Genomic DNA, 144,179 nt, shown 5'->3' on the forward strand with positions numbered 1-144,179 from the left:
AAAGTCTAGTTTGTCTGATAAAGGATTGCTACTCCAGCTTTGTTTTGATATCCGTTAGCCTGATAAATGGTTCTCCACCCCCTCACTTTCAATCTGGGAGCGTCTTTGGGTCTAAAATGAGTCTCTTGTAGAGAGCCTATCTATGGGTCTTTTTTTTTTTTCCTTTATCCATTCTGATACCCTATGTCTTTTGATTTAGCCCATTTATATTCAGAGTAATTATTGAAAAATATGAAGTTAGTACTATTGTATTACCTGTAAAGTCACTGTTTCTGTAGATTGTCTCTGTTCCTTTCTGGTCTTTGTTGCCTTTGGGTTCTCTCTCCACTCAGAGGATCCCCTTTCATATTTCTTGCAGGGCTGGTTTAGGGTTCATGAATTCCTCTAGTTTTGTTTTTTGGATTTTTTTGTTTTTGTTTTTTGTCCTGGCAACTTTTTTTTTAATGTTATGTTAGTTGTTCTGGAAACTCTTTATCGCTCCTTCTATTTTAAATGACAGCTTTGTTGGATAAAGTATTTTTGGCTGCATATTTTTCTCATTTAGCACCCAGAATATATCATGCCAGTCCTTCCTGGCCTGCCAGGTCTCTATGGATAGGTCTGCTGCCAGTCTAATGTCTCAACCCATGTAGGTTATGGAACTCTTGTCCCAAGCTGCTTTCAGGATTTTCTCTTTGTTTCTGAGATATGCACGCTTCACTATTATATGTTGAGGTGTTGACCTATTTTTATTGATTTTTTAAGGGTGGTTCTCTGTGCCTCCTGGACTTGAATGCCTGTTTCCTTCCCCAGATTAGGGAAGTTCTCAGCTATAATTTGTTCAAATAAACCTTCTGGCCCTTTCTCTTTTTCCTCATCTTCTCAGATCCCTATTATTCGAATATCATTTTGATTCATCATATTGCTGATTTCTCGAAGTCTCTTCCTGATCCAGTAGTTTTTTTTCCCTCAGCTTCCTTACTTTCCATCATTTTGTCTTCTATGTCACTGACTCTGTCTTTTGCCTCATTTATCCTACTTGTTAGAGTCTCCATTTTTGACTGCATCTCAGTAATAGCATTTTTAATTTTGGCCTGATTAGAATTTGGTTCTTTTATTTCTAGAGTAAGGGATTCCCTAGTGTCTTCTATGCTTTTTTCCAAGCCCAGCTAGTATCTTTATAATTGTTGTTTTAAATTCTAATTCAGACATCTTATATTCATATTGATTAAATCCATGGCAGAGAGTACTACCTCTTTATTTTGCAGCAAATTTCTCCTTCTAGTCATGGTGTCCAGAAAAGAAAGGAGGAAAGTAAAAACAAAACAAAAACAGGAAAAACAGCTGTAACAACAACAAAAATGAAAACTTCAGAAAGTGTTTCTGGTGTAGCTGTGTACACTCTGCTGTTGTGTTTTGGCTGCTCTTTCCCACCGGTCCTTCCTCTACAGAGTTCCTCCTTGCTTATAGTGGGGAGTGTTTCGACCTTTATGTAGGTGTGCTTTGATTTCTTTGTCAAGTCAAGCCTTGCATCTGCCACGTTCTCTCACTCCAGCTGTGCAGATTGTTTCCTTAATCTTGCGATCTTCTTCCTAGTTGTTCAAAATAATTGCATGTTGATATATCCCTCAGGACCCCCACCCAGCGTCTCTTGGAGCACCCTGTCTTCTCAGACTACTGGTCTTATATGGGGTTTTTCAGGAAGCCAGAATTTCGGAAATGGGCAGATTTTGAGAGGTGTGAATGGGATGTTGTCATCCATATATGGTCTTTTGAGTGAGGTTGGTGTTGATTGGTTGGCTCTCAGAGGCCTATGTTTTGGAGTGGGAGCCCCTTTAAACCAGTTCCCATGTCACCCAAAGACTGGCCACATAGCCCTACCAGTTTCTGAGCATCTCTTTGCTTTCTGTCTCCAATACACTTTCAACAAATTTCCTTTCTGCTTAAGAAGGCCAGGGTTGGCTTCTGCTATGTAGGAATAAAAAACACTGGTGGATACAGAAAGCAGTGCCAGAAGTGGTCATAGGCAACAGACTTTCAAGAAAATAAGGGGAATCTGGGGACTAGTTTTCTACCCTAGTTAGTAAGTAAAGGCTGAGGGCAAGGAAAAGCCAACTCCTATTAAGGGGCATGAATTTGGCAGTCCACAGCACACAGTGGCAATACCGCTAACTAAACTATCACAAATTAAAATGATAATAATAAAATATCGCAAATTATCCCCAGGAATGAAGTCCTCATTGAAGGGGTTGCTGCTATAGAATAGTAGGAAACACATGAGGATTTCAAATGCGTGAGCTGACTACAGTACTAGAGAGCTTAAAGAAAGATGAGTTCAGGTGTTTATATTTTCATCTCAAAGCCTTGGCTGAAAATTAAGGATTGGTAGGACTGCTAAAAGAACTGCTTGTCTCTTGGAGCCATGCGGCTCAGAGCTGAAAATCAAATGCACAGGTTGATCCCACAACTTGGTGGATTACATTATCCATTGAATTCGGAGGCATATCGGATCTCTTATGGAAACGTTAAGGCATTGGTGGGAAAATAGTAAAGACCCTGAAATACCCGCATCTGTGGGGATCAGTCTCGCAAAAGGAAGCTTATTTGTGCATTCCAACCCTCTCATCCTTTGTCAGAACCCAGCATGCCCTGGGGAGTGAATAGGTCAAACCTGAAGGAGGCGTCTTAGACAATAAAAGAACTATAATATTTTGCTTTTTCATGTGAAACCTGAAAAATACGTGTGGAGATAGAGCATGGGTGTGGAATGTAGGTGCAGTAGGGAAGAACATAAATATTGGTCAGGGTGAATGTATTAATGCACTTAATGTTGGTGCAATTAATGCATTTAATTTTTTTATTCAATGTGCTGCTTCAGCATCTGGGAGTATTCTGATGATTCCATGGTTGGGTAACTGGAACCCAGATTCAATGACTCACATTGAATAAAGTTGACAATGCAGGCAGGCTGAGTCCAGGGACCCAGAGGAGGGTCCTGCAGGACCAGCCAAGAGGGTCCTTGGCTTTACAGAGAATAGAAATCAAACACAAGGCAGAGAAAGTGAAAACAGAGTTTATTGAATAGTGTATGAAGAGAAGAGCAGATGGAGTGTCTGGGGGGAAAGGAAAGGAGAATGAGACTGTCACTTGTCTCATTCAAGTGTACTCATTCGAGTATAAACTGGGAGTTTATACTAGAAAGGAGTCTAGGGTGCATGTTCCTCTGGGAATCAGGATAGGGTCCGACCAAAGGCAGGTGTCAGGTGAACAATAGGTGTTACTCCGTAAATTACCGAAGGTGGGGGCATTGATGCCAGTGTCAGCCGAGGTTGGTTTAAAGCTAATATCCTGGAACATGGTTGGGATCCGGATCTTCTTAGATGTCATCAGGTGTTTGGGGCCTTGGACAAAACTCAGAGGAGGATTAACTTTCTTGCTTCCCTCTTGAAGTGGGAACATGGCTTCTTTGGCTTATTCAGAGGCAAAATATGGAACGTGAATAAGTGGGGTCTAGCAGAAAAACAGGAGAGACAGAGCCTTTCTAAGATGGAGTCCCTTCAGCTTTCCTATCTCATCTCCCCGCTGTGGGATTTTTATCCTCCTCATTCTTAAGGGGGTGTTGAAGAGCAAAGGTCTCATCTTGAACTTCTCAAGCTGAGAGGAATGGTAGAGAGCGTGCCTATTGGGAGGCATAAAGATCTTGAGCTATCTGATTAAATGAAAGTCTGGCTCAGAGAAGCAAATGAGGCCTCATTCTAAGAATAGCATATTTAGATTTGGAGGCCATGCAGCAACAAAGCATCCACAGCAAAGGAAGATTCCTGCTGTAATTGCTATTAATATTTTCTAGATGGGTGAACCCAACTAGAGATACCTTCAAATGTTACTGCCGTGGGGATATGGCAGGGTGACTGGCAAAGGATTAATAATCCATATTTTGAGAACTTCTTAATCAGAACCCAAATGCCATTTTGAGCCTCCAGTCTTACAGGATACGGTCTTTCCCAAGGCTATTGTACACTTTGCTTGAGGGAGATAGTTATGGGAGAGACGTTGTTAGCCCTTGTAGGGATTTCTATTTCCCATACAATGGGCTTTACTTTAGTGAGGATGTGGGGAGGGATTTTATCAGTTATAGTATTTTCACCTCCCAATTGTAAAGTCAAACTGGCTAACATGGCATGTTTTTCATCTTCTCTCAGCTCTAACATTCCCAAATGAAGTGTAGCTTGAAGTTTACAAAAGCAAGTTTTTCCCCATCAGGGGGCCGGGGCATTCAGGCACCAGGAAGAAACTACGTGAAGGCAAAGGAGAGCCCAGTATGCAAGTTAAAGGGAAGGGAATAGCCTTACTTGTGGCTGCCCATTTACTCCAGTTAGAATACAAGACTGTCGAGACAGAGGCCCGCTGTGCTGGGTCGGGACAGTGAGGGGCTCCTGTGTCTAATAAACACTCCATCTTTTTGGGGCACCTGGGTGGCGCAGTTAGTTGAGTGTCTGACTCTTGGTTTCGGCTCCCATAGTAATCTTGGGGTCATGGGATTGAGCCCCATGTGGGGCTCTGTGTTCAGTAGAGAGTTTGCTTGGGATTCTCTCCCTTTCCCACTGCACCCCCCGCCCTGTCTCTCTCTCTCAAATAAATAAATATTTAAAAAACAAAAAACCTCTATCTTCTTACTGGCCACCTCAAGGATTACCCGAGCCTCCTGGAATGGTACCTGGAGATGTCCAGAAGGAGCCATAGGAGAGCTCAGGCCCCTTCAATCCTCAGCCTTTTTGACTAATGCCTTAGGGATTGGCCCCCTCTCCCTTCAGAGGCGGGGGCAGTCCTTTTTTCAGTGGCCATCTTGCTTGCATAAGGCACATTGATTGGAACCTAGCTCTTTGCAAATGGCGGGGGGTGAGGGGGGGCGGCTGGCTCTAGCCTGGCTTTACCAAGCTCTGGCTTCACAGTCATCTGGAGTGGGTATCCCTGGGGTGGCATAGAGCCCCTGGCAGCTGCTATAAATTGGGTCTGCCACCTGCTCTGAGTGATTTTTGTCTGCTTCTTCTGACCTGTCCCTATTTTTTTAAGACTTTATTTGAGAGAGCATGTGTGCATGAGCTGGGGGAGGGGCAGAGGGAGAGGGACAAGCAGACTCCCCACTGAGAATGGGGCTCCGTCCCAGGACCCTGGGATCATGACCTGGGCCAAAGTCAGATGCTTAACCGACTGAGCCACCCAGGCGCCACTGCCCTGTCCCTATTATTAAATACGGCAAAGGCCATGTCCAACAGTTGGCTCACAGAAGTCTGAGGCACTGTGGTTGCCTTTTGCAATTTCCTCCTGATAATCTGGGGCTGCTTGCACAGTAAAATGCAGAGCTAAAAGAGATTGTCCCTCTGGAGAATAAGGGTCAGTATTAGTATATTTCCTGAGGGCTTCAACCAATCTCCCTTGGAAGAGAGCTCGATTTTCATCCTTCCCTCGAGTTATGTCCCTCATCTTGTCATAGTTAACTGGTTTTACGATACATTGTCTCATTCCTTCAGTTAAATAAGTTATCATGATTCCTCTCATCTAGATCTTCTGGACCCCTTTGGTAATTCCATTGGGGGTCCGTCCCCATCTGGGTTCTTTCTCCTCCAGTGTGATACGTTGCATGTCCCTGATTATGGGCTGCCACCTCATTGGCATACTGCCGGGCAGCATTCAATATTCTAGCTTTCTCTCCTGCAGTGCAACAATGGGACAACAAAATTTGTAAATCTCCCCAGGTCAAATTGAAGGTCAGGGCTAACCTAGCAAATTCCTCAGAGAATATGGCTGGGTCCTCAGAGAAATGGCCAAACTTTTCTGTACATGAGGACAGATCATTCGTGGAGAATGGCAAATGTACTCAAATGGTGCCTCCGTCTCCATCTGCAGCCTAAGTGGAAATTGAGAGGCCTTGGGTTCAGTGTGTTAATGATGAGTGCCTCCATGAGTAATAGCAGGACTTGGTTCCTGGAACAAAGGTGGATAAAGGTGGGGCACCTCTGAGTATGAAGGAGTCATTGGATCAGAAAGGGGCTCAGCAGGACTGGTCTTTGCATCTGAAGCCTTATTAGATGCAGGGACCCTCCTTCTGGGGGGCGGGCCTACAAGGAGGGGGTCATCTAATCTATCAGAAGATTTTTTTTTCCAAAAAAATGAGCTGGGCACGTCCTACAATTATCCTTTAATTTGGGGTCTAGATACAGTGCCATAAGGGCCATTACATAAGGTATTTCCTCCCACTTACCCTCCCGTTTACGAAACAAATCAAGCTGTAAGATAGTGTTAGAATTTAAGGACTCATTCTTAGGCCAGACTTCTTGGTCTGTTAGTTGATATTAAGGTCAAATTTCATTGCAACACGATACTAATTTCTTTCTCTTTAAATTGCCCAATCTCTAGGAGGCACCCTAGGGGAGAGTCCTTTGGGATGCCCACAGCCGCCCCCATTTAGGACCATACTGCATGTGGGGATTCTTAAATGGTGCTGGGGTTTCCCCTAGTCGCACAAGACCCAGATTTTGCACTCTTTTGTTTTCCTGCCTTCCTCTTTCTTCCAAGTACAAGAGGAGAGCAATAGCAGTTCACTCTGCTAAGGTTTTAGATCAAGTCTGCTGGCTGATTATCCTGAAATTAACTGTATAACATAAGTGGACAGAGGAAGTTGGACTTGTTAGCTCAGAATAGGGAATCTGGCAAAACATGTTTTAAAAGGCACTTGAGGAGCACCTGGGTGGCTCAGTCAGTTAAGCGTCCAACTCTTGCTTTCAGCTAAGGTCATGATCGCAGGGTTGTGGGATCGAGCCCCGTGTCAGGCTCTGTGCTCAGCGGGGAGTCTGCTTCAGATTCTCTCTTTCCCTCTTCCTTTGCCCCTTCCCCTCCTCATGTTGAGCAAACGAATCATGTATAACTCACCAACTTACCACCACCCATGTCCCCCAAGATAGTAGGGGTTTCTGAAAATACTCCTTCAAGAAATCCTTAAGAAGTACATTGGTGTATTTGTTAGGATTGATCTTGGCTGTAACAGGAACCCTACGCAGAGAAGTAAACAAGAGGTTTATCTGTCTCCAGTGTAAAAAAAACCTAGGTGTAGGACATCTAGGGCAGGTATGTCACCTCAGTGATGCCATCAGGGAAACCGGCTCCTTGTCTTCTTGCTCTGCCATCGGTCACCTGTGGTTTTCACCCTCAAGTTTGCGAGCTGGTTGCTGCATCTCCAGACACTGTGCCCTCATTTCGGGAAGAAAGCCCACCCCAGGGACTTTTACTTACCTCTGCTTACTGTCTAGAACTGTGTCACATACGATGCCTGGCCGTAACGGAGATCATGTGACTCAGCCATTCACTTTCCAAGGAGCATAGGAAGGCAAGGGAGAGCGTGTTGGAATGGTTGTTGAAGGAGTCTGTCTGTAGACCCTGATGGATAGGGAGATGTTGCAGTGGAAACGGGCTTTCTGATTTCAGTGGGGCTGAGTGGATCCCGCCCTAACAGAGGCCGGTGGCTGTGACGACCGTAACCAGCAGACTGTGCATTTGTTACAAGGATCGGTCTGCAGGGTTCTTCCGTGCTGCCTAACTAAGTGTGGGGTCCTTAAAACCAAAACAGATGGTCAAAGATCCTACTTCATTTTTTATAATTTAAAAATCTCCCTGTTAATAAACAAAGGTCTAATGTGAGGGGCGCCTGGGTGGCTCAGTTGGTTGAGCGACTGCCTTCGGCTCAGGTCATGATCCTGGAGTCCCGGGATTGGGTCCCGCGTGCTTCTCCCTCTGACCCTCCCCCCTCTCATTCTCTCTCGGTCTATCTCATTCTCTCTCTCAAATAAATAAATAAAATCTTTAAAACAAACAATGGTCTGATGAGTTGCTTCAGGTCCTTTGGGGAAGACTTGGAAGAAGCAAGATCCATGGCAAGTACTTATGAAATTATTTCAGGGCTCTTTCCCTAGACACCTGGCTTCTTCCTTCTCTGTCGGACCTAGACCTGAGAACTGGGGGAGGGGCCACGACGATACTGTGAGGACTCATCAGACCATTCTCCAGGTGTCCTGAGAAATAACCAGACATTCTGGGGATTATGAGACACTGGGTCTGCACTAATGTTAATTCCTAGAGACCCAGAGCTCCACCATGACCTACCTGTCAAAGTGAAGGCATTACTGCTTTACTGAGGGGATAGCCCTGACAACCAGTGGAGACAGAAAATCCTCCAAGGTAGCAGATTTTTTTTGAGCAGCCTGCCTCTTTCGCTTTGCCAGGAGGTAGAGATGTCTGATACAAAAATCCATAGTCAGTGGCTAACAACCAGGTGATCAGAGATTTACAGAGCAGGAGTAGAGAACTGGCCAGGAGGATGCCCAGGGGAAACTATGGCCGGAGTTCTCAGAATGCACTGAGAGAGTAAGAATATGGATGATCGAGGTGAATGTTCAATTCAAAGTCCTCAGTGCTTTTTAATCATCAGGAGTTCTAGATGAGCTCTCCACAGATGCTCATCTACTTTCATCTACCTCTCCACAGATGCTCATCTACTCTCATCTCCTGCCCCCCATGTTTGGCTAGTAGACTCATAAACTAAGTGGCCATGGTGGCAGGGATGGGGGTGTCTGTCATCTGTACAACACTGAGGCTGACCCAGCTTCTGTCCTGACGACCCCTGGTCTGCAGCAGTGACCAACCATGTAGGTGTACATGCAGGGGACACCAGCCCAAGCCTCGTGGAAGGTTGATAACATGTGTCCCTCCTCTATCAGAGAGGAGGCAGCAATCTCTCCTTCCTGGAACAGACACATTCTGGGTTGGAATTTGCTTTGTCCTCCACACGTCTGCCAATACCATCTTTCAAGGACTTACTGATAGACTTTTATGTTATTATGCTGTCCCACAGGACCCTTGCTTTCTGATCATGAAATTCACCCTGCAGACTAAGGTAGTGGGCCTCGAGTGGAATCCACTGGATGAGTTATAAATAACTCATCACCTTGAAGCAGCTGGCCTTCTGGGGTGACGGCTCTTTGTGATTTTGCAATAGATACAGTCCATCTAGTATATGCGGTGAATCAGGGACCATGGCCTCAGTAGACACAACTAAGGGGTAAGGGGGATAGCACTTCTCTGTTAATACCTAAGTGACCCCAAGTCTTTGCCTCCATCCCCTATGATTGTGGGCTTTGCTGATTGAGAGGGAAGCAAAGGAAAAACACAAGAGGAACACAGTGGTTTGGAAGGCGGGGGGAGCGTTACAGTGTTGGCTGAGGGAACACGGTCTTGCTGCTACACAATACAGGATGGGAGGGGTATGGATGGGACTTGGTGGTAATACTGAATGTAGTTAAGAGTTCATGGAAGATTTCTGTGATAAGCGGCCACCAATGGCTCAGATAGGAATGAAGTAGTTTAGACTAGTAAAGCACTCTAATCCACCGAGGTGCTGGCTGAACTCAAGGAACATGGAATAAGTAATGGAAGAGAGAAGTCAAATACTAGCCATAGCCTCATAATTAGCTGCTGAATGGGCACTAGGTGCTACCTGTACATTTTTCTTTGCTGTTTCATGTATTTATCATGTATTTCTATATGTCACCTAACCTCCTCCCTTTCTCTCTTCCCTTAAGGCCTTACTAGATCTGGTTTGGGTCGATGGTGGCTGACTTTACGTTTAGTTCATAGATTAGAGAACATCCAGACGATGTCGTGATAGAGCAGGGGAGGAATGGACAGCATTCAAGGACCTGGCCTGGGAGCTGCATGTCATAGATTAGGGGGATGCGATCTCATTTTTGGTGGAGGGAATAATTACATTTACTTGAATTTGTGGGTGAAGTCTACCTGTTCTGAGACAAGAACAGATCATTGGATCAGTAGGACATTTCCAAATGGTCACAGTTGCTAAGCCCAAGATTTGTCAAATGCAAGGAAGATGCTGAATATGTGAGTTCGAAGAAATGTATTTACTGCAGATGAGGAAAAAAATTAGTTACACCATTTGCACAGTATTAATTTTACTAAGGATTTAATTTAGATTTATAGGAAATAAGATACAGAATCTGTTATAAATATCCCAATTCTACCATATTAATTTCAAGTATTCCTGATAATTACGTAATCAGAGGTTTACCAATCTGTGATTTTATAGATTAACTTAATTTGTTAAAAAGAACTTTACAGACACCATTTTTACTGTTACAACATAGGAACAAGCCAGCAAAATCACTGAGCATCTTTTATGCTAGAGTTACTTTCTGTCCAGGTCGAAACATTGTTCCACTTTGATTTTTTCTCTTCTTTGGATTTTGAAAGTTTTCATACCTTAAAAAAAAAATGACATGATATTTAACACATGTAAATGCTAAAATCACAAAAGGGGACAGTTTTTTCCCTTTTGTTAATATAATCTAACAGAAATTAGAGTTCTTTACAATCAAAGGGGATAAAGACACAAGTTAGAAAAAACAGACATGGCAGTGACATTAAAAAACCTGTTTTAATCAAAGATGTAAATTGTTAAACAAGATTTTTCTCCAAGTACATGGGCCAAGTTTAGAGAGAGAGGATTATGGCCGATGTTAGAGCAGTGCTATTCTCAATGTACTGTGTTGTGCAGTGTGTCTGGAAGGCAGTAAGCCTTTAAGATGTGAGCATCCTGTGATGTAACAATGCTACCTCAGCCTCAGCTGAGGCTCTGTGCAAACCTTCAGCTCCAACGGTGGTCATAAGCACACAGGTGTAATAGTGAAAACCCGGAAGCAACTTAAGTCCCAATACAGCACTATATAGCACCAGGTGCAGAGGGGCTTAGTGGGAAAAAGGCAAATTTGTTTTCTTATTGTTTTCTCATTTTTCTACAATAAATACATAAGAATATATACTTATTGGGGAGTAGAATATGCCCCCCCCAAAATGGTCCGCTTTGGCATGTGGACTATTTTGAGCTGAAGGGAATCAAGACACAGCAGACTCAGGAAAAGCTTTTTACCTTCCTTAACTACCTAGACGAATTTAGGTTCCCTATTGACCAGAGCGAACTTCTTTGTACTGCGGAGCAGGGAAAACATGTGCTCTTCTCACCTTCTGTGAATTCCTTCCTCCCCTTTGAAGCTGCAGGCCCGTCTCTTTCCTTAGCTCAGGATGGTGTCTAAACCTTAATTGCCTGAGTTTCCTACTTTGTATGTACGAAATTATTTTTCTCTTGTTATTTTCTTTCAATTAATTATTAGACCAGCCAAAGAACATAGGCAAGAAGGGAAGTTTTTTCTGCCCTCACAGTGTTCACACACCTGCCCATCTCAAGTACTGCAAAATGAAACTTTCAAGAAAGGGTTGTAACTTACTTACTAAATCCTTTACCTAGAGTGGTCCCCAATCTATGGGTCTAGAGCCAACTGGAAGAAGCCTATAAATCCAAATGTGTGTGAACCATGGTCCACAAGTGAATAAATTTCAATGTATTTATTTCGGAACGGTTCTGGCAAACTATTTGAGCTTTTAATAAAGCTTTTAAAATTAAATCAGTTCATTATAAATCAAAAGATGAATTTTCATTATCTGGTTCACTTGATATTTACTTCAATACTCAAAGTTTTGCTGTGTTTAAATGCCCAGCTACTGGGCGCCTGGGTGGTTCAGTTGGTTAAGCGACTGCCTTCAGCTCAGGTCATGATCCTGGAGTCCCTGGATCGAGTCCCGTGTCAGGCTCCCTGCTCGGCGAGGAGCCTGCTTCTCCCTCTGACCCTCCCCCCTCTCATGTACTCTCTCTCATTCTCGCTCTCTCAAATAAATCTTTAAAAAAAATAAAAATGCACAGCTACTGTTCTGAAGGGGCCTTTACATATTCCAAGTTTAAGTGAACGGTCCCCTGTAATTTCTTTACTCCCGAATCCAGTACTTACAGTTCAGCAAAATTCTTCCAGTCATCTTCACTAATGGATGGCCTCGTGTGACTGAGAGCAGCCATTAAATGCGACTGGCTAATAGCCAGACTGGTTTTGACTGGTCCTGGTTGGTGAAGGGAGTCATCCTCCTTAAATAAAAAAGAAAACACAAGGTTAATATAGGGCTGTGATGGGAAAAGCTGCAGCCCATTTTTCAGGAGACTGTACATTCCCTTTCTCGTAAGATTACTAAAAATTGTTTCAAAGCGGGATGCACATAACCATTTGATCAATGTGTTTCAGTCCCTTCTTTATAAATAGAGCTCAGTTACTGACCGAAATACACATCAAAAAAGGAACAGTTTTTACAGTCTTTACAATTATGGGGGGGGGGGGGGGGGTTGGAGAAGATAAGGCATACTCCACTGTGGCTCCGGTATCTGCCTTTGATGATGCTGATCTCTGCCCGCAGCTGCTCTCTTTGTTCCTGGGTGAGGTCTTGGTAACCCTCCTGCGAGGCTGTTCGCAACACCGGAGGTCGTGAAAACGGCTGCTCTTTCCCAGGAACTCCAGAAAAATCCTGCGTCATGGAGCTCGGTGCAGACAGGCACTGTGAGCTCTGCATAGTTAAGCGTAAAGGGAGGAAAAGAGCGGGAGAAAAGGGTATATGTATCAAGGATCAAATTAAAAATCTGAAGTAGTAAAACCTTAACATGGACAAGCTTACATTTGATTAACTGGAATTAAACAAGTTCAAAATATGTTCATCTTCTATATGCTGCTGAACCAACACAGGGTGAAAACTGCCACAAGGGTTTTTTAATGCTTGGGTAGTAATAAATCCACCACACTACTGCCCTCGGGGTAGGTTCCAAATGTGCCTTATTCTAAGTTTTGTATACTATAAGGTCTGGAACAGCTGCAGAGAAGTTAAACAGAAAACAAAGACTAGAGCTAGAACAACAGCTTACTATTCTTGGGAATAAAAATGGTTCACTTTTAGATTAAAAACCTGAATAAAGCCAATGTGCAAAAACCAAAAATAGAACTAAATATACTTAAAAAATGTTACATGTACTGATAAAGTAGTTTTGGGAGGATGGGTGTTAAATGCTATTTTAAGTTAGAAAAGCAAGGATATTGCCCCTATGAAATCTAAACGTTTTCCTTGTTGCAACATTACATCAAATTCCTCATTATCTTCAACTATCTTAATGATACCAGAGCATAATATAAAATGGATCTGCTGCTAAAGATGTTTTAAAACCACTAACGAAGGGAGGTAAACGCCCAGGAAACGGAAGGCTCACCACCAGCTCCGCCTCAGAGCCCTTACACCAGGGACGAAAGGACTAGTTCGGGTAAGGAAGAACGAGACCACTTTACTGAAGAACCAGCCAGAAAGCACAGGCGGGGCTGGTTAGATTTTACACCACCCTACGGCTTTAGGTATCACAACTGTACAATGGCTACCGCCCAAGATACCAAATCAGAGGAGGTTCCGTTTCCAAGTTCTGACTCATAAGAGCTTCCAAAGTAGAGCCGGTACATATTGAATTTTGATTCATCTGGAAGCATCTCGGACATCTCTAGAGAAACCAGGGACTGTTCCAAGCCACACTCCCCGTCTCCAGCTGAGTCTTCAGAGCCGCTGCTGTGGTTAAGGAAAACCATTGAAGACAGACTCAGGTCACTATCAGAGCTGGAACTTCCGTCCTGAAACACAGAAGGACAACGGTTGTAAAGACCTAAATAATCTACAACTCCGAAATAACAGAGAGCATTTTCGAAAGTGTTGTTTTTGAACAGGGGTCTTGTCCACGCTGTGTCCTCTGTGAGCCCCTCGGGCCGGTCTGTAGGCTGCAGATGGCATGGGCGTTACAGCTCTCCCCACGCACAGTACGGCGGTCCTGCGAGCCCGGCCCCGACTGAACGCTTGCCGCCCGAACGCCGTGTGAGCCGGTGTTGCCGGGACTCAGTGACCAGCGAGGCCGGCCGCCTGACTGAGCAGCGCCTGACACTCAGAGAAAGGAAACCACCTGCGCTCCGGAAACGGGCACTGAGCCAAAACTCTGGCTCCAATTTTCTTATGGTTCCGAGGCACCTAATATTTTAATTAAAATAGAATGTGTACATGGGATTCAAACCCCTGCATTTTATTTGTATGAATCTTTCAACTATGAAATGATGAATCAACCACGCGATGCAGTGCTTTATCAGTCCAGTGTGTTCACTAACAGAAAACGTGTTTATAAGAGGGTGGAGAACATCAGTGGCTTGCCAAAAGAAAGAGCAAAAACTTGATAGTATCTGATTTAGGAACGTTAGGCCCTGTGAGCATTTCCAACCGAACGTAGCGGGGAGGAGTACACAGGAAAACCCTTCCTCGAAAGTATAAAGTCTCAAATTTTTGCAGCAAATAATTTGACTTCTGCTACATTAAAATACTATCCTGAGAGGAAAAGGCTGATGCTAAGTCTGGGGTACAGAAAGTGTAAGGTAAACCAGAATACCTTGTCCCATCAGGAGTAAAGTCAGTGATCAAAGAATGATGACACAGAAGCCATCCACAAGTGGCTCCTATGGGCCAGTTTGAGCTTCAAAATATTTTTAAAGTATAAAACAATTAAAAATATTCTTCTGTTTATATTATCTAATTCATGATATCCCAGTTGAAATAATATCCTTCCATTCACCAACATTTTACTAGTAAGGTAACGTTAAAGAAATGGACACTGAACACTTCATAATTACAGATTCTCTGCAGAGCTAATATTCCAACGATAGACCATTTGCCTACAGGTAAATTTCCATACAGTTTTACTAAAGCTGTTAAAAAACAGCAATTATGGGCGCCTGGGTGGCTCAGTTGGTTAAGCGACTGCCTTCGGCTCAGGTCATGATCCTGGAGTCCCGGGATCGAGTCCCGCATCGGGCTCCCTGCTTGTCAGGGAGTCTGCTTCTCCCTCTGACCCTCCTCCCTCTCATGCTCTCTGTCTCTCATTCTCTCTGTCTCAAATAAATAAATAAATCTTTAAAAAAAAAAAAAAACACAGCAATTATAAGGTTGACATACTGACACTGAACTGCTCTTATGCTCTGAAAACCGCACGGCTCTCCTGCTGTGACTTACTGGGAGCCCCGAGGACAGGAGCTGTCCGGGTAAGGCCGCTAGCTGCGCGTTGTAAAGTAAAGCTTTCAGATCCGCCCCCGTGAAGGAGTCGGTCAATGAGGCCACGTGCTGAAGGTCCACATCGTCTGCCAGAGGTAGAGAGTCACTGAGAATGTTTAAAATTTCAAGACGTGACACCTGAAGGGAGAAAAGCTAATTGACTTAACAAATAAAGTTAAATATTATTTTAACCTGTATTATGTTTTTTTACAAATTAACTACATCTCTAATAAGCAGTACAAGCTGGAAGATGTCCCACTAATCTCTGTCCTCTGGAGCTTTTTCCCTAACAGCAGAGACAGGAAAATGAATGAAAATCAGTATTCTTAACCCTTCAGTGTAAATCCTTTCTTACTCACACAGTGCTGCTTTTCTGGATTTCGGCAAATGAGCCAAGAAAGTGTTTCAGAAGAAAAAATTTAATAGCTACAAGTAACATATTCATTAGTTTCTAAATTTGGGGACAAGAGGAGGGACAACACAGACTAAGAACAGTTAAAATCTTACCTCTCTGTAACCTGTTTAGAGTCTTGCCAGGATAAGGAGCTGTGTGACCTTTGGACACAGGGAGTGTGGACAGACTACAGACTTTTCTGACTTGCAGGGAAATGGCTGGGTTTTGCATCTAATTTGGAATCTGTGACTAAAGCCTTGCCTAAAGCTGCTCTTCTAAGGACAACTGCTAGTACCAGGCAGAAGTAAAGTTCACGAGGCAAGAGTGTAGCATTTGTTGGGTTTTAGACTCTAAGTAGGAAACTGTCACCTGATCAGGAGGAGGGCAGTATACGCATTTATCGAGTCGGCCAGGCCTCAGCAGGGCAGGGTCAATCAAGTCAGGGCGACTCGTAGCGGCCAATACATAAACACCTGGGGGGGGAAAATAGTCTTTACTTAAATCCTGGTGAAATAATTATTGTAATAAGATATTTCTGTATTTACAGTTATTACCCTGTAAGCCTTCCACTCCGTCCAACTGAGTCAGCAGCTGGTTAACCACGCGATCTGTAACGCCTGTATTATCATGGCCTCGCCGAGGAGCAATGGATTCAAATTCATCAAAGAAAAGAATGCAGGGCTTGGCCGCCTGCGCTCTGGGGAAAACAAGGTTTCGTATTTGAATAAGGCTTCAGAGTTTGCAAAGTAATAATTGTGTGTGTGTATATATATGTGTGTAAGTCTTTATAGCAAATTCTTAAGGAAGGCAAACTATGTAATTATCCTTGTTTTCAGTAAACTGGATCTTTGAAACTTACTGTTGCTATGTATGGCCCATAGGGCCAGTTTTCAAAAAATATCCAGGTGTGCTTAAAAAGACTATTCTCCAGTTGTTGGGTACGTGTTCTACATATGCTTAGATCAATCTTGAGTATGTTGTTTAAATATTCGGAGACCTATGAAAATCTTCTATGAAGGTAGATTTATCCATTTCTCCTTGCAATTCTATCAATTTTTGCCTTAAATATTTTGAAGCTACCTTACTGAATACACACAATTTTAAAATTGTAAATTTGTCACCGTGTGGTGACTGCCTTTATCTGTAACTGTTCTGCTTAAACTGAGTGGTGGAGCTACAGGAGTTCATGTCATTTAAAAAATATATGGACATTATATTCTCCAAATGTGTATTTTATAATGAAATTTTAGAATGACACAAAGTAGTTTAAATTTAAAATCTTACTTTCATTCTTAAATACTAGCTTCTGTATTTTATACAAATGCCACAATAAATAGTTTCTTTTATAAATTAACATTGCATGTGGCCAACTTAAACTGGAGTAATTAGTGCTTCATATTACTTGGAGATTCCTTTGAATAACCACTTATGATTTCCTTTCAGCATTTCATGAATATTTCTATTGTAAATATTTCTATTGTAAATATAAAATTTTCAAAATTTAATATCAAAAATGTTAGTGTATTTGGAGAAACAATTCTCAAGCTTATTAATAAATCACAGTGTCGGTTACTTAAACCGTCATAGGGAACCAACCTAATAAAAATATCCCGAACCGCTTGTTCACTTGCTCCAATGTATTTGCTCAGTAACTCTGGCCCCTATTGGGTAAAATAAAATTAAGTTAGAATTGAAATAAAATTCTTTAAAAACAAAATATAATTGTTGTTTATGACTTAGTCCATTTAATATGATCAAACAGCTGTCTCAAATCCATCTTTAACATTATGTGGCTGGAATAAATATCCTATCACAGGTTCTACACCTTGTGTCTCCTCTGACAGTCTCAGGGCTTAGATCTCTGACAGAATGCCACATCCTCAGAAAGGCCTGGCTGCCGACCCCATCGGATCCTGCTTGTTTGTCTCTCTCCACCAGTAGAATGTAAGCTCCAAAAAGGCAGTTTTGTTTACTGAAACCCCAGTGCCAAAAACAGCATAAGTATTGAATAATTGTTTACTAATGAACAGTTTAAAAAGGGAAAATGTTCCATCTATCTCAAATCTTCGGAGACTCCAGAAAATGTGTAATGAGATATGAATTATTTTATTTTATTTATTTTTTTTTTTTTTAAAGATTTTATTTATTTATTTGACAGAGAGAGACACAGCGAGAGAGGGAACACAAGCAGGGAGAGTGGGAGAGGGAGAAGCAGGCTTCCCACAGAGCAGGGAGCCCGATGCGGGGCTTGATCCCAGGACCCTGGGATCATGACCTGAGCCGAAGGCAGACGCTTAACTGACTGAGCCACCCAGGCGCCCCGAGATATGAATTATTTTAATCAGCATTTTCAATTCCTGAAACCAATCTATTTGGACAGAAGGTGAAGAATAGATCCTCTTTTTTTTTTTTTTAAAGATTTTTTTAAAATTTATTTATTTGACAGAGAGATAGCACAAGTAGGCAGAGTGGCAGGCAGAGGGAGAGGGAGAAGCAGGCTCTCCGCTGAGCGGGGAGCCCGATGCGGGGCTCGACCCCAGGAGCCTGGGATCATGACCTGAGCCGAAGGCAGCCGCTTAACCGACTGAGCCACCCAGGCGCCCCTAGATCATCTTTTCTAAACGTCAACTGAAAAACTTTCAAAACTATTCCTTTAACAAAATCAATAATGAGGACAGTCTTTTCTTAAATTGGGATCTTTTTACAAATTGAATAGGCCCAGGGGCACCTGAGTGGCTCAGTCAGTTGAGCGTCCAATTCTTGGTTTCGGCTCAGGTCATGATCTCAGGGTGGTGGGATTGAGCCCTGTGTCGGGCTCTGTGCTCAACACGGAGTTGCTTGTCCCTCACCCTCTGCCCTTCCCCCTATTTGCGCACTTGCTCTAATAAATAAAATCTTTCAAAACAAAACTGAATAGGCCCTAAAGTGATCTCTAGTGAAAAATCGTTACCTCAAAAAGACCAAATACTGATCAGGCTATGTGACCCCCAATAAAGAATTTCTACTACTCACCTAGCTAGGTATCTATTGACATACTAGTATTTAATGAGATTTCCTAGTCAATGCAGAACCACAGAGGATGGAACAAGAAACAACTAAGGCAAAATACTATGAACAAGCAACGTACTGGTGTCAGTGAAGGCCCTTGTCTTTGATGCATGTCTCCCAGGCTCCACCCTGACCCACCCCGACAAAATGGTCTTTACTGAAACCTTTCTGTTCACAATTCATTCCAAACCATGATTTGAAGGTTTACGAAAAGGGACAAGATGGCCTCCCCAATGGAACAATCTAAAATACAACAAGATGCGTAAGCTTTAATCCCGAAGATTGTTTTCCTTTAAATAGTGAAACTACATTCTAGTGACAAGCAAAGAGTATATATAATCACAGTTATTCCAGAATCCAGGAAAAGAAGGGAGGAAAATTTAAGTTACAGTGTTTCTCCATCACTGCCAGGGTAGCTGGTAACCATATAACCAGCTCATTTAGAAAAAAAAAAAAAAAATCATGTCATTACAAAAAGGGTAGGCATAACCTGATTGCAAATTACTAAACTGGCTTTCACATTATAAATCAACTTTGAAAAAGGCTACAATCTGTATTGATTCCTTTCCCTTGAAATCTAATCACTCTTCAGTGCACTACTGTGGGGTTGCTGAAAGCGTACAAATAAGATACGGCACCTCAGGCTGCAAGGACATGCCAGCGGCCGACTGAGGCACTCCCCAACGTTGTCTGCCGGCGTGTCCTGTCATCCCCGCTTGCACCTTCTGAGGACACTCGGGCACACTGTGGCACACGCGGGGGTGAAACAGCCACCAAGGAACGGAGCTAAAAAAACCCGACTTCCACCTTAGTGTGGCCTCCGACCCCTAGTCTTCTAGGTTTTCTTCCCCCTTCAGGTGTAGTTTGCTCTTTTATCTGAGTATTTATGCATGATTCTACTTGATAATGCATGAAGATTTACATGAAGCAAAACAGCATGAGCCCTACAACAGAGACGTGGCTCATGATGCAATGTCCCACACAGCCCAGTGTGGAGCCCAGTGTGGAGCCCAGTGTGGGGCCTGAACTCAGGAGCCTGACAGCAAGACCTGAGCTGAGATCAAGAGTTGGATGCTTAACCGACTGAGCCACCCAGGTGCCCCCCTCCCACAGAGCTTTAACTAATAGATGGATCGCTGCTACTAGTTTTCCAAATATGAGACTAACCCACAATCAAGAAATATAAATGGTGTGGGCAAGGTTATGGAGAACCAGGTACACTCAGCATTGCTGGTGGGGCCATAAAATGATGCAGTCACTGTGAAAAACAGATCGGCAGTGCCTCAGTAAGTCACACCCAGAATCATACGCCCCAGCAACTACACCGCCTAGGTATATATTCAAGAGAAATGAGAACATGTCCACACAGAAATGTGTACACAGATGTTTACAGCAACATTATGCATAAGAGCCACAAGGTGGAAATAACCTAAATATCCACCAATCATGAATGGAGAAAAACCTGACACCCACACAATGAAGTATCATTCAGCTTTAAAAAGAACTGAAGTACTGGGGTGTCTGGGTGGCTCAGTCAGGTTAGCCTCTGACTCGATCTCGGCTCAGGTCATGGTCTCAGGGTCGTGAGATGGAGCCCGCACTGGGCTCTGTGCTGAGCATGAAGTCTGCTTGAGATTCTCTCGCTTTCTCCCTCTGCCCCTCCCCCCCCATAAAATCTAAAAAAAATGTGTCTTTAAAAAAAACAACAACAAACTGCAGTATTGACGGCTGCTACCACTTGGATGAACCTTGAAAACATTCTAAGTCAAGGAAGCCAGTCACAAAAAGATGACATAACTGCATGATTCCTTTTATATGAAATGTCCAGAACAGGAAAATCCCTAGACAGAAAGCACATTAGTGGCTGTCACGGGCTGGGGGGACAGGGAACAAAAGTTTGGAAATAAGAAGAACGAGGTGGTGGTTACACAGCGCTGTGAATGCACTACATGCCACTGAACTGTCTACTTTGTTACGTAAATTTACCTCCATTAAAAAGAGAAAAGGTAAATGCAGGACAAACCTTGACACTAATGAAATTCATCCCACTCTCCCGTGCGATTACTCCACCTAGTAAGGTTTTTCCTGTTCCGGGAGGACCATACAACAGTACTCCTGTTCTTTGTCGTATGGGCAAGTTTGCAAACAGTTCTGGGTACTGAAAAACACAAAAATATGACAAAGAGCTCAAGTCTAAAAAAAGGACTAAGCAGCAAAGTCAATGTACAGGAAGAAGTATTTGGATGGGAGTAACTTCCACCTTTACTAACCGTAGAACGACAGAAAATGAAGTTCCGACTCAGTATATGAGTTCAAAGGAACTACCACCGATTTTTACCAATTAGACCACGGAATACATTCTTCATAAAGTGTGTATAACTGCCTTTGAACTTCCTTCCATTTTGTCATGTTTTTTAAAAATATTACAACAGTACTACATTTAGAAAATAAAACCCAATCTTTCAACAAGCATATACTGCCTTCCCCTTGTATGATTCACAGGGCAACTTAGGATAGCTATGTATATTCAAATATAGTGAATCAAAGAAAGAAAAATAATAGAGAAGCACGTATAATGATAACCGTTAGCTCTCCCAAGAGCCTCCATGCCGAGCAGGTGACTGACTGCTTCCAAATTACTGGAGAGCAAGACTTTGTGAACAGGGGAGCCAAACATCAGGCTAATGTCAGCAATACCCTGGTCTCCTCTGTTAGGTATGCCTATTCAGTTCCCCCTGCTGACAAAATTCTAACCCCATCTCTCTCTCCATTCTAATCTGAAGAGGCCCCAACGTCAGCCATTATGCAAAGAGCCTCTGTGAATCTGGGTGTGGATGCCCAGACCGAGCATTTGGGGGGCATGATCCTGCTGGCAAGTGCTTCCACGCCCACCTTCTCTCAGGCTTTAACCTGCAGTCCTGGGCTGCCCTCAATATGCCCCGGGCCCACTGGCCACGGTTTCTAGGACTTGCCGTCTAGTCTCATGTAACTGAGGTCCTTACCCATGTCTCTGCTCTTTGCATGGGTCGCCGATATCACGCAATGATCCTTCCCTCGCAGGTTTGCGGTTCAAATGCACTACCACCTAGATGGTACCTTTTGATCTTCTGAACAATCTACCCCTGCCCCCTTTATCCTGCCACCTGCCTGGTCTGTGCTGCCTGCTAACTCTGTCTTTCTAGGACTGAGACCCAGAATCTGGAATCTGACTTAATCCCTCAGTTCTGTGGACCTAGATGACTCTTCCAGCTTATTCCTACCCGTTTCTGTTCAAATCCCAGCTGACAGTTCATTTGCTTTAAGTATCATCTGAATGATTCAAGCAAAACACAAGATTTATGCAATTCACATCAAAATATACATACTGTAAATATCACCCCAGCTTTAAGTTATGTACAGGCAAGGAGTATATCAAATACTTCAAAAAATCTGTTAGAGTATCAAAAATAGTGCTGGCATTTATTTGGTAACTCAGTAAATACTTCTTGAATCGAACTGAGATTAGGCAAGCCAACACATAAAGCCATTCAGTGGTTCTTCTGGAAGTACTTGGTTTTTTTTAAGTACCTTGGCTGGTAACTGGATGGTATCCATGAGTATCTGCCGAACTTCATGTAATCCACCAATCTTATCCCAGCCCAGGTCCCTAGGTTTATGCAAGTTGACATTTCGCAGAGACACAGGAATAAATCCATGGAGAGCCTTTTGGAAGTCCAATGTTGTTAAAGCTAATTCTGTTTAAAAATAAAAACAACTTGTTTTGGTAGTCATATCTATATATGAATCTTCAAAATTTGCTATCATCTTAGCAGGAGAGGCTGATTTCCTACTCACCTGCTTATCTGAATACTAAAATAGAATATATTTAATTCTTACTATATTAACTTCCTCTGCAATGGCAAGATTTCAAATTTTGGATTTAATAGGAACACGTACCTTCCCTGGTGGATATGCTCTGATGAGAGAGGTGAGAATGTATGGCTCGATCCACAAGCACTGTAAAATCTCTAGCCACAAACCCTTCAGTTTCTTTAGCTATACGTTTCAGGTCAAGATTAGTGAAATTGCTTATTTCACAGTCCAGTTTATTTTTTATTACGTTATGCAGAATTTCACACCTTTGCTCCTAAAGAAAAAAACATGAAATTCAATTTTTTTTTTAAGATTTTATTTATTTATTTGACAGAGAGGGAGAGACAGTGAGAGAGGGAACACAAGCAAGGGGAGCAGGAGAGGGAGAAGCAGGCTCCCCGCAGAGCAGGGAGGCTGATGTGGGGCTCGATCCCAGGACCCTGGGATCATGACCTGAGCTGAAGGCAGACACTTAATGACTGAGCCACCCAGGGGCCCCACAAAATTCAATTTCTAATTTTACTCAAATGTAAACTCTAGTACATATATTTTCAGAAAAACCAGGTTGACACAATCTAGGGTAACAGAAAGAGATTGGCAGTTGTCTGCAGATGCAGTGGGGGAGGGACGGATTGCAAAGGGGCACCGGGAAACTTTTGGCAGTGATGGAAATGTCTGTTCCCTTAACTGTGGTGATGGTTTCATGACATATACATGTTAAATGGTATATACAGTAGATAATATATACATGTTAAACATGATTAAATTGTACAATTTTTTTCTAATTTTAAACTGTACACATTTTTTTTTTAAAGATTTTATTTATTTGAGAGAGAGAGACAGATGGTGACAGAGATAGCGAGAGCACAAGCATGGGGAGAGGCAGAAGCAGAAGCAGGCTCCCCGCTGAGCAGGGAGCCCGATGCAGGACCCGATCCCAGGACCCTGGGACCATGACCTGAGCCAAAGGCAGACGCTTAACGACTGAGCCATTCAGGTGCCCCTGGGCATCCGACTCTTGGCCTCAGCTCAGGTTTTGATTTCAGGGTCGTGAGTCCAAGCCCTGTGTTGGGCTCAGCATGGAGCCTACTTAAAAAAGAAATAGATATTCAATGACCAATACTACTACCATTCTGTTATACTTACTACTAGGTTTAATACTTTCATTCTTCAATAACAGGTAATTAGCACAGGGTCTGAATATTTAGGATAAGAATTTTAAAGGGGTGCCTGGGTGCTCAGTCGGTTAAGTGTCCGACTCTTGATTTTGGCTCAAGTCATGATCTCACGATTGTGAGATGGAGTCCCATGTCAGGCTCTGCGTTCAGCATGGAGTCTGCTTGAAATTCTCTCTCCCTCTCCCTTTGCCCCTCCCCTGGCTCGTGTGCTCTTTCTCGCTCTCAAAATAAATAAATAAAACCTTAAAAAAAACAAAAAGAATTTTAAAGAAGACGTTAAAATGTGCTTGTCTGTCTTGGAACATACTTCTTTGAGCTCATTGCCTCTAAAACCTTCCTCAACGTGAGTCCCCAAAGGGGATGATGGGCCATGTGGGCTTGTGATATTGTGATTTATGATAAGAAATATAGATTTGGTTTTTGTCCCTGTTTCTGGCCCAGATCTCCTAAAACCCTTAGAATTTCTTAAGTGGTAAGAATGATAAAGGCGCCCTGATATTCACACCCTTTCCAACACACCAGAATTTATGTTAATGAGGGGGGCCTTTCAGAAAGCACCTAAGGCTGAGGGCTGGCTGCCAGGGAACCAACCATAAATAGAGGGTTGACACTTGCAGTACCACACTTCGATTTCCAGGAAGGGGAAAGGGCTGAAGGTTGAAGGTTGAGTCAATTGCAAAAGGCCAAGGATTTAATCGATCATGCCTATGTAATGAAACTTCCACAAAAACCCAAAAGGAGAGGATTCAGAGAGCCTCCAGGTTGGTGAACCAGAAAGCTTCCATGTGCCATCTTGCCAGGCCCTAAACATCACAAGGACAGACGCAGCTTGGTGAGAACAGAACCTCATCCTATGTATCTCTTCATCTGGCTATTGATTTGTATCCTTTAATATCCTCTGTAATAAACTAGTAATCTACTGAGTAAACTAGCTTTCTTAGTTCTGTGAGCTGCTCTGGAAAAATTACTTAAAGCCAAGCAGGGGGTTGTGGGAACCTCTGATTTACAGCTAGTTGGTCAGAAGCATAGGTAACAAGCTAGACTTGCAATTGGCACTGAAGTGGAAAGCAGTCTACAGGATTGAGCCCTTAATCTGTGGAATCTGATGCTATCTGAGTAGACAGCAGAATTAAGTTGAATTCTAGCACACCCATCTGGTGTCTGAGAATTGCTTGGCGGTGTGAAGGAAAAACCCACACATTAGAATTGAGTACTAAAATCACAGAGGGTAAAGAATATTGGTGCTCGTAAAGAAACAAATGTTTAATCAAATTTTAAAAAAACATCTATTTGGATAAAAAAGGATAAAAACCATATGATCATTTCAAAAGCACTGGACAAAGTATAACATCCATTCTTGATAAAAACTCTCTGCAAAATACGTCTAACAGGGAATATACCTCAACATAATAAACGCCAAGAAAAGCAAAGCTGGAGGTATAATTCCAGACTTCAAGTTATATTACAAAGTGGTAGTAATTAAAACAGTATGGTACTAGCACATAAAAACAGACACAGAGATCAATGGAATAGAACAGAACACCCAGAATAAAACCCAGAATTAGATGGTCAACTAATCTTCGACAAAGGAGGAATGAACATAAAATGGGAAAAAAGACAATGTCTTCAACAAATGGTGTGGGGAAAACTGGACAGCTACATACAAAGAATGAAACTGGACTGCTTTCTTTCACCATACACAAAAATAAATTCAAAATGGATTGATGACCTAAATGTGAGACCTAAAACCATAAAAATCCTTAAAGAAAAAAAATCCTTAAAGAGAGCACAGGCAGTAATTTCTCTGACATCGGTCAATGCAACATTCTTCTACGTGTATTTCCCAAGGCCAGGGAAATAAAAGCAAAAAATAAACTGCTGGAACTACATCAAAATAAAAAGCTTCTGCACAGCAAAGGAAACAATCAACAAAACTAAAAGGCAACCTACTCAGTGGGAGAAGATAGTTGCAAATGATATATCTGATAAAGGGTTAGTATCCAAAATATACAAAGACCTGATATAACTCAGTACCCCCAAAACAATCCAAATAAAAAATGGGCAGAAAAAAAATGGGCAGAGGACATGAACACAAATTTCTCCAAAAAAGACATACAGATGACCAACAGATATGAAAAGATGCCCAACATCACTAAGCATCAGGGAAATGCAAATCAAAACTACAATGATCTAGGTATCACCTCATGCCTGTCAGAATGGCTAATAAAAAACACAATAAGTACTGACAAGGATGTGAAGAAAAAAGAACCCTCATGCATTGTTTGTGGGAATACAAACTGGTGCAACCATTGTGGAAAACTGAAGAGGTTCCTCAAAAAATTAAAACTAGAATGACTCTATGATCCAGTGATCACACTACTGGGTATTTACCATCAAAAATACAAAAACACTGGGCGCCTGGGTGGCTCAGTCGTTGGGCGTCTGCCTTCGGCTCAGGTCATGATCCTGGAGTCCTGGGATCGAGTCCCACATCGGGCTCCCTGCTCGGCAAGAAGCCTGCTTCTCCCTCTCCCACTCCCGCTGCTTGTGTTCCTGCTCTCGCTATCTCTGTCTCTGTCAAATAAATAAATAAAATCTTTAAAAAAAAAAAAAAACACGAATTCAAAGGGATACATGCACCCCTATATTTATGGCAGCATTATTTACAATAAGACAGTTCCAAATTATGGAAGCAGCCCAAGTGTCCATCACCAGATGAATGGATAAAGGAGATGTGGTACATATATACAATGGAACATTACTCAACCATAAAGAAGAATGAGATCTTGCCATTTGCAACAACATGGATAGAGCTAAAGAGTATAATGCTAAGCGAAATACATCAGAGAAAGGCAAGTATCATGTGATTTCACTCATATGTAGAATTTAAGAAACAAATGAGCAAAGGAAAAAAAGGAGACAAACCAAGAAACACTCCTAACTACAGAGAAGAAACTGATTGTTACCAGAGGGACGGTGGGTGGGGGGATGGGTGAAATACATGATGAAGGTTAAAGAGTATACTTATGATGGGGGGGGAAACAAATATGTGTGTGTGTATATATATATATATATATATATATATATATATACGTATATATATGTATATATGTATATATATATACATATATATATATATATACACACACACACACATATTCGTAATTCTATTTGCATTTCTCACTAAATGCTTTCTTACTAAAAAGAAATCTTTAAAAAAGGTAACTATGTAAGGTAATGGATGTGTTCGGGCGCCTGGGTGGCTCAGTTGGTTAAGCGACTGCCTTCGGCTCAGGTCATGATCCTGGAGTCCCGGGATCGAGTCCCGCATCGGGCTCCCTGCTCGGCAGGGAGTCTGCTTCTCCCTCTGACCCTCCTCCCTCTCATGCTCTCTGTCTCTCATTCTCTCTGTCTCAAATAAATAAATAAAATCTATAAAAAAAATAAAGAAAATAAAAAAAAAAAAAAAAAAGGTAATGGATGTGTTCAATTAACTTGATTGTAGTAAATATTTCATAATGTATATGTAAATCATATTGTATAAATATATACAACTTTGTTAATTATACCTCAATAAACTGGAAAAAAAAATTCGAATGTCCATGATGTATTTACAGATTTCACCAATGGAAAATGAAGTTCAGAATTTGTAGGGTTTTTGTTTTTTAAATGGAATAACAAAACTTCAATAATTTAAAAAAATGTTTTCCAAAAAGCCTTGGAAAGTACACAGTAACATTTCAGATGGTTATAAATGGAAATTGTGCGTCTGAGCACAACATGCACCAAATGTCACCTTTTAAATATCCTTAAGCGTAAGTTTAAAGCCAAAAATTAGTAATAAAATTAAAAAATGAGGGATGCCTGGGTGGCTCAGTCAGTTAAGCGTCTGACTCTTGATCTCAGGGTCATGAGTTCAAGCCCTGCATTGGCTCCATGCCTACAAATAAATTTATTTATAAATATATTTTATATAAATTATATTAATTAATAAATTTAATTGATTTATAAATAATAAATTTATAAGTACAAATATATATAAATTATTTAAAATAAATTTAATTAATTAAATACATAAATAAAGTAAAATTGAAAAATGGTTTATATGAAGAGGGGCATAGTTCAACAATCTTCACAAGTAGTATTACCTGATTAGGAGGTTGAATATGATGGACACACTGAAATACGTGAATTCCTTGAGCAGAGACAAGCGAAGGATGCAGAGAATGTTGAAACTGGCTTGTGGCAATCAGTGCAACCAAACTTCCCATGGAAATAAACTCTTTCATCATATCACTCAAAGCTAGAATAAAGCAATACAGTGTAAAAGCTTAGTAAATATAAACATGAAATTTAAGAATTATACACTCATTAAAAATAATAACCTGGGGGCACCTGGGTGGCTCAGTCGTTAAGTGTCTGCCTTCAGCTCAGGTCATGATCCCAGGGTCCTGGGATCGAGCCCCGCATCAGGCTCCCCGCTCTGCAGGAAGCCTGCTTCTCCCTCTCCCACTCCCCCTGCTTGTGTTCCCTCTCTCACTGTCTGTCAAATAAATAAAATCTTAAAAAATAAATAAATAAATAACCTGAATTTGAGCTTTTAGGTGGAGTGCAAAGAGTATGGATCCTTCATACCTTCTAAAAATTAAATCTGCCACTCATTCACTGATTGATTTACTGGGGACCTAGTATCAGCCCCACTCCAACCAATCTAATGGAGGCAGAGGAAGTACTGTAAACTCAGTCTGTATACTCAGAACAATGCCTAGGTGGTTCCTTACTTCTAGATCTTAGAAGTAAATGAACAGGAGTCTCTGAAATAAATACAGAAGGATGATAAATTCCCATATTGTGCTCTGTTGATTAGGCAAAATACAGTTCCTATTACAATGACTTCCTGAACAATCTCTTTCCACCCCAGGTCTTGCCAGGTTTGGTTATTAGGAGGTCAGAACTGCAACAGGCATTAATCAGGTGTATCTGAGTCTTGACCTAGAAATTTGCAGCATTCCATTAAACATTACACTAACAAGTTTTGCAGATCCTACAGGACTCTAACTCTGAGATTAACATGGGTTTATAATAACCCAAGGTACTGTGGTTGCATTTTGTCTCTGTTCCAGCTGTCAAGAACCATGAGGCAGCTACATGCGGCCAAATCCTCTGACACTCCCCCAGCTCCCTGAGTGAATTCTAAGCTCCAGGCACAGGGTAGTCACTAACATCCCACCATTTCTCGTACCTCTGTGCCTTTGCCTGTGGATCGATCATGCTTCCTTTGCTTCCTCGTTAGCTGCTTCATGCTATAATTTCTACTCCTCCGTCAAAATTCAGTTAACTGCAGTTATCAACTCCCCCCAACAGCCTTCTCTGCTAACTCCTTACCACCCCTCCCAGTCCCAGTTGAGGGTGTGCGCTCCTACGGTGCCCCACGTACATCTCCAGCAGAGCAGATCCCACCACCTCTGAGCTGTGCCACCCTGGTCAAATGACTTAATCTCTCCATTTTCATTTATTCACCCGGAGAATATTTGCATGTAGAGTACAAAACAATCGTAACCCAGAAAAGGCACTCAATGCATGGTAGCTACCATTATTATCATCAGTATTCTGTATGAAAATTGTCCGTTTACTTTTCGTTCCGCTCCTAGACTTTGAGAACACAACTGTGCATAAGCATTAGACAAACATTTGTCAAATGAACAAAGCCAGAGTAAATCTGTACAATGAAGCAATTTCTAATAAGCACAGGAGAATGAAAAGACCCCAGAAGACTAATCACAAAGCTGCAGAATTTTCACACTGCACTTGTCTACCAATTTTACTAATACAGAAGCCTCAAAAGCAACACGTAACATCGCATTATCTGAAGAGAGCAGATTTATCAGTAAGACTAAAACTGTTGGCTAACCAAAGGAAAAGGCCCACAGCCCTGAGCGGATGCGTTTCCATTACCATGTGCCAGCCGCTGGCTCTGCATGGCCTCAGGGCCGTGCTCATGTTCTGGGACAGCAGGCCGGCCTACAATGAGGTCAAGGTCGTCCAGCAGAATCACGGAAGGCTGCCTCCATGCCACCTCGGAGAAAGCCAGCTCCAGGGTTTTTTGTACGTTTTCAAGCCTTTTCCCTTAATATGGGAGATATGAAATGGTTTTAATGTTATTTCAGGCCTGGTAAGTTCCGGCTGCCCTTTTGAGAGCATTAGAAAAGCTCAATATCGATTTAACTCTGAAAATTTCAGCCACATTTTGTCAATATACCAATCACTAAAATTTGTTAATCATTAACTTGGTTTTAATTAATGTAGTATCAAAGGACTCACTAAAGAACTGAATTTTATAAAGTGGAAAAAAAGGAACATGCTACTGTAAGTCCTGTATGTACGTATTCTTACCTGGCCTTACTCCACAGAAAATTTCAGATGGCATACAACAAAACAGTAAAACAAAGGAGGATGTGGAAGAACGTTAAATAAGAGTAGGGGATCAAGATTCAGATAAAATCAAACATAAACGTAGTTGTCCAGAGATCCTAGAGTTACTATATTTCAGTCATACATTGGCTTCAAACTTCCTGGTGAATTGCCAACTTTTAATTTTCAAAGAACAGAAAATACACAAATTCGTAAGCCAAAATAAAGAGTTCCTGTTACTTAGGTCTACAACAAAACTTTCACATGAAGCCTCAAGTAGGACTCTGAGAGATGGACAGTCTGTCTAAAACCACCTTTGTAGCATACGAAGTAATGGGTTTTTGAAGGCTATTTCTTGGTTTCTTACCACATACTAGATAAAATACACAAACACAGAGCATGGGACTAATTGGGATGACACGGTAGATGTAGCCAAGGGGGAAAAAGTTACTCAAAATAAAATCTTTCCAATCTTGTTTTTAAAAAAAATAGGTAATAAGCAGTAAAGACCTAAAAAGTACCAAAGTGTACATGGTAAATTGTAATTCTCCTCTTCACTGTCCATAGCCAGCCTTCCCCGCCTCACCCAGGGTTTCTCTAGCAATTCAGGGATAATGTATACCCATTAGAGTACACCTTAGATACTAACGTTCCCAGAATGGTCTAAGTTGGCATTTTCAGGAATATAGTTTACAAAGAGTTTTGGCTAGGAAAAAAAGGAGGGGGCCTCCATCAAGTATGGAGAGTTTAAAAAATTTTGCTGAAAATATTAGAAAGCCAAAGATGTTAAATTTCTTAGGAATTTCAATGACTAACAGAAAAATTAAAGATCAGATATTCACATTTATTAGATGAACGGCATTAAATAACATTTCCGTCTTTCTAGCAAAAAAAGGTTTTATATAGAGTGTTATATTCATACCTCGTAAAGTTTTACAGTCAACTATCTCCACGTGGGCATCCAATATGTCAGATGCTTCTTTACAGACTGCCTTGGCTAAAGTTGATTTTCCAGTGCCCTAGAAAATAATTGCTTCATAAGCAATATATTCAATCACAGAAATAACTTCTGTTACTGTGGCAACCATCAAGATTCAGCCTCACTGATCAAGTGTACACTACCCAATGTTCTATGTCTGTTATATCTCAATAAAGCTAGGGGTTAAAAAAAAAAGAGAGAAAGGAAAAGAAACCCTACATCCCTGGAGCTCTAGGATCATATTATGGTGGGTGACGTTTAGTATAAACTAATAGGAAGGGGTGAAAATGTGGACTCAGGAAGTTTTAAGAGCACTGCAGGTAAGTGGGAAAGATTTCCTAAATATGTATTTAAGTCTATCAAAGAAAAATATGTAATATTCTGCAAAGAAACCAGGAGGCTCCAGCTTCCCAGCCTTCATATGGGAATCCCAGGATTCAAGTAGTACAGAAACACAGGCGAGGGTAATAGAGGACAACCCAACCTCTGGAGTATAAGCCGCCCAAAAAGGGGCATTTCCCACCCCAATTGGTACTGACACTAAAGATAATAAATTGCTTTGAGAAAGTAAAAAATGTATATACCAGTCTAGTACTGTGTGAAAAGACAGGTGTTACTAAAATGACTTTTGTTTCAAGTTGTTAGAAGCTGGATGTATCCTATGTTCATTATAGGGCAGAGACAGAAAATGCACATCTAATTTGTTTTTACAATTTGTGAAAACAATCACTAATAATTTCTTTTACCTTTAAAAACAGGCAATGCTTCATTATTTACTAGAAGGGAATAATGTGAATATTAAATAATTTTTCTAGAGAAATGAACCCTAATCCCATTTAATTTCAACTATTTTTATCTTTTTTTTTTTTTAAGATTTTATTTATTTATTTGACAGAGAAAGACAGCGAGAGCAGGAACACAAGCAGGGGGAGTAGAAGAGGGAGAAGCAGGCTTCCTGCAGAGTAGAGAGCCCGAAGCGGGGCTCGATCCCAGGATGACCTGAGCTGAAGGCAGATGCTTAACGACTGAGCCACCCAGGCGCCCCTTAATTTCAACTATTTTTAATGGAAACATTTATTACCCACTTCCCTATTATCTTAAATTAACTGTAATTTTAATCCAGTTTCTTGATCATTTACAGTATTACCGTGACAACCAATTAGTGTACCATGTGGCCCTCAGAGACTCTTAAGGTGGGCAGAACTGTTTATTTTTATATTAAGTGACTCCCAGACTATATAGGGTTTGATCCTGGTTTATAAAATATGCAAAAATACAAAATAATGATAAACATTTAGCAGAGAAAGGTAAAAATGTTCTGTAATCATCCCACCTCACAGAAGTAGCCAAAGTCAACTGTTCTGATGTTTCATCCTTCCAGACACTCCCCACACATTTTATGTAAATTTATGAAGATGGGATTATTTGTTCGGGTTCATGACAAATCACTGTCCTCCTTATGGACAAATATGGAGCCACACCCATTCCCCAGCACGCCGCTGCTGAGACATACTGGACTGAAACAGGTTCCATAAGCCCCTTCCTAATGTACATTAATGCTGCTTCCCATTTTTAACTATTATAAGTAAAGCTAAAATAAATAGCCATATGCCTGTTTACTTATTTGTCAGATTATATGTTCAGAATAAATTTCTAGGAGTGGAATTACTATATCAAAAGGTACACGTTTAAAATTTTGCTGAACATTGCTATAGTGTCCCCTAGAAAGGTTGACATTGGTAGGTTTTTATAATTCTTTTAATACAGGTTTTCTCCTTCAGTGTACTATTATTTCTTACCCTCGTTGCTTTGTCTAGCTTTAAGAGCCCTGCACCGGTTCTAATATTTTGTTTTTCAGCACCATGAGCTGGCAAAACAGCCAAGCTTGTTATACAAAGTCTGAAATTTGGCAGGCACTCAACAAATCCTACCATCAATACAGCTTACAGAATTGCATTTACATTTAAAGTCAATGGGCTCCAGGGGCGCCTGGCTGCCTCAGTTGGTGGAACATGCAATTCTTGATCTCAGGGTCATGAGTTCGAGCCCCATATTGGATGTAGAGATTACTTAAAAATAAAAAATCTTTAAAAAATAAAACAATAAAGTCAATGCTCTCCAAAGAACAGAAATTAGGGGTGCTGAGATACAGGTCCCCTGCCATAATCATTTTGCCTAGTCAGAGGGCCTTCTCCTCACATAAAGTCATTCACATTTGTATAATAGCATTTTTCAGTTTACAAAGTGCTTTCACACATATTATTTCCCTTAAGTGAAGTTAATCCTAAGAAGGCAGATAAGAAACCAAAAACCTGCCTGAGGTCACAGCCGGTAAGTACATGACAGAGGTGGGACTCAGATCCAGGTCTTCTCTGCTTGTTCTTTCTATTAACCATGCTACCCCTAGGTGAGATGGGGAAGGGAGAATATTGCTTTTTCAAAATAAATACTCTACAATGAGGATGCATTTTGAAATCTGACAAAGAAAATCTAGAAACCACATAGAATAGTTGCTATATGTCACCAGCCTTGCATATCTGCAATAAATCCCACTTGATTATGGTATAAATTCTTCATATACATTGGTTGACTTGATTTGCTAATATTTTGTTGAGGATTTCTGCATCTATGTTCATGAGAGATATTGGTCTATAGTTTTCTTTTCTTGTAATGCCTTTGTCTGGTTTTGGTATTAGGGTGATGCTGGCCTCATAGAATGAGTTATGAAGTACTCCTTTTGCTTCTATCCTCTGAAAGAGATTGTAGAAAACTGGTGTAATCTCTTCCTTATGTGTTTGATAGAATACACCAGTGAACCTATCTGGGCCTGATGCTTTCTGTTTTATAAGGCTATAAATTATTGATTCAATTTCTTTACTAGATATAGATCTTTTTATATTGTCTATTTCTTCTTGTGTAAGTTTTGGGAACTTGTTTCTTTCAGGTAATCGGTCCATTCATCTAAGATGGTTATCACATTTGTGAGCAGAGTTGTCCATGACTATTACTATTTTATTATCCTTTTAATGTTTATGGAAACTGTAGTGATGTCCCCTCTTTGATTTCTGATATTACTAATTTGTGTCTTTTTTTTTCTTAGACTGGCTAGAGGCTTATCAATTTTATTGATCTTTTCCAAGAAGCAGCTTTCAGCTTCATTGATTTTCTCTATTGATTTCCTATTTTCCATTCACTGATTTCTGCTCTAATTCTTATTACTTCTTTTCTTCTGCTTACCTTGGATTTAATCTGCTCTTCTTTTTCTGGTTTCCTACAGGGGAAACTTAGGTTATTAGAGTAGTTGCTATATTTTCAATAAGAATCACAAGAAAGCAACTGGGCTAGTAACAGGAAAAAAGTTATTTTACTGGAGTTAAAAGTGAATGGAATTGAAAAAGCCTTAAAATCTTGAAATGAAAGAAAGAACAAGCACTCACAAAGATCATACTGTACCCCTGAAAACAATACTGCATTGGCAGAGAATAAAACTGTAAGCCCTTAAAAGGACAGGGGAAACCCTAGCAAAATGAAGATTCCTTTTTTTTTTTTTTTTAAATATGTATTATTTGAGAGAGCTAGAGATAGTGAGAGAGAGCACGAGCAGGAAGGAGGGGGAGAAGCAGGGTCCTGGGATTGAGCCCTGCATCGGGCTCCCTGCTCAGTGGGAAGCCTGCTTCTCCCTCTCCCACTCCCACACCCCCTGCATGTGTTCCCTCTCTTACTGTCTCTGTCAAATAAATAAGATCTTTAAAAAAAAGAAAAGAAAAGAAAAGAAAACTATAGGCTAATATCGCTCATGAATTTAGATGTAAAAATCCTCAACAGAATACTAGCAAACAATGGAGCACCTGGCTGGCTCAGTCAGAAGAGCATGGAACTCTTGATCTCAGGGTCATGAGTTTGAGCCCCATGTTGGGTGTAGAGATTACTCAGATTAAAAAAAAACAAACTGGGGCACCTGGGTGGCTCAGTTGGTTAAGAGTCCGACTCTTGGGTTTTGGCTCAGGTCATGATCTCAGGGTTGTGAGATCAATCCTTGTGTCGGGCTCCCTGCCGAGCAGGGAGTCTGCTTCTCTCCCTCTCCCTCTGCGCCCCCACCCTAACCCCCAATTCGTGCACGTGCTCTGTCTCTCTCAAATAAACAATCTTAAAAAAAAAAAACTTAAAAAAAAAAAAGAGTATTAGCAAACAAACTTGGCAATGTATACAAAGAATTATATACCACAACCAAGTGGGATTTATTACAGATACGTAAGGCTGGTTCAATATTTGAAAACCAATCAACCCTATCAACACCCTAAAAAGCAAAAATCATACAATCGTATCAATTGGTACAGAAAAAAGGCAGGGATGGGGCGCCTGGGTGGCTCAGCTGGTTAAGCGACTGCCTTCGGCTCGGGTCATGATCCTGGAGTCCCGGGATCGAGTCCCGCATCGGGCTCCCTGCTCGGCAGGGAGTCTGCTTCTCCCTCTGACCCTCCTCCCTCTCATGCTCTCTGTCTCTCATTCTCTCTCAAATAAATAAATAAAATCTTTAAAAAAAAAAAAAAAGAAAAGAAAAAAGGCAGGGAGAATGTCACCTTATTCATCACCACTTTCTATATTTCCCAAGCAAATGTAGCCTTCCCAAATCTTGTGTTAACAACCCCATATAACAGATGATCAAAACCCAGAGAGAGAAAAAAGTGATTAATGCAATGGGCACATTTTAACCACATACCTTTCCTCCTGTGAATAAAAGGGCTCCATTCCTAAGTCCTGCCACCAGGGACATCAGCTGTCGAGACAAAGGGCGTCCCAGGAGGCTATGAGTGATGTGTTCCATGGAGGATACACCTAAGGAATTCACTCCTCTGCAAAATATATACATTGTTGCATGATAAAACACTGAAGCAAGATAAAATCCAGCTGTAAAAAATTCTGTAACTTTCCTTCCCAGGCTGGTTAATGATTTTTAAAAGAGTAAAATGTGGAAATTTTCCCTTACTTGAAAGTATATTGAATTAATGCCAAATCTGAGTTAACAGCTTTTAAAATTAGTTTCATTACTTTCAAACATGTACAGTAACTAGAAGTTTTGTCTGAACAGGGCATCTTAAGGAATTTGTCTTAACACACACGGACACCCCTCTCAAAATGATTTTTGGTTTGGTAATCAACATAATCATAAATGCGTGCATTTGAAGAGTTAGGATAATTGCAGACTGATTTCCTCTTAAACTTAGCCTTTGAAATCCAGTTTCAATTTGTAGATTATACAAGCACGAACTTCAACCTACTTCCTGACTCTAGCACTTTCTTTCTGATAATAAATATAAATTCCTAAAATCCGAGTCTGAAGAGATTTTACTTTCAACATGAATAATATGCTGTATTTAAACATTGTTACTTTATGGTTTAATCCTTTTATGAGCACATTTACAGATTATACTATTACAGGAAATCAAATCACTACCACTACAACTACAAAAAGCCTCTGTGAAGAATGGGAAGATGTAATGATTACAGGAGATTCTCATATTGCATAAGAGATAAAGAAATTAAGAGGGGGTTCTTTTCAGACTTGTTTGGTTTTAAAAGTTAAGGAAAACACAAATAATCCCAATTAGTAAATTAATAAGATAGTTGAAGGAATAACTTAATTTGAAATATTTTTAAACATTCAAATAATATTTTTGGATTTAACGTTTAAAATAAAGGTATTAGCTCTAAGAAGTACTGTTTTATTCAAGCACATATGATCCGAGTCATACCCAGTTGCTTCCTTCTCACAAATCAAATCTCAAAGCAAAATTTCTAATAAGCTTCAGCCCTTTATGTAGTTACCTAAGAAGACAAGGCAAATTACCATGCAAGGTGTGAAAATAGAAACAATCCTTGAAAAAGTATCTATAAATGCATTAAGATTATTCAATATTAACATCTACTTTAATGTTCATACATAAAAACCCTGCCAGAGATCATGTCAAACATGACTGTAAACATACTAGTTTGGCCAGAACGTCTTACCCCAAGCACTTCAGCTTTAAAAAAGGAAGAATAAAGTCAATTTCCTCACTGTTTTCTTCTTTTACCATAGGGTCTAGAAGGACCTATAGTAGCAAGGAAAAATCAGTTTTACATTTCAAAGTTATATCTTTGGCCTGTTTTTCTCAGGTCCCAGGAAACTGAATTACTGATTCTGTTACACAGAGAGAAAAGACACACTGTGCATGCAAGATCATTACTCAAAATAGCCTTCACAACAATAATTTACTCAACCAAGGAACAAAAATATTTATGGTCAACAACCAGTAAAGGATGTCATCTCCTTCATACATTTTAAGGACACATCTTTATTTGCAATTTTGATGTGTGTCATATTTACCCTTCACAAGTCTTACATTTTTACCTCCTCTGAATGGTATTCCTTCAGTTTTATCTCAAAAGTAGAGAGACAATGTCTAGTTTCCAACCATTCAAATTCTAAACAACTAGAGCATCTTTAATCCTATAACAACAAGAGTGAATATCCTAACGAAAACCTAATATTCTAAAAAGACCACTTATAAAATCCTTCTGGAAGAAAAGTGATCTGATAATATTTGTTAGGAGCTGAGAATTTAAGAACTGCCAAAATAATATGGGTTATTGCAAATATGGGTTACAGCAAAGCTGCAAGTAAAAATATGAATTTAAAAAATCAAACCCCTAAAGCTAAGTTTTCCTGTGTTTCAATACTAGAATAATATGAAATCATGACTCATTTAACAGTTAACACAATCAATTCTATTCTTGAAACTTAACTGTGCATTGATTTTAAGTTTAGGACAAATCAATTTGTTTTTAAGTTAAAGAGACTATATAATAAAATATTTTAAATCAAGTTATTCCTTACTCTTATTCACATTTCTAACACACTTCAGGATGCAAAGTCTTACAGGTAAACTCATACTTTATTATCGATCCTATGTGACAAATATTATTTCATTAAATATTCAACAGTATGTGATTACTTGTATTGTGGTCTTCTGCAGCAGACTAGTGCTCAACAAAAAAATGTTTTCTTTTTCTTTTTCCCAAGAATGAACTATATTTAGAGAAAACTCCTTCAACCCTATCAAAAAAAAAAAAAAAAGGTAATAAATGTAGAGTTAGCACTGAAGCAGAGATGAAATAATTTAAGATTTAAATTTATTTAAATAAAGGTATTCTTTGATATGTAAAAACATTTACTTATCATTATATTTCCTGTTCACACGTATGACAGGTTGGAAAAATCATGAAAACTTCTTCAATAGGAAAAATATCAAAATAACAAAATGTACCCACCGTCTTTAATTCTCAGCTTAATATATTCTTCCTCTGATAGTATCAAAGGAAGTGTAGTGGTAGTACACTGCTGTAGCCATGAAGAGAACGCAGTTTTTACATCTTCTTCACTTACATCTTTAGGCTGCCAGAGCAAAGGGAAGAACAGTAATGAATTATCCAAATACCTAAGTGAACGTTAACATCATTAGCTTAACACCTTATCGTGCTAATAATATGTAAACCTTGATACAGCTGATGCACCTTAAACAAGCCTCTTAACCTCTCCGAGCCTTGTTCGCCTCACGTAAGAACCATTAGCTGGTGTCCATTAGGAGGAGACTGGTCAATTAAGTCAATCACGGTATATACCCATTCAGCAACAGTTTGGCACAAGTGATTACATGTGCTAGTTCAAGATGCAACGAGCCTGGCATGACCATTTATTATCTGTGTAAGTGTGTGCAAATTAATAAAACTGTCTGAACCTCAGTTTTATAATCTATTAAATGGGAACAACTAAAAAATAATTAAAAAAAAAAAAGCAAACCTTACCAAACAAAACCAGGAAGGATGTTCATATTTTAGGCACAGATTTGGGATTTGACATTACAGGACAAGCAGGACAGTGCAGCCTGAAGAGACATTTACAGGGGCGCCTGAGTGGCTCAGTTGGTTAAGTGTCTGACTATTGATTTCTTTTTGTAGTGATCAGGTTCTAAACTGAGCTTAAAAATGGATGAGGAGAGAACAGAAATGGACCAGCTGAAAAATGGTAGAATGAATAGAGGTTTATTTTCCTAGGCACATATTAATGATCTTTCCTACATGAATCTCAGGGTCATGAGGCTGAGCCCCACATTGGGCTCCGCACTGGGCATGGAGCCTGCTTAAGATTCTCTCTCTCCCTCTCCTTCTGTCCCTCCACCCCCTCGCTCTCCCTCTCTTAAAAAAAAAAGAGCAAAAACAAAAAAACATTTACAGAAGTGGTGAAATTTTAAACACTCCTTATCTCTATGACCACTGATACATGTACCATGGTTTGGCTCACTGGATCACCATTCCAACCCCATTCTCCCTTGCCTCCCTCCATTAACGAGGTGGGAAAGAAAACTCCATTCCCAACCTGGAGCTGTGTGTGTGTGTGTGTGTGTGTGTGTGTACACACATGTGTGTGCCTGCATTGTGACCAATGGTGTACAATCAGCAATCATTGGGAAGGGCTTCTCCTCCTAATCGAAAGGTAGAGAAACCTTGCAGAGAAGGCTTTTGCTTTGAGCCTTTCCTTCTGCTGCCAAGAATGCAGACGTGATGCCTATTAGTACAGCAAATGCCTTGCATCTAAGAGGAGGAAAGTTACAGGCTAAGGATGGCAGAAAGACCAAAGGAGCCTAGATCCTTGATGACATAGTTTAACTACCTCTGAGCTCCTCCAAACTTCTTTGTACATGAGAAAAATAGGCTCTTTATATGCTGAAGTGACTTTTTTTTTTTCTGTTAAGCAGGCCACAGTGTTATACTCAATAAGTACAGTGTTAATAAACTGTTCAAAAGGAATGAAGAAATTCTAAGAGAAACACTATTAATTTTTAAAGTTTTAAAATCAGAATTAAGTTTTTAAAACCTATTTGAAGCTAAAAACAGGAATACCCAAAAATTCATGTAGGAAAGATCATTAATATGTGCCTAGGAAAATAAACCTCTATTCATTCTACCATTTTTCAGCTGGTCCATTTCTGTTCTCTCCTCATCCATTTTTAAGTGTACAATTCAGCAGCATTAAGCTGCTGATTAAGCTCAGTTTAGAACCTGATCACTATAAAAAGCAAGCTAAACTAAGTACAGGCATTGCTTTCATACTCTTAAAGATCACAGAAATAGTCTGTTTGGATATTACTGGGCAATGGGATTAAACACCTGAAGGAAGAGCGGCTGGCTGGCTCAGTCAGTGGAGTATGCAAGTCTTGATCTTGGGGTCATGAGTTTGAGCCCCACGTTGGGCACAGAGCTTACTTAATTAAAAAAAAGCCAAATTATCCATGTTTGCATTGGCACAATATACATAATATATGTGTTGCTTACTAAAGATTTCTTGGTTTCTCAAAAAGTTGAACAGAATTACCATAAGATCCAGGAACTCGGGGTGCCTAAATGGCTCAGGTGGTTAAGCGTCTGGCTCTTGATTTGGGCTCAGGTCATGATCTCAGGGTTGTGAGATCAAGCCCCACGCTGGGCTCCGTGCTGGGCGTGGAGCCTGCTTAAGATTCTCTTTCCCTCCCCACCCCCACCCAGCTCTCCCTCTTTCCTTAAAAAAAAAAAAAAAAAAATATATATATATATATATATATATATATCTCAATTCAACTCCTAGGTATACACCCAAAAGAACTCAAAGCAGGGACTCAACAGATACTTGTATACTAACGTCCATAGCAGCATCACTCACAATAGCCAAAAAGGTGGAAACAACCCAAGGGTCCATCAACAGATGAATGGAGAAACAAAATGTGGTATACGCATACAATGGAATATTATTTCGCCATAAATAGGAATGAATACATTCTACAACCTGGACGAGCCTTAAAAACATGTTAAGTGAAATAAATCAGATGCATGGGACAAATATTATTGGATTCCACTTATATGAAATAACTAGAATATGCAAATTCATAGAGAGAATATAGATTACAGGTTACCAAGAGCTGGGAGAGCAGGGGATGGTGCATTATGGCTGAATGGGCACCGAGTTTCTGTTCGGGGGCTGGGAAAGTTTTGGAAACTGAGGGTGGCGATGATTGCACATAATGAATGTAATTAATGCTGCTGAACTGTACACTTAAAAATGGTTAAAATAGCATTCTGTTAGATATATTTTCCCACAACAAAATAAAACAAAGACTTCTTTGCCCTTCTAGCAAAAAGGAATACAACATTCCTGTTACTTGGCCAAAGCAGCTAGAAATTTTACATGACATGTAAAACAACTGTGATAGAACATAAATTTGAACTCACTAAGTTTTCTCTAGGTTGTAATTTTAGAGATCTTGGAATTTTAGGGGTAATTTCCACTGGAGTTATTCTGACTACTGCATGCATTTCTATATTTAGTCTCTTTCTCAGGTCATCTGGAATCTGAAATTTAAAAATAAATATATAAATATGTGAAAACTTGATTTAAAAATATCCCACAGCATACATAGTTATTAACTTCTATGAATTCAGGTAAATTGATGGAAGTTATCAAGATTTGTAAGAGTAACCAGATGGGTATTCAGGCACTGTTTTATCACAAGCATTTCCATTTTTCCCCTTCGTTTCTTTATTTCCACACCCTCTTCGGAATGAGATCCATCAATCTGGATCTCTCAAGTCAAGCCTGCTTGAGGACTGCCACTCCTCGGTGCCCATAGCCACCAACCTTTCAAGTGGGGCGGGAAGTATGGACTCCTCGCTGCCATCTTATATGGTCCCTAGGCCTCTACCTGGCACTTCTTCACCCTGTCCTCACCATGTGTTTTCAAGGAAAAAAATGGGATTGCCACCAAATGGCAGAACCATTAATAGAAAAGAGAAGTCCTAACCAGTTCAGTGTTAGACATTTTTATTTTGAAGATGCAGCAGGATCTCCTAAACTAAGAGTTTAGAGCTAACGGAAAATAATGAACTGACGGTCTGGAATTTTAGCAAACGATGTAGGCTAAAGAGATGAAAACTTTGTCAGTTGCCAACACAGAGGTCAGAAGTGAAACTGGCAATAAAAGAAATCTACAAAGGAGATCCCCTTCCTCTCCTATTTTTCTTCCTTGTCCTAGTAATTTCCTCCCTTTATCACCATAAAGTCTCGCTTCACAATGGCTCAAATTAAGTTCAAATAAAAGGGGCTGGTGACTCGGTCCACATAAACTAAGCATTACTATCTGAGGCCAGAATGAGGAGGTGGACACTGGTCGCTCTCCTCCCCTCCACAGTCCCACAAAGAGCGGATTCCAGCAGGGTAAGCAGCTTCTGGGTACACCCCTCACGCTATGGGTCTCTCCCTACCTCGGTACTGCCCTCAAGTCACAGCAAGTCCTTCCTTGGCTTTCAGGAACTGGGGAACAAACCTTCTGCAGGCATTAAAGATGTGAAGCTTTGTAAGGCACCCCATGCTAAGCGTGAACTTGTCAGCCAGCCCGCCTGGGTGTGAATCCTAGTTGTACTTACTGTGTGACTCAGGCAAGTAATTTTGACCTCTCTGGGCCTGTATCTTACAGCTGTCCAAGTTTCCTTAACCAGAAAATACGCAATCTTCACCCAAACAAGGACTTTACCTGCAATCATAAATGTGTCCCTGCAGGGACTTTAGACACTCTTTCTTACTGTACTGATTTTCAAATTGTATATAAAATATTATTCTAATACATAATCTAGAGAATTTCAAGCAACATGAAATTGCTTTCTCCCTAATAATACATTTTATACTAACCCAGACTTTCCCAAGATGAAGAGCTTCTACAGTTTTGGTGTATTTGATGGCATTCTTCAATTCCTCAAGTCCATTCCAGACTACTTGTAGCACACAAGCCTTAGCTGCTTCCGAGTTGATCGGTTTTTGATCTAGTGGTTCTAAGATCTGCTTCTCTTTTTCAGGTGACAGGATATTTTGTTTTGTTTTACGTTGCTTTGGAGAAAATAGCTTAATTAGCTTCCCGTAGGTCACAGTAAAGCCGGGCTCCACATCAAAATATTCCTGGTCCCATGGAAATACATGAACGGCACAGTGTCTGTGAAACTCCGAAGTTGCTGTTGTGTTACACATACTGGGAGGCTGCGATTTGCACACTCTGAAAATATTGTCTAGGGGAACAACTTTGGACTGCATAGTTTTGAATGCATTCATTTCAGTTAAACCCCAGGATAGCTCCGGTTTCTTCTCAGACCCAAAAGAAAAAATGCTTCCTATCACAGTCCATAAGCTTGGCATGGATGGTGAGCCAGTGGTCACCCCTGAGTCTGTCTTATTAGACCCAGTGCCTGTCAATCCTTTTTGGTCTCCTCCGGAATTATGAAATTTCCCATGTGCATTATCTGCTTCTGAAAATGTATTCTCCTTGGCTTGGCGGGTCTTTGGCTGAATAAGGAGTTTAGTGTCAGTTTCCAGCCTTCCATAAGCAGCTGCTGGTGTTAGTGCAACTGTGTGGGGAAGCAAGCCATCAGTACACATTCACCTCTGCCAAGGGCTCAATGCTACAGTGTAGAACACAATGGAAAGTACAACAGCACCTACCAGTTTGGATAAATATGTAAGTTTGCTGATCAACCCAGACAGGAAAAATGGCTTTTGGAAAAACTATTCGAATTTGATCCAGAAGATGCTGTTCGAGGGAAGCAGCATGCAGCTCCTACAACCAACCAACAAAAAGATCTATTCACTTTACCTTTTGTCATTCCACGTCTAGGAAGGAAATCACAATTCATTCTCCTAACTTGAACCAACTCAGAATACATAATGTAGCTCAGAAAAGAGAAATCTAAAGACACTGATATTTTGGCTTCCAGTTATGGAATGATTAAGTCACAGGGATAGAAGGCACAGCAAGGAAACGTAGTCAGTGGTCTCATAATGGCACTGTCTGGTGACAGATGGCAGCTATACTTGTGAGCACAGCAAGACGTACAGAGACACTGAATCACTATGTCGTACACCTGAAACTGCAGGGACATTGTGTGTCAACTATACTTCAATATAAACAAACAACTATGCTGAAGTAGTTTAACGTTAAACTGGGCTGGTTCTCATTGTATTTTCTTTACCAGTATCTCCCAGTCATCTGCTGAGAGGGGTTCCACCTCGACTTGCTGACAAGACACCACATGGGAACACAGCTTGAGAAACACCTGGAAAAAATGGAAAATGTAAAACTACTTTTAAAAGACTTTTTGTATCCCTAGGAAATGAGAAGTTCTCTTTAGGTAAGTAAGTGTGAGCGAGTGAATGAGTGCGCATGTGTGCCTCTATGTACTGTATAGATCTCCACTGGACAAATATTTATTAAGCACTTATCTTAGGTAGGCCTTGATATACTCAACATTTTAGGAAAAAACTGTCTCATGACTAATTATAGAAAAAAGGAAAATATATCCTAGCGCAACATATTTTTAAAAAAATAAAGATAAGGGGCGCCTGGGTGGCTCAGTCCGTTAAGCGTCTGCCTTCAGCTCGTGATCCCAGGGTCCTGGGATCGAGCCCATGGTGGGCTCTCTGCTCGGCAGGGAGCCTGCTTCTCTTCCTCCCTCTGCAGCTCCCCTGGCTAGTTCTCTCTTTCTGTCAAATAAATAAATAAAATCTTTGGAAAAAAAAATGTAAGAAGAAACAATGACATCAAGTCATGGCTTGATCTAATATATATACACTTTATTATTTATAAAAGTTTTTTTTTTTTTTTAAAGATTTCATTTATTTATTTGACAGAAAGAGACACAGCAAGAGAGGAAACACAAGCAGGGGGAATGGGAGAGGGAGAAGCAGACTTCCTGCTGAGCAGGGAGCCCAATGCGGGGCTCGATCCCAGGACCCTGGGACCATGACCTGAACCGAAGGCAGATGCTTAACAACTGAGCCACCCAGGCGCCCCTTATTTATAAAAGTTTTATGACTTAGTTTTATAACTAACCTCAAACCATGGTGCTTCTAGAAAAGTAAAAAAAAAAAAAAAAATGCAGAGACAGAGATCAGAGCCAATTACTTACAAGTATAAACATTCACAGCTAGAAGTAGAGTAAAACAAATGTGTCCTCATTCCAGTCTATGGATATATACGAAATGCTAGTGTATCTCAAGAAGCTGGAATCCACCACCTTACTTTCTTTCCCCCCTTCTATAGGCATTTCTGGGGATTGAGGAGTAAAATCCAAAACCACCAAGTGTTACAGGCTCCAGTGAACCAGCCCTTCCTTCTCTGCTTTTGTGGATTGGAGCCAAATTTCCCCAAATGCCTCACCATCAGTGAATCTCCCTTCAGCATCTCCCATATGCCCTATTTGAAAAAAAGTGATTCTGGGGGTGCCTGGGTGGCTCAGTCGTTAAGCGTCTGCCTTCGGCTCAGGGTCCTGGGATCAAGCCCCACACTGGGCTCCCAGCTCAGCGGGGAGCCTGCTTCTCCCTCTCCCTCTGCCTGCTGCTCCCCCTGCTTGTACTCTTTCTGTCAAATGAAAAATTAAATATCTTTAAAAAAGAAAAGAGTGATTCTGGGAAAGTACAAAGCAGCTCCTGCCCACCAAGAAGCTATAATCCTGGGTGAGCCAGTCTACTTTGTTCCTATTCTTTGGGAGATAGTGCCTTAGGCACAATACACAGAGGATCCGCAGAAAATCCGGTAAAAGCTCACTCTGAAGCAAAGAGGCATTAAAAACACACAAGACTGTTCGGAGGCTGATGAAGACATCAAGGTTGGGAACAGGAAGCTGGTGTTTCCCATGGGGAAGGACCACATACTTGAAGAGAGCAGAACTTTAACTTGCTATGCAATCCTGGGCAAATTGTTCTATTTCCCTAGGTTTGTAGAGCAAGGCACCTAAATTAGTGATACCTAGGGTCGCTGTGGTGCTAAAGTTTTAAGATTCTACCAAAGATTTAGGGTGAGCAAAGGACTAATAGTAGGCCTATGGATTTATCATTAGTGGCCTATTCTCATTATCAAAAATGTGCATGAACAAAATCAGTCTGTGTTCAAAACAAGTTAAAAAGATGTGATGTTCTTGGATACTGTTGTGGGAAACTGGAAATAGAATGCAATTTAGCCCCATTTATCAAAATTTTAAATATGCAGCCCCCTAGACTCTGCAATCCAATTTGTAGTATTTTATTCCATATATATATATATATATATATACAAAGATGTTCAATGCATATTGTTTGTAATACATGGAAAGGTATCTCTGATATATTTTGTGGGGGGAGAAAACTGCAGAAAATGTGTATGATCCCATTCTTTAAATCCTAAAGGTGTACTGAGATCCCAACATACAATACATACTCATTCTAAGGCTGGGGTTAAAGAAAGAGAAAAACATTTTTTTACTCTTACTTGTAAAATATTTGTAATGAATGTGTATTACTTCTGTAGTTTAACATATTTAGAAGGGAATAAATTGGTGAATACAATAAAATGAAAACACAGACATAAGTCCTTTAGCTTTGGGGTTTACAACCTAAGCATATTAAATTCATAGCCAAGACAAAAATAGAAAAATAACAACTCTTTTGTTGGACAGTTTCAAGTATGACCCTGGAAGGTTAGAAGATTTGCCAGAAACAAATGAAGTTCAATAACAGTAAGTAAAACTCAATAATTCATAAAGCAAAAATAATTACATACAAAATTAGAGAACCTGGAAAGTGAGTAAAATAGAACACAAATTCAAGTAGGGAGCAGACCACAAGATAATGACTTAACAACAGTATATAGTTAACTTGAATATCCTGGACTGGTTACAGTAGCACACAAATTAGGTGTCATCTCACCTCCTTAAAAAAATTAATCTGAACATTTTCTTCCCATTGCTATATTATGTGACATTAGGAGAAAGTCATAGTCATCACATTTTGTACTTACCTGGTCCCCATTTGAGAGTCCAAGTTTCTGACCAACTTGTCTGTTAATTTCAGCCACATTTTCACCTTGATCACTAAAATGCCTACCTTCCACCCAACTCAAGAATGCAGGCTGGTGACCCCAGGCTACTTCTATAGCTTGATTCTGTTTATTCAAGAAATAAGAAAGGGGGTGGGGAGAAGAAATAAGAAAGGAGGGGTGAGAGTTTTTATATGCTTTTCTGGATTCACATAAAAGATAAACTATTAGTGCAACCCACACATAAAAAAAGAGTTCTACGGATGGATGGTAGCTCTCTGTTGTGCACATTAGAGCATTTAAAAAGCTATAAACAGGACACCTGGGTGGCTCAGATGGTTAAGCATCTGCCTTCGGCTCAGGTCATGATCCCGGGGTCCTGGGATTGAGTCCTACGTCGGGCTCCCTGCTCTTTGGGAGCCTGCTTCTCCCTCTGCCTCTCTCTCTCTCTCTCTCTCTCTCATGAATAAATAAATAAAATCTTAAAAAAAAAAAAGCTATAAACATTTCTAATAACCAAAGCTGGTGATGCTATGGGTGAAACCAATACCCTTATTTTCTTATTATTTTTTAAAGATTTTATTTATTTATTTGACAAAGAGAAACACAGTGAGAGAGGGAACATAAGCAGGGGGAGTGGGAGAGGGAGAAGCAGGCTTCCTGCCTAGCAGGGAGCCCGATGTGGGGCTCATGTGGGGCTCGATCCCAGGGATCATGACCTGAGCCGGAAGACGCTTAACAACTGAGCCACCCAGGCGCCCCTCCCTTGTTTTCTTATGATGCAAATTCATTCAACCACTCCAAAATTCAAAATGGCAATAGGTAGCCAATGAATTTACCTAAACTCTGAGCCATGTATATATATATATATACACACACACACACACACACATACTTATTCTGAATTAATGATTCGAAGAAAAAAACCACACCAGAACGTATCTCTGCAGTATTTTCTATAACAGTGAAAACTTAGGACTGTCTTAAATGTCTATTAACAGGAAAATTATTAAATGAGCTACAAATTTACTATTTTAGTAAAGCATGAGTCAATAAGTAGAAATATATGATCATTAAAAATGTAACAGTATTTGTTTATTAGAAGAGAATAAATGTACATGGTAAAAGCACAAAAATTACAAAAAATAAAAGAAGCTAGGTTCCTGTTCCCACAGGTAATTACTGTTAATAGTTTCTTATGTACATTTCCAGAAATTTTATATTACACAGCTTCTTAAATAATTCTGAAAGTTTTACAACTATGGAATTATAAGTACAAAAATCAAAATATAAAAGGCACATTCCCATTAAGATCAATTATATGAAATATGTTAAGTTTGTGCCTAAGGACTTAAAAAACAATGTTTTCTATGATTAAAGAATTACAAACTCATTACCAAAACCTTAAAAAATATATAAACTTGGAAGAAGAAAGGAATTACTGATACTCCCTCCACAACAAGACAACCACATGAACAATTTTGTCTAGCTAATCCTATTTTCTATGCAAAATTTTTAAAATAGTTGTATATTATAGTCATGATTTAGTATCCTTTTCCCCACTTAGCATTGTATCATAAGCTTTTGCGCACACATATCATTTTTTCAATAAAAAGTAAGGACTTCATTAATAGCCATCAAAACTTACCCATCTCAGGAAGTTTTAGTATTTTGAAAGTCATTTATTTATATCAAAATAAATTCATTCATTTACATCAAACTTTACTACCTCAAAACTGATTATATAGGCCGCTTACTGTTTCTTTAAATAGGAAAAATTTCAAAGGATGTTGGAGCCACTTCTGATGCAATATAACGTACTTTAAATTAGCCATGTTATTAAAATGTTATTAAAACTTTGTATAGAAGAAAGTCATCATGTATCACTTGTGTAATTTTTCCCACAATTCACAGGATAGTCCAACCGCTCAGGGTAACAAAACCTTTCCATCACGCACAGTGTGATAAAGTATACAGAGCCCTGGATTTGGAGTCAAATTCCAAATTAACTTGTCAGCTGTGTGTGAGCTAAGGTTACAAGGGTGAAGATGACCAACTGGCCACGTGCTTTCACACTCTTTCATCAGACTCTGTGGCATATAATTTCATAAGAAGAAACTTTCAAAACCAGAGATGTTAAATAAGGAAATACAAAATATGCCCTGAAATATCAAAGAGGAGGGTTCTACCAACTCACTGGAAAAGGGGAAAATCAACTTTATTAAATAGGAAAAATACTTCAGCTATTCATTTGGTCAAAACGTAGTAACCAGCTCCATAGTCATAATATATGTTCAGTTGGATTTAGTAAACTTTGCAGACTAATATGAGTCCATTTTCATGTAAAACCTTTCCCACCTGAACCACAGAACCTCAGATAAAGAGAAGAAACCAACAGACTGAAGAGAAAGCCTGCTTCTCAGGAGGTCAATCAACAAAGACTGACCACCTGCTTCTGCCTATACCTGTGGTACTGGTATCACCTGGAGGGAACTTTCAGGTGGAATCACAGGTGGTCAGGCCTTAGGACCGGCCAGATCTGAGGCCTGGCTTCTCCCCTGCTAACACAAAAAGAAATGACAAGTCTGCACCTGGCCATTTCTGGAGGGCGATTTAGGTTTATCTGTCTGCATTCAGTGTGGATGTGAATCCTTTCCCCCATTTCAGCAATCACAGCAAGCACTGAGCCCAGCATACAGACAAAATAACTGAATTAAAGCAACAGCTCTCAACTAGGAGCGATTTTTGTTCCCCAGGACACATCTGGCAACGTGTGGAGCCACGTGGAGACGTGTTTTTTTTTTTTTTTTGCTATCACTACTGAAAAGGAGTTGTGTTACTGGCATCTAGTGGACAAAGATCAGAGATCCTGTTAAATATCTTACAATACCCACCACAGTCCCCCACAACAAAAAATTATCCAGCCTAAAGTGCCAAGGTTAAAAAATCCTGAGTTAAAGCATCTACTGGGTATCCAGTCCTGAAATAAGGACTTGGATAAGCAAAAGACGATACTTGAAACACAGAGTACAAGTGAGATGTGTCACATAAACACAACAGTGAAGTTTTGAAAAGGAGACAAATGTGAACAACCCAGAATTTGAAAGCTAGGCAGAGGTAAGATTATGCTCAGCTTTTGAAGGCATGAAATGAAGAAAAACGTTTTGGGGAGAAAGAATAGCATGAGTAAGAGTACAGAAGTAGGAAGGAGCTGGGTTATGAAAGAACAGTGAGAAGACCAGTCTGGATGCTGCAGAGTAAGAGACAAGAGGACAAATTACCTGGAAATGGTACCCACCTAGGAGGGCTAGTTTCCTAACATGTGAAAGTACAGAAATGATCTAGTAGGTCTCAATTCTTGTGCATCCAAGTAGCCCAAAGATATTTTTTAAATTACAGATGCCTGAAGCTCACTCCCCAAGATTCTGATTCAATAAGTCTGAGGAAGGACCAGAACATTCGTATTTTGAAAAGCTTAAAGGTAAATCTGACACAGGCCAGGAAACTATTCTTCTGACCCTCTTCCCATTACAGCATTATAGGTATTATGTACTCCATGCTTCAGCCCAAATAAAACAATTCAACACATTAACTCCCAACTCATGACTTCCTGCTTTAATAATTACCTATGCCCTCTAAACCAATAATGCTAGGGGAAAAATAATCTAGAAAAATAGTTCCAGAAAAGTAAAGTGGAAAGGTGGGATACTTAAAATTAATGTAAACTCTTAAATATGCACTCCTGCATGATTAGCCAGTGGTGGGTACCATGCATCCAGGATTTCAAATATTCTATCCCTTTGCCCGCATAAGCATACTCAAACTCAGAGACTATGTGCTTCTATTTCTAGTTATGAAAGCGCAGATGCTGTATCTCTTTTAATAATTAATTAGAAGGGTAACGGCAGGGGTTCAAGTATCCTACCTATGTACTTCCAAATATGCGTAATTCTGCACATTTCTGGTACACCTCGGAACTGTTCCAAGCATCAGCGACACAGGGAAAAACCTTATTTTATTAACCTACCCCGCTCGGGGGACACGGTGCTCAGTCCCTGTTAACGTACCCTGTTAACCTACTGGGACTCTGCAAACCAAATCTGCCCCTCCCTCTGGAGGCCGGGACGGCAGCCGTGCAAGCACCTGGAAATCACTAGCAAGAAAAACATTTTTTTTTAATTAAAAAAAAAAAATTAGCGAATTTCCAGGAGCTTTTCCAAACTGGAGAAATATTTCTGAATGCAGACGTAGAATATTAGGATGCTTGAAAGCCCAGTCTCACCGAGTGAAAACACCTGAAAACAGGGCAAGTTAAAGGCCCAAGGCTGCACTAAACGTGGTGTGGGCTGCAGAGCCTACCCCCGCCGGCCTTGCCCTCGAGCGGCCCTCAGTCTGGCCTCTGAACGGCTCGGTGGCGACGAAAGGCAGCCCGTGCCACGCCTCCCAGAGACGTGAGGGCCGCCGCGTCCCTAAAAAGTCTTGGCCCCGTCCGACCCCAGGCTGCCAACCAGGTGTCCCGAGTCTGGGCTGGGAGCCCCCGTCCAGGGCCGGTGCGTTACCTGCAGCAGGTGCAGCTGGGCCACGAGGCGCCGCGGCAAGTGGAGGAAGCAGTCGCGAGCGTTGGTGAAGACCACAGTTACCGCTACCCCACCACCCTCCGCACCCGCTAGGCGATCGCTGCCCCACATTGTGGACGAGCGAGGAGCAGCCCCCAGCCGCCCACTCAAGCGGACGGGGGCCACTGGGCAGACCGAGGGCGTCGGAGCCAAAGAAGATCGATCGGCCCCGCCCCCCCTCGCCGCGCGCGCCCGGACGAGGAGGGGCGAGCAAGCTGCTCCAGCTCTCCGAGGTCTCTCCGCCAGGCCGCTGGAGGGCGGCACCTCATTCACCGAAGACTCACTCACAGGAAACGATGCCCGACGCTGTCGATTCTCCAGCCAATCCCGGCACGCCTTGACCCATCTTCCTCTCTTATTGGGTGAACAGGAACGCGGCGAGCCGGATGTTGTCATTTTTGCAAGGGCCAAAATAGGCAAGATGGCGTCGAGCGGCGGGGAGCTTGGAGGCGTATTTGACCACCACGTCCAGAGGGCTGTATGCGACACGCGGGCCAAGTATCGGGAGGGGCGGCGGCCTCGTGCTGTCAAGGTAAAGTGATTTTGGTTTCATTCGCTATTCCTGATAGCTTTTTCTTAGCTCTAGCTCCACATGCCCAGTTTATGTAAATAGAGGCTTGAAGGGCTGCGGTCCTGTCCATCAGTCATTGGAGATGGGTATGAGAAACTGGTACTCAGTGACCAAAGATTCTCACGAACCCTTTGGTCAACTGCTATAACGTCAGCTCCGGAAGGACAGGGCTTTGTTTTAGTCATTGTATCTTCCGTGTTTACAGTAGTGCTTGGCGCATGGTAAGCACTCAGTGAATCTTTGTTCTCTCTCTCTAGTAACTTCTTCTGAGCCAACTTCTGCAAAATATGTCGACTGAAGATAGTCTGTGTTTTAATTAGAGGCCCTCACACGGAGGGGTGAATTTATTCTTTATTTTTTCTGCAGACCGGCTGAACGGAATGTTTCTTCTTTTCAGAGCTTTTAAGTTTTTAATTTTAATTCCAGTATAGTTAACATACAGTGTTATATTAGTTTCAGGTACAGTGTAATGATTCAGCAATTCTGTACATTACTTAGTGCTCAGCATAAGTGTAGTCTTTAATCCCCAGAGCTTTTTTTTTTTTAATAGAAGATATGTCTTACAGTTATCATATGGTTTCACTTATTTGTGGAACATAAGGAATAGCATGGAGGACATTAAGAGAAGGAAGGGAAAAACGAAGGGGGTGAAATCAGAGGGCAAGACGAACCGTGAGAGACGATGGACTCTGAAAAACAAACTGAGGGTTTTAGAGGGGAGGGAGGTGGGGCGATGGGTTAGCCCGGTGATGGGTATTAAGGAGGGCACGTATTACATGGAGCGCTGGGTGTTATATGCAAACAATGAATCATGGAACACTACATCAAAAACTAATGATGTAATATATGGTGACTAACCTAACATAATAAAAAATTATTTAAAAAAAGAAGATATGTCTTAGGTTTATTTGGAAAATACATTTTTATGTGTTTGCATTTCTTTTAGGTATATACAATCAATTTGGAATCTCGGTACTTGTTAATACAAGGAGTTCCTGCAGTGGGAGCAATGAAGGAATTAGTTGAGCGATTTGCTCTATATGGTGCAATTGAACAGTATAATCCTCTAGATGAATACCCAGCAGAAGACTTTACAGAAGTTTATCTTATTAAATTTATGAATTTACAAAGTGCAAGGTAATGTGCAAGTTAAGCATAAGTTTCATTTCCTCCATTCCCATTGCTATCACTTTGGTCCCAGTTGTCCCTCATTCATACCTGAATTACTCAATAACCTAACATGGCCCTGTATTATTTTTATCTTACTCCAGTCTCAAATGTCATTCCCATGCTTAACAGCCTTTGGTCATGTATTGTGGTAGATTAAAAAAAGGGTTTGGGGTAAGTTTTTGAACTCCACTGCTTACTAAAACCACGACTTTGGACAAGTTATTTAACCTCAATAAGCCTGTTTTTTCTATTCTATGAAATCTGTATGGTGAAAGAACCTATCTTGGGGGTTGTGTGGGGATGGTATGAGATAACCCATGTAAAGGGGCTAAATGTAGTGCTTCCTATGTTCAGAATGCAGTAAACATTAGCTATTGAAGTTCTTAATGTTATGCACCTTTGTGAATTGACCTAACCTTTTCCAGCTTTCTGTATAACAAATTCTCTGCTTCAATAAGGCTGAACCATGAAACGCCTTATCTAGTTTTATGTTGACCCTATGCTTGTCACTAATCTGATCCAAGACCCATCCTTCTTTGGCTATTACCATTCATATTTTCTTTTTCTCTCTCTTTTTTAAGATTTTATTTTTAGGTAATCTCTACACCCAACGTGGGGCTCCAACTTACAACCCCGAAATCAGGAATTGCATGGCCTACCGACATAGCCAGCCAGGCGCCCCACCATTTATATTGTCTTTCTGTACTACAAATAGCACTTGCAGTCTGCCACTTGATTTTATGGGGTCATGTATTGTTCTCAGTTTGCTGTCATATGTAATCTCACTTTCCTTAACAAACTTGCCTGCCCCTCACGGGGCATATTTTCTAGAGCTTTTGCATCTCCCACAGCACGTAGTACAGTAGGCTGTGGAGTTCAACATCTCAGTTTGAATCATAGCTCCACAAACTAGTGTGAGCATGTTATAAATCTCCCTAGGCCTCAGTGTCATCATATGGTTTTATGAAATGTTAATTCACTTAGGGCACTACCTGGTGCGTGGTAAAATCTCAGGAAGTATTTTTATCATTATCCCTGGGCACAAAAGTACTTAAGTATTTATTGTAGTAGAAGGCCTGGCCACTTATATATATTTAATAAGTATTTGTTGAATATCATCTTCTAACTTTCTCATTGATTAATTATGTATTCAGTATTTACTTAATTATTAAAGATTTTACGATTACAGTATTATTTTTATTAATTTTTATGTATGAATCCCATTGTGCCAAAAAGGCTAAATTGGGTATGACCTAACTCTTAAGGACCATTTAACACAGAGAGATCTCTATTTCATGACCACAGATTGTGTACCTCAGGTTAACTGCTGGCTCCTAAGTTAATTAAAGGGAGTCTGGTTATGTGTGGATGACTTAGCTCAAAACCTGTTCGCACTGTAGGGAGAGGGGATGAAAGGCGCGAAGAGTGCGCACCACATCAGTAGAGTCAGTTCCATCCACAGGTAGAACATCTTAACTGCCAAACAATAGGATGTAGGTACACATAGCAAAACCTGAACTTTGCTCTTTAGATCAATGCATTGTATACTAATTCAGCTTTCATCCTAAGTAAATCAGGATTAATAAACCATGCTATCATGTATTTCTGTTTAGGACAGCCAAGAGAAAAATGGATGAACAGAGTTTCTTTGGTGGATTGCTTCATGTGTGCTATGCTCCAGAATTTGAAACAGTTGAAGAAACTAGAAAAAAATTACAGGAGAGAAAGGCTTATATAGCAAGAACTACTAAAAATAAAGGTATGGAAAGCCAGTTACTAAACACCTCCTATGTGTCAGGCACTCTGCTCGGTATATCATCATGGAGCTCCCAGTCTAGTGGGAAGAGAGGCAGATAAATGATCACAATATTCAGTAACTGTAAACTGCAGGATTCTGTGCAGCACTCTTAAGTAATCTGGGCTGGAAAGGGAGAGATGTTGGTTTGTGGAAGAGTTCCTACAGGATGAGAAAGGTGGCCACTGGGTTTTGAAGGATAAGTAGACATTACTCAGAAGGGGAGAGGAAGTGAGGGGAAGGTAGGCCAAGTGGCATGAATAAATGAGCATCATGTGTTTGAAAGAACATGAATAGTACAGGATAACCACAACACAAGGGCTACATGTGAGAAATAAGACTAGAAAAGAGGACGGGAACTGAATCATGAAGGGCCTTGTATCCCATGCTAAGGAATTAAGGCTTGACCTAAAGGCAGTGAGAAACAATTATGATTTATTTGCAGACTAGTTACCAGCTGCCAATCTAAAACTGCTAAATTTGGAAAAATTCTACTTTTTACCAGCAGCTGGCCACGTGCCCCATATTCCCAGCTGAGTTTCCCTAGACACAAATTCCAGGTGCCTGGAATAACACAGAGTGTTCCAGGTTCCTACAATACAAGGATTGTAGGAACAGAGCACTCAGAATTGGACTAAAATAATGTACGTGGTCTGAAATCTGAGTAATACTGGAGGCTCAGATTGTCAAACTTCTGCCCTTTAGTTGAAAGACAGAGTCAGTGTCCATATAGTTGTTGGTTTTTTTTTTTTTTGTCCATATAGTTATTGACTATGACGATTTTATGACTGATTGGGGAAGGGTGTGTGACAGAGGTGAAGAGAGAAATAAGGTGGGAAGACTTTTGGAAAACTTACCTGAAAATTTGGCAAGAGAGCTGTTGAGAGTCCCTCGTCATTAGTAGACATTGAACATTAACCTGTGGGATATGTGAATAGCTCCAGGAAAGCTTTTATGGTTGTGTAACAAATAAAATAACAAAATATGGGTCCAGCATATTTGCCGCCTTTAAAAACTAACAAACACAAACTAAGCAGTATGATATATTCATATAGTAGAATACTCCAAAGCTGTGAAAAAAAAAAAAAAAGCATTTAATGTAATGACCTAGAAAAAAGCCTCTAAGATCTACAGTTAAGTGGAAAACGCAAAGGCACAGAGAAATGGATATTATGGGAGAAAAAGAGGAGTAGGTGGGAGGAGGAAAAGTAAGACATACTGGGCAGATAAATAAGAAAGTAGGGATTACTTATGGAGGAGTGGAAACCAGGCATATGGGGAGCAAAGAAAGCGAAGCCTGACACTAATAAACCCTTTATCCTTTTTAGCTTTTAAACACATGAAGGTATTGCCGGCTCAAGAAATAAATTTTTCAGAGTAGCATTTGTTAACATTTTAAAGTAATGTTTGTTCTTAAAATTACACATTTCTGAATGATGGAAACAATAAATGAACTATTTTTTTTTCCTCTTCTCTCACCTTTTAAATTGTAATATAAAGATCATTACATGACAAAGAAGAAACTGGTTACAGAGCTTAAAGACACAAAAGATTTTAGACAGGACTTCCATTCAGGGACATCTGGATTTTGTGCAACCACGCAGAACACTTCTACTGGCAACTCAGATCCTTGTCTTCCTTATTCTTGTGAATTGCCTTTATGTTATTTTTCCTCAAAATGTGCATGTTCATCAGGGGAGCATATGGACAGGGAATCAAACTTCTCTCGGGATGGTAGAAACCATGCTGAAACAGTGGAACATTGTATGTACAATGACTCTTCGCAGAAGATACAAATGAAACCTTTTAAAAACTCGTTGGCTTGCCCTGGTGCACAGAAGGCTGTTACTTCTTCAGAGGCAGTGGACAGATTTATGCCGAGGACAACACAGCTGCAGGAGCGGAAAAGAAGAAGAGAAGATGACCGTAAAATTGGAACTTTTCTCGAAACGAGCACGAGTAGTAATGAGGTTATGATTGGGCCTCTGTTACCAGGTATACCTAAAGTGGACATGCATGACGACTCATTGAATACAACAGCGAATTTAATTCGGAATAAACTTCAAGAGGTAAAATCATTTTTAAAAAACTGTTTCAAAGGGGGCGCCTGGGTGGCTCAGTCGGTTAAGCGTCTGCCTTCGGCTCAGGTCATGATCCCAGGGTCCTGGGATCGAGCCCCGCTTCGGGCTCCCTGCTCGGCGGGAAGCCTGCTTCTCCCTCTCCCACTCCCCCTGCTTGTGTTCCCTCTCTCTCTGTGTCTCTCTCTGTCAAATAAATAAATAAAATCTTTAAAAAAAAAAAAAAACTCTTTTAAGGGCGCCTGAGTGGCTCAGTCGCTTGAGCATCTGCCTTCGGCTCAGGTCATGATCCCAGGGTCCTGGGATCGAACCCCGCATCGGACTCCTTGCTCAGCGGGAGCCTGCTTCTCCCTCTCCCTGCCTATCTGTCTGCCTGCTTGTGATCTCTCTCTCTCTGTCAAATAAACAAAATCATGAAAAACAAAAAAAACAAAAACTGTTTTAAGAGACCGTTTGGTCATAGGACTAACAGCTAAATGGAGATTTGTGGCAACTAAAGTATTGTCATTAATTTTCTTCATTTTCAGTTTTTTGATTTTTCTTTTAAAGATTTATTTATTTATTTATTTATTTATTTGACAGAGAGAGAGAGAGACAGCAAAAGAGGGAACATAAGCAGGGGGAGTGAGAGAGGGAGAAGCAGGCTTCCCGCTGAGCAGGGAGCCCGATGTGGGGCTCGATCCCAGGACCCTGGGATCATGACCTGAGCCGAAGGCAGACGCTTAACAACTGAGCCACCCAGGCGCCTCATTGATGTGTTTTTCTACAGTTCTCTGTTGAAGTAACTGAATCTAACAGAAATGTATGTGCTTTGATGTCATTAATCCTTGCTTTAAACAATGAACATAACATATTTTATATCATTCTAGATCTAAAATAAAAAGCAGTGGTTTTAGTCAGTGAGGTCAGCCTGTGAGAGTGGAGCCCAGGCCCTCCCTTTTTAAAGCTCTCCAGATGGTTCTATTATGAGCTAAAGTACAGAACTATTGTGTTGAAGGAAAATTATTACAACTTATTTCTCTCAAGTTCAAAGTTATTACAAATTACATCGAATTAAAATGCTTTCTGCTTCTTTGATAAAAATAGCCATAGAATAAGGTGAGATTTCTAAAGACTAGGCCCTAAGGTCTGCATTTCAAAATGTCAACTTCTTAAATAGATTAGTTTCATTGTGCTACTTAAGTAGTAATTTCTTTACATGTTATTTATGTAATCATTTGCCATTTTCTAAGCACAAATGAAAGAAAGCTAACATTTGAATTAGCTTTTGAAAGATACCTTTTTATGGGGCAAGCCTTTTAGAAATCTAATTGAGGGAGAAAGACCATTCTCCTAAACTTTAACTCTGAGGTTCAGAAAGTGCTTTTCATGCAGTTGTATATGTATTTTACAGTGTGATGAAGGGAGTCTAACGTGGCTTAATTTATGTGTTGTTTTGTTACCTGAAAATTATCTGATTAAGGGTGAGGGCTTATTTTATAATAATAAAAATCTGTGAACACAATTTCCATGCTTAAACCTCTTTAATTTTTTTTAGTTTGTGCTGGCCCCCTTCCTTCCTTCAGATATAGTTGAACTGAGGCGTAGATGCAGATACATAGCTCTCTTAGCCAGAGCTGACTATATTTTCAAGAAAAAAGTTGTTAGGGGACGTCTAGGTGGCTCAGTCGGTTAGCGTCTGCCTTCAGCTCAGGTCCCAGGGTCCTGGAATCGAGTCCCGCATGGGGCTCCGTGCTCCGTGGGGAGCCTGCTTTTCCCTCTGCCTGCGCGCTTGCCCACACTCTTTCATTCTCACACGTGCTCTTTCTCTCCCTGACAAATAAATAAAAAAATCTCAGGGGAAAAGAAAAAAGTTGTTAGGTCCAAATCCTAGATAAGGAAACAGTAGAACAACAAAATTGAGAAAAACTAACTACAACTTACTACAGTTTCTAATAATTGTGCATCTAAATGAAGACTGTCATACTCTGCTTTAACTCATTGTCCACTCTTTTTCTGATGGTGTGTTTGGTTTCCCTTCCCTAGGAAATTGAGTATTATACCATTTTCTGCTTATTTCTCCAAATTTCTCATCTCCCCCCAAGGCTCCATGTCTCTTAAATACATCAGATGTTATTAGTGTTTTGAGTTATGCAGAATCAGGATGTCTATCTGTATCCATCAGATAGCAAGTGACTTCAGATATATAAAGGATTGTTAACGTAGAGTATGTATTTACATTTCTCTCTTCCAATTTTTTTTCTTCTAAATGGCTTTAGAAATTTTACTCTCATCAGTGTTTGGACAGAAAACTGTGCCTAGATCGTAGGCTGTACCCTGAAATTGGGCTCACTCTGCCTCAAACGTGAGGGCAAGAATTGGACTACTAGATGTATATCCTACCTCTTCTTTTTATTTATTTATTTTTTATTTTTTTATTTTTAGAATTTTTTTTTATTAGTTATATCCTACCTCTTCTAATAGTTTAGTTTACTTATTCTTGTACTATAAAAGCTAATTTTGGTGGTTCTCTTTTTTAAAACTAGGTCATCTCATCTGTGCCAAAACCTCCAGAAGACAAGCTGGAAGATGTGCATACAAGTCGTCCATTAAAGCAAAGAAGAAGAATATAGACTCAGCAGCAAATTCTGTTTTTTACAGCACTCTATTTTTTATTTTTAGCCTATCGTTTTAATTGTTGAAGAGATTCTACTGCTGGTATTTTTTAATGCACTCCTCTTTGTAATATCATTCAAGCTACTTACCTAATAAAATTTCATTTTTAAAAATTAGTTTATCATGGACAAAATACATGCCAGCCAAATATGTTCCTTAAAAAAAGAAAACTAAACTTTTCCAGGAGCTCTACTCAGTGACTTTGGTTACATCTTTTTGGCTAGAAGTGGGCTCATGGCCGTTGCTAAACTGGGGAGGTCTGGCATTGTGAATGTTTACGTTTCCAACTTCTGTGGATGAGGAAGCAAGAGAAAAGAGGGTTGTGAAAGGCTTATTCACAGTATTTGCCACAAGAACCAAGCTTGTTGGCTAACTTAAAAAACAAAATTAGGGGCACCTGGGTGGCTCAGTCGTTAAGCATCTGCCTTCGGCTCAGGTCATGGTCCCGGGATCCTGGGATCGAGCCCCGCATCGGGCTCCCTGCTAAGTGGGAAGCCTGCTTCTCCTTCTGCCTGCCGCTCCCCCTGCTTATGTTCCCTCTCTCACTGTGTCTCTTATCTGTCAAATAAATAAAATCTTTAAAAAAAAAATTAGTTTATCATTACTTATTATAGGTGTTATTTTGATCATACTTAATATTACAGAAACTGGGGATGCCTGGGCAGCTCAGTCGGTTAGGCGTCTGCCTTCAGCTCAGGTCATGATCCCAGGGTCCTGGGATCAAGTCCCGCATCAGGCTCCCTGCTTCTCCTACCTGCCGCTGCCCCCTGCTTGTGCTTTCTCTCTCTCTCTGACAAATAATAAAATCTTAAAAAATAGAAGTTACAGAAACTGTTCTTTTAATATTACTTGCCACATCGTAGTAGTTATATGTAAATGAACTGAAGCAAAGATAAAAACTTTACAATGCAAATGAAGATAAAAGTCAGGATCTGCTTCTGATTTTAATATAATTATTGAGTGATTCACATTCAAAAACTAGAAGTCAGGATGTGTCTGAATGCCAGGGCTTCAAAATCAATACAATTCTGTAAAGTAAAAAAGGTAAACTATTAGAACAAAGCTGAAATTAGAAGCCTACATTCTTCAGTTAACTTGTAAGAAGAATTGGCTTATCTATGGCAGAAGTGAATCTGTATTTGTAAATGCTAGACTGCTAACCGCTACTTTTAGCATACCCACATTGCTTTTCCTGTCAGTGAACCACATAATTGGAAATTGGAATAAGTATGTTCAGGCTGTTGCCATTTTTTTTTTTTTTTTTACTGATAAAAATAACTTGAGAAGGCCCATACCAAATGGTGGTCTGTTTTTCTTTTCACTCTATACCTAAAGACCTCTTGCCTATTGGATTGAATTTGAATATACCAGTTAGGAAGGTTCATCATCAGTTATGACCTACTGATACAAACCTGCTGGGATGGCTCCAAGTGGTGGATGGTTTTAAAAGAAGGTGCAGGCAGGGGGTTTGTGGCCTTACTTCCTTGTAAGGTAATTAGATATTTTTCTCCGCTGAACTGTAAAAGACACCTTAGAGACCCAAGCATAGAATTGGAAAGAGCAAGTTACTGTCTAGAACACGCTTCTACATTAAGATGCTATGAATCTCTACCTCAGGGCCTTATTAAAACGCAAATTCTGATGGTAGTGGCCAGGAGCTGGAGGATGGTGGGAATGCAGAATTATTTAAAGGTGTAGAGTTTCAGTTTTGCAAGATGAAAAGAGTTCCGGAGACTGTACAACATTGTGAATGTACCTGAAGTTACTGAACTGTATGTTGTTTTTTAAGATTTTATTTATTTATTTGACAGAGAGAGACACAGCGAGAGAGGGAACACAAGCAGGGGGAGTGGGAGAGAGAGAAGCAGGCTTCCCGCGGAGTAGGGAGCCCAATGTAGGGCTCGATTTCAGGACCGTGGGATCATGACCTGAGCAGAAGGCAGATGCTTAACGACTGAGCAGGTTCAGGTGCCCCCTGAACCGTAGGTTTGTAATTAAGACAGTACGTTTTATGTTAGATGTATTTTACCACAATTAAAAAAAATTCTCTGAGGGAGAATTTTTAAATTCTTAAAGGGAGGAGCTGCTCAATGGGTTCTGTGTTGTTGAATGGATTTCTGATCTTTTCAGGATCTTTTCAGTGACTGTGTGGAGGCTAGCATGCCTCCCCACTCCCACCAACATACACAGTATTTGACCACAAGGACAGAAAGAAGAACCTTTGCTGTGTCAAGCATCAAAAGGAAGGAAGAAAAGAAGGAAGGTGAGGAAAGGGAGACGGGAAGGAAAAAGAGGAAAGGGAAGGAAAAAGGAGAGGAAAGGAAAAAAGAAGAAAAGAAAGAAAAGATTCTGAGGCATTTGGTTTGGGGTGGGGCCTGAGATTTTACATTTCTCACAAGTTACTAGGTGATACCATTGCTGCTCATGCACAGACTACACTGAGTAGCAAGGCTCTGGATAACTGAGCTACTGAATTCTGGGAGCAACTGAAGAACTGTTGGTGTTCCATCTGACCTAAGTAGTCACTCCATTCCAGTCCATTCTATACCGTTCCCCATCAGTCTCAAAATGAGAAGTCTGCCTTTCACACATTGCATTTTACTACATATTTCCAGGCAGAATTAAAATGTGGGAATAAACTACAATGGGACAAATTAGAGAAATGAGCTGAGATAGCTCAGGAGAGCTTAACATTATGCAATTTCATGCACAAAATTGCCATCCAAATTACTACAGAGAATAAAAGGTTTCTACAGGTTTACAAAGCAGTTGATCAAAGAAAGAATTAAAGGAAATATTAATGTGTCAAATCAATTATTAGGCTGGCTCTTCTGGCTCAGAAAACTTGTGTCAAATTAATCAATGAAAAATCTTCATGAGCACAAATACTATAAAGTACTTTAAATGTGTCCAAGATTTTTAAAACTTAATTATTCTCATTGTTTGACAACATTTGAGTTGAAAGAGACCAAGTTTTGTCCTAGCAGTTTATGGTGGGTACTTGCTGAATATACTGTTCGGTGTTCTATCCCTTAAGCAAACCAATATACCTTAGTTTTCTTTGGGAAAGTAACATTAACATAAAAGAAATCAGGAATTGTGTATAAGCTAAAGAAGTTACAAGCTCAAAAAGTCTGTTGAATATAATAAATAGTCATTATTGTTGGGCCCCACATTAGGATGGAGCGAAGACCCTCATGTTTGCCTGAACTGCAGCAGTGGGCCAAAACCCCTACAGACGTGAGTTGTCTAGCAAGTATTACTTTCTCATCCCTTATAATTTTCTCTTAACCAATTTGATCTGTTGGCACTGTACCTTTGCTTCTGGTAAACATGGTCCAAACACCTCCAACAAAAGTCTCTCTTCTTTTACTCCTTTTTCAAAGTCTGAAAAGATATTTTGCCATCGTTGTCATAATCCTAGAGAGGAAGGTGATTTCTTGATAAATGATAGTTTTTAATTTTGCCTGGAAAATAACTCTTTGCCAAGGAAAATTATTAGTTACACTTCTGTGGACACTACTTACATAAATCAAAAGGTACTTTTTATCAAGGCTACTTATCTTATTCCTGTAAGTCTATTTGGAATACCTGGTATTATGGGCTGAATGTTTGTGTTCCTCCTGCCTCCGAATTCACATGTTAAAGCCCCCAGTGTGATGATTTTGAAGGTGGGGTCTTTGGGAGGTAATTAGATTTGGATGTCTTGAAGGTGGAGCCCCCAAGATACAATTACTATCCATGTAAGTGGAGAGAGACCAGAGCTCCCTCTTTCTGCCATGTGAGGACACATTGAAGTGGTGGCTGTCTACAAGCCAGAAGAGAGCCCTCACCATGGAAGTGAATCAACTGGCACCTTATCTTGGATTTCCCAGTCTCAGGACTTTTTTAAATTTTATTTTTAAGTAATCTCTACACCGAACATGGGGCTTGAACTTACAACCCTGAGATCAAAAGTTGCATACTCTACCAATTGAGCCAGGCTGACGCACCCCCCCCCAACCCCGCAGTCTCAGGATTTTGAGAAATACATTCCCGCTTAAATCACCCAGTCTGGTATTTTGTTATAGCAGTCTAAGAGGACTAAGACACCTGAGTTACTTTAGATACATAAAATATAGCCCTGTCCTTAAAGGACTTGCACTCTAATTGGGGGAATAAGACAAAAAATTAGAGGACACATATTATTATATTGCTACTTTTGTGATAAAAACAGTACCATAGGGCATAGATTTTCAAGTTTAATTTGTAGTAGTAGAACTTGTTCCTCAAAGGATCTCTGACTTGGGAGCCCATTATGTGAAAACGATAAAAGTGAAGTTGCAAAAAAAAAAAAAAAAAAAAAAAGTGAAGTTGCTCAGGTAAGGAGCAAGGCACTGAGAGCAGTAACAGTTCAGGATGGACTAGAATCATGAGAAGATGCTTGCAGACCACTGGGAGGTCTTTCAGGATGGTTGAGATGGCCTTTAGGTAGCCAGAGAGGTATGGGGAGGAAATGCAGAAGAATGGCTCAACCTGAATTCTGACAATATGAGGGAGTGTAAGTCAGGAAGAAGACAGACCTGCCTGGAGCGTTAATGACAGGGACTATGGGAGATTAAACATAGGGAGACCATGTATGTAAATTATAAATGCCTTTACTTAATTGAATTTGGGTTTGATTTGATGGGCTCTTGTTTTTTCACTCTGGGCATAACTAAATCAGGGTTGCTGAGAGTCTAACTTAGAGAAAGGTTTGAATAATTATCAGAAAAAATTCACTCCATAATACTCCCTTTCAAAAAAGAAGGGAGTGGGTTTAGTATTGGGGAACATACTATCTCTCAAGAAGTCTACCCTCAGCCCTAGCAGCAGCTAGTGAGAGTATCTCTAATGGAAGAAGATATGCTAGAGTCTGTGTTAGCTGAATGTGAGACTCAGCAGCCCCCATCATCTATTTCTTTCCCGATCCGCTGAAGAGTAATGGAGGTGAGCTGGGTCCAGGCTGCCTCAGAGTAACAAATTTTCACCGGTATCCAGGATAGGGTCATAGTAAGAAAAGAAGAGAAATTACTATGTTCATAATAAAGTGGTACTATTGGTTTCATTGAAAGAATTCTGCACCCCATTTTCTAGTGTGACCTTGGGTAAACCTATTTGTACTTCAGTTTTCTCATCTGTAAAATAGAGATCGTAATTTCTACTACATAGGGTTGTTTTAAGGTTAAAATGAGTTCATATATTAAAGTTCTGTGAAGGGCCTGGCATATAGTAAGTACTCTATAAGGGACAACTATTTCAATTATTATGTTATCTTGTTACTGTGTTTCGATGGATTGGAGGGTGAGGGTCATGAAGACAGATGAGAGTAGCATCCCATTTTACACAAATCAAATCTGCCGCACTACCACCCACACATTAATGAGGTTTTATGGATAGTAAAACATTTTAAACTAATTAACATTCATTTTGTGTGGTGATTCATTTATTTATTTAACTTTTTTTTTAAGATTTTATTTATTTATTTGACAGAGAGAGACACAACGAGAGAGGGAACACAAGCAGGGGGAGTGGGAGAGGGAGAAGCAGGCTCCCCACTGAGCAGGGAGCCCGATGCGGGGCTCGATCCCAGGACCCTGGGATCACGACCCGAGCCGAAGGCAGACGCTTAACGACTGAGCCACCCAGGCACCCCGTGGTGATTCATTTAATCACCCAGCCATTCCATAAGTATTTACTGAGCACCCACTATCAGCCAGGCATTGTTCTAGGCAATGGATGGAGCAGAAAACAAACAAACACAAAAATCCCTTGCCCTCGTAAAGGTTGCTATCATTATAGAGGGACATAAATCATTTCTTTGTCTTTAGCTTTCTCTAACATCTGCTTGATTGGATATAATAAGTTATAGGTTTTCATTCTTACCATTTTCTTCAGTGTTATATCTACCAATTCTTTTATTCCTTCATCACTCTCTTCTTCAGATGACTGTTGGCATAGACTGTTCTTCAACATGTCAAATATCTCTTCTCGAGAAATGTAACCGTCACCATTCAAATAGTAAACTTCAAAACAGACTGTCCAAAGCACAAGAAATTTAAAGACTTGGATAAGAACAGTTAAAATATCACTAGTCTTCCCCTTAGTTATTTCAATATATAGTTTTTTAAAAGATAAAAACAATTTATACAGTCTGTAATTATTGGTCCATATGATAGAGAGATTTTAAAATAAAGCACCCTTTATTATACTTCTTTCCACAGGATTAAATCCCCCCTTGGATGTGGATTTTGAAAGTGAGAGTTCAAAAATGTTATGAAACCTGAAACCATGAAATTCTAGAAGACAACAGAGGAACAAAGCTCCTTGGCATGGGTCTTGGTAATGGTTTCATGGCTATGACACCAAAAGCACAAGCAACAAAATAAAAAATAAACAAATGGGACTATATCAAACTAAAAAGCTTCTGCACAGTAAAAGAAACCATCAACAAATGAAAAGACAACCTGTGGAATGGGAAAAAATACTTGCAAACCATATCAGATAAGGTGTTAACATCCAAAATATATTTTTTTAACATATTCATTTTTTTATTATGTTAATCACCATACATTACATCATTAGTTTTTGATGTAGTGTTCCATGATTCATTATTTGCGTATAACATGCATAGAACACGTATAACAGTGCTCCAATAACTCCTACAATTCAATAGCAAAAAACCCCAACCCAATTAAAAAGTGAGCAAAGGACCTCAATAGACATTTCTGCAAAGAAGATAAATGAAAAGTCAACAGGTACAAGAAAAGATGCTCAACATCACTAGTCATTAGGGAAATGGAAATTAAAACTGTAATGAGATATTGCCTCATGCCTGTGAGAAAGGCCATCATCAAAAAGAGAGCAAGAGAGAGAACAAATGCTAGTGTGGATGTGGAGGAAAGGGAACCCTAGTTTACTGCTGGTGGGATTATAAACCAGTGCAGCCGTTCTGGAACATAGTACGGAGGATCCTCATAAAACTAAAAATAGAACTGCCCTGTAATCCAGCAATTCTACTTCTGGGAATATATCCAAAGGTAATGAAAACACTAACTCAAAAAGATATCTGCACCCCCATGATCATAGCAGCACTATGTACAATAACCAAGGTTTGGAAACGATCTAAGTTTCTATCGATCAATGAATGGAAAAGGAAGTTGTGGTATATATATATTCATGTAATGGAATATTATTCAGCCATTTAAAAAATGAGGAAATCCTATAATTTGTAACCACACAGATGGGCCTTGAAGGCAGTATCCTAAGTAAAATAATTAAGACAGGGAAAGACAATACTTTGTAATCTCCCTTATATGTGGAATCTGAAAAAACAAAAACCAAACCAAACCAAACCAAAGAAACAAAAAACCTGACAACAAACTCATAGAAAAAGAGATCAGCCTTGTGGTGACCAGAGGTGAGAGGGCTGAAGGAAGGGAAATTAGAGGAAGATGGTCAAAAGGTACAAACTTCCCATATAAGTTAAATAAGTACTAGGGAAGTAATGTACAACATGATGACTAGAGCTAACAATGATGTATGATATAGAGAAAAGTTGTTCAGAGAGTGAATTCTAAGAGTTCTTGTCACAGAGAGAATTTTTTTTCCTTTCTTGTCTTTTTTTCCTTTTTCTTGTCTTCTTATTGTATCTGTATGAGAAGATGGATGTTAGCTGAACCTATTGTAGTAATCATTTCACAATATATGTAAATCAAACCAATCTGTATTGCCTTGAACTTATACAGTGATGTGTGTCAATTATTTCTCAATAAAACCAGAAAAATAAAAGAATTTGGGGGGAAAAAGTGGTTGACAAAGATGCAGATTCCTGTTCATGTGTACCTAGATTGGAGAGGACACAGTTACAGATTGGATATCAGAATGAACTTTGTAAGAAACATTTGATATTAAGTCTTCATAATTAAAAAACAAATAAACAGAACTCCTCATTGAGATAGCACAAAGTAAGAGTCCAGATTCCTTGGTCGTAGCAGCTCAGGGAATGCTATTTTAAAATGTTCTCCAGGTAAAACTGTATTTTAAAATGTTCCCTAGGTAAAACTGATGTAGCCAGTTGAAACCATTCCTCAATCCATATTGGAGAATCAGTCCTATAGGTACTTTACAACTAACTGTATTTTAAAAAGCAGCTCATTGGAAATTTACATATCTAAGATGTCTTGGCATTTGTGAAGTATATTTAAATATACTACATTATCTTAGTTGGTGACTTCTTGTTTCTGGTATACTTGAAATCAACGAGCTTAATTTAGGTACTTGGAACTATTTATAAACAAATAGTATCTTCTGTATTCAAAGAGATACCAATTCCAACTTGTAAATATTAACAGTCTTTTTCCTCTTCTCTGTCCCCACTGTTCTTCTCTGTCCCCACTGTTATTTCCTAGATAACTTCAACAATCTCCTAAGAAACTCCCCTGCTTACAACCAATATTTCATTATTTATTATAGTTGATTCACAGCTGTCCTCTTAGGGAGTGTTGGGGAGAGGAAACTGATCCTATTTGCTAAGACTCAACTTTAATGATATACGTTCAACTTACCTTATTAGCCCCACATCTCGATACCAATTTTCCCAACTCAGCATGCTCAGTAAGACATCCATGCTTTTATTCATACTGTTCCTACTGTCTAGCATGGTTTTCTTTCTAGTTTTTTTCTGCTCAAGATTTACAAGAACCAACTGAAAGGCTAGTTATTCTGTGAAAGTGTCTTCTGATCTATAAGATCCACTAGAATGAACTTTCTCATCACTCCCATATAGTATTTTGAAAATACATAGATTTCTAAGCAATCCCATTATATTGTGGTTATTAGTTTATATGTATTAGGTGACCCAGAACTGAGCATCTCCTCTAGTAGAATGATTTCCTGGGTCTTAGGTAAAACACAAATAAAAGAAGAATTTTATAGACTTTGAAAAAATGTGATGAAACTGCAATAAAGGAGATATATAAAAATATTTTTAAAGTAAACTCTACACTCAATGTGGGGCTCAAACTCACAACCCAGAGATCAAGAGTTGCATTCTCTACTGACTGAGCCAGCCAGGTGCCCCTGGAGATAAATATTTAAACCTATGATCATTCAATACATATATACTCGTGTATACATACGTGTGTGTGTATGTATCTCAATATTATGATTCTCTTCTTAAATAGAGTATAAAAACTAAGTACAAACTTGATTACATAACTGACAAAGAACACTTTTCAATATATTTGGGTAGTGAGTCTGTCATCCCCTTGGAGCCTGCCTATTGCACTACCCAAAATGATCTCTGTCTCCCTGGAGAGTGACTTCCATGACTTCCAACCATTCATTCATGCCACAGATGACCTTCCTCAGGTGCTAAACATACAGTAAAGAAGGAGCTTTTCTGGAGTTTGTAATCTAGCTAAATGTTTTGGCAAAAGCAATAGAATCAGGTATAAAATTCCAGAGTATCAGATTAACTGTGCCTTTTTTGTTGAGGTACTTTAATCCATAGCACACATGCAGCACAATCCTATGAGAAGTAATATTTTCCCCAAGTTAACATATCCTGAAACGTATATGAAACATTTTTAGGAAAAGGGATTGGAGGAGGAAAATTCTTTGACAGTGTGATGCTATTCACTCAAGTATAACAACACTGGAGTCCCAGTCATTTTCCCTATGTACCAGCACAAGAATTTACATCCATGAAAACTTAAGCTTTTCACTTCTCAGTGAGACTTTTGTGTAAGAAAGCTGCAACAAACTTAAGTGGCAACTATATTTAAATGTTACCCCCATGAAAAATTAGACTGGAGAAAAGCTAAGGGAAATAAAAGCCCCAACACAGGGGCACCTGGCTGGCTCAGTGGAGCATGCGACTCTTGATCTTGGGGTTGTGAGTTCAAGCCCAACGTTGGGTGTAGAGATTACTTCAAAATAAAATCTTAAAAAAGAAAACCCACATAATGTTGTATGTCAATTTCACCTCCATAAAAATAATTAAGAAAAAACTCCCACAAAACAGAGAAACAAAAATCATAAATACCAGAGAAAGTTGGTGGTTTTTAAAATTGTTGCTATTGTTTAAAAAATGTGTGTTTAATGTAGGGATCTTCTTTTCCATGTCCCAAATCCAAATTCAAGTGGAAGAACAAGGGACAAAAATTTGCTTACTTACTCAGAACGCCACAGCCTTTTCTTAAGCAATTTGACACTTTAAGCAATTTTGACACTTTAAGCAATTGTTCCCTTGAAGAATGCCATTTAAAACTGTTCCTATTCTCTTTCCAGTTTCCTCACCCCAAAACCTGGCCCCAGAGGTATAAAACATAGAAAATATACATCACACCAATGGTACAGTGAAGTGAGGCCAGAGCTATTTATTTTTAGGCAAAATTGTGAATAGGGAAATTTTTGTCTTTGGAATTCCTAACATTCCTGTCCTGTAGGAAACTCCTGTAACCCTTCTCCCTGTGGGCATTCTTTGTCCTCAACCTTCTTCCCTCTCTTCACTCATCTACACAAATTCTAACACTAGGGTATTGATGTCTGATGGTTAATGTGTGTTTCATCTTGTTTGTTTTTTAAGATTCTATTTATTTGTCAGAGAGAGACACAGCAAGAGAGGGAACACAAGCAGGAGGAGTGGGAGAGGGAGAAGCAGGCTTCCCGTGGAGCAGGGAGCCCGGTGCGGGGCTCCATCCCAGGACCCTGGGATCATGACCCGAGTCGAAGGCACTTAACGACTGAGCCACCCAGGCGCCCCTACGTTTCATCTTGTTTTGTGTCAATCCCTCACATATATTTTCTTTGATCAAGAGACAAGGAACGGCCTCACTGTGACTTATGCACTGCCGTATATCAAGGTCCATTTCCTGCTGAGCCCAGAGGCAGCCACAAAAACCTTGGCCTTGTTGGCTGATTAGAGTTGGCATAAGCCCTGACCTTGACTTGCTGCTCTTGGCCTGGGCCTTAAGCCAAAGAGTTGTCCTGGTGACATTTAGGCATTATAGACCCAGTGAAGGAAGTGTTTGGGGTTCCTGGGTCTAGGGACTCTCCCATCAAACAGGCCACCCATTTCATGTTTTGATTTTTTTTAAAGCTGTCATGAACTATTTTTGAAAGGTTGCTACAGAGAACATGGATTTTGTATTTTTGAAAAAATGTTTAAGCATTCACTAAATACAAAATTGACAATGTATATTACTAAGTCAGTAATCACATATAGAAATCTTACACTTAAGCTTTTCTTCAAAAGTCCCTCGAAGAAACACTGATAATCCTTTAACCCACTCTTTCGCATTTATGCAGTTATCATTGTCTTTGTCAAATGCAAAAAATACTGAAAGAAAAATACCATAGAAGCATATTGTAATTTACAACTATTTTATAATTCAAAAGTATATAGTATATATGAAAAGATTTTTAAAACTTTCCTCCAAAACAAAAACAAAAAAACACACCAAAAAACTTTTCTCCCAAATTGAGGGGAAAAAAAGGTTTTGGCACAGTCTTTCTTAAAAGTCAAAATTACTAGGAATATGTTTCCCCCCGATTTTTGTAGAAAGAAAAGAGTTATTCTCCTTCATGATCAATGATGAACTTCACTTGTGATGTTTTGTACAGTTACTATGAGCCAAGAAGAGCAACAGTGAAGCTAATCAAGGTGATGATAATTTTTATTTTAAAAAGAGTGGCAGGGGTGCCTGGGTGGCTAGTTGAGCAGCCAACTTTTGATTTTGGCTCAGGTCATGATCTCAGGGTCCTGGGATCGAGCCCTGCATCGGGTTCGTGCTCAGCGGGGAGTCTGCTTGAGATTCTTTCTCTCTCCTCTCCCTCTGCTCCTCCCCCTGCTTATGCTCTGTCTCTCTCTCTCTAAAATAATAAATAATCTTTAAAAAATAAATAAATAAAAAAGAGGCAAAGGGGGCACCTGGCTTAGGTCAGTTGGTAGAGCATGTGACTCTTGATCTTGGGGTCATGAATTTGAGCCCCACGTTGAATGTAGAGATTACTTTAAAAAATAATAATAATCGGGGCACCTGGGTGGCTCAGTCGTTAAGCGGCTGCCTTCGGCTCGGGTCATGATCCTGGAGTCCCGGGATCGAGCCCCACATCGGGCTCCCTGCTCAGCGAGGAGCCTGCTTCTCCCTCTCCCTCTGCCCGCCGCTCTGCCTACTTGTGCTCTCTCTCTGTGTCAAATAAATAAATAAAAGCTTTAAAAGACAGTAATAATATAAATAAAATCCATTTAAAAAGAGTGGCAAAATTCTGTTCTAAACAGTCTGTATAAATACATAAAGATAAATTACTAAAATAACATTATTTTTAAAATTACCAATGAAATCTTAATATCCTATAGAAAATAAAGTGTTATTGACTCTCTTAGGGGTGATGTTGATTATTTTGATTATGATTATGGTTTCAAGGTATACACCTACATCAAAACTTATCAAATTGAACACTAAAAATTTGTTAATGAAACTGGATCACATTAAATAATTTCCTATTTCTTTTTTTTTTTTAAGATTTTATTTATTTATTTGACAGAGAGAGACACAGCGAGAGAGGGAACACAAGCAGGGGGAGTGGGAGAGGGAGAAGCAGGCTTCCCGCTGAGCAGGGAGCCCGATGCGGGGCTTGATCCCAGGACCCCGGGATCATGACCTGGGCCGAAGGCAGACGCCTAACGACTGAGCCACCCAGGCGCCCCAATAATTTCCTATTTCAAATATAAGATCTTGTCTTTTATTTTTTTTAGTATAATGAGTAATTATCATTTTTTGTCCTGACACAGTATTTTTAGGAGGAAAAAGAAGTCATTTAATAGTTTACATGTCTACAGCATATGGATCCAAAGACATCATGAATAAAAAGCCATATGCTTAACTTTAAAAAAAATATTGCCAGCTTATTTAGTTCATTACTGGTTTATTTCTCAAAGTGGTACAACTATGAGATAAGAAATTCTGAGTTTTTATTAAAAACCATCCTCACAATCAAATCAACCTTTGTTTTATATTGGCAGTCTTACCACAATTAAGTCTTTATAGCTTGGCTTTGAAAAATTCAAGGGGCGCCTGGGTGGCTCAATTGGCTGAGCATCCAACTCTTGATTTTTGGCTCAGGTCATGATCTGGGGGTTGTGGGATCAGCCCCCAAGCTCCTGGAGGGGCTCTGTGCTCAGCACAGAATCTGCTTGTCCCTTTCTCTCTCCTCTGCACACCCCCGGCTTGCACTCTCCCTCTAAATCAATCAATCTTTTATTTTTTATTTTTTATTTTTTTAAAAGATTTTATTTATTTATTTGACAGAGAGATAGCGAGAGCAGGAGCACAAGCAGGGGGAGTGGGAGAGGGAGAAGCAGGCTTCCCGCCGAGCAGGGAGCCCAATGCGCGGCTCGATCCCAGGACCCTGGGATCATGACCTGAGCTGAGGGCAGATGCTTAATGACTGAGTCACCCAGGCGCCTCTCAATCTATTTTTTAAAAAAAATTCGGAATCTTTGATGACAACTGAATACATACATATATATATATATATATATATATATATATAAATTTGCCATATATAAATTTGTCATTACAAATATATATTTGCCACATATTAATATATACACCATATATATTGCCATCTCAGCTTGGCTCATTTCAATTTCTTAAGACTCTTACCCCTATTCATTAGCATATCATCAGTCATTCCAAATATGCTGTGCAGGATCGCTCGAAAAGCATTACGATCTAGTCCAGAATTATTAAGTCTTACATTAGCTCTTTCCACCAAGCTGTGAAAAAGTCTTAGGAGACACTCTACTTCACTTTTTTTGACTGCAAAATAAAAATACGAATAAATACAGCTTAGACTTAGTCCTTGAGTACTCCAATCTAATAAAAAATATTTTACTAAGCAGCTCTTTTGTTCCTATGGTGCTAGATGCTCTAGCAATTAAAAAGTATGACATGACTTGTTACTTGAGGGCTTACCTTTCTGGGTGTCACCCAGAAGTCTCATAAGATACTGTGTAAATTAAAAATTATGTAATATTAACACTCACCATTATAGACATGTAAAGAAAGAGAAATCAATGTGGGAAAGAGGAGTTGGGCCATTTTCATGGGAGCAGACTTTGAACAGAGACTTGAAGAATGCATAGCATTTATACAGGAAGGAATGTGTTGGGGGTAGTACAATAGAGAATTACAGGGAGAGAGAACATGGGTAAAGGAAAGAAGTAGAATTGCGGTTGGGTTTGAACATGCTTTATTGGGAGCACAGCAAGTTGAGAAGAGAAAAAACAAGATTGAAGACGATGGGCTAATGGCAGACGGCCTTGAAAGCCTAGTCAGAAAATTAACATTTACAGTTGACTTGAACCACATAGGTTCAAACTGCGGGTCCACTTAAATGTGATTAAAAAAAAAAAACAACATAGTGCAGTATGGTAAATATATTTTCTCTTATGATTTTCTTTCTTTTTTTGAGAGAGAGAATGGGGAGGGGTAGAGGGAGAGAACCTTAAGACTCCATGCCCAGTGCCCGATCTCACAACCCTGTGATCACGATCTGAAGTGAAATCAAGAGTTGGAGCTTAACTGACTGAGCCACCCAGGTGCCCCATTCTCTCAGGATCTTCTTAATAACATTTTCTTTTCTTTAGCTTACTTTTACAGTATATAATACATAAAATGTATGAGACATGTTAGTTGACTCTAAGTAAGTTCAGTAATAGGCTATTGGTAGTTAAGGTTTTGGGGAGTCAAACATGGATTTTCAACTGTGTGGGGTTGGTGCTTATATCCTCCAGATTGTTCAAGCATCAGCTGCATTTTACTGGAGCAGTGATTTTCTCATGGACCATCTTTGGACCATCTGTATGAGAGAATCAACCCCCTCTCCATTGTTTGTTTAATCCGGATTCCCATGTCTTGTCCCAGACCTACCAAGTCAGAATCACTAAGATCAGGCCCAGGAATTTGCTTTTATTTTTTAAGAGTTTTATTTATTTGAGAGAGAGCACAAGTGGGGAGGATGGGCAGGGGAGAGCAGGCTCTCCACTGAACAGAGAGCCTGACACGGGGGTGATCCCAGGACCCCGGGACCATGACCTGAGCCGAAGGCAGATGCTTAATTGACTGAGCCACGCAGGTGCCCAGGAATTAGCTTTTAAACAAGAGGTGGGTTGACTCTTCTAGGCCCTAAGGGTTGAGAAGTGGTTTAGGAAAATTCATCTGGCAAAATTATATTTAAGGGGAAAACTGGAAGCATAGAAGCCAGGCTTGGAAGTGATAGGGCTTTGGTTAGGGAGGTGGAAATGAGGTCAGAAAGTGGGAAGGGGCTGGAGATGTTAATTTTCAAACAGAAATTTCCAATATTCATACACTCAGGTTTCACTCTAGACTTAGGAAAAGGGTATTTTTAAAGAAGTGCATGGATGATTCTAATGCATTGTCACGACTGAAAATTAAAGGATTAGATTTAGCGGGTTGGGGGTACTAAAGTGCCTGGATTGTACTTCCATTTCTTACCTAAACAACGGACTTAGACAAGTCATATAGCTTCCCTATGGCTCAGGGTCCTCACCTATGAAACTGGGTATTGTCCTAGATGATCTCTGAGATTCTTCCAGTTTCTAAAAGCCCAATTCTATGAATCAAAGATTATTTGAAAGAACCAGAAGAGTTAGGAAGGAAAGCTGGTTACTATTTTTTTCTCCTCCAACCCCCTCCTCCTTTTTTTTTTTCTTTTTATAGGGATAAATTTTAGATGCTGTCTTTGAGATGATTTCATGTCACCCAACTGAAATCAATGACAACACAGCACATACGCAGTTTGCAACATTAGGGTTTCTACAATGGTCAGAATGATTTGGTTCTTAGGGGAATGGTTGACAAGTCTGAAGAATAAGCAATTACAAAGGTACCTATTAACACTGTTTTATGAACTGAATTAGATTCTCAGGCTCCACAGTGTAACTATAAGTCCTGAAATATGACATAAAGGTCATTTTTATCCACCTAATAGGCATTAATTAAGAGCCCCCTGTCAACCGGGCATTGAATACACCATGCTTCCTGCCCACCAAGTTGTTACACTTTGGCTAAGATATAAAAAAGTGCAACAAGGTATGACAAGCACTATGATTGATGGTGTTTGGCGGTGACCCAAAGGAAGGAATAATCAACTGGGGGAGGCAGTAGGAAATTAAAAGTCCCAAGAAGGTGTCACTTGAGCTAAGGCCTGCCAAAGATAAGCATTTGCCAGAGGAGGCAGCTTGGAGTTATGTTCTGAGAGCTAGCTGCAGATGATTTGGTGGGGCTAGGTAGCAGACTTGACTTTACAGACAATGAGGGGTTTCTGAAAAATTTTGGCTGGCAAGTTAACAGGATCATATTTGCACTTAAGGGAGAACACTTTGGTAGTAGATTCTTGAAACTACCTTATGAATGGTGAGTTCAGATGTGACAAGGTTGTCTTCCTAAAGACAATTTTAATAGTCCATCCCATCCCATTTGCTCTTTGTACAATGACTTTGATATTCCTCTGAGATGGAGTCTCTCCTTTACTTGAACCTAGGAGGGGGTAGGGTGTGTGTGTGGGTGTGGGTGTGTGGGTGTGTGGGTGTGACTGTTTCAATCAGTGGAGCTCAGTGGAAATGAGGCAATGTGACTTTTCAAGGCTAGGTCACAGAAGGGGATGCAGCTGCTCTGAGGACAAAAACTTGAAAAGCCTTCTTCTTTTTTTTTGAATGTGAAGAAAAAGGAAGCTCAGGTGTGGATGCACTATATGGAGTGCAGAGTATGTTAATGATTGCCTGAAAGTAGTCCTGCTCAATTCTGAGGGAGAGAATTATCAATGAGTGGAAATGTTAGCACGAATAACGTGAAAATGGATCCCTGAGGAAAGGGAGGTTTTGGGTCAGGAGCTGCTCTGAGTCGAATACTAACAAGTCATTCAACACAGCTATCAGGGATTTTAGGCACAATCTTTAGCAGGTAATAACTTTTTCTGGGTTTTATCCATGTAAGCTCACATTTCATTATACCTAAAGACCTTACTCATGAGGTCAAGGAACCATTGTAAAAGATATGTGAAAGATCATAGGTAATGAGAATGGTGAGGTGCTAGAGATTGGCCCATGTTATTTAACTTCATTTTGGAATAATTTTAGATTCACATAAGAGAAGCAATGATGATAGTTTGCATAAAATCTTCACTCTCTCCCTGTTAACACCTTACAGAACCATGGTATAGTTGTCAAAACAAATACACTAACATTGGCACATTAACTGAACTACAGATTTTACCAGTTTCCCACTAATGTCCCTTTTGGGGAGGTTCCAGAATCCAAGCCAGGATATACTTGGTTGTCATGTCTCTTCAAATCTGTTAGTTTTCAGTCTTTCATGACCTTGAGATTTTATTTTGCATAATGTTCCTCAATTTGTGTGTGCCTAATGTTTTTCTCATGATTAGACCGTGGCTAGGTGTTTTGGGGAAGAATACTAGAGATAAATTGCTGTTCTCACATGTCGGGGGGGATATATATTAACAAGGTTAACTGGTGATAACTTCAATCACTTGGTTTAGCTAATCTACAGGGTTCTCCACTGTAGTTACTATTTTCCCTTTCCACAGTCTATTCTTTAGAAGGCAATTGCTCAAGTAAAATGGAATTCCACTTCTTGGGAAGGAGTATTGATACTATTATTTGGAGTTCTCCTGAAAGGACGAGGTCTTTTCCCATTTACTTACTCATTTATATCACTATGGGGCGGGGGTGCAGTCACATATACTTATTTTATAATAATTGTTAATTTTCTCGCTTAAATTATTCCAGTTTTGACCACTAGGAGTTTGAGTCGGCTCTTGTATGTTTCACATAGCACAATCCATTGGCTTTTTCACCTCTTTGCTTCCTGGCCCTACTTGCCAGGTCAATCTCATATCACCCCTGGGTGAGATAACAGGAAATACATATATTGGTCCCTGCCCCTGGTTCCTGACACATAGCTCTCAAAACTCTTGGGATTTCCTAACTCATCTGAGCAGTAGGAGTATCTTTTGTTCAATTTAGTCATTGACCCTGGTTCTCAACACAAAGCTCCTAAATCCCTTGGAACATCAGGGGTGATAGGAATCTTTTGTTCTAATGAGTGACTGCTGGTGGCTCCTAGATGGGAGCGGGTCACCAGAAAGAACAAACCATTGATTGAAAGCCTGGAACTTTCAGCCCCACCCCCTATTCTGCAGAGGGGCTGGATATTGAGTTAATGATCTATGATGGCTATGTGATGAAACCTTTATGAAGACCCCCAAAGTAGTGTTTAGGGAGCTTCTGGGTTGGTGAACATATGATGGTCCTGGGAGAGAGAATGGAAGCGCCATGCCCTTTTCCACACACCTTGCCCTATGCATCTCCTCCACCTGGCTCTTCCTGATTACATCCTTTTATAAGAAAACAGTAATCTATTAAGTAAACTGTTTTCCTCAGTTCTGTGAGCTGCTCTAGCAAATTAATTGGACCTCCAATTTATAACCAGTCAGTCAGAAGTGAAGATAACAACCTGGACTTGTGGTGGGCATCTGAAGTGGGAGATAGTCTTGTGGAACTGAACTCAACCTATGAGATCTGATGCCATCTCAGGTGGTGTCAGGATTAAGAAATTGCTGGGATGTCACAGAAAATTGCTTGCTGGAAAAAACCACAAAGTTGGAGACCAGAAGTGTCAGAAGTATAAGTGTGGTAGTAATGTCAGAGTAAAAGAGAAACACACAGGTGTAGCATAGGGTTTCCTTTACACTCTGTACAGCTACTTCTTCAAGGAATCCTGGTTCTTTTTACTGGAGACTGGTATTTAGACACCAAGGTCTAGGCACTGGGTGTGCTTGTTACTACCAGGGTATTAATATTTCTAAGCCCAATACATAATGGGGGAGGGTAGAATATTTCTAAGCCCTCTCGGCAGACATAGCTGGAAAATATGTATGTATACTAACCTATGTATGCATACATATTGGCCCATGTTATGTCTCACAAATAAAGTGAAATGCAAATACTGGATTACTAGGTCTATAGATGGTCCTGGGCTAAGTCCCAGAAGAGATGATCAATTGTATTAAAAAATTCATTGGGGTGCCTGGGTGGCTCAGTCGTTAAGTGACTGCCTTAAGCTTAGGTCATGATCCCAGGGTCCTGGGATCAAGCCCCGCATCGGGCTCCCTGCTCCACAGGAGGCCTTTTTCTCCCTCCCCCACTCCCCCTGCTTGTGTTCCCGCTCTATCTCTGTCAAATAAATAAATAAATCTTAAAAAAAAAATTCATCAACACTCAGGGCCTCATGAATTCACAAGGGTATATCATACTGGGTTTAATTTATTTCCTCCTTTTAGTAGGAGTGGATCAGAGAAATGTAGTTCACAAAGTATTTGGATTTTAGCAAGGCATATGAAAAATCTCTTATCCTTGTATTAATTATCTACTCAGCATCCAGGAGTACCAAGCACAATAGTAGGCTCTCAAATAAATGTTTGCTAAATAAATAACCCCTTGTAAGAGAGGTAAAGGAATATACCGGATGAGTCAGGATCCGAAGTAACTTCTTGGCAAAATAATCACTTGAATCAAACAACATGAAATTATTGGGAAGTTTTAAAATTCTTCACTTAGCTTTAAAAAAGTTTTAATCTACTAAGTGTAAAAATTGTGGCTAAACAACAGTATGTGTGAAAAAGACTGGGTCAATTCCTAACTCACTATCAGTCAAGCTGGGATTGCTATTAGGCGGACAGAACTGAAGTTTCATGAAACTAGTGATATATATTGGCTAATTGAATTTTAAACTAAAAAAAAAAAATTCTAAGGGAAAGATGGCCACCATGTAGTTAGCAATAGTATTCAAGATTCTAAAGGAGGAAGAAAAAAGTATGATTTTCTGGGTTTAAAGCACAAGGAAAGGCAAGAGGTAGTTGAAACCCCTGTAAATTAGTTGTTTCTAAATGACAGGTTTGAAGGCTTAAGTGGAAAAATTAACCTCCAATGTCAGAAATTACCCAGACAATAAATTAGCTGGGTTTCAAATTCTACAGAAACCAAAGAGAGCAAAGACTTAAATACATATACACACACACACACACACACAAAACCAGATTGCCAAGGACGTGTGAATGTGCAACTTAATGTGTAAATTTAAAAGAATCAAAAGAAGAGATTGAACTCATAAATATAAAAGAAAAAGGAACTGAAGTTCCACTTGGAAAAGACAATTTTGGTCAGGAATTCTTAAGCTTCACTGTGTCTAATACATGGAGTGAATGATCTGGATGCTTGGCCCCCACTTGCAGATTTTTAAATGTACCTAGGGTGGTATCCAGGAATCTACATTTTCAATACGAATCTTTAGGTAATTCTGATGGTGGAGATACTCCTACCATACTATGAATAAGAGGTACACAGCCAAGATAAACTACAGAATTTGTGGGCCCAATGCAAAGAAAACATGGGGCCCTCACTCAAAACATTAATTTTAAGTCAGTGTTAGCAGAGTATTGAACTAAGCGTAGGGCCCTGTCACAATGCATAGGTGACATACCCATAAAGCCACTTATTACGCCCTGAGGTAATGATCTGCCACCCCCACTAGATTAAAGATTTTAAAAATTCTACTTAATTTTAATTTACATTTAAACAGTCACACATCCACTTAAAAGAAAATGGGGCGCCTGGCTGGCTTGGTTGCTAAAGCGTGCAAAGACTCTTCATCTCAGCGTCCTGAGTTCAAGCCCCACCTTGGGTATAGAGATCACTTCAGTTTTTTTTTTTTTAAGTAATAGCCACACATAGCTAGTGGTTACTGTACTGGACAATGCAGCTCTAGCTCTAGAATGTTTTATTCCAGCCAGCTGCCCCAAAACAATCCTTTCTTGAGAGAAGGCGGCCAAGACGGCACTAGTTGTTAGCCCTCCCCACACCTACCTAAAGAACCAAATTCCAGGAGCACCTGGTTGGCTCAGTTGGTAGACCATGTGACTCTTGATCTCAGGATTGTGAACTGGAGCCCCATGTTGGGTGTAGAGATTACTTAAAAATAAAACCTTAAAACAACAGCAACAACGAAATTAAATTCCAGTCATGAGAGGCCAGTGTCTATCCTGGTCTCAACTGAAGGACCTAAGTAGTGAGCCAAATTCAACTTTCATTCTGCACTTAACTATGGGATAGTACTATACAGAATGACCATATGAGTCTAGAATGCTTAACAGTAGCATTAATTTGAGAAATAAAAACTGAGTGCAGGCTCTGGCATCAGACTTACCTGAGTTCTAGTTCTGCCTCCACCAGAAAAGTCCTCTGTAATTTTAGACAATTTAAGACTTGGGTTTCCTCATCTGAAAACATGGAATATACCACCTACCTCACTGAGTTTGTTTTGAGAATTGAAGATGAACATAAACCATTTAGCACAGCATTTTCCCAATGAAGAGCTCAATAAAGATGAGTTGTTAGTAATCTGAGTGTAAAATAGTAATCTGGTTAACACTGGTGAATAGCTATAGCCTGAACTTTTGATCATAACTTCACATCAAAGCTTTGGAAAGGAACGCAACTCATTGCTCTTTTCAAGTAATTGTTAAGTATCTTCTTTGTAGGAGACTATATGGGATATGGGTCTGATCTAGTATTACATATTCATAACCTACAGACTTTCAGAGAATTGCTTTCAAATAACAAATTATGGTATCAAACACACATCTGGGTAGCAGACATTAATGAAAAGTTTCTTTAGGATGGGGAGTGGAGTTAAGATTTTTAAAGTCTGCAAAACTTCCTTTTGAATGTTGTAAAACTCAGGTTGTTCAGAAAACAGCAAATAACAGAAGATAACATATTCAACATTGGTTAAATCTGCCAGATGGATTTCAAGGGTTGTCTGACAGGATTAGAAAAACAGGCCCTAGAAGGGCCTGAGGAACTCATGTCGTTTAAAATACACCTGGAGTAAAAGAAAGCTGAATTAAGTCTACAGTGAGATTCTTAGGGTGGTGCCTAATACTAGGACAGCCCCAATAATGAGGTTGTACTAGTGTCTGAACGAAAAGTAAATGCCTCCAAGTCTAAAGACATTCTCAGAACTCTCAGGCGGGACTGCTTGTTGTCATGACCGAGACAAAATATAGACGATTACTTTTTAAGGTCTGTCAGGGCAATCAGGGCAAGGAATCCCCCCAAACCTGTTACATTAATTTTAATAAACACTTGCCATGTGCTATTTCTTCAACATCTAAAATATCTCCTGTAGCTCTATCAATCCCCTGCCTCTATGGGTTTTGTGCCAGAAAACTCAGGGAACTGGTCAGAGTAAATCTTCAGTGGTTTGAAATCTCTTATCAAATTTCAGACTGTAACAGAATCAGTACTTGGCTGGCACATAATCCTTTAGCACTTACGCTGTCAAGTTGTCAAATTACTCTTTCTACATATACAAATATATTTTAGGATTAAAATATTTTAAAATATTAAATATTTCCAGTGTAAGTGCAGGGATCTTGTAAGTTCACTTGTGATCTATTTTTTTAACTGGCCAAAATATTAGAAATTAGAGAAACCCTATTTTGGGGGTTACAAAGAACTTGCTAATGTCAAATAAGTCTATCAATGTTTCTATCTGATGAAATAAAGATGTTCAGGCAGTGTTGGATGTCTGGTCAGTACTTACAGTTCTTGACGGTATTACTGATGGATTCCACCAGTTTCTTCAGAGTCTTCTGGTCCATGCCAAGTGTGGCTTCAACACAGCGCACAATTCTCAGATACCCTAGTTCCAAGCCTATGTGTCCTGGGTTGCCACTGATTCCAGAGTTCACTACTCTATGCCCAACAGAATGTGACCATGGCAACATTCCAGCAACCACACAGAAGGTTCTCAAGTGATTGAAAAAATATGCAGCCATGGTTGTTACCACTCAATAAAAATGCAGTGATTTCATTAATGCTATTGTGATCTGAAATATTACAGCAATCCCAACATTCATGTTTTCTTTAGGGCTAAACACCACTTAAAGTGGTACTTGATATTACTGTCATTTATTTTTCCTCAGCACAAACTGTATAGTTGAAAATGTTTCCTTCCTATCTGAACACATAGTTGAGAAATAAGATTATAAAGACCTTATCTTTACACTGAAATAAAGTATTTTCCCAGGCTATAAATAGCTCCTTCAAATATTATAACCTCCTTTAAAAACCCTAACTAAGGGGCGCCCGGGTTGGTTGGGCATCTGGCTCTTGGTTTCGGCTCAGGTCATGATCTCGGGGTTGTGGGATCAAGCCCTGCAATGGGCTCTGCACTCAGTGGGGAGTCTGCTTGAGATTCTTTCCCTACGCCACTCCCCCTGCTTCTGCGCACTCTCTCTAAAATGAATAAAGAAACCTTAAAAAAAATGAGAAAATAATTCTAACTAAGCACCCTCTCATGATCTCCAAAGAGAGACTTTAATCTGGGAGCTCCTAGAGAAATGTAAAACCCCATTTATACCCCTCCAACTCCTATCTGACTAACTGTAAGAAAGCATGCTGTGACCATGCCAAAGCTGGCCAAAACGACAACTGTGCTAACTCTCGTCTACTGTCAAATCCCAATACAGAGAACAAACATCTCCTAGTCTGTTTGCTGGCTTTCACTATGGCAAGGCATGAAAATGCACTAAAATGATTTTTAGAATTTAGGACACTACATCCTTATAAATTTTAAATAAAACATAAAAATAAATTTTAAAATAAGACAAACACATCTGAACAAAAAATCTTTCCCAGAACTTGTCTTTAGGAAATACCAGATGAGTGTTCATTGATTTTAAGTTGAAAACTGGCAATGTTTTAAAAATGTGAAACCTGTCACTTAAGTCTGAAGAGTAACTGTTCTCGATTTCTCCGAGGTTAGTCTACTGTTCTTCATGAAATGAAAGATTATCAGGCAACAGGCTTTTAACACACCCCGACTGAAGGAATATGAACCTATATTCTGGATAAAGTAAATTCAGGACCCTCTTATGGTATTTAAAATACCTAAATATACTAAGGGCAACCAAGTGAATCCAAAAAGTACTGGTATAAATTCAATTTTTTGATTCAGACACTCATCAACTTTGTTGCAGTTACCTTGGCATTATTATCCAAATAACATGCCTTGTGTTTATAAAATTGGTGTAAAATTATTCAAGAAAAAGCATGGTCTGCTGGAGGGAGGAAGTTAAGAGATGTTAGTAATTTGCACATAACATTACCTGGTCAAATTTTCTTCCCATACCTTATTAGAAAGAAGACTGTTAAGGCTACCAGCAGAGGAAGAAAGGGGAACCCTCCTACACTGTTGGTGAGAATGCAAGCTGGTGCAGCCACTCTGGAAAACAGTATGGAGAGTCCTCAAAAAGTTGAAAATAGAGCTACCTGACAACTCAGCAATTGTGCTACTAGGCATTTACCCCAAATATACAAATGTAGTGATCCGAAGGGGCACCTGGCAACCCAATGTTTACAGCAGCAAAGTCCACAATAACCAAACTATGGAAAGAGCCCAGATGTCCATCGACAGATGAATGGATAAAGATGTGGTATGTGGGGCGCCTGGATGGCTCAGTTGGTTAAGCGACTGCCTTTGGCTCAGGTCATGATCCCGGAGTCCTGGGATCGAGTCCCACATCAGGCTCCCTGCTCGGTGGGGAGTCTGCTTCTCCCTCTAACCCTACCCCCTCTTGCGCTCTCTCTCTCAAATAAATAAATAAAATTAAAAAAAAAAAAAAGATGTGGTATGTGTACAAACACACACACACACACACACACACGAATATTACTCAGTCATCAAAAAATAAAATCTTGCCATTTCCAACAATGTGGATGGTCCTAGAGGGTATTATGCCAAGTGAAATAAGTCAATCAGAGAAAGACAATTATCATATGATCTCACTCATATGTGGAATTTAAGAAACAAAACAGAGAAGCATAGGGGAAGTGAGGGGAAAATAAATAAAACAAGAGGAAATCAGAGAGGGAGACAAACCATAAGAGATTCTTAATTACAGAAAACAAACTGAAGGTTGCTGGAGGGGAGGGGGATAGAGGGTGGAGGTGTAGGGTGACAGGGTGATGGACATTAAGGACGGCATGTGATGTAATGAACACAGGGTTTTATACACAACTGATGAATCACTGAACTCTACCTCTGAAACTAATATTATATGTTAATTATGTGAATTTAAAAAAAAGGCCACCAGCAGAGGAACAACAAGAAAAGTGTTTCCCAGACAGTCCACATAGTTTGGAAAGAATACAACTTTTTTTTGCCAGGTCATCTTCTTCTTCAGTCTAGAAACAGTTGCTTCTAGTGGGACATAGTCATCATGTACTGGACCAGTCTACAGAGGAACACTTTTATGTTCATACCAAAAATGATCACCAAATAACTTGATAAATTTATCTTTTAGCATTTTTGTGAACAATCCTAAGAAAATTCCTTTCAGATAAAAAATGTCCCTCAAATTTGCTGTGTACTCAAGATCATATAGATTTATTAGGAAAGAGTATGAAGCTTTTAAGCACAAAATTTAAGGAAGCTTACCAAGAAATATATTATTTTTACAGCTAAAAATTTGGGGACATGTCTTATCCACTTACTACCCAGTAGTGTTTCTTAATCTTTGGAACTTTACTTGGGACTCAAAGGGAGCTGATAAGAACACAGCTATTTTTAAGTAAAATAGCTATTTATTCAGCCTCTTGTCATGCCAAAATGTTCTGTGCATATACTACTATAATTAGCACACCCTCTATAACAGGCAAAATTGTACATCAAATTATATGTTACCTGATTATATAAAAATGTAAAGTGAAAATGATTTATCAATTCCTTTTAACATTACTAGTAAACAATTCAGCAGTAGATATGAGGCACAAAATCTTAGTAAAATATGACACAGGAAGAGCAATAATGTAATTTTCACTTAACTTGTCATAATTTGTTATGAATATACAAAGACAAATTTCTAAAATGTTATATTTACTAAGATTCTGGCAATAGCTTTATGTAACAAGACACAGCATACCAGGCCTGCCACTCAACTTGTTTATGGTAAGTCTCAGCTTCAATATGAAGCTGTTAAAAAAAAAAAAAAAAAAAAAATCAATCAAAAGCCCGCTTTGTTTACATGCTAAGTATCTTGGCAAGTATGCCATTAAACACAGTAAGGAATTTAAGATAGCAAGAATAAGGAGTTAATAAAAGCTAAACACTGCAGCCTAAACAAAATTCATACAAAAATAAAATAAGTATTACTGGTTACATAAAACTTTCCTGACTGGTTAAAACTTAACAGTATAAAACATGCATTTTAAATCTTCAGCTATCAAGTTCAAAAAGTACCAGTGTCTATTTGAAATGATTCTTCTCCAAAGCCAAAGTGTAGTCAAAATTAATTCAAATGTTATAACACATTCTAATGCTAAAAAACATTCAGTATTATTGAAGTGGAGGTAAATCCCAGAGCTTCTGGGGCTCTGTCATGCTGCAAAGGGCTGTTTCTCTGGTTCACTTAGAGCAGCAAACGACAGAGTCCAAGGATGTCTAGGGGCAAGACTGCTATACTCAGCTCTGACCTCCCCGTGAAGCATGGCTACTATGTCCACAAAAGTAGGATGTGTGAGGATAAAAGGCACGCTATTCTGCTAACTAAAGAGATAGCAAACCAGCCCCCCCACCCGAAAAGCTCCTTCCCCAGGTAAATAAAAGTATATAAGGGGAAAAAATTAAAATACACTTATCTACAGAGTAAGGATTTTGAAGTATCAGTGTGGTGCCTATTTCAAAAATGTTAACTAGAATCATCTGGTCATTGCTAATTACATCTTAATGATGTATCCAGATTTGATTTCTGTTGATTTATCATTAGATACTTCTAGTCAAAAATATTAACTTTATCCCCAAATATCTTAACCACTAGCACAACTGCAATGTATTATCTCCCAGAGTTATTAAGCACTGGAAGAGAAAAAAACAGATGTTCAAGCAGCAGGCAAAAATTATGGCCCTTTCACACAGCAGCATCCGAGTGGCTACTGAACAGTCCAGGAATAATTCTAAAAACAAGAAAATTCATGCACTTTAGTAATTATGTCATAATTTTCACAGTTGAAATTTCCTTAGACATTGCACTTTCTTTATAAGGGAATCCTGATTTTTCTTAATGTTACGGCGAGTCAGGACTTGAACTAGCAGCCTTCTTTTTCTTCTTCTTACTGTGTTTCTTATGCTTCTTTTTCTTTTTTGTTTTTTCCTGTAAAGAGAGTTCCCTGTTAGACATTTCTACAGGAAAATACTCAAATTAAAAACAACAACTTTACCATGGTCCTTCTAAGCTACTATATAATTATTTCAAACGATCCAGGCAACCAAGGAAACTACTCAGAACACTTCTTGAGAAGTCTCAATAATCAGTATCATATGAGGACTTAAGAGTGCTTGTTGATTTTCAAAAAGATATGGAAAAACTCTAAGTCATTAGCACACAAATGTAGCTTTTAAACAAAATTCACAGAAAATAAATTCTATGGATAATGGTATCAACTGCTGTATTTCATACTGTATAATTTCTAAAGGTGAAGTAATTGTAGTTACTACAAAGAAATCCTCACATCACAGCAAAACACAATTGCTTTTATAAAATGACAGTTTTGGGGAACAGATATATTAAATCTGATATTTTTTAAGTAAACAGAAACACAAATTATTATGTCCTGTCTAAACTGGTAGCACTATTTTAATTATTAAATTAACAACTAAAAAACAACTGGTAAAAAAAAAATACTGATGTACAGTTGAAAAGTCTACTTAGCTTTTAAGTGAAACAGATGCTTTTTCTTTTTTAAAAAAACTTTTATATAAGCTCTATGCCCAACATGGGGCTTGGACTCACAACCCCAAGATCAAGAGTCGCATGCTATACCGACTGAGCCAGCCAGGCACCCAGATGCTTAATTTTTAGAAGCCTAGAAAAGGTAATCAAATTGTGACTGGATAGAGACCTATAAGTTTTGGGTATAGGTTACTTTTTCATAAAAGGACAGCTGACTACTCTCTTTTTAAAATACTTTAAAATACTTTTCTTCTTGGCTTCCACGACACCTCCGCCTGCTGCTTTCTTCCATCACAAAGACCCCTTCAACTCCTGTGCTGTTCATTTTCCTCTGCTTGACCTTTCAGGGTTTCCTTCCTTTCTCTTCCACATGGCTCTCTATCTCCCACACTTTAAATACCATTTTCATACCAAATCTTCAAAGCTAGTCCTATGTTCTGAACTCAAGACTATGAGTTCCACCTGGATACCTAATAGGTATATCTAAAATTACCATAAACAATGCTTAATTTTTCTCTCCAACTCCTCTTAGCCATCTTAGTTAAATGGCACCTCTAATTCGTCCTTTTACTTAAGGCAAAGAATCTAAGCTATGTTTGACACCACTTTCTGTTTTAACTCCTCTCTCTACATCTAGGTAAGCAAGCCCGACCATCTAAGTCCACAATATATCTCAAATCCGTCAGGCTAGTCCAGCTCCATTACTACCACTGTGATACGAACAACTCGCCTCTGTCCACTCCACCTCCTCTGCCAAAGCATTCTAAAAATGTAAAGTTGGTTCAGGTCACTTCTTTTTTAAAACACTCAAAACAGCTTCCCAAAGCATTTTGATTAAAACCCAAACTCTTTGCTTGTGATATGGCCTCTGCTTACTTCCCCAACTCACTGTATGTTATTCCTCTTTATCTACAAGGTATAAGCCACGCTTACTTTCAGTTCCTCAAACAAATCAAGCTCATTCCTACCAAAGGTCCTTAGCTCTTCTCTCTGCCTAGGATATTTTCCTTTGATCTTCACATGGTTAGCTCTTTCTGGTAAATCCTATTTCAGCTTAATTTTACTTCCTCAGAGAGGCTTTCCCTCCCCAAAGCCGCTCTCACATGTCACCCTCTTACCTATCTTGTATTCCATTAGAACAGCACTACCAACACCAACGGTGCCTGCATAGAGATGCTTAATAAACACATGCTAGCTGAATGCACGAAACAGTGCGGTATGCAAGTACAAATTAGAATTATCCAAAATTAATTAATATTATGTCTTAATTAATCTGAACCAAGGACCAAAGCAGTCTTCACCCAAATCACTTTCCCATTCAGAAAAAAAGTCTCTCAAATGTCACCTTGGTCTTGAAGAACATAAAATGCTACTTCTGAGTCATACACTACCAGGTGAACCTTTCTATCAGAGAAGGACCCTTATCTTAAGAGCGAGGGAAATTCTGGGAAGGGGAAGTTACCTTCAAACCTACAAAAGACGCTGTTCTCATTTTTCTTTTACCTGTTCCTAAGAAAATGCCTTCAAAGGCCATCACCCACGCTTATACTGAGTGCTCCTAAATGATTTTAATGATATGGTCTGCAATTACTCTTTGATAATCTATTATCCACTTTCCCTAGGTTGGTCTGCTTCTCATTTGGGTATCACTGCCATTTTCCTTATTCTCTTCTTCCTTCTTTCTCCTTTTATTCTTCTCCATCTGCATAATAGCAGAGCTGGCTTTAGAAATGGCCAAAAGAATCATCTTTATTATTGAATCATTTATGTTGTCACATTCCTGCTTATTTTTCATTGCAACCTGTGCTGAGAGGCTTTTTCTGCTAATGTTACCAGGTTTGGCTAACCTGGAAGTCACTACTATTAAGGATGGAAGGAATCACTATACCTAATATTTCATATTATAGCTTAAAAAAGTCAAACAAAAGTTCAAGTTTTCATTTCTATCAGTACTGAGTACGGAATAAAATAAAATGAAATACTGAATAAAATACTGAAATGAAAACAGGAGATGTTTGCTACCAGGATATTCTTCTTTTCTCTGGAGCCAATTTAACTTGCTCCAACCCACTAAGTAAAGCTAACCACCACACTTTTCCCAATAAATATTTATCTGAACCCAGTAAATGAAGTCATGCTTTACCATGATTCATTATATAGTAAACAAAAAGAGCTACACTATTGTCATGTAAAAAATATAAGTGATACTTGCTATTACTTTTTCTCGTTCTTCACTGCTTTTCTTCTTTTTTGCTCGTACCTAAAAAGTTTGAATTTTCATTGAGAAGACAAATATGTAACTTGTACTCAAGACATTTTTTTAATTCCCTAATGTACCTTACATCTTTAGAATTTCTGTGTAAAAAACATTTTGATGATACCTCAAACCCCTGTTATATCATAATGATAAGTCAATGAGAAACATTTAAAGGAAAAAAAATTAAGATTTTTTAATCTCTAGAGGGCTTCCTTATATTCCCTTTCAGCACCGCCCCCCCGCCCCCGACCACAAAGCAGTGAGATACAGTGGATAAAAAGCATGAGCTCTGAAATAAAACAGACCAAACTCTGAATCCTACCTCAGCTATGTACTACCCTCAGTTTCATCATCTGTAAAATCGAGATAATATCCACCCTCTAGGGGAAGTGCCTGGAATAAAGTTAAGTATTTCTCTTACTCTATGGTGTTCAATAAATGGTAGCTATATGCATAGTGTATTCAGTATAAACCAACTGATTAAAATCCTTTTAAGTAACGCTTAATACCCCATTAGTATTTTCATCTTTTAATGTGTGAATTTAAGACAAGTTGCTAAAGTTCATGTATACTTAATGTTAAGTCCAAGTGTAACATATATTAAGTGCTCTAGAGGACACATAGGAAATTACTGTTTCTTACTGCTAGTCTTGTCATAACAATGACTGGGGATGGTGGTAGTTGCGCTGCATCCACATTTGGCGAGACCAAGACTGGGGATGCTGTCATGTGATGTCCAAGACTGCCAGACAGCCCTGACATGACTTTTAGACAGCCTGCCAGACATTCGTATAATAAACCCACTTATAGAAAAGACTGTATTTTGTTTCATTCATTCAGAGCTTTACTGCGAATTGTTCATCATTTTGGAAAATGTCATTGATGACAAGGCCACTGTACAGTTTTTGAAGGGCATATATAATGCACCTGCTACAGCCTGAATTTTGTTATGTCTTAAGATTTTATGTCTTCTAGTTATCACACTCAAGCATTTATGTACTCAAATATTATTTAGTAAAATTATACATTAATAGTTTCTTATATTTCTTTAAAAAATTTCTTAGGGGATATTAATCTAAAATGTGTAGATTATATACATTATATACACACACTACAAGTTTCAATTCAATTCACTTCAATTTCATTTCAGGGGGCATTACAAAATATTGCTACAAAAGGCCCTATTTTACAAATGAGGAAACCAAGTCCAAGAGAGAAATACTTTCAAGATGATAACTTAAAGACCTAAAATTAACTAAGAATAGAGTACAAACAAAATCTAAGAGAGGAATATCAGGGCTGAAAAGGACTAAAGAGACTACAGAAACTATCTAATTCTACTTCCTTATGTTATAGATAGGAAAAAAGATCATGCTAACATTTCTGTTCTACCTCATCACTGTTCTACTCCCTCACTAGTAGTAGTTCCAAACAAAAACAAGGGAATGCTGGGTTTCAATATAGTACACATCAAACAGCATCTGTCATGTAATCATAATACTAGAATAGTAAAAAGTAACTATTAGAAGAATAAAAATAAAATAGCTCAGAGCAGAGATTTGTAAGTATGGTTAATTACCACATTAGCTCTATAATCATCTTCTAGAAAATGAAAAACTCATTCTGAAATGGAACTTCCATTTCTTTTTCACAGTGCACATGCTAGAAAAGTGAGTAAATTGAATATTCATGAAGTATATTTCTTTTTACTAATTTGTATTTATTAAAAACAAATTATTAAACATTTTAAAGTGAAGAAAATGAATTTGATCATAGACTTACCTCCTCAATATAATCTGATTCTGATAAAGACTCAGATGATAAAGGTTTATCTTCAGGATACATCTTTCTTTTTTTGCTGAGTCCTTTAATGTCCTAAGAGAAATACATGTACCTTGACTCAAAAAGATATAAGGCTATGCCACACAAATTTTATGTTTCTAATTAACAGTTTTTCCAATTATCAAAAAAACTAACCATTTTCATTTTAGAAATGTCTAATATTGATGTTTACCAATATTCAGTTTTTAATTCCAATAAAGTAACGCTTTTATTAAATAACCTGAAAAGAAATAATTACATGTCCACTGAGATGTTATATTCTCACTTTCTTTTTTTTAAAAAAAATATTTATTAAGTAATGTGTACACCCAACATGGGGCTTGAACTAACGACCACGAGGTTAAGAATAGCATGCTATTCTGACTGAGCCAGCCAAAGTTAATTAAACTCTAAAGTGTCATAAGAAACCCTAGAGATGGTGTAAGATTCGAGTCCTTGTATTCTAATGGTTTTGTTTCTACCCAGTATTGGATCAGACAGGCCTAGTACTGCAGAAAAGAAAAACAATGGGTAATTATTTGTGATCTAAAAAGATCTCTACACAGTAGTAATTCCTTTCATGTGTTACAAGTGTTAAATTCACATTAAAAAAAACTTCATCTCTAAGTTTTTTTTTTTTTTAAAGATTTTTTATTTATTTATTTGAGAGAGAGAATGAGACAGAGAGAGAGAGCCACGAGAGGGGGGAGTGTCAGAGGGAGAAGCAGACTCCCTGCTGAGCAGGGAGCCCGATGCGGGACTCGATCCCGGGACTCCAGGATCATGACCTGAGCCGAAGGCAGTCGCTTAACCAACTGAGCCAGCCAGGCGCCCTGTCTCTAAGTATTTTTAATGATGAGAAAACATATAACTCTGGGGAAGAAGAAAGACCAGAGGAGTACTTAGGGACTTAAATATATGTTCTGAGGAATAAAAATTTCAAAAACATCTGAAGCAAGTATGGCAAAATGTTAAGGTTTTTAAAAAAGATTTATTTATTTACTTGAGAGAGAGAGAGAAAACACAAGAACAAGTGGGGGGGGAGGGGCAGAGGGAGAGAGAGAAAGGGGGCAGTAGACTCCCCACTGAGCGTGGAGCCCAAGGTGGGGCTTGATCCCAGAAACCTGAGATCATGACCTGAGCTGAAATAAAACCCAAGAGTCAGACGCTCAACCGACTAAGCCACCCAGGCGCCCCAATGTTAAGATTTATTAAAGCTTCACAGTAGATGTGCTGGTTATCATCTTATTATTTTCCATATGCTTTTTCTGTATGTCTGAATACTTCATAACAAGACAACAAAACCACACAATGAAAAAAAATGCTCACTACCTCATTGTACAGAAAAAAACAATATAAAACTTTATATACGGGAAGCCAATTTTGAAGATTATTAAACAAACAAAAAATCAAATAGAAAATAAAGTGATCTGTGTTATATTACAGGTGATTTAATTTTGTTTCTGCAAACAGCTTTATTATTTTGATAGAAATGATAAATGTTCACTGTAAGAGAATTTACCCGAATCCCACTACCACGAATTAAACATCATGAAGATTTTTGGAAATATCTCATTATGTGTACATTTACAATTTTACATAAATACTTGCTGTTTGGAACCCGCTCTTGTCATCCAATCTTTCCATGCCAACTACATCATCATTTATGGTTGCCTTTGACATTCACTGAAAGCATATGCCACAACTCACTTAACCCAACTCTTTCTGGAGGGCAGGAATATATATGGGTTATTTGCTATTAAAAACAGTTGAGGGGCGCCTGGGTGGCTCAGCAGGTTGAGTGTCTGCCTTCGGCTTGGGTCCTGGGATCGAGTCCCGCATTGGGCTCCTTGCTCAGCAGAGTGTGTGCTTCTCCCTCTCTTTGCCCCTCCCCCTGCTTGTGTGCTCTCTCTGAAATAAATAAAAAAATAAAATTAAAACAAACAAACAAAAAAACTTGAAATGGAGTGACGGGCACATGAGTGCAAAATCTTTACCTAATAATAACGTCTAAATCAAAGACCAAAGTAGCCTTTACCCAAATGATTTGCTTACTCTCCCACCTCCCCCCCCCAATTGTTTATTTCACTTAGGAATCACACTTTATCAAGAAACCTTTGTTTCAGGCTCTTTTATCAATCATCTCAGTCTCAGATTACTGAAATACAGTCCATATTTTCTTTTAGAACTGCCTAAACATGCATTTTACCACTTTTTCTGTACGTGAAGTAGAAATTTTCAATTACTAAAGATTAGTTTTTAATTATTTCTAGTTTTTCCTAAATCTGTTCATTATATTTAAATTTTGTTCATGATTTTTTTGTGATCTCGTTTCATCATTCAGAATTAGAATTATATGGTCAAAAGTTTCTGGGGCGCCTGGGTGCCTCAGTTGTTAAGCGTCTGCCTTCGGCTCAGGTCATGATCCAAGAGTCCCGGGATTGAGGCCCGCATCGGGCTCCCTGCTCAGCAGAAAGCCTGCTTCTCCCTCTCCCACTCCCCCTGCTTGTGTTCCCTCTCTCGCTGTCTCTCTCTGTCAAATAAATAAATAAAATCTTAAAAAAAAAAAAAGTTTTTGAGTTTTGAGGCATGGGCCTTCCCTACCCCAAATTATATTCACCACTGTCTTTCTCTAGTTGTACTTTCATACATTTAAAACTGACTTACCTATGATTTATTTGGCCTTAAGGAGGGTCCAGCTTTATACTTTCCAAATGGCTAGTCATTTTGTCCCAAGAAAAGCCACTTTTATCATCTATAAAACCCCACAAATATTTACAAATTTTTACTTGGGCTCTACACTGTTCCACTGCCTTTTTTTTTTTTCCTCCCTATTCCTGCACCATACCACACTATTTTAATCAAAGCGTTTAAAGAATGTTTTAATCAAAGAGTTTAAAAAATGTTTAATGTCTACCCAGGGACATTTATTAAATCTTCATGTGCTTCTCTGAATAGATTTGCATAATTTTCTTCAGAGAAGTCCTGATCGGTTCTTTAAATTTTTCCTATATATTCTTTGTTACTGTTAGAAATGGGATATTTTCGTCCATTGTTAGGTATTACACTGTCATTTTCACAACTTAAAAATGAGCTGAAAACGATGACTGATACATGACTTACAATTACACCCTTTTAAAAAAAGATTTATTTTAGAGAGAGAGAGAAAGCACACGAGCATGGGCAGGAGGAGGGGCAGTGGGAGAGGGAGAGAGAGAGAAAATCCTCAAGTGGACTCCCTGCTGAGCGCAGAGTGCAGAGCCCAGTGCTGGCTCGATCCAGGATCCTGAGATCATGACCTGAACCAGAGCCAAGAGTCAGATGCTTAACTGACTGAGCCATCCAGGTGCCCTTTAAAATTACACCCTTTTTGTAACACTCTACGTTAACTATACTGGAATTAAAGCAAAAAACTTAAAAAAACAAAACAGAGAATACTGCCCAGGGAGAAGAAAAATTATACCCTTTTAGACTGTAACAGACATCCTAAACAAGATTAAGAGAAGCCATGGACCAAAAAATGTTCATCATGTGTATAAAAGATGAATAGTATTTAAAATATGAAACTCCTGGGGCGCCTGGGTGTCACAGTTGGTTAAGTGTCCCGCTCTTGGTTTTGGCTCAGGTTGTAATCTCAGGATCATGAGATCAAGCCCGGCGCTGGGCTCCATGCTCAGCATGGAGTCTGCTTAAGATTCTCTCCCTTTCCCTCTCCCAAGTCTAATATGTCCAAGAGTCCCATGCTACAATGACTGAGCCCGCCAGGTGCCCCTAAAGTTCCTATTTTTGATTCACAAAAACAAAACAAATGATATATCCAGAATATGTAAATCCATAGAGATAGAAAGCAGACTAGAAGTTACTAGGGGGTGTGGGGGGCAGGAAGAATGGGAATTAGTTAATGAGTATGGGTTGTTTTTAAGGGGGTGATGAAAAAGTTTTGAAACTAGAGAGGTGGTCACTGTACAACACTGTACATATACAATATTCCCCCAAATTGTAATTTTAAAATGATTAATAGCATATTATGTAAATTGTACCTCAATTAAAAAAATATGTAAAAATACTGAGTAAAATATAGTGACTCTGGTCTATAGTTTTCTTTCATTAATAACTGCTGTCTTTAGGTTTTTAAGAACCAGAAAAAGATTTTTTTTCCCCAAGATTTAATTTATTTTATTTGAGAGAGAGAGAGAGAAGGGGGAGCAGCAGAGGGAGAGGAGATTGAGCCCTGCTGAGCACAGAGTCCGATGCAAGGCTCAATCCCAGGACCCTGGGATCATGACCCAGCTGAACAAAGGCAGATGCTTAATCAACTGAGCCACCCAGGTGCCCCCAGAAACAGATTTTTATTTTTTATTTTATTTTATTTTAAAGATTTTATTTATTTATTTGAGAGAGAATGAGAGAGAGAGCATGAGGGGGGGAGGGTCAGAGGGAGAAGCAGACTCCTCGCTGAGCAGGGAGCTCGATACGGGACTCGATCCCGGGACTCCAGGATCATGACCTGAGCCGAAGGCAGTCGCTTAACCAACTGAGCCACCCAGGCGCCCCAGAAACAGATTTTTAAATGTAAATCAGAAACACAGGGATAAATTTAGCATTAATTATAGTTAAGCATAAATGAAGATAAAACATCTACTTACAGTAAAAAATTTTTTCAAAACTTATCTATGGTACACTCAATTTGAAACAGAACTCCATGTTCTGTTATTAAAAGGGCTTCTTTCAAAATGACTTGAAGAAACAAAGGAAATATTTAATCTCCATTATTTTGAATTTTTAATGAGATAATATATTAATCTGTATAAATTCAAACTCGGTAGGAATACTTTTCTGATCTTCTAACCTTTGATAATGAATTCAATAAATAATTTCCTTAAATCAACACAAAATGCTATAAAAGCAAAAGAAATAAATCTCAAGTTAAAAGGAAGAATACATTATTGTTAATTTCTAGAAGTAAATGAAGAATTGTATGACAGACTAAAGTAAAATTATAATTACCTTTTCTTTCTCAGTTGCATCCTTTGACTTCTTTTTCTTTTTTAAACTATCCTAAGCAAACAAACATATATATACATATCAATTTTAAATGTAAAAGATAGAGCATAAGGACAAAAACAGCAAAAAGGTGATTTGCTCTATGACTGAAAAAAGTTTATTTCAATACCAGAATTTTATTCTGAAAATAAGAGAAATGTACGTCACATATATATGTGCTTGTAAGGAAATGAAGCTTCTTCATCTGGCTGTATATCAAATTCTATGTATACTGAAAATGATAGACATTGTCTGTAATAACCACATGGTTTCTTTTAAAATAAGACTTAATGCCATTTGCTTATTTTTGCCTGTAGTGGTCATACGCACTGGGGTTCTCATTCACACTGTCCTCAGACATCCCCCAATCTGATTTTCCTCTTTACATATAAGGAGGAGAGGTGAAAATTTCTGCTTTTGATTCTTTCAGTTCTAGCCAATAACCTCCCTGAGACTTCCTCATCCATAAAGTGGATGAGGATTATTGAGAGCATTGAGCTAAAAAAATGTCAAGTGCTTGGAACTGTGCCTAACATATAGTAGCCACTTGACGAAGACTGGCTATCAGTATCATTAGATTGACTCTTCTATCTTAAAAGACAAAGAGAAAACCAACGTTTACTAAATACTTTCTAGATGCTGGGCATTTTGTCAGAAGAAATCACACTAGGACAAGTAGAGACCTGCCCCAAAACCAGTTGTTTTGTTCTCCTGGGCTTCTAGGATAGTGTTTGTGAAATTGTGGTCCAAGGACACACCTGTATCAGAATCACAGAGGGTATCTATTAAAAATGTAGACTTCTGAGCCTAAGCAGACTTACTAAATCAGACTCTCTCAACATGAAGCCCAGGAATCTACACTTTTATTGCAACCTGCATGTATTTCTTATTACCACAATTGTTTGAGAGCCAATTATGTTTCACAATTCTAGACATACAGAGCAGATTTAGGTATAATGGAAAGGACACTGGACCAGATAGTGGAGTAGGTTTTCTCCTCTGAACTCTCACTTCTATATGGAAATGGGAAAAATAATGTCTGCCATATTTATTATAAAGCCGTCATGGAAATGCTGAGACATGGAGGCATATGAGGAAGTATTTAGAGAACAATAAAATGGCATATATAAGATATTATTAAGTGTATCAATTGAGTGGCACAGCCCATCAAAGTACAGAAAATAGCATCTCATTTCTAAACTGACAACAATTTAAGACAGGATGACCTAAAAGAAAAAAATGTGTTTGCTATCCAAAATGTTACTAATTTGAGTAATTTTACCTTACTGTCTGATTCGGTTTCTGACATGGAGCTTTCAGAAGATTTATGTGAACGGTTCTTCTTTTTCTTTTTCCTTTTTCCTTGTTTTTTATCCTATATAAAACATTTTTAGAAACATTTGCTTTCTGTTTCAAAAATATAATTGATGTATTTTTTAATACAAAACCTTTATCAATGAGCAAAGCTTAAATGAAAGAACCAGCTTGTAAATGCAGGTTTTACTTAATAATTTTTTTTTTTTAAGTAAACTCTATGCCAAATGTGGGACTCGAGCTCACAACCCCGAGATCAATAGTCACGTACTCTACTGACTGAGCCAGCCCGGTGCCCCCTTAATAATTAATACTTAAAATATAACTTATATTAACCTTCTTGCTCTATAAAAAAAAGTCGAGTAATTCGAGTCACATGTAACCTCTAGCATCTAGTCAAATAGCATTTTAGATTTTTAAGCTCCATTTCTTCTACTGGTATTTTGAAGAGAAGAAGACAAATTTAGGAACCTAAAAAATACATATATATGTATTAGATAAAAATATTTAAATATCTAGTTATTTATTCATGTCAATGCTCTCAGTTTATGGATAATTAACCAAAACCTGGAAGTCAAAGTTTCTAACAGATATTTCATAATGGATTTCCTCTTGTCATTAAATAAACTAGAGACTATTATTTCACAAACTGTTACAGGCAAACCTTACCTCATCTTCAGAATCCGAAGAACTGCTGGAAGAATCAGAGCTTGATGAAGAAGAAGATGAATACTTGACCAAGCACAAAACAATTAAAGCTTGTGAGATGCAGGAATTTTTTTCTTATCACTAAGTCTCTTAAAAACTTAACAAAATCAATCTGGTGTCTGACAGATATCATATTCAGAAGACTTAAATATTAAAATGTCAAATGTCACACTCCCCACACTCCCTCACACACACACAAAAGGCTCAACAAAGTAACAACAGATATGCCAATGGTAGTCAATTTTCCCCTCTTCGTCTCCCTGACAGCAATAGAGGAGTTACTAGGTTATAAGGAGGTTGGTGCTTTTCTTTATATTGCTAATATAACAAAACCCACCCGTAACTACCAAAGGACTTCAAGGCTCCTTGACTCATTTACAGTTAGCATACAGATCATATAAATTATTCTTACTTTTCTTGTAGGCTCTTAACTGTAACGTTTAGAAAAATGGAAAACTTTTGCTCACCCTACCAGATTTCTTCTTTTCTTTTTTCTTTCTCTAAAAGCAAACAAAGTACAAATCTAAATAAGTTGATGTGAGTTTTTAAAATTGTCTGTTGATAGTAGTACACAGATTATGAAAACTCAAATGTGACATTAAAAACAGCATTAAGCTCTAAATAGTATTACCTGTCTTTTTTTGGATGAGCTCTCACTTCCACTTAATAATTTCTCCCTGTGTTTTTCTAGTTCTTTCTTCCAGTTCTGCAAAAAGGTTATAAACACCATCAGAGGCTATCTATCCCCTTCTAATACACCTGATATAGACAGCCACTACTTCCTTCCCTCTGTCTTCTACTACCTCTCACCATCTCGGCCTCTAAATACAGGGAAAAGGTACTCCAGGTGCCAGAACCCGGTCACCAAAGGATCCTTTACTAGCTCCTTTCTTTATTTCCTTCTTTTGAGAGCATGAATGGGGGTGGGGCGTACGGTGGGGAGGAGAGTGAGAGAGAGAATCTTAAGCAGACTCTGCAAAGAGCCTGACGTGGGGCTTGATTTCACAACCCTGAGATTGTGACCTGAACTAAAATCAAGAGTCAGCCGCTTAACCCACTGAGCCACCCAGGCGCCACACTAGTTCTTTTCCTTTCTTTTTTTAAAAAAGATTTTATTTATTTACTTGAGAGAGAGTGCTTGTGCATGCGAGCAGGCAGAAGGACAGAGGGGGAGGGAGATGGACAAGCAGACTTCCAGCTGAGCCTGGCGCCGGACATGGGGCTTGATCCCACAACCCTGAGATCACAACCTCAGCTGAAATCAAGAGTTGGCCGCTTAACCAACTGAACCACCCGGGCGCCTGGCCCCAATAGCTCTTTTCAAAGAGGGTATTTTTTTTTTTCTTTTAAGATTTTATTTATTTATTTGACAGAGAGAGACACAGCGAGAGAGGGAGCACAAGCAGGGGGAGTGGGTGAGAGAGAAGCAGGCTTCCCGCCGAGCAGGGAGCCCAATGCGGGGCTCGATCCCAGGACCCTGGGATCATGACCTGAGCCAAAGGCAGACGCTTAAGGCCTGAGCCACCCAGGTGCCCCTCAAAGAGGGTATTAAAGAGTGGGAGTTCTCCACTATATATTGAGAGGAGTTGGTATTATCACTGAGGCTGAGAACATTTTTTCTTTTTAACGAAGATGGTTAGATTCTCTTTCCAGACAGTAAAAGCTGAACTTACCTATCTATCCATCCATATATATATTTTAAATTATTATTATTATTTTTTTAAGACTTTATTTATTTATTTGAGAGAGAGAATGAGAGAGAGAGCATGAGAGGGGTGAGAGTCAGAGGGAGAAGCAGACTCCCTACTGAGCAGGGAGCCCGATGCGGGACTCGATCCTGGGACTCCAGGATCATGACCTGAGCCAAAGGCAGTCACTTAACCAACTGAGCCACCCAGGAGCCCCATATATATATTTTAAAGGTTTTAAGTAATCTCTCTACCCAACATGGGGCTCGAACTCACAACCCTGAGTTCAAGAGTTGCTTACTCTACTGACTGAGCTAGCTAGGCAACCCTGCATTAATCTATACTGTAGCTGAAATACTACATACATGTTTGTAATCAAACCAGGCAAACATCATGGAAATCCCAGGGTAATATGGGCACATGAGGGCACGGGAAGATAAAGAGAAGAACCCAGTTTTAGAAAACCTAAGATGACATAAATTACTATAATACGGTTTCCCTCTTTTTATTTTAAAGAAATCATACATTTGGGGCACCTATTTTTTCAAACAGGTTCTATACAAACCTCATTCATTTTTTCTTCAAATTCAGCCAATGCCTTGGAGCCTTTCTTTTTCTTTTCTAGTTGTTCTTTCACTTCTTCCCTTAAAAAATAGAATATACAAATAAGTTTCCAAGCAATTAAAAATAGAGATGGATGCTTACAAACAAAACAACAAAACTTCATAAATAAAATTTTCTTAATATCCTAATAAACCTCCATTTCAGTGTTAATACATTTAAAAATTTTTTGTTCACATCCCTGTAAATCAATTATCATGAATACAGTCTGTTAGATACCACTGATCATTCCTTTTCTAAGCATGGGTTATAAGAGCTAATACACCAAACACTTGAGCACTTACACACAAGCAGCACTGTTTTTAATACATTTTCCTTTAATCCTCATAACAATCCTGTGAGAAAACACAGTATTATTACCCCTATTTTACAGATAAAGAAGGGAAGCTCGCGGAAGGTAAGAAATCTGCCTAGATTCCCAAAGCTAGTAGTTTCAGCGTTAGGGTCTATGTAAACTACTATTTTTATTGCTAAACATCTATTTTATAATGCACCACACATATTGCACAGAAAAGTGTTGCTACTGCATGCCTGACTGCTTATACTTAGAAAGGCCTGCTTACAAGTTTGGGTATTTTTGGACAAGTTTGGATTTTGGACAGGTCCTTACCATTCCCTCCTAAGAATGGCTCACTATACAAATACTACTGTTGAGGCTGAACACCTGAATTACTTCTAGGAGTCTGGAATTTTGGCACGTGATAGGCAGAGGCTGACCAGTCCCCAGTAAAAACCCTGGGCACATGGAGTCTTTCATTAACTCCCCTGGTTGGCAACATCTCATATGTGTTACAACTCATTGCTGAGGGGATTAAATGTGTCCTATGTAATTTCACAAGAGAAGAAGAAGTCGTACAAGTCTGAGCCTAGTCTCCCCCACACTTTACCCCATGCACCTTTTCCCTTTGCTGATTGTGGCTAGTACCCTTTGTAATAAATCTTATCCAAAGTGCATCTATCTGGGAGTCCTAGCAAATTACCTAATCTGAGGGCTGCCTTGGGGGACTCTGACACACAAATAATATACTTGCTTGAGCACTTCCTCTTTAATGGTCATTTCTTCTCCCCAGTTTTAAAGGTAAAATATATTTTGTTTCGGGATAATTTTCTGGTATGCTGCAACAGTCAACAACAGCTCCACTCATGAATACTCTGAGAGGTAGACATGGCTTACTTTCTATTTAACTCAAAGGAAAGATCCCCTGTTATATGTAAGCATAGATTTCAGCTATAGTTGCCCAACCTTTAGGGGCACTTAGAAGGATTATGAAGCTAACAACTGTGACATTTAATAATAAGACATACTAAAAAATAACAAGGCCAGTGCCGTGACGCTTTATTTATAAATGATCAGAGCTACTCAATGAGGGCAAATAAAAACCCCAAAAACAATTTAAAACAAAATTTTACAGTGGGAAATTCTAACTTATCGAAAAGCCACCAGATATGAATAGAAACATGGCCTAACATTATCCTTCCTAACACCTAGTTACACCTCAATGAAGGGCAAGATTAGTCAAACCTACCATTTTAAATAGCTTAAAACACTGCAAAGTTAAGGTCCCTTTAGGGCATAGAGAAGAGATCGGTATGAAAGGTTGTCTGGTAGCTGTACAGGATTCTCAAATATTTGCTTTACACTGATGCATGATGCTTTACACTGATGCATGTGTTTCATAAGTTGAAAAGAAAGCACCTGTGAACATCACTTCAAAAAATTATGCTTTGCAAGCAATAAGAGCTGTAACAGTAACCTTTAAAAAATTTACAAAACCTTATGAATGTCTAAATTGTTTCACAAATACCAGGTAGGCCTTGGTCGATTCAGATAATCTTGGATCGTTGGCCCCGAAGACTGGATTGGACCCCTTGATCTGGCCATTGCTATTGGGTTCATATAGGCCTCGAGGAAAGAACAAAAATTAACTCAATTAAAAAAAAACATCAAAAATGCAAATGCTCACTTACTCACCAAGCATGCTTTATTATAAATGCATACTATGTCTAACTGAGCATGAACAATCTGACTAACCAAATTTTCATTACAAAAAATAAACTTAATGGTCTACCAAGTCTCACAAGTTTGGGAGATGAGTAATATCGCTACTTCACAGAAAAAAATTTTTTTCACCAGAGATTTAATGAAAATAATAATGATACCTCTTTCTTACTGTAAGAGGACTTTATAATGTTTTCTCCTAAAGCCCAATAACCCTGTAAGGCTAATAACACCATGCTCACTGGCAAATGAAGAAACTCAGTTGCAAAGAAGCTAAAGATCTAACTTTAAATCCACTGCTTATTCTACATCTTTTTTTTTTTTTAAAGATTTTATTTATTTGACAGAGAAAGACACAGTGAGGGAGGGAACACAAGCAGGGGGAGCGGGAGAGGGAGAAGCAGCCTTCCCGTTGAGCAGGGAGCCTGATGCGGGGCTTGATCCCAGGACCCTAGGATCACGACCTGAGCCGTAGGCAGACGCTTAACGACTGAGCCACCCACGCATCCCTCTATTACATCTTTTATCTCAGGAAATACTATGCCATACTGATGGCAATTTTACTCGTCAATTGTTAACACCAAAAATTAAATTAGGCACAAACAAAAGAAAAAACAGATAAATGGGACTTTATCAAAATTAAAACATTTGTGTATTAAAGAACATACCAAGAGAGTGAAAAGACAATCCACAGAATGAAAGAAAATATTTGCAACTCATACATTTGATATGAAATTAATATCCAGAATGCATAAAGAAATCCTACAACTCAACAGCAAAAAACCCAAAGACCCAATTAAATGTGCAAAGCACTTGAAAAAAACATTTCTCCAAAGATATTCAAATGTCCAAGAGCAGATGAAGAGATGTTCAACTCGCTAGTCATTGGGGAGATGCAAATCAAACTACAATGAGATGCCACCTTGCACCCATTAGGATGACTATTATCAAAAGCAGAAAATAACAAGTGCTGTCAAAACCAGGGAGAAACTGGAACCTTTGGATATTGCTGGTGAGAATATAAAAGGGTGCAGCTGTTGTGGAAAAGTTTGATTTCCTCAAAAAGTTCAATACAGAATGACCTGACGATCCAGCAATTCCATCTCTAATTGGAATTGAAAAATAACTGAAAGCTGGGACTCAAACAGATACTTGTACACTCATGTTCAGAGCAGCGTTACACACAATAGCCAAAAGGTGGAAACAATCCAAATATCCATCTACTGATGAATGGATAAACAAAATGTGGCATATACACACAATGGAGTATTATTCAGCCTTAGAAAGAAATGAAATTTGTGTGCCTGGGTGGCTCAGTTGGTTAAGTGTGCAACTCTTGATTTCAGCTCAGGTCCTGATCCGAGGGTCACGAGATTGAGCCCCGAGTCTGCCTTCGTGCTGGCCGGGGAGCCTGCTTAAGATTCTCTCTCCCTCTTCCCCTGCACCCCCTTAAAAAAAAGAAAAGAAAAAAGAAATGAAATTCTTAATATGCTACAACATGAATGAACCTTGTTAACATGCTAAGTGAAACCATCTAGACACAAAAGGGCAAATATTGTATGATTCAACTTATATGAGGTACCTAAAATAAGCAAATTCACAGAGACAGAAAGTAAAAAGAGGTTTCCAGAGGCTGGCGGGGCGGGGAGGGAATAGGTGATTGGGAGTTACTATTTAATGGGTACAGAGCTTCTTTTTTTTTTTTTTAATTTTTTATTTTTTTTTTTTAAAGATTTTATTTATTTATTTGAGAGAGAGAGTGAGAGAGAGAAAGAGCACAGGAGGGGGGAGCGGGAGAGGGAGAAGCAGACTCCCTGCCGAGCAGGGAGCCCGATGCGGGACTCGATCCCGGGACTCCAGGATCATGACCTGAGCCGAAGGCAGTCGCTTAACCAACTGAGCCACCCAGGCGCCCTGGGTACAGAGCTTCTTGTTTGGGATGATAAAAAGTTCTGGAAATGGATAGTGGCAACAGTTGCATAACAGTGTGAATGTACTTAATGCCACTGACTTAAACACTTAAAAATGGCTACGACAGTGAACCTTGTTATGTTTATTTTTGCACAATAAAGAACCCCCAAAATCAAATTATGCTCTGTATATTGTACTTATTATAGCAGAAAACCACATTTTTAGATGTTTTCAAAAATATCCAGACAAAATAAAGCAGGCTTCTTTGTTAATGACAGTATCTAGCAAAGAGATGCTGTTTTATTAAGATTAACTGCTACATAGGGGTGCATGGGTAGCTCAGTTAAGCATCCGACTGCTGGTTTTGGTTCAGGTCATGATCTCAGGGTTGTGAGACTGAGCCCCAAGTTGGGCTCAGTGCTGGGCATGAAGCCTGCTTAAGATTCTCTTTCTCGGGGCGCCTGGGTGGCTCAGTTGGTTAAGCGACTGCCTTCGGCTCAGGTCATGATCCTGGAGTCCCGGGATCGAGTCCCGCGTCGGGCTCCCTGCTCAGCGGGGAGTCTGCTTCTCCCTCTGACCCTCCCCCCTCTCATGCTCTCTTTCATTCTCTCTCTCTCAAATAAATAAATAAAATCTTTAAAAAAAAAAAAAGATTCTCTTTCTCCCTCTCTCTGCCCCTCCCCCTGCTTGCCTGCCCGCACATGCGCACACTCTCTCTCAAATAAGTACATAAATCTTTAAAAATAAATAAAATTAACTGTGCTACATACATGAAATTTGGTCTTGAATTTAGTCTCAATCCCTTGATCCTCATATTTGGTTTTCCAAATTTAATCCAAGTCAACAAGCATTTACAAAAACTCTTCTACCTTTTTTTTTTTTTTTAAAGATTTTATTTATTTATTTGAGAGAGCACATGCGAGCATAAGCAGGGGAGAGGGACAAGGGGAGAGGGAGAAGCAGGCTTCCCCCTGAGCAGGGAGACCAACACGGGGCTCAATCCCAGGACCCTGGGACCATGACCTCAGCTGAAGGCAAAGGCTTAACTGACTGAGCCACCCAGGTGCCTCTCTTCTATTTTTTTTTTTTTTTAAGATTTCATTTATTTATTTGAGAGAGAGTGTGAGAGCACGAGCTGGGGAGGAGCAGAGGGAGAGGGACAAGCAAACTCCGCGCTGAGCCCGAAGCCCCACACTGGGCTCAATCCCACAACTCTGAGCTGAAATCAAGAGTTGGATGCTTAACTGACTGAGCCACCCAGGCACCCCAAAACTCTTCCACTTTTTAAATAAAAAGAATTGTGGTCAAATATGACTACTATCAAGGTTGATTTTAAGGCCTTAAACCTACAACTTAATGTTCCCAAGGAAGTGAAAGGATATTAATGTATTTGTTGCATTGTATTTAGCAAAACTTGTGAAAATGACCAACATTTCCCAAATAACAAATATGGGTTATATATTTCCAGATTTCTCGGGCAGAGCAAACAATATAAAACCATTATAAACAACACATGCTGAGAACTACTTCCATTCAACTGGATACTGCTTAATTACTTCGGATGAAAAAAATCCATTAACAACAATTTGCTTACAGGCAGGAATTAATGCTAGAGCTCTTAATGTCAGGGATGTTTACAAAATCAGGGTTAGATGTGAGTATCAAATTCAACTCTCTTTAGAGAGAGGCATATAGTCACATTTTTTACATCAACTGTTATGTTCTCAAACATTTCATTCAACTGCCTCTGCTGAGAATTCACTCAGTTCATGTGGAGAAATACGACAACCAATGGAGGCTGCAATAGAGGAGATGTTGGCCCTACTAATGACACGGACAATCCTAATAACCAGAAGCAGGTAAAATGTGCAAAGCCAAACTCATCATTGTTAAAACAGGAGATTATCTATCTAACATCTCATTTAGATAGATCTAGATAGCTAGATATCTATCTAGATCTATCTATCTAACATCTCATTTCTTTGGTACCATGTCATAATTTTAGTAGCAGTTAAGGATAAAATATCTTAAGTTTAAAATTGTAAAAACTGTTTATTTCCAAAGAATGCAAATATATACAAGGATGTTCACAACTAAATTACTAAAATAGGGAAAACTGAAAATACACAAAGAGCCATCAAATTGAGATGCATTATAAAGTATACCCTCAAAATGAAATACTATGCAGCCACTAAAAAGAGATCTATAGTTACTGATATGGAAAGATGCCCAAGATTTCTCAAATGAAAAGCAAAAGCAAGTTGCCAAAAAATAAGATACCATTTTAATAAACAGTTATAATTTTTTTAAAAATCCAGATGCACCAACATGTACAGGGAGAGGTCCACTTTCATCATTTCATACACTGGAGAGATTAAAAACAACAAGCCATTACCTTTATAAAAGAAAAACAAAAATTAAAACAAAGAAACTACACACAAACATTATTGTAATATTAAAGGTAAAAAAAATGAGAAAAATTCAACCACAATGCTGCTACTCCAATTCAGAAGCTGAACTGTCTTCAAGTAAAAATTCACAAAGAGTACAGTGGTAACTTTTCACTCTCATTAAAAAAAAATTGTGGGGCGCCTGGCTGGCTTCGTCAATATAGCATGCTACTCTCTTTTTTTTTTTTTTTTAAAGATTTTATTTATTTATTTGAGAGAGAGAGAATGAGAGACAGAGAGCACGAGAGGGAAGAGGGTCAGAGGGAGAAGCAGACTCCCTGCCGAGCAGGGAGCCCGATGCGAGATTCGATCCCGGGACTCCAGGATCATGACCTGAGCCGAAGGCAGTCGCTTAACCAACTGAGCCACCCAGGCGCCCCAAGCATGCTACTCTTGATCGGACTCTTGATCTTGAGGTCATGAGTTTAAGCCTCAGGCTGGGTGTAGAGACTACTTTAAAAAAAAAAAATCAAAACACGTTTACCATGTTTTACAGTCTTCAATTATTCTAGCATGTATCTTAAAACTACATTAATTAACATTTTTATGTGCCTTAATATCTATTGTGAAAGTGCTTCCCCAAAGTACATACCAGTCTGTCTTAGGGTTTACTTTTCAGAGGAAAATTAAATAGTAAAGTAGTATATTCACATGCTAAGGCTATTAATTATAGACAACTTATGGTTCAGTCACATGAGCTATCATTGTCTATGCAATAAGGTTTAACTTTCAAGTTTTTGGCCATAAACACTATCCTTAGTCTGCTTAAATACATTCCAAATATTTCAATTATTTATTTCAATTGTAAAAGCAATATTTATTAAGAGGCTCCTTTGCAAAACAGTTGATGGTCTATGCTCATAATCATTAAGCAACAATGCTTCCTTTTACTGTGCACAATAGAAAGGTTTTTAAAACAGAAGAGTTAATTTTTTTACAAAGATAAAGCCTTTTCACTTACTATGTATCAGTATGAAAAACAATGTTCTTAACCTTAAGGGGGTGAGTGGTCAGACATCAGTTAAAATACAGAAATTGTGCAATTTCTTGAACTGTCTCACTATGACTTAATCACTTTAAATACTGTGATCTTATAAATCAAACACTTGTATTCATACGTAATTAGAAATGTCTCCAAACCGCTACATGAGTTTGGGTAACAGAAAACAATCTCTTTTTGAAACTCAGGATATCGGGGCACCCAGCTGCCTCAGTGGTGAAGCACGCAACTCTTGATCTCGGGGTGGCCAGGTCGAGCCCCATACTGGGTGTAGAGAGTACTTAAAAATAAAATCCTAAAAAAGAAACTCAGGATGGCAAATTGGGCTCAAGGGAATAGGTAAGTGGGCAGGTAGTGAAAAGAGAGATGCAAGAACAAAATGTGCAGACCTTCATTTGTTACTTTGATTACCTATTTTTATCTAGAGGATGCATCTGTTTTAGAGGGCACAAAGTAATAAAAAGAACATGAAGGAAACTTCTGGAAAACAATGGGGACAAACGGTGGCCATCATGAATTTAAGAACCCTTTACAAATCTTGAGAACTAAAATGTTCAGTTAAAAAAAAAGAAAATGTTCAAGAATGTACAAATACCTAGAGTGAACCCTGATGTAAAGTATGGACTTCAGGTGAAAATGATGTGTCAAGATAGGTTCATTCATTTTAACAATGCAAAAACAAAACAAACAAACAAACAAAAAACTGTAACAAATGTACCACTCTGGAGCAGCTTTGAACGTAGGGGAGGCTATGCATGACTGTGGTCACGGAATATATGGGAGCTCTCTGTACTCACTGCTCAATTTTCCTATGACTCCAAAACTGCTCTAAAAAGTAAAGTCTACCTTTTAAAAAAAGTAATCTCTACACCCAAGGTGGGGCTTGAACTTAAAACCCTGAGCTCAAGAGTAGCTTGTTCTGCCGACTGAGCCAGTTAGGCACCCCAAAGCAAAGTCTTTTTTGAAAACAAAACAAAACAAAACAAAACTTTCAACCTAGATTTTATGACTTTTTTTAGAAAGCAATTCTAGCATATGATTTTACCATCAATGTAAGAAGAAAAAAAAATGCCATTATTTTCACAGGCAAACAATCCTTTTATTTAAAACCAAGAGTTACGATGTACTGAACTAAGTATCAGACAACCCAAGTTTTGGTCCGAGTTTAAACAGTTCCATCTCCTCCTCCATGCAATGAGGAGACTAAATTAGACAATCTGTCTTCTACCTCTTGATTTCATGTTTTCATTCCCACAACCTTTCAAGTGCAAATAAAAGTTACCAGAACACTCTGTGCCACGAAAGCATACCAAGTAATAAGTAGAGCCCAGTTATTATCAAAATGTTCTGGTAAATGAAGCTAATTTGAAAAGTTTCAAATGCTTCAAAGGGATGTGTAAACCAACACTTCCCAGTAAAACAAAAACAAAACATCTTAGACCTCTGTATGAAACTGTATCCAAGGTCTGGTGATCTCTAAACATTCAAACCCTCAGTCATTAAAGAATCAAAACACTCTTTAACACCTCAAACCTAAGGATGCTCTAGCAGAACACCATTTCAACTCTATGATAATCAGGATATCACAACAAGGTCTGACCTACAGTCAGGAAAGCAGAAGAAAAGAACATTCCTTAACCTTGTAATTAAGGCTCACCACTGTGGTTCCTAGACATCTTTGATTATGAAGCCTATACAAAATTAAAACAAACGTTCTGAAGATAAGAAATGCCACCATTTCATAAAAGTAAAGCTCTTTCAGCAGCTCCCCATTACCCGAAAAGGCAAAAATCACTTAATAAAATAGTTCATTAAATTTAGTATATTAACTTTAATAACTGCATGTATTTATAAATGTATGCATGTATTTATATATTTATTTTTGTTTTGCTGCTCAGTGGCTAAAACTCTGTCAAAGACAAATCCAGGAACTGTAAGGCTCCAACCTATTATGTTTACCGTCCATCTAGTCTGATTCATTATCGGGATTTTCCAAACCAAACTAGTAGCCATGTAGAATGTCTTCCTCCCATCTCCTCCTGTCAAAAGCACCTTCTGTTTTGAATGCCTTCAGAACCGCGAATCTCTATCACAAAGTATTTCTTACTTTCTGCTATTACTTATTCCCGTGTCACCTTTATCTCATTTACTAGAAACTTTCAGGCCAAGCATTCCCTGGTCATTTGCCTTTTCCGGTTTTAACTATTCTGCAAAGTTGTGGATAACACTGATGCCCCTTTATAGATGAAGAAACTGAAGCTCGGAGAAGAAAAGCAACTCGTCTTGGTCACTCAACTCCCGAGGGTCCAACATTGACATTCCAGTCCATGCCGGACTCCAAAGACAACTGTTTTCACCCTTCATTCCTACACAGTGCCTACTAGGTGCCAGGCAGTGCTAGGTGCTGAGGACACGAAGCCAAACGCTTCGATCCTGGTCCTCAAACGGGAACCTGCCTGCCGCTAGACCTGGGCGCGCGGCAAGCCCGCGGAGAGGAGCCGCGCCCGAGGCCTCCACGCCTCCATCCCACCTGCGTGCGCACCACAGGGGCGCGGAGCCAGGGTGGGCGATCCCGAGGAGAGGGCGAGTCCCGGCGCCTCCAGGGGCCTCAAACTTAGCACAAACATACAAGAGGAGTCAGAACTCCTTGAGCCCTTGTGGCTTCAAAAACTGGGCACTGCTAGCCCGAGGGCGGGAGGGAAGGGAGCCACGGAGCACTGCCAGAAGGTGCGGCGGGGTTGAGAAAAACTGGGGACTCGAGAAAGGAGGAAAGAGGGAGGAGAGAGTGGGGGGCCCAAAGGCGCCAACTGCGTGCGCGGCGCACGCGCGTCTGGGGCCGGCGGGGATGGGGGGAGCTGGGTCGCCCGGCTCGAGGTCCAAGCGCCGCCGCTGACCCTCAGGCCCCGTCGAGAAGAGCAAGGGGCTCCGCTATCCTGCCGCCGGGTCCCGCGTCGCCCCACTGCTCTTCCCACCGGGTACTCACCACCCGATTGTCCCGCTTCCCCATGGTGCAGGACTGAGCGCACAGTCAGACGCCGAGGGAGATGGGGCCAGAGAGCGGCCGAAGAGGGCCCGCCGCAGGTCCTCCGGCCGACTCCCCACCCTGCCCAGAGAGAGGCGCCGCGCGGCCCTAGCTGCCGCACCGGGCCACAGCGCCACCTGCCGCTGCGGAGGAGAGGCGGGCGCCGGCGATCACCCGCGGTTCCCAGGCGTCTCCTGGTGGATTCCTGTTCTTTACCACCCAGCCCAAGGCAGGCGGGCACTGCTCTTCGTCCAGCGGTCTCACCAAGGCGACCCACTTCCGTTCGGCCTTGGACTGTTTTACTTCCATTCCTGATGCGCTGAAATCCTCATTCTAGGGGATACGAAAATGATTCCAGTGCTTACTGTGGGCTTAACATAGTGCAAGTGCTGGCGGTAAAGTGACGACGAGGACAGACATGGTCCCTCAAAAGAGTCCATCAGGTGGTGGGGGAGAAGACGGTGCTGTCATAGATGTTGCTAAAGAAATGGCCCTTTAAGTTCAGTTCCATTCATCCACCACCCCTGCGTTTATTTCACACTAATTGTTGAAATCTATTTTGCGCAGTTCACTGATGAGGTGCCTGGAAGCTGGATAGGCTGCAGGACACAAAGACGATTAAGACACAAGCCCTGCCTTCAAAGCGCCTGTCTACAACCTGGTAGGGGAGATATACACACACAGCGCCAACTTTAGTGCACGATGTGTCATAATAATGAAAGTACAATACTATAACTTCAAGGGAGTTGATCTGGGCTCCAGAGAGGGAGCCATTATATTTATTAAGTATTTATAGACATGGTTAAAGCTGGGCCACTCTGGGCCCATCTAAGCATGATGTCATTAGGAAGTAACTGAAAATCAACTTCGATCTTTTTTGGATTCTTGGAAAAAGGCAAAACAGGCTTACACTCATACATACATAAAAACTCCTTAAAATTATCTTTCCCAATGTCTATCTCTCTCTCTCCTTCCCTTTCTCACACTGCATTGCGCAACAGGTGCTGCCCGCTCCCATTTTCTCTCAAAAATTTCCCCAAACTCTCTCAAATGTAGCCATTTGTGGTGCTACTCCTCAATAGATGTTCATTCTCCTGAGTAACCCATTTTGCTTTTTGCTGTGAATCTCATTTCTCCTCCTCCTCCATTACCCCTGATTGAAGCTGGGGACCGTCTGATCAAAGAGACGCTTCTCTGTATGCACAAGAGGAAGAGGAGAATCTGTGAATAGTAAGGTTGGGTTTTTTTTTCATGGCTCAGTTACAGGGTTTTTAATATTCCAGGAACTTAACATACATTATTTCCAATGCTCCAACATAAACATGATAGCGATTGTGAAAGAATATCGTTTTTTTCTTTTATTTTTTTAAAGATTTTATTTATTTATTTGACAGAGAGAGACACAGCAAGAGAGGGAACACAAGCAGGAGGAGTGGGAGAGGGAGAAGCAGGCTTCCCGCCAAGCAGGGAGCCCAACGTGGGGCTCGATCCCAGGACCCTGGGATCATGACCCAAGCTGAAAGCAGATGCTTAACGACTCAGTCACTCAGGCGCCCCCCCTTTTTTTTTTCCTTTTTAGCTCCTTCTTACCTTTGACTTCCTTTGGCTGGTTATACAAAGTACAGAGATTTTAAAAATATAATACTGCTATAATTCAACAGGAAATTTTTTGTTTCCTGTAGATATGTCCCCCTCTAGCAATGTACACAGCACTTTCCAGATGGCACATAGATCCCATGGGAGGACAGAGAAACAGGAAAATGACCTGTAGAAATAATGAGGAAGGCCAGAGCTATTGGGAGCTCATCTGAGTGGACTCCATAAAAACTGGATCGGTTCTGGCTTTCTCATAATATAACTTACAGTGACTCAATCAGAAGAATAAAGAAATGCTTTATCCATCCTCTATACAAGGGTGATCTGCTAATAAACACGTTTTCCTTCTAGCTATGGACCTATTCCTCCTCCCAAATGTCCTAGACGTGACTAAGCCATTACATTCCATTTTTCAGTTGAGAAAAAACTGAGGCTAAGATAAGCCAGGTAAGGGCGCCTGGGTGGCTCAGTTGGTTAAGCGACTGCCTTCGGCTCAGGTCATGATCCTGGAGTCCCTGGATCGAGTCCCGCATCGGGCTCCCTGCTCGGCAGGGAGTCTGCTTCTCCCTCTGACCCTCCTCCCTCTCGTGTTCTCTGTCTCTCATTCTCTCTCTCTCAAATAAATAAATAAAATCTTTAAAAAAAAAAAAAAAGATAAGCCAGGTAATTTGCCCCGGGTCCCATCTCTAGAAAGTGAAGAAGCTGGGGCTTCAAACAGGTGTGACAAACTTGAGAGCCTTTGCTTTCCTTACAATATCACACTGCTTTGGGGGGATGAGGGATAATTGAGAAGTAGCATTACAGGTGGATTGGGAAGGTGGGCATACTCCACAGAGGAGGCTTTAATTTATTTACTTACTTAACAGTCTTGAGGTCTTTTATTTTTTACACTTATCATGCCATGAATTCATAGGGAATGGGTTCCAGCAGCTCAGGCTCCTTTCCATTGGTTCTCACAAAGTGTGCTTCTCCAGCTGGAGCAGGCTGGCATTTCAGTTGAACCCAAGTACCTTTCTCTTTGGCTTCCCTTTTTTCCTGATAACACACTTCAGGAAGCCATCTTGGCTCTTTGAGTGCTTAATATACTCAATACGTACATTAAGTCTCTTGGCAAGAATCTTACCTTTAACTTGTTTGCTTACAACCATGTCAACAGTGTGCTGGGTAACACTGTAGACTCTTCCAGTTTTGCTATGGTAACGTTTGTGGGGCATTCCTTTTTGAACAGTGCCATTCTCCTGATGGCTACAATATCACCTTTCTTATAGATTGGCCAAAGGAACCACTCTGTGTTTTCTAAAAAGGCCTAGAGAACATAGAGTGGGTGTCTCTCCTCTTTCCCTTTGTGTTGGTCATTTTGGTGAATTACTGGAAGATGGTGGTTCCAGCCAAAAGGGAGCCGTTCACTTTAATTACATTTCCTTTTGTAAACCCGTGGTTCAGTGCTATTAATGGGCAGAGACAGTGGAAGTTACCAAGTACAGTGAGTCAGAAGGGAAAATTCCTGATGTTCATTAGAGCTTCAACTAAATCAATGCGTTATAATTTTACTATAATTCTCCTCTTGTTCCATCTCTACTGAGGTGACTCATGAGCTATAAAAGATCTTCTCCAATTATTTCAGGTTGGCTTTTGTTAGCAATGAAAGAGAACACCTTTAATTTTAAAAATTAACTTGATTCAGGTATAGCTTACATATAATAAAATTAACCAGTTTCAAATGTAGTTTGTTGAGTTTTGATAAACGCATAGTCATGTAAGTACCACTACAGTGAAAATATAGAACATTTTCATTTCTCTAAAAAGTTCCCTTGTGCCTTCTTGCAGTTAATCCCCTTCCCTGTCTCCCAGCCTGGGAGAAACTGATCTATCTTCTGTCCCTGTAGCTTCGCCTTTTCTAGAATTTCATATAAGTGCAATCAACTAAGAGGTATCCTTTTGTGTCTGATTTCTTCCACTTATCATGATACTTTTGAGATTCACTTGTGCATAGCAACAGTTGTTCCTTTTTATTGCTGTATAGTATTCCACTTATTTATAAATCATAATTTGCTTCTTCGTTGACATTGTGTCATTTGGATTATTTACAGTTTTTGCCTATTAGGAATAGAGCTCTATGAACATTCAAATACAAGTGTTTGTGTGCACATACGTTTTAATTTTCTTCGAGTAAATACGTACCAGTGGGGTGGCTGGATTGCATTGGAAGTGTATGTTTAACTCCCAGCTCTTTCCAAAATGGCATCCTGTATCATTTTGCATTAGTGAGATCAGTGGTGAGAATTTCAGTTGTTCCACGTCCTCACCAACACTTGGTGTTGTCAAATTTAAAAATTTTAGCCATTCTAGGAGGTGTGCGGTGATATCTCATTGTGGTTTTAATTTCTGTTTCCCTAATGACTAATGTAATTTTTCATCTTTTCAGGTACTTATTTTATTTATCTTCTTTGGTGAAATTTTATTTCAAATCTTTTGCTCATTCAAAAAACTGGATTATTTGTCTGAATACCAATCATTTGCCAGAATATGTTTCACAATTTTTTCCCCCAATCTGTGGTTTGTCTTTTCATTTTCTTAATGATTTCTTTCCAAGAACAAAAGTTTGAAATTTTTTAAAAAGGTTTTATTTATTTGAGAGAGAGAGAGAGAGCGTGAGCGTGTGGTGGGGGGAGGGGCAGAGGCAGAGGGGGAGAGAGACTCCCAAGCAGACTCCCCGCTGAGCACGGAACCTGATGCAGGGCTCAGTCCCAGGAAACTGAGATCGTGACCTGAGCCGAAATCGCGAGTCTGATGCTTAATCGACTGAGCCATCCAGGTACCCCCTGTTCTGGTAGCTTTTTTTTTGGTAGATTCTTTAGGAGTTTCTCCACAGACTCATGTTGTCTGTGACTAAGGACAACTTTATTTTCTTTCCAATCTTATGCCTTCTGTTTTCTTGCCTATTGTACTACTGGGACCCCTAACACAATATTGAATAGAAGTGCTGAAAACTGACGGCCTTGGCTTATTCTTGAACCTAAGAGGCAAGTAAGTTGAACTTAAATTCTGTTTAGGCTCAACACCATACCAGGTCTACTTTGCACCTCACACCTTTTACAATACACTTCGTACCTCTCATTTTACATCTAACATTGCCCTCATCCATGTACCAATCGATTCTTCCTGAATCCACTCTGAAGAGAATTTTTACCACTGCACCACTTCATCAGGACTTCTCTTTGAGGTCACTCATATTTTCTATATTGTTTAATCAATGTCATTTCTCAGCCCTCATTTTTTTTGACCTGCCAGTGGCATTTGTCACAATGATCACTCTCTTTTCCTCAAAAAATTTTCTTCACTTTCCAGACATCATGTTCATCTGACATCACATGTTCCTTCTTTTTTTTTTTTTTTTTTAAAGATTTTATTTATTTATTTGACAGAGAGACACAGTGAGAGAAAGAACACAAGCAGGGGGAGTGGGAGAGAGAGAAGCAGGCTTCCCGCTGAGCAGGGAGCCCGATGCGGGGCTCGATCCCAGGACCCTGGGATCATGACCTGAGCCGAAGGCAGACGCTTAACGACTGAGCCACCCAGGTGCCCCTCACATGTTCCTTCTGAAGGCCATCTAGGGCGTGCCTTGGTGGCTCAGTTTGTTAAGTGTCCGACACTTGATTTCAGCTCAGGTCGTGATCTCAGGGTCTTGAGATCAAGCCTCACATCAGGCTCTGTGCTGAGTGCGGAGTCTACTTGTCCCCCTCCCTCTGGTCTTCCTCCTGCTCTCTTTCCCTCTCTCTCAAATAAGTAAATAAATAAATAAATAAAATCTTAATAAAAATAAAGGCCATTTAGTCTTTGCTGCTTATTCTTTTTTATATCCTGGTCTATAAATATCAGGTTATACTCCATGGCTTGGTTCTGGTTCTTCTCATCTCAGTAAATGGCAATTTGATCTTTCCAATTGCTCAAGTCAAAATCCTTAGAGATGTTCTAGCTGCTTCTCTCTCATTGTATATCCAATTCATCTGCACATACTGTCAGCTTTACTATCAAAATATAATCTCTCACTTCTCCACTGTTTTCACTTTGATTAAAGTTATCTCTCATCTGGATTATTTCAAGAGCCACTTAAATGGTCTCCCTGTTTCCACTCTTGCTACACTAAAGTCTATTTTCAACAGAGCAGCCATGGTACTTTTAAAACACACGTCAGATTGTATGCCAATTCTGTTCATCTCACCTCTCAATGGCTTCCCATCTTATTCAGAGTAAATGTCAAATTCTTTTTATAAAAGGTTTATTTATTTATTTGAGAGAGAGAGAGAGAGCGCGTGAGAGCATGTGCGTGTGGGGTGGGGGAAGGGACAGAGGGAAAGGTAGGCAATTTTAAGCAGACTCCCCACTGAGCGTGGAGCCAGACTCAGGATTTGATCTCAAAACCCTGAGATCATCCAGAACAGAAACCAAGAATCAGACACTTAACCAACTGAGCCAGCCAGGCGCCCCAATGTCAAATTCTTTACATTGACCAACAAGCCCCTACAAGATATGCTTCTCCCTGTCATTTACTTCTCTGTAATATCTCTTAGCCTTTTCTTCTAGCCATCAGTTGCAGCTGCATCAGCCTCCTGCTGGTCTATGAAAATGCTTATCATGCTCCTGCCTTAAGGCATTTGCACTTGCTATTTCCTTCATCACATCTCTACCTGGCTCCTTTTCTTTAAGGGACGTTCAAATGTCCCCTTTCTCCATGAGGCCTTCACTGACCATCCTGCTTAAAATTGCATCCCGGGGGCGACTTGGTGGCGCAGTTGGGTAAGCAGCTGCCTTTGGCTCAGTTCATGATCCTGGGGTCCTGGGATGGAGTCCCACATCGGGCTCCCTGCTCAGTGGGGAGCCTGCTTCTCCCTCTCCTTCTGTCCCTCCCCCAGCTCATGCTCTCTCTCAAAATAAATAAACAAAATCTTAAAAAAGAAAACAAAAAAATAAAATTGCATCCCATAGTACTCTCTATGCCTTTTCTCTGTTTAGTTTTTTCTACAGCACTCATGGAACATCCTAGATATTTTATGATAGTTATTTGTTTGCCTCCCCTCACTAGAAATAAGCTCCATAAAGGCAATAAATCTTAAATATTTTGTGCATTGCCATTTCCCAGGGCCTGGGATAGTGCTTGGCACATAGCAGGTGCTCAATAAATATTTACTCGTGAATCGATGAATATTCCCACCACCAAATCTTTAAATCTGTACTGCCCTCCTATTAGAGCTTTCCTCTATCCAAGTGCTACTCTTTTTCTTGTGCTCCTTGTCCCCTCCCTTTTCCCTTTCTTACTGACTTCATATCTGCTGCTATTCCATCTCTCTCCCTCACCTTCAATCACCCTGTCCCCCCACCCCCACCCCGTGGACTATCTTTCATCTCAGAAAAAAATTCTCCTTTGATAGCACATCCTCTTCAAGTTGTACCTCCATTTCTCTGTTCCACTTTATGGCTAAGCTTCTCAAACAGGTTGTCTACATTCTCTCTCCACCTCTCTAATCTCAGCTCTGACCACTTTTCCCCCTCATTCTGTATGCCCTGAGCACATGGGCATCCTTTCTGCTCCTCTGCCTTTAGTACTTCAGCTGGCTATCTCATCCTTTACTCAAAGCTTTTCACAGGGCCTTTCCTGCCCACCATGTCCCAAGTACTTTCTAGCTTATGACCTGTTTATTTTCCTTATGGGGCTTATAATGTAATTACCTTGTGCACATATTAATTTATGGTCTGTCTCCCACTAAAATGTTAGCGCCACGAGAGCAAGTGTTTTGTTCACAGCTGCATCTCTAGAGTCCAGTGGTGCCTGGAACAGAGTAAAGGTTCAATAAGTGTTGAGTGAATGAGTGAGTGAGTTTGCAGTGACCAGACAGAGGACTTAAATCTAACTGACATGTGCAAATAGATGCATTCACAGTACTGCTCCTGGAAGCAGTATTTCATATATTGAAAAAATGGGGTGGGCTGGGGAGAAATGTCTATCAGTTGGGGATCTGCTAAGTAAATTATAGTACATTTACACAATGGCATACTCTGCAGCCATACTACGTGGTGATGTAAATTTGTATTTATTGAAATGATGAATTATCCAGGATATTATATAAATAAATAAACAAATAAACAACCTTGAAAGCACAACTTACTGAATGGATGGCACAGTCCACTTCTGTGGAATAAAATATATTCTATCTAACCCACGTCTTTGTAAAGCTAGATATGTAGGAATTATTTATCAAAATATTAACAGTTTTATCTAGGTGGTAGGATTTCAATTAATACATGTTTTCTTTAGTTTTTGTATTTTTGAAGTATTTTATGGTCAACATGTAAGCATTTTATTTCACCAGTTACATATAAATTGTTTGACTCATTCACTCATTCATTCAACACTATTGAACTTCCACTCAGTTTCAGGCACCTCTAGACCCTAGAGCATACAATCACATTTTTCTTTTTCTTTTCTTTTCCTTCTTTCTTTCTCTTTTTTCTTTCTTTCTTTCAAGATTTATTTATTTGAGAGAGAGAGAGACAGTGTGCATGAGAGCAGGGGGAGGGGCAGAGGGAGGAGAGAGAATCTCAAACAGACTCCCCTCTAAACAGGAGCCCCACTTGGGGCTCAATCTCATGACCTTGAGATTATGACCTGAGACGAAACCAAGAGTCGGTTGCTCAACTGACTGAGCCAACCAGGCGCCCCAATCACATTTCTTTCTTATGTGTTGTATGCAGCCTTATTTTAGGACTGTTTGAAGCGGACACCACCATCTACCTCTTTTGACTTAGAGAATGACTTGAGGAAATAAGATAGTTTGTATTTGTATGGCATGTCCGAATATCTGGCACTTGGGGGATGGCTCTTTGAATGTTAATTGCCTCCCTTCTCCTCTTGAGAGAGCCATTTTTGCTGCGCCTACAGCTAAATAACACTGTATCACCGTGCAATCCAACAGGCAGGAGGGAGGGTCTATTAACTTGACACTGCTGCCTCTTTGCATCAGGTGCTGTTTGGAAAGCTGAGGCCAGTAGATGTTGAGTGAATGTGAGTAAACTTGACTTTCTTGATCAGCTTTCTGAATACACTGTCATGATAGATGTCATTTTCCAGTGAGGAATCCTGGAGATCACAGGAGTACAGGATTTAGAGTAACAGGCCCCATGCCAAGTGCTGATGTCTCCTCTCTGATGATGCAGTACTTCTCAAAAATGTGCAGGAGAGTGAGTTCTAGCGGGGGTGCAGTCTGGTGATGGGGTAGTCTTGTGCAGTGACTGAAGTCATGAAATATCTTCGAAGTCTTCTACATTATTTAAAAAAATTTGAATTTTGCATTCTATTCCACAATGTTTTATGTATTTTAAAAATAGTGTCTTTGATGAAAAACACTTTTTTATTTTAAACAAAGTTGATGCTTGAGGAAAGTAGATCTTTTTAGCGGTAGCTTTGTATTCTCCTCTGTATACTCCAGGTTTCTGGGAATCCCCACTTGAAAAGTGCAGGCTCTGCTATCATTGTTTTTATCCACACTTAAATAAGGACACTACTGAAATTACGGTGCAGAGCAGCGGCCTCCAACTATAGTACTACTAGAGGAGAGGGAGCTGTGTTAGGATTTCTGCTGCAATTGATAGAAATTTTCCTGAGCCACCGAAGTTAAATGGGAGAGAAAAAAAAAAGCTACAGACAGACTTCATTTTAAGGATATGGGGAGTTCTCTAGCCTGGGGAAGAGTCAGAAAGCTGTCTGGATTCAGCCTCTGCACATGACCATCTCTCTCCATGGGTCAGCACCCCAGATCCCCTGTGCATGCAGGGGGAAATACAGCTATCTGCAGCTCCGAATTTACAGGTAGCGCTCGCAGACACCTAAGAGATGGATGCACCATCTCTTGGTCCCACATTCCATGGGATACTATGGTTGCTCCATCAGCTACATCCAGGAAAGGGGCATTTGGAGAACAAGTGTGACCTCCTGGGGCCCACCCCTGCCATGAGCTCTTCCCTAGAGAGCCGGTAAACTGGGCTGACACTTAAAAAGGCAAATAAGTGGCAAAGACCTTCGGGCTTTTAATGAAGCTCTAAGTGAGAATGGCAGAGATAGCTAGGGATCAGCTGAAGGATCTTTCTGTACGCTGCTTTGAAGTTAACGGTCCAGTCAAACCTGATTGTAGATGCCCACGGTTTGTGGAAATATGTGTAGTTGTGAGTGACCTTTTAAACTACAAACTTTCAATTTTTAAAAAAATTGTTTTGAGAACCTCGTCTATCTTGAAACACCAGCGCCGCCAAGATGCCGGCTTACCACTCTTCTCTCATGGACCCTGACACCAAACTCATTGGAAACATGGCACTGTTGCCTATCAGAAGTCAGTTCAAAGGACCTGCCCCTAGAGAGACAAAAGATACAGATATTGTGGATGAAGCCATCTATTATTTTAAGGCCAATGTCTTCTTCAAAAACTATGAGATTAAGAATGAAGCTGATAGAACCTTGATATATATAACTCTCTACATTTCTGAGTGTCTAAAGAAACTCCAGAAGTGCAATTCCAAAAGCCAAGGTGAAAAAGAAATGTATATGCTGGGAATCACTAATTTTCCCATTCCTGGAGAGCCTGGTTTTCCACTTAATGCAATTTATGCCAAACCTGCAAATAAACAGGAAGATGAAGTGATGAGGGCCTACTTACAGCAGCTGAGACAAGAGACTGGACTGAGACTTTTTGAGAAAGTTTTTGACCCTCAGAATGATAAACCTAGCAAGTGGTGGACTTGCTTTGTGAAGAGGCAGTTCATGAACAAGAGTCTTTCAGGACCTGGACAGTGAAAGGAGCCTGAGCAGATACTTTCCACAGCCGTGGGCAGCATTTTACAGCAAGATGTACACAGTTATTTGCCTTTATTTGATAAAGTTTTATACAGAAGAGAGAAGAGAGCATGTCTTCACTTGAAGAGCTCTTTATCAAGAATTTGGGTGAGGGAGGGAAAATTGGGTGATTTGAAATTTTCTGCAGTATTAAGCTGGTGCTTAATAAAAATAAGTAAGAATAAAGAAATTTCTAACAAAAAAAATTGTTTTGAGGTTTTATTTATTGAAGTAATCTCTACACCCCATGTTGGGCTTGAACTCATGACCCCAAGATCAAGAGTCACATGCTCTTCCCACTGAGCCAACCAGGTGCCCCTACAAACTTTCAAATTTCTTAGTAAAAAATCATACTCTTGCCTGAATATTTCATGTAAATTAAAAAAATGTAGATGCAACTTAGGGCCTGTTAAACAAAATTAAGGCAAGTCCTCATGAGAGCTCCCAGAGAATTCTGGAGGACTAATTTAAAAATACCTGGTATCAGAGCGCCTGGGTGGCTCAGTCAGTAAAATGGCCAACTCTTGATTTCAGCTCAGGTCATGATCTCAGGGTCCTGGGATGGAGCCCTGCGTCAGGCTCCGCGCTCAGTGGGGAGTCTGCTTGAGATGCTCTCTCTCCCTCTGTCCCTCCCTGCCACACTTGCGTGTGCTCTCTAAAATAAATAAATAAGTAAATCTTTAAAAAAGTACCTGGTATAATACACGAAGAGGGGAGTGTATCACACTTCTGATTTGTTGTGTATCTCATTAGCTGCTTCGTCTATCATTCTGCATCAGTATATAAGCGGTTGAACGAAGAGGAACACACATTAATAGAAATGGTCTTCCTCTTTGACACCCCTCAGTGGTTCCAAATTTCTTTATAAGGCATATTAAACGCTTCCCAACATCACCTCCAGACTCCTTCACATATCCCCCCCCCCCCACTAACTGTTTTCAAACATTAAGTCACGGCCTATTAGTGGGGTTGTGAAATCAGTTTAGTGGGTTGCCACCAGTATTTTCAGGGTGCAGGATAATAAAATAGGAAAGAGAACCTGTGGGGCACTCAACATCATTTTGTGAAATCTCAGTTCCTGGTATATACCTGTGTGCATCTGTGCGCACGCACGCACACACCAGATCATGTGGTGAGATTGGATTTCTTTCTGTAGCTTATGATCCAGATGTTAACAGCCACTGCCCCAGGGGTGACCTCATCAATCTTACAGCTTGCTCTTACATCATTGCATGCCTTTGCACATGCACAGTATTTCTGCTTGTACACCTGGGAGACACTGATTTTCGGTTTTGAGTCCATTCAACTATCACTTCCAGTGTGACTCCTTTGCTCATCTGTAGGTTATCAGCAGTTGGGTTACACAAACCTTTTCATGGTCCCCATCTGCAAGCTCTGGAAAGGACTGCCGTGCCTTACTTAGTTTTGGGTTGTCAGAGTTTAGCATAATCAACTATAAGAGGTTACTAAACATTTGTTGCTGAGGCTTTAAGCGCAATGAGCTGCTATTTAGTTTTTCTGAAAAGGAGTCTCTTACAACAAAAGTTTAAAACGCATTCTGCTAAAACTTGCTATTTAATTATAAGTTATTTTACTCACCGTAATTATATTCATTTTACATTAAGTAAAAAGAAAAATAGCTATGACAGTCATTTGTTTCCAAGAAAGCAGTCTAAGACGGCTGTTTTTATTATTTTTATTTGCTACCAATATTTTTATTGTAAGAAATACAAAAGGTATGACAAATATACAAACCATTCTCTTTTGCTTCAATTTAGCTTGTGCATATGTGAAAACAATGAGCTGGACAGTGACGTTTCAACACGAATTCTTAAAAAACAATGAATTCCATTATCTGACAATAAATACCTAAATTTGCATTCTAGCACCCAGTAAGACATCCAGTTTCCAAAGGATTTGTGATCTGCAACCCTCTGCATTTTCTGACAGGTTACCTTTGCCATTGCCACAGAGTGAACACTGGCAGTTGTCATTCTCCAAGTTAAGTCCTAGAGTAAGGTGCATGCTAGAATGACTGTCCCTGACCTCGGGTAGTCCAGATCATAAAGAATCTTTGCCTTGAGCTACTTTTTAAAACAGACTGCTAGTGATGGGGGATTTAATGTAAGTTTTGGTAGTCCTTGGATTATATATCTTACGTGATACAAACAATCTACTTTCCTATTTTCCTCTTCAGGTGAGAAGAGTCTAGATAAACTGACCTGTATTTTCATCTACCTAAAGGGTAAAGAAGCAAGATCATTTAGCTCAGGGTGCTAAAAAGGGGGTAACTTTACAGATAAGCTTTCCTTCTTTCTTTCTTTTTCCTTTTTTTTTTTTTTGCCCCAGGAGAGCTTTTTGTGTATTGGAGGGATGGTCGCCAGAGCGAGAGAGAGCCCTTCCCATTCTGCTCCTGTCTACACCCACGGCCATTCTTCTTTGGGGGCTAAATGATCCGGCACATAGGAAGGTCTCTGCTTTCAGAGAGCTGCACCGCACCCACATTTGGGGAGAGCACAGGGTTTCTGTACTCTGTGACAAAGGATACCCAGGTGAACCTGACAGGCCAGTGTGGTAACTCTCAACCTTGTGTATGGAGAAAAGAGCAGAAGCACTACCTACTACCAAGCCATCTGCTAACATTCTTGTAAGACTGTGTTCCAGGCAGTGAATTTCCACACTGCTTCTTTGACCTGCTCAATCCAAAGCACCAAAACAGCATTCTGTAGCGATATGAGCAAACGGAATGAGAGTAATTTTGCACCTTTAAGGAACATGCACCCTTATAAGTCTGTACCCTGATATTAAAATAGCAGAATGAGTTTCAAGTATGAAGAAATACAGTAAAACTATGGCCTGTAGATGGATAGAAAACAGCAGCCTGGAATGTGGTTTATAGTCTTGTTTAGTTTCTCTCCTTGCACCACAGCCAAAATTGAATGCTCTGTAGGATGACTTGGTTTTAAAATCACGATGCACACAAACATGCTGGAGGGCATTTGTGATGGGTGTTGTGAGCACACTCTGTGCCCAGCCAAAGGTCAAGTAATAGTGGTGGCCAAGCCTGAGCAGGCACACCCGTGATGCCTAAAGCCTCCCTCTGATCGTGTCCCTGACGCCCGAAGAGCGGCAGAAGAGGATAAAGAGCACCACACAGACAGGCTGGGATGGGGGCGGGAGGGAGGAAGGATGAAGGGGACAGGAGGACATTGGTTATCCTGGGCTGGTTCACACAGCCTAGATTAGTATCTGACATGTGCATGCACAATCTCTACATCTCCAGAACCGTGATTTCAAACACAGAAACCAACAAGTCAAATGTCCAAATTAAGGTTTTTTTTTCCCTACGTTTAACACATTTTCTACTATAAAAGTTCCAAAAAAAAAAAAAAAAAGCTTACTTGGTAGGACAGCCTTGCTGAAAACCTAGAATAAAGTTTTACCTAAGCCCTATGGGAAGGCAGAAACACTACACTAATACATTCTACAGTGAAAACATGCATTGACACATCTCTGACATGGTAATCCTATAAAACTCTCTAGTTCTAATCTGCACTCTACGGGAACCGATATTGTGCTTTTCTTAACACGTACTGCTCTTCTATACCAAACACTTGCCAATTAACCTTCAGATCAAAACCTGAAATACCAGAAATGCAACAAGCTTCTGAGGTGTTGGGGACTGTTGGTTGTTACCATCCACTGTTGACTACTGTACATCCAGTCCTTGTGTTTATTACCAGACTGAATTGCTTCTGTACAAAAACACGTTGCTTGAAGCACGGAAACTTGAATTTCTCCATCTGACACATTCTGGAGGCCCCAAGGCACAAGCTGACAGTTTGCTTCTACAGAAAACTCTCACACTGTTCTCCTTGCAACAGTTACTACCTGTTCCCACTACTGCACAGGACACCTATGAGGGTACGAGATTGCAGGGAGGAAGCTTCTTCTCGAGGCCAGATACGAGGAGGCACCACCCAGGTACCTGTCTCTGCCGGGCATCTACTCTGACGGCTGTCTGGCCGAGTTCCTAAATTAAGGCAGTATCTGATGCTTTCTATCTGGTTTTAATTTTTTTGCTGTATTTTCACGCTATACTATATGCATATTTGACAAAAGAACTACAAAGCCCTTTGCTTTAATTCCTTTACATAATGATAAAACATCTAGACACAAAAATACTACACCTACAGACTTAAATTCTACTCATCATGTTAAAATGCATGCAGCTTATTTGGGGGCTTAGTCTAATTTTAATTTATTTCGCTCCATCGAGACCATGATAATGAACATTAAATGCAAATCCTAATGCCATCTCCTTTCAGTTGTACTTTCACAGGACTAGTGTGATTCAGAAATAAATAACATACATGAATAATAATAGAAATAATTTATGCAAGTGTAGAACAACTTGACATAGAAATTCCCCACCTTGTTAAGTGCTGATTCTAGGGGTAGTTGCTGCTATTCATCCCATGTACTAACTAATATATTTACTACTGGTCATAGTAAAACACATGAATACAAAATAAGCTAAGAACTGTAATAGTCACCGTTGTTGCAAACACAGGACCAAAATGAGAAGCTATATAATGTACTTGAGGGGGGGCGGTTCAAGAAATGTGTTACTGCTGGGATCTATTTTCATTATTCGGAGACTTCAAGGTTAAAGTAGGAGTTGCTGGTGATCACAGAAGTATTGCTAGCTAATACATATTATTGCATTTCAAAAAACTTAAGATTAGAAACTTTTAAGGTAAGGGTTCAGTGGGTAACTTCAGGACTGTAACCTACGCATGTCAACGGAATCTGGCCAGAAACTACAGAGCGTTAGAAATTAAGTAACTGTGTGGCTCTATGCTTGCCCTTTAGTGCTACAGTCATAGTTCTTTATTGCAATATGTAGTTATGTGCCCCCTTTATTAAGGAAACCTACATTTGACAATCCAAACTCCTAAAGTAGAGAAGGAGTTGATTATTTGCTTGATGAAACAATTCACACAAAAGGTCCTCTAAACAGGAAAATCCCCTACTATGTGAGATAATTGGCTTACATACCTTTAACTATTTGACAAAGAAAAAAGAGAAAGAAGAAAGTAGAAACTAGAAAGTTAGGAGCTTTCGCCTAGGCAGAAAATAAATTTTCAAAACAAAACTTTTCCACGCATATCTTTTGCCATCATATATGTAGAATGATAGAAAATAAAAAAATAAACAATCTTTCCTGTAATTATACATCTTCTCTTAAAAAAAAAAAAAAAAGCTGAGCTTAGAGCTTGAGAGATGCCTGGTAGACGCTTCACACAGAGCAGCATCTCTTTATACCCGAACTTTCAAAGAACTGTGTTGTACTTATTTATGCACAGAAGACACCCGTTTTGCTTCTAGGGACATGTCACTTCCTAAGATTGCAGAACAGATGCCTCTGAGACAGCAGCAGGGCACATGGACCTCGGACAGCATCCCGCCGGGTCTGTACTACGTTTCAGGCACCACCAGGTGAGCGGTGGGCGGGTCTCAGCCAGCTCCGCCCACTGCCACTCCACTGCCGAAGGGCCGGCGCACCCAGAAGGTTTTCAGGTGGGCGTCAAGTGTTGGCCACGAGCAAATAGAGTTCAGACTGGCCCAACTGATAACAAACTCGAGGTCTGAATCGGCCTTCCATTTAGGGGCTTAAATTAGAATCAACTTCGGTGGGGTTTTAAGCAGAGGGATGAGGCCGGCGAGTCCCCAGAGAGCTTTGGCTAGCCCCTAGTGTGTACGGTATTTTGATTCAGAATGAATTCGTGAGACTTGCCTGTCGGCTACTCTGCAGGGAAGTTAAGCAGGCACTATTGAGTTTCTGCCACTCCGAAGGAATGAACGGCCTTCTGTTACGCCGTGTTAAGGAAACTCTGAAAAGTACTATCATTGCCTTCCTCCTAAATTTCTGTAACACTTACTGAGGAAAAGGACTTCTAAAATTAACTACAACCATCTGGGGGATGATCAGTCTCTGAGCAGACCTGTGAATTAAAATGTAGGAGTGTATGGATCTATATATATAGAGAGAGAGAGAGTCAAAGAACTTCCCAAGTGGAGAAATGAAAGATTTATGTAAATATACTCCTAAGTTATCATGCTCACATGCTTGGACAGGATTTTTAAAAATTAGCATTTCTTGTGAATTTACACTTGTGATTACACAGATGTAGAACATGACCAGGTCTTTTGGTATTTAAGGGCTCTGTTTCAGCATGGCATTTCTTCAGAAAAAAAACAACAACAAAACAACCAGTTTTGCCTACTTAAATACCAATGTTACTTATTTTACTCATCTGATTTTTAAATGAGGATTTAAGATTTTAGTCAGTCTAAAGACCATCATGGTAGGAAATGTGAAAACAGCAGACGGGGGTATAGGTATTTTGGCTGAGGCCACTGGAGGTTTTATACTCCTAACAAAACTATCCTGGTCGCAGATGAGTGCTGCCTTTTAACTAGTAAGCCTGTCCATCTTTGTAACTTCTGCACCTAGGAGAGTGAGGTAATTAGGTACCTCAAAAAAAAAAAAAAAAAAAAAAGGCTTCTTGAAACATATGATGTCTTGGCTCTCTTTATGCACTTAAATGATCAAAATGAGTGTGTTATCCATTCTCAAGAACAACTTACTCGCAGACAATTATTCAGAGAACAACCAGAATACCCAGGTTACAGAGTGTTAGGAAGACTCTTAATCATCCCAACAAACAAGTGCTAAGCAAGAGTAAAATATGTGCAGAAAAATAAAGTTAGAATGAAGTCTTGAGAAGTACCTCTTTAGCGTTGCTCAGACTTTTTTCTCCCCTCTGAGAGCGCCACCTTGTGGAATACACTGGAATAAAACAAGAAAGCCCATGTCTTCGAGGACAGTGTGAAATTTAAAACCGACATCTGCAAGAAAAATCGTTTCCCTTCCCTACCATATAACCTTCAACCTGCTGTATTAATATTTAAGTAGATGCTTGAAAAAAAAGCCTGTATTAATATTCAAGAGGCTCCTGTTTTCTTCTTGAAGGCCAGAGCACCAGTATCAGGGAAACATACATAGGTCGATGGAAGTTCATGCATTTATCTAAACTCCCTGGGAATGCTAAGAAATAGAAAACATTTTGAAAAGCTGATTCATACTTCATTAAAACAAACAAACAAACAAACAAACAGTTAATTGAAGGAAAAAACCCACACAGTTAAAAATCAGACCCCTTCTCTTTTACCTTCCTGTTGTATATAAACATCAGAAGATAGAAAAGGCCAAAGGAATATTCTGGTTTATTTTCTGAAAAAGTACAAGTTAGAAATGCTTGAGATATAGGTATGTAACACAACTACGTTGCAAACTGCATTGGTAAGAAATGAAAATGCTATTTTCTTGTGCTTTTGAGGAAAACAAATGATCTGGGGGCTCACATTGCCTGACAGGCTTTTGGTAGCCTCAAGCTTTCCCACGGTGGGGAAGGAGCACGTAGCTATGTTTCTAATCATACATCTGAATGTACTGGATGCACATGATTTGGGCTTCACAATTTTTCAAAAAATCCTGGTGGCACAGGAAATCTGTGATGTTTTAAAATTTTATATATATATATATATATATATATATATATATATATATACTTTTACAGTGACCATTCTTAGACTTGTGTAAAGACGGTAGCTTCACGTTGCTGCTTCCTCCCATGAAATAAGGAGTACGGATGATTGAGTTTGTGAAGGCCGACATCTGAAATGGCAACTGCTTGGAACAGCTTTTCCATAAAAACATGTTTTTGAACGTATCAACCTCATAGTTGCCAGGTGACTTTAATATAAATTCTTACAATATATTTGTTAACATCCATCCTTCAGAATATATCTAACTTTGAAACTATCCTTCTTTGAATACCTTCGTTTTCTCCTGAATTTCCTCTATCCATTGTCCACTGTTTTAGGACTTTAAAAGATTTAGAAATCATATCACATCGTTATTTTTACAAAATAGAGACACTGCTTTTATGTGTCACAATGTAAAACATGCATTCTCCTGGATTCTATCAATACCTAAGAATTTATAATGTCTCAACATTTTCTTTCCAAGGTAAATATTCTATAGTTTCTGTACTAACACAATTAAGTAATTACAGTGGCTTATTAACTTTTAATATTACTCTTTCCTAGACCCAACGATGCAACAAAAGACTGCTTTTGGAAAATGTGAGACATTCTCTTGTGTGCTTATCATAAAAATTGTCCAGTTGTCATTTAAAAGAAGCAATTCTTTGAAGAGAAGAATTTTAATATGTTTAAATTAGAAGCTTACATGATTTTAATTTCTATAAAGGAATGAGGATTGCCATTACCGACTTTAATAGGCACCGCTTTTAAGAGAAGCAGCTGTAGCTAAAGCTCAATTGCAATACATAATTTAAGGTTCAAAATATTTGGTACTATTTAGGCTTTTTTTCATCAAGATGGATAGTACCACATTCTGGAGTCAAACGATAAAATCTTTAGTAAGGGGTACAAATCTTCTTTAAGATAGCCCGTGCATTCTGAAATTTTCATTTTTACTTACAAGTAAAGGCTGAGATTCTAGTCTTAGGTAAATATTTTGAACTATTTTTAGTAAGACACCTTGGGCTAAATGAAGAGTGTGCCATTCCTACTGTATGAGTCCTGAGAGAAAATCATGAGAATACAGAGGGATGAAAAGGCTTGGAGCTCTTGTCCAAAACAGGTTCTTTGCTTCTTGGGTTCCTATCCACTTTAAAGGAGAGACAAAGTGGGAGGCGCCAAGGCACTGGGTTCTTAAAAGCTCTTGGAAATTGTGTTTTTAAGGTTGTAACATTAGGGCCTTATTACCTTTGTCCCATGATAGCTTATGATGCTGAAATGGACAGGTGTCTGGGATTGTTACCACTCCAGCCTGCACAACAGTTCCCACATTGCCTGGGCCCCCAGAACAACTGCCACGTAGAAACTATCAGGCACACGCCAGCCCCAGTCCTCGGTAGGAGATTCAAATGTGATTTTCAATCTGACCCCAGATTTTTACTGCTATAAGCGGCTTCAGTATAACCCTGGGGGCAGTATGACCTTTGCAGCTAACCACGCCTTCGCTTTTGGCAAAGACGTTTGAAACCATCTGTCACAGAAGCATAAGCTGTATTCAGTGAATTGCTATGCTGCTATATGCTTCCCAGTGCCCCAGTGGCAAGGATGCTGGTGTGGGATCTGGATTTCAGAACTGGTGAGCCCGGATATAAAAGCCATAAAACAAGAGGGTAACCACTCAACTACAAGAACTACAGATGGGCGTGCTGGGGTCAGACTCAAGTTCAGAGAGGCCGAGGTGCCCCCCTCCTTCTGCCTCTCCAAGGATAATCTGCCAAGTATCCAATGCGGAAATGTTTGTGCTTTAAGTTTTCTTCATAAACACTACCGAGAAATGACCCAAAAGTATATGCTAGAAATAAAGTGAAGCTCTCTACTTGTTTAAAATTCTCAAGAATGCTGGAAAATTCCAGTTTAGAACAGCTGCATTTTTCTTGGGAGAACTTGTGAAAAACTTAAAAAAGCAGAAACTCAAGTTATGTCCACTCTAACCAAAAAGCACATGACGAATCAGGGCAGTAAGTTTTAAAATTCAATTTCTAGGCCCCAGCAAAAACATCTTTGTATTTTGACCCCTGATCAAAGGAAAGGCAGAACTCACTGTTCCAGGGGAGACATCTCCCCGAATTCTCTGGATTCATTATATCTCAAGCATTTACAGTGATGACGAAACATAATCAATGCTGTCAACAATGAAGAAAGCGTAGAACATTCTTATGGCCCATCTTCTCATTCGTATCCTGCTCTTCAAGTTACCGAGTTAGAAAAATGTTAAACAACATTATGTACTAAAAAAGAGTAATTCCCACCCCAAAAAACTTTCAAGGAGAAAAGTCTCCTAATTTTACTCTTGTTCAAGATGGTAGTATAAGAAATATTGAGCTGTGAAGAATTCAGGAAGGCCTGACAATGTATAAACATCATCTGGAACATTTTCTACTGAGGGAAGCAATGTTCATTCTTTGAAAACCCTAACTCTAAACGCGGTCTAACTGTTGCATGCACTCAAAACATGAGTCAGAAAGCAAAGATAGCTAAACTTCCAAAAAGATACTTAATCACTGTGTCTTTCAGCACTAACCACATAGAAGGCAGAGAGGACATTGGAATATAAGGAACAGTAGAGAAAACGGCAAGAGAAAAAAAATAAAGCTGTTCACAATGCCCAGGGCAGGCTGGCTCTGCAGAGAGAGGAGTATGCACAAGGCACTAGAAACAAGCACAGCCTGGAGGATGGAGAAAAGATCATTTTATACAGTAAATATATATTTCTAAAAAATAGTTAAAGACATTCCCCTCTGATTCTACACTGACAATATATTCTAAAAAAAAATCGTAGAACACTAAGTAACAGTTTAAAGCAATCTATGTGCTGGTGATAGAGAAGAACCGGTCCTCTATTCACTGCCTAGGTAACAACAATGAATGCCAGGTAGGAAGATCGCATCAGAGCAAGAACATACGGGGGGGGGGGGGGGACCCTGTTAGGATAGCGAAATCGGAGCCATAAACCACAATCTGAATCTTAACTATTTACAAAAGGTTCATTGAAAGCAAGCAAGCAGGAGGTGCATGGGAAAAACTTAAGCAATCTGTTATTAGTTATGTAAAGGCAGTAATATATATTAGAGGCCCTGGGGGATAGATAAGATGGATACTTTGCAAACAAGGCAGTGCATGGTAGAAAAAGTACAGTGTAATAGGGAAAACTTAAATGGTATTCCTGTCTCTTGTCAGAGAGAACTACTCTCCACACTAAAACAGGAAACAGTTTCTGACAAATTCCTAAAATCAAAAACAAAACAAAGTAACAACAAAACCCAAAAAGGAAATAGATTTCAAATCAGGAAATAAAGGCCTTTTCTAATTTTTTTTTGACAATTTTACCTATTTGAGGTACACTCCCTAAATCTATAGCAAGTAAGAAAAAGCTTATAGGGTATTTTTCAAAAGAAACAATAAAGCATATAATACAGGTTAAAATGGACTTATATTGAGTAAATTCAGCTTTTTGAAGAGTAAATAGAATGTATGCTTTAAAAAACAGGTCTCTTAAAAGATACTAGCATTTTTTCCCTTTTGTTGTGTGTATAAAACGTCATCTAGATAGTGAACCTTTTACTGCTAGCAAATTTACTGGTTTTGGCCATGAAATTCTGAGGACATAGGCTTAACTTTCTAATTTGAGAAGCCCATTCTGGTAAATCACCTTTAGTCAACAGACACCTGTTATTTATAGGTCACTTTGAGTCTTTAAAATTCAATTATTCTTGTTGTTTACAGAAAGTAACACTTTAAGAGAACAAGAATCTCTCACACACACACACACACACACACACACACACACACACGCACTCACATTCTCACTCAAAAGTACCGAATCAGGCTTGGGCAGCTGCAGGGAGATTACATCATAACTCAGCTGTGCCTGGATTGCTCACTTCACACTGGCAGCATTCAAGGTTAGAAAAATGAAATGGCAGCACAATTGGTCAGCAGCTTCTCTTCTTCTGGAATCTTTCCAGGTTCTTGAAACAAACAAACAAACAGACAAACAAACGAACGAACATAAAGCTGCAAACATTCTTGCATTGATTTCAAAACAGTACACGAGGTGGTTTCCATGGAGAAGCAGAGCCCGTCCAGAAGACGGCAACTAGAAGATCCCCAGCCAGTGATCCTCAGCACCTCTGCCGGGGCTTACTCAGGGTGTGGGGGGGCCATCAGCCCCCAAGGGTGTTCTCCGGGTGATCAGCTCAAGGCAGCGGCCGGCACCTCAGGCTGTATTCATCTCTGAGCTGTTCTGGCTGGGAGGCAGATGGGCATCCAGGTTCTCCTTGCACCTCTCCAGGTCATGGAAGTATGGGTGAGACAGGGCACTGTAGGCGGATATCCTTTTGGCTGGATTAAATGTTAAGCACTTCTGTGATGAAGAAAAAAAATCATTGACGTAAAACATGTCCATTTAAAATAATCTGCTTACACAGTTACACATTTATTCACCACCATCAATTAAGTGTGTCTAGAAAGAGAATGAGTATCTACTTCAAGGGGCACTACGGGGAGCCTGGGTGGCTCAGGCGGTTGAGCGGCCACCTCTTGGTTTCAGCTTAGGTCATGATCTCACGGTGATGAGATGGAGCCCTGCGTGGGGCTCCATGCTTAGCGGGGAGTCTGACTGTTTGAGATTCTCTCTCTCCCTCCTCCTGCTCATGCTCTCTCTCTTTCTCAAATAAATAAGGGGCGCCTGGGTGGCTCGGTCAGTTAAGCATCTGCCTTTGGCTCAGGTCATGATGTCAGGGTCCTGGGATAGAGCCCTGCATCGGGCTCTCCGCTCACTGGCAAGTCTGCTTCTCCCTCTCCCTCTCTGATCTCTCTTGCTTTTGCGCTCTCTCAGATAAATAAATAAAATCTTTAAAAAAATAAAAAAATAGGGGCGCCTGGGTGGCTCAGTCGTTGGGCATCTGCCTTTGGCTCAGGTCGTGATCCTGGGGTCCTGGGATCGAGCCCCGCATCGGGCTCCCTGCTCCACAGGAGGCCTGCTTCTCCCTCTCCCATTCCCCCTGCTTGTGTTCCCTCTCTCGCTATGTCTCTCTCTGTGTCAAATAAATAAATAAAATCTTAAAAAAAAAAAAGTAAATCTTTAAAAAAAGGGAACTAAACAAAATGTAGACATAGCCATCTTATATATGGGCTCAATGTATAAACTGCCCTTCAGGAAAACACAGCAGCTTTTGGGTTGCCTGTGGACTGTTACCTCCCCAGGCCTTCTCTTCAACCCACCCCACATCCTTTAAAAGATATTATTATTACTGTAGTATGTATACAACTTTATTTAGATAGTGATTTTTCTAATGCCAGCCAACGTAGTCCTATCGTCAGCGACATCACCCGAACTTTTTACCCTACCCCAAGGTTTACTTACTGATGAGTCAGGAATGGAAGGGGGTTACCTTGTTCAGGGGTAAAAGGCTAATTACTAAATGATAGTAACAGTTTCTGACATATTTCTAAAATCAAGACCAAACCAAAACAACAACAAAAGGAACAAGAAAGGAAACACATTTTAAACCAGGAAATAAGTTTTCCTTATTAAGGAAGGGGCAAGTAAGGGCTAACACCTAGGCCCAGCTTATGCAGATCACCAGCCAGCTGTGGACTCTGCCCCAGGGCTGAACCATCCTCTAGGTTCAGTTCTGGTACCAAACTCTATTCCAGGCTGACAACTCCAGTGCAGGCAGAAGGTGAAAGGCGGGGAAGGTGAACCTCTGGAGCTGCAATCTCCGTTCCCAAACTAGCGGATTCATCATCAAGTAGGCAGAACGCTTCCCTAACCTCAGTTCCATTTCCAGTCCAACCCCAGGTGATCCTGTTCTTCAAATCCTCCTCCTGTCCTTTCACCAACACCTCCAGAGTGCCTAGCAGGTGGCCAGCACTAGTGAAGGATGAGGAAGACCCGCCCATTGCCCAGCGACACACAAGCAGCAGAGAAGCTCCACCAGCTTCCCCATCTGTGTGATGCAGCGCCCACTGAAGTGAGCTGGGCACCCGAAATGTCTATCAATTTCAGTCCCCTCTGTACATTATCATGGTTATGCTGACCTCTTCCATGTAACCTGGGTTTTTGCCCTCAAGGAGCTCAGAGTCTCAGTCAGGTCCTGACTAGATTAGGACCCTCTCTAACACTCTATGGAACACTACTCACCTGGAAAATTCTATATATAATTCCAGGCAAATTTTTGGGTCCCCTGAAATCTTATTTATGCTGAGCTCCCCACCAAGTCCATGGAGGCCGGTTTCTCATAATGTGTCCTGAAAATCAAAGAGCCAAAGGGCAAGCAGAGGGAGAGCTTGTTGGTAGAATGGTCCTACTGTCTCTAATACCAATAAACATCTTAAGAGAAGTTTTGCATGGGCTGAATCCCTCAGGACAGAAGAGTAGGAGCAAAATCGTTGAGCCTGAGGTCTCTCTTCCCCAGAGTCCAGGAAGGAGAAAATTAGGTAGTGACATTAGAAAAGGAAGCAGCTGGTTTAATCCCCGGGACATAGGAACGAAGAAAAAAAAAGCTGTGGGAATATGTTCAAGATAGAGAGACATGTCCCTAGAGGACTGTGTGGGAGGAAGCCCATCCTCACAGCTATCCTGATGGCTTAGAGCTGGGAAGAGGGTGGAGAGAAGGAGAACTCCTTAGCCTAACGTGGAAGTGTGTGAGAATCTCAAGTTGGAAGTCTTTTTTTTAAAGATTTTATTTATTTGAGACAGAGAGAGAGAGAGAGGGAGAGAGAGAGCACACCAGTGGGGGAGGGACAAAAGGGGAGGGAGAAGCAGAATCCCTGCCGAGCAGGGAGCCCGATGCCGGGCTCGATCCCAGGACCCTGGGATCATGACTTGAGCCCAAGGCAGACGCTTAACGACTGAGACACCCAGGCGCCCCAAGATGGAAGTCTTAATACTTTATGTGCTACAGAAACATTGTTAGACATGGTGGCTAAGTTCTATCACTGCTCTACTTCAACAGGGCAACAGGATGACTTGAGAATTAATTCAAAATCTTGTGTAAGAATATTGTTTCTCCAAGAAAATCTAATTTACTTGCCAAATAACTGACTGATAAAATGGACTTTTGGAACTGTTATTTAGTCAAGAGTTGAATACTATGACGGACTGGATCATTTTCCAGCACGAATCCTCCTCCTTCCCACTCCTCCCTTCACGGGAGTATTCTTTCCTCTATTGGAGTTGGCTTTGGCCATGTAACTTACTTTGGCCAAAGGAATGTGGACAGAAGCAGCAGGGTGCCTCTCCCAAGCCTAGGCCATTGGGGCTATCATGTGTTTCTGCTTGCCCTTCTGGGAGCATCCACTTTCTATTATGAGAAAAACCTGCCCCAGGGAGCCAAAGCCCCTCTTGTTCTGGGTCCTGGAATGAAGCACATGGAGAACACTTGTCCTTGACCCACAGGCTGCAGCATAGCTGTCTTTGCCAATCTGCAGACCCATAAGCAAGAAACAAATGCTTACTGTTGTATTCTAGGGAGATTTTTGGGTTGTGTGTTATGCGGCAAAAGTAGACTAATCCAAGGAATACCCCCCTCCCCCAATATGTGCCTTAAGGCTCTGAAAACAGCAGAAACTCTAAAACTTTTTTCAGCAAGAGCATCATATTTGGAATAAGTACTCAGCCTCTCAAGTTAACCACGACGAAGGGGACAAAACGTGTAAAGATGGGTAGGTTTTGGATGTTAAAAATAGTCTTCCCCCAGGGCGCCTGGGTGGCTCAGTCGTTGGGCGTCTGCCTTCGGCTCAGGTCATGATCCCGGGGTCCTGGGATCGAGTCCCACATCGGGCTCCCTGCTCGGCGGGAAGCCTGCTTCTCCCTCTCCCACTTCCCCTGCTTGTGTTCCTGTTCTTGCTGTCTCTCTCTGTCATATAAATAAATAAAATCTTAAAAAAAAAAAATAGTCTTCCCCCTGAATGGTCTTATTACTGTGCATTACTTATGTGTGTATGTAAGAACATTTATATATGCCAACGTATACATCCATCCATCCATAGCTGAGACATGACAGCGTCAGCCTTGTTTTCAGATAAAACAAAGGACGATTCTTAAAGTGCTAAAACTGAAATGTTGTTTCTTAAAGGAAACAACTTCCTAAAATACCTTTCTCTTTTCACCCTCACTAAATCATTTTGAGTAGAGGCAACAAATACTGCTGGGATCTCAGCTGCTCCTCTGGTACCAAATGGCTCTCTTTCTTCTGCTCGACAGTTCTGCCCCGTGTCCCTCTAGCAGGAAATAGGGAGAACTTTCAGGGGTTTCTGAGCTTTGCGGTCCTGGTCTGTCCTTTCCCGGAATGCCCATGGATTATTACGTTTTGTCCTTAAGTTTCTTCTAGTCCTGACGTCACTGGGACTGCCTCTTATTCTTTTCCTTTGCTTTTTCTCATCCCTGCTGACACTCATCGTCTACCCTCTTCCTTCTCTCTCTGGTAGTTTCTTTGTTCCTATTTCTTCTCTGTCTCCTGCTGCTTCTCTAGTCCAGCACTAGTGTGTGGTCTGACTTGGAAAGCCGCCCCCTTCTAGTGGGAGACACTGAATGAGCATGCGGCATCATCTGCTATCTTAACATTTTGAGTTCCTCCTGGTGATTCCTACTGATGTTGGAGCTAGGAGATACTTTGAGCTGTCTTTGGGTGTCCCAGTAGCTGAAGGAGTGGGACGCTTCACAACTAAAATTGGCTATCACTGTGATTCTGTGTCCAGAATCTTCTTCTAAGAGGAGCATTCCATTCAAAGTTCTTGCTGAAAAGGAAAGCCGATGGTGGCCATATTTTATAACACATCGTCCCTCCCCGCTCCCAGCACAGCTGACTGGACCCAGAATGGTGACCTGGCCCTCGGCAGCAACTCCTATCATGGCTTGGCAGAAAGGTGAGGTGTGTCAGCCACATTCTTCCTTTTAGGAATCTGACGTAGGAAATACTAACAGAGCAAATGTGAGCAGTGGGGGTTAGAGCTGAAAGGATCCAGGAGTTGGCCGAAGTTCTGAGAGTCAAGGGGCCAGCCGCAGTTAAGGGCAGCAGACAGTACTACCGAAAAGAGGCACTGAAGGGGAGAAAAAGGCCTGCAGAGCAGAGACAAGCAGATGGTGATGCTCTTAGCAGGACCGAGAGAGCATTTACACTCTGGATGGCTTTTCACTGCCAGGCCACATGAAACGTTCCATCAAACCCCCTTTTCTTAAGGTAATCCAAGTACTTGTCTGTTATATGAAACCCAGGAAAAATTTTCCTAAATAGTAGGTGAGCCAGCAAGTGTGTATATATAGTGAGCCTCTCCATAGGACACTATATTCTCCCTTCTAATAACAATGTATTTCAAAGGATGTGAGCCAAAAGTCCTTAGTGAGTGTCTTAGAAATGAACAGTGGGGAGGGAATATAGCTGTCCTTCTCTGTAATGTGGCAGGGGAGGGAATCTTTGAGTAAGCCAGAAAATGAGCCACCATCAGGTGAAGATGGAATTAGGGCTTTCATTGGGAGACTCATGGCTCTGCGAATATGCCAATCAATGGCTGTGTCCACACAGAGCTAAAGTAGAACATTTCTACTAAAGCCTACAGACTCTTAGGTCTATATCGGAAATTTAGAATACACTGACAGAATGGGAGCACTAGTGCCTCCACGTCTAGGAGCACCTACTTGGTGAGATATCAAAGGTTGTTAGTCAATAGGTAAAGGATACACTTATTATTCATTGAGTTCTGAACACCAAGGGTAGCTCAACAGGTCAACTCTTCTATTTTTCTGTCCACCAAGAGTAGGGAAGGATGTATAAGGCCAAGCGTTACGAGTCTGAACCTCAAACAGAACACAAGTCCTTATTTTCAGTGAGGTATTTTCTATGTGCATGCCACCTTGACTACTCATTGGAAGCATAGGTCTAGATGAATCGAGAGGCTTCTGCGGCTGCATTCAAATGAACATTTAAAGATGGCAGACTGAAAGTGTGTGGGTCAGACTCTTTCTCTTTCCGTAGGAAACGAAGACATTCCAGAAATCAAAAGCCACCAGCTGCGGCAGGTGTGGAAATGAAAGCTGCAGAGAGGTTGTGGCCTCTTGCTCTGCGTGGCTGTGGTCCATGATGCTGAACTGATGCTGTGCCCACCCCCCAGGAGTCCACCCATGGACAGGTTGCGTCTCTCATCACCACCGCACAAGACCAACTCTGCACCACAGCACTTACCAGAAGTAGGTCTTTGCCTTGTTCATCAATATCTGTTACAAACTTCTCAATCGGTTGAGGAGATTTTGAGTGAAAAGCCTGCCTGGGAAGGGCGACATCTCGAGGCCAGTCCTCTTCTCCTGGGAGTCCAATGACGCTACAAAAGAACCATGTGTGAACATAAGCATCATTAGCTGCTATGCTGAAGCTGTTTTCCCACAAAGTCCAGATGATGGTAAAGTCTGAGAGGCAGGCGTGGGGGAGACAGAGCCCAGGGGGCCCCTCACTTATATTACTGGCAGGTCTCTCATCTCTGTCCTACTGCAGTATGATGATCACAGGGTAGAGGGCGATCTCCCAGGAGAACTGTAAAATTCACTGGGAAGAGATAAGAGATTCCTCTAGTAGCAGATACTAAATATATGAGATGATGCAGAAATAGAAAATAGTATATTACCAGTAAGTCCTGACATACTGACAGAGTAGGAGGCCCACATGAGCATATATTTTCCTTTATGCCCAAGAGTGCTTTTTGGGTTCTGATCCAACACTCTCATATTGCCATGCTTTTATAATGCTCATCTAACACGATTCATTAACACATAAATTTGGTTGCATTTTTGGTTAAAGAATAATTCCCCAAACGGTAATTACATATGTTAGAATCAGGCCAAAAAGAGGCTAAAAGATATGCTAATCCTGTGCTAGGCAAACACTATTTTATAATTTAATTTCAAATTAAATTCATTAAGTTAAATATAGCTGATATATATTTTGTATTACAAAACTAATTTTTTTTATTTTAAAAGATTTGATTTATTTACTATTTATTTATTTTAGAGAGAGAGAGCGAGCAAGTAGGGGCAGGAGCACAGGGAGAGAGATAAGCAGACTCCAGGCTGAGCACAGAGCCTGACGCAGGACTCGATTTCACAACCCTGAGATCATGACCTGAGCCAAAATCAATAGCCGGACGGTCAACCGACTGAGCCACCCAGGCGCCCCAAAGTGAGCAAACAATAAATAAAGACAGTATCATTCATGCTTCCCCTGAAAATTATTCTGGGATCAGAAAAACGTGGAGAAAGGATCAAGTGATAGAGAAACAACACAGGCATTGTATGTCAACTATATTCAAATACAAAAAATAAATTAACAAAATAGCGTAGACTTTGGAAAAGGCAGACCTGGGTTCAGATTCTACACCTACAACTTATTGGTAGGTAAGGACAAATTACTTAACTTCTGTGAGCCTCAGTGTCTTTACTTATTAACAATCATAATTCACAGTGAGAATTTATATAAAGTGCATAGCACAGTGCCTGACACACAGTACTTGTTAGTATCAATACATTACCCATTATTAGTATTATTATTTTAAAGATTTTTATTTATTTATTGAGACACAGAGAGAGCACAAGATGGGGGGGAGAGGCGGAGGGAGGAGAAGCAGACTCCCCTGATGAGCAGGGAGCCTGACATGGGGCCAGATCCCAGGACCCTGAGATCATGCCCTGAGCTGAAGGCAGATGCCCAACCAACTGAGCCACTCAGGAGCCCCACCCATTATTATTACTATTATAAGAGGAAAATAATGTTATTAATCTAAATGCATAGGCAATGCATCACTACTACACTAAAAATATGAACTGCTTGAGTCCTATTGATGTGTGACTTGAGGTTCTTCAGAAATATTAATAGGTCAGTGGCTTTACATAACTTATTTACTTATTTGAAAGAGAGAGAGAGCTCACACACATGAGGTGGGGGGGGGCGGCAGCGGAGTCAAGCAGACCCCACGCTCAGCAGGGAGCCTGACGGGAGGCCAAGCCCACGACCTCAAGATCACGACCCAGTGGAAACTGAGAGTGGTATGCTCAATGGACTGAGCCACCCACGCGCCCCTACAATATGGAGGTATTATTTAAAGTTTATGTATACAGGGGCACCTGGGTGACTCGGTTGAGCGTCTGCTTTCGACTTAGGTCATGATCTCAGGGTCCTGGGATCCAGCCCTGCATCGGGCTCCCCGCTCAGTGGTGAGTCTGCTTCTCCCTCTCCCCTCTGTGATCTCTCTCACTTTCACTCTCTCTCAAATAAATAAATAAAATCTTAAAAAAAATAAAGTTTATATAGAGAGAGTAGGTAGGTTTGAACAAGGGAAATCAGGGGATGCAAGAACTTATATCTCACTTACAGACTCTGATTAACTCCAAACTAAAAAGTTATAATGTAGTGGACAGAACATATGGCTATTCAAATTTACCAAACTTTTTTTTAAAGATTTTATTTTTAAGTAATCTCTACACCCAACGTGGGGCTTGAACTCACAGCCCTGAGATCAAGAGTTGCATGCTCTACCAACTGAGCCAGACAGGCACCCCCTGACCCAATTATTTTAACTACAGATAGCAATGGTGCTGGCCTGTGTTAGTCTTCTCCTTGGCCTGCGCTCATTGGGACACAGGTTGAGAAAATGTGTTCTCCTGAATGGATTTCCAGGTTTCAGGAAGATGTGGTGGTGAACGTCACAGGCTCCCTCTGTAAGGCTTTCTTCCCCCTTTTATTCCCTCAACAGAGCCCAGGTCACAGACCTCACCTGGGGAGAGCAGACACCTGTATCATGACTGCACCTGTCACTGGTGTCCGGGAAAAGACCCTGTAGTCCTACCTCTGTTGGACATGCTGGGTGAGCCACGTTGTTGAGGCAAATAAAGACAGACTCATGGACATATTTACCAGAACAAGGGAATGGAAATGCAGCTTGGGCAATACACAAATTTGCTTAATAATGAGATCTAGAGTAAGAGTAGAAAAAAAAAATACCACTATTAATTATTAAAGGACATAAATGTGTATGCTTGGAAAGAGTGGGATAGGCAAAGAAAGAAAAAGAGAACGCTTATGAAAGAACTTTAACAATTTCCTTCATTTTTATTTTTTAGCCATTTTTTATCTTTTTTTGGCATATCATCGCCAGTCATCAGAAATCAATTATAAAAATTCTTAGCAATAATTTAAAATCTTTAAAAAAAATCTTTTTATTTGCAGCTTTGAATATATTTATATTGAAATAAATCTGGTGATATGGGTAGCTGAGTGCCAAAAGCAAAAAAGAGTCTCTGTGTGTACATGTATGTGTGGTGCATAATTATATATATGTGTACATAGCTATCTATATAAATAACTTTCAGAAGTATTTTTAAATCTACCCCCTCCTCTGATCCCCTAACGACCTCCTGAGACATGCAGGTCAGTTATTACTTCCTTTTTATAGATGTGGAAACAAAGGGATGAGGAGTGAAATCAACTGCCAAAGTCACACACAGTAAGTTCAGCCACAGAGCGGGAGCGAACCCAGCTCTCCTTATTCCAAATCCAATATTTTGTTTCCATTTAACTATGACTCTGCTCCAAAAAATGCTCTAAAATGTCACGAGCTAAAAGCATTCAGTTTCACTTTCAAAGTACTTGCTGTTCTTTGAAAGTATAAATCTTTCTAAATGCAGAAACAGTTCTCCCCCGTAAGAGAATGTGAATGTGGCTTTCCTTAAAAAAAGAAAAAAAAAATCCCCTTAATATCCAGTATGAACTTTATGGCCCATATACAAACGTTGTGAAACTCTGATAGGTCCATTAAAAAGTGCTTGCATCAAGTTTCAGTATTTGGACAGCTGAACATAAGCCTTAAAAGTTGACATTTGTACCGTAAAGACTGACAGCACAAAATCTATAAATGGCAGAGGGAACAGAAATCATTTTTCAAGTACTTTAGAAATGACAGTAGGGTGCAGCATTGTCCCTTTTCTTTATGCCAAAGGAACCAAGGCAGAGTAAACAGAACATAATGTCAGCGAAACAAGGCCAGAAACCAAGAAGTAAATGCTAAAGGCCTAAGACCTATAGAACTTTATGGCTTCTTTTCTGCTGGCAACCTAGGGTCTCAGGCCTTTGCCAAAAGTGGAACTCTGGCTCTCCCTTGGGCACAAGTCAAACTTGTTTGTCAGAGGTTCTCTCGGGTCCAACTCCCTGGCTTCGGATACAAAGGGGCACTAACAAGGCTAACAAGTTCGCAGGCCCCAGGGCTGGAGCTGGCCAGAACGCCCAGGTGATGTCAGTAAGGGACAGGTGGTGATGGGTTGAACGTCTGGCAAGCTGGCTTCTGTCAAGATCACTTTTCCCTTTTTTTTTTTTTTTTAAGATTTTATTTATTTATTTGACAGAGAGAGACATAGTGAGAGCAGGAACACAAGCAGGGGGAGCGGGAGAGGGAGAAGCAGGCTTCCCGCTGAGCAGGAGCCCGATGCGGGGCTCGATCCCAGGACCCTGGGATCATGACCTGAGCCGAAGGCAGCCGCTTAACGACCGAGCCACCCAGGCGCCCGGGATCACTTTTCCCTTTAACAGAGTCACTGGTGCGTC

At 40.1% G+C, this 144,179-nt stretch overlaps 6 protein-coding genes and 1 pseudogene across 9 annotated transcripts in view; 2 read left to right on the forward strand and 5 right to left on the reverse strand.

Annotated features, from left to right (window-relative positions):
- Window positions 1-9,987: 9,987 nt before the first annotated feature.
- Window positions 9,988-51,571, reverse strand: PEX1 (peroxisomal biogenesis factor 1). 3 transcript variants are annotated; one of them, XM_044919914.1, is made up of 24 exons: window positions 51,363-51,571; window positions 46,786-46,929; window positions 43,985-44,068; window positions 43,458-43,572; window positions 42,657-43,363; window positions 41,204-41,323; window positions 38,213-38,336; window positions 37,897-37,997; window positions 36,911-36,993; window positions 35,622-35,754; window positions 30,845-30,941; window positions 29,467-29,637; window positions 27,660-27,814; window positions 22,418-22,607; window positions 22,049-22,215; window positions 20,505-20,639; window positions 17,030-17,094; window positions 15,988-16,130; window positions 15,803-15,906; window positions 15,001-15,177; window positions 13,353-13,583; window positions 12,289-12,486; window positions 11,886-12,016; window positions 9,988-10,305 (listed from the first exon to the last, which is right to left on the reverse strand). In XM_044919914.1, exons 1-24 carry the CDS (start codon window positions 51,489-51,491, stop codon window positions 10,221-10,223), a joined length of 3,789 nt encoding a protein of 1,262 aa, XP_044775849.1. In that variant the 5' UTR covers window positions 51,492-51,571; the 3' UTR covers window positions 9,988-10,220. The 3 variants fall into 3 exon arrangements, with proteins under 3 accessions (XP_044775849.1, XP_044775850.1, XP_044775851.1); XM_044919915.1 differs by lacking the exon at window positions 36,911-36,993 and having other exon boundaries at window positions 35,622-35,678; XM_044919916.1 differs by lacking the exon at window positions 29,467-29,637.
- Window positions 51,572-51,839: 268 nt separating this feature from the next.
- On the forward strand, window positions 51,840-59,868 carry RBM48 (RNA binding motif protein 48). Its single transcript, XM_021689677.1, has 5 exons — window positions 51,840-51,951; window positions 52,937-53,127; window positions 54,774-54,919; window positions 56,456-57,024; window positions 59,559-59,868. Exons 1-5 carry the CDS (start codon window positions 51,841-51,843, stop codon window positions 59,643-59,645), a joined length of 1,104 nt encoding a protein of 367 aa, XP_021545352.1. The 5' UTR covers window position 51,840; the 3' UTR covers window positions 59,646-59,868.
- On the reverse strand, window positions 56,776-82,479 carry LOC110580021 (EF-hand calcium-binding domain-containing protein 1-like). The gene is given in 7 exon segments (XM_021689676.1): window positions 56,776-56,847; window positions 63,005-63,078; window positions 63,081-63,108; window positions 65,593-65,744; window positions 70,946-71,050; window positions 73,380-73,535; window positions 82,422-82,479. Coding segments are annotated over 7 exon segments (612 nt in total). The 3' UTR covers window positions 56,776-56,808.
- On the reverse strand, window positions 73,516-111,516 carry FAM133B (family with sequence similarity 133 member B). 2 transcript variants are annotated; one of them, XM_044920073.1, is made up of 12 exons: window positions 111,405-111,516; window positions 102,867-102,964; window positions 101,006-101,084; window positions 99,384-99,458; window positions 99,220-99,252; window positions 98,714-98,776; window positions 98,013-98,105; window positions 96,695-96,745; window positions 91,649-91,741; window positions 89,822-89,869; window positions 86,914-87,030; window positions 73,516-73,535 (listed from the first exon to the last, which is right to left on the reverse strand). In XM_044920073.1, the coding sequence occupies exons 1-11, from the start codon at window positions 111,426-111,428 to the stop codon at window positions 86,944-86,946; spliced, it is 744 nt and encodes a 247-aa protein (XP_044776008.1). In that variant the 5' UTR covers window positions 111,429-111,516; the 3' UTR covers window positions 73,516-73,535; window positions 86,914-86,943. The 2 variants fall into 2 exon arrangements, with proteins under 2 accessions (XP_044776008.1, XP_044776007.1); XM_044920072.1 differs by lacking the exon at window positions 73,516-73,535 and having other exon boundaries at window positions 85,321-87,030.
- A 2,417-nt stretch (window positions 111,517-113,933) lies between these two features.
- LOC110580136 lies at window positions 113,934-114,398 on the reverse strand (annotated as a pseudogene).
- A 6,919-nt stretch (window positions 114,399-121,317) lies between these two features.
- Window positions 121,318-122,032, forward strand: LOC110580098 (actin-related protein 2/3 complex subunit 3-like). The gene has a single exon (XM_044920148.1). The coding sequence runs from the start codon at window positions 121,345-121,347 to the stop codon at window positions 121,879-121,881; it is 537 nt and encodes a 178-aa protein (XP_044776083.1). The 5' UTR covers window positions 121,318-121,344; the 3' UTR covers window positions 121,882-122,032.
- An 11,540-nt stretch (window positions 122,033-133,572) lies between these two features.
- CDK6 (cyclin dependent kinase 6) overlaps window positions 133,573-144,179 on the reverse strand; it is a 231,218-nt gene continuing 220,611 nt past the window's right edge. Inside the window, exons 6-7 of the mRNA XM_021689616.1 lie at window positions 139,779-139,914; window positions 133,573-133,957 (exon numbers count right to left, since the gene is read on the reverse strand). Coding sequence (XP_021545291.1) covers window positions 133,811-133,957; window positions 139,779-139,914 — 283 coding nt within the window. The 3' untranslated portion in view covers window positions 133,573-133,810. The remainder of the gene's footprint in view (window positions 133,958-139,778; window positions 139,915-144,179) is intronic.

This window comes from Neomonachus schauinslandi, chromosome 12 (genome assembly GCF_002201575.2).
Source record: "Neomonachus schauinslandi chromosome 12, ASM220157v2, whole genome shotgun sequence".
Classification (NCBI taxonomy): Eukaryota; Metazoa; Chordata; class Mammalia; order Carnivora; family Phocidae; genus Neomonachus; species Neomonachus schauinslandi.

Coding starts and splice junctions, on each gene's coding strand:
- PEX1 (XM_044919914.1), bottom strand. CDS start 51,491: ATGTGGGGCAGCGATCGCCTAGCGGGTGCGGAGGGTGGTGGGGTAGCG. Junction 43,364..43,457: donor TTACATATTTATCCAAACTG/GTAGGTGCTGTT, acceptor TTCCCCACACAG/TTGCACTAACACCAGCAGCT. Junction 12,487..13,352: donor ACGGAACCTCCTCTGATTTG/GTATCTTGGGCG, acceptor TTAACTATGCAG/AGCTCACAGTGCCTGTCTGC.
- RBM48 (XM_021689677.1), top strand. CDS start 51,841: ATGGCGTCGAGCGGCGGGGAGCTTGGAGGCGTATTTGACCACCACGTC. Junction 51,952..52,936: donor GGCGGCCTCGTGCTGTCAAG/GTAAAGTGATTT, acceptor CATTTCTTTTAG/GTATATACAATCAATTTGGA. Junction 54,920..56,455: donor AAGAACTACTAAAAATAAAG/GTATGGAAAGCC, acceptor TGTAATATAAAG/ATCATTACATGACAAAGAAG.
- FAM133B (XM_044920073.1), bottom strand. CDS start 111,428: ATGGGGAAGCGGGACAATCGGGTG. Junction 101,085..102,866: donor AATCGACCAAGGCCTACCTG/GTATTTGTGAAA, acceptor CTATTTTTTAAG/GGAAGAAGTGAAAGAACAAC. Junction 98,777..99,219: donor AAAAGAAGAAATCTGGTAGG/GTGAGCAAAAGT, acceptor TGCTTGGTCAAG/TATTCATCTTCTTCTTCATC.
- LOC110580098 (XM_044920148.1), top strand. CDS start 121,345: ATGCCGGCTTACCACTCTTCTCTCATGGACCCTGACACCAAACTCATT.